This window comes from Stenella coeruleoalba (genome assembly GCF_951394435.1).
Source record: "Stenella coeruleoalba genome assembly, chromosome: 15".
NCBI classification, from domain to species: Eukaryota; Metazoa; Chordata; class Mammalia; order Artiodactyla; family Delphinidae; genus Stenella; species Stenella coeruleoalba.
Window position 1 is genome coordinate 82,022,273 of NC_137161.1, and position 133,007 is coordinate 82,155,279.

Consider the following 133,007-nt stretch of genomic DNA (forward strand, 5'->3'; position numbering starts at 1 on the left):
CACAAAGGCCTCCTGGATGAAGTAGAAGGCTGATCTCTCCATTTCCTTGCTGGCGTAACCTGGAACCTTCCATTTCCGAGTTTTCAGAACAGAATGATGACTTTGAGTTGGGAACAAAGAATAGTTTAGATATTCCCTCGTTTGTGTGTCACATCCTTAGGCAGTCAGACTAGCCTGGTTGAGGATGCTTTACACTGAAGACTCGAGGGCCTCTGGTTCTATACTGGGCTCCAGAAGGGCATCACTCTCCCCTCTCCCCCCCCCCCCATATCCAGGCCTCCTCGAAGACGTTTAGAAGGGCCCATGTCATTTATAAAAGAACACCCACGGCAAGGTTTGCACTGTACGCCCCGCAGTGAATTTGCTGCAGTGGCTGAAGAACAGGCCGTCAGACTCCTCGGTATTTCTCAGAGGTTGGACGGACCCAGTTAAAGTTGCAACACGAAGAAAAATACTTGTTGTTTCAAGAATGTATTTTTTTTCAAATTATAGCAAGTGGTACTGGTGTCCCCTTATATTAGAGATATAGAGTTACTGGTTGTAAAGGATCTCTAGATATATCTCCTACTAAGATATATAGAGAGGTAATATATATTATACATATATGTATTTTTTCTTTTTAATGAGGATCGATTTAAAGATAACAGAACAGGGAATTCCCTGGTGTTCAGTGGTTGAGACTCCGGGCTTCTACTGCAGGGGCCCCGGGTTCGATCCCTGGTCGGGGAACTAAGATCCCGTAAAGCCTCACGGCGCGGCCAGAAATAAAAATAAAATAAAACGTCCACCCTGCCCCCAAATTTCGCTGAAGCCGAAACTTCCAGATACATAGCCTAATCCTTGCCCACCCCAACTGGTTAATGGGATAGTCCAGGGGAGAAAGAAGGTTAAAGCTACTAGGGTAGCAGTAAAACTTAAAGAAATGCACTGTTTGGAGTTTTATTTTGGAGGAACAATGCACAAGACTTATATTGGATTGTTCATGATGCAAGGAGATGAATGGTGAGGAAATGCCTCTGGAGTTTGGAATAGAGTAACTAGGTGAACAGTGGTACAATTTATTTAAAATTATGGGAAATCTTAGAATAAAGATAGAATGAGAGGAAAGAACAAGATTTTAATGTTGGATTTTTTTTTTTTTTTTTTTGCCGTACGCGGACCTCTCACTGCGGAGAGGTGGCTCCGGACGCACAGGCCCAGCGGCCATGGCTCACGGGCCCAGCCTCTCCGCGGCACGCGGGATCCTCCCGGACCGGGGCACGAACCCGCGTCCCCCGCATCGGCAGGCGGACTCTCAACCATTGCGCCACCAGGGAAGCCCTTGGATTATTTTTTAATATGCGATGTCTAGGAGGCATCCAAGTCAGAAAGTCAACTAGGCAGTTGTATACCTAATTCTGGCAGGAGGTAGAAATTTGAGGCTTATTACCAGAGTTGATATGCAAAGCCTTAGAAAAAGATGAGGTGACTCAATGTAAAGAAAAGACCCAGGATTGAACTATGACACACTTCAAACTTTAAAATTCAGGTAGGGGAATATTTGCTGGTGAAAATTTCTGCGAAGGAACATTAAGAGAGAGAGGAGGGACTTCCCTGGTGACGCAGTGGTTAAGAATCCACCTGCCAATGCAGGGGACACGGGCTCAAGCCCTGGTCCATGAAGATCCCATATGCTGTGGAGCAACTAAGCTCGTGTGCCACAACTACTGAGCCTGTTCTCTAGAGCCCGCGAGCCACAACTACTGAAGCCCACGCGCCTACAGCCCGTGCTCCGCAACAAGAGGTACCACCACAATGAGAAGCCCGCGCACCACAACAAAGAGTAGCCCCCGCTTGCCGCAACTAGAGACAGCCTGTGCACAGCAACAAAGACCCGATGCAGCCAAAATATATATATATATATGTTTTTAATAAAATTACTTAAAAAAAAAAGAGAGAAGTAGGAATAAAAGGAGCTCAGCCAGGCATATTCTAAGGAGCCAAGAGGAGCATTTACTTGGACAGCTGCTAGAACGTCCAGTAAGATGGTAACTAGACTGTCCAGTGGATTTTCACTCTGGACGTCAATGGTGACCATGGCAAGACCAATGTTTTGGAGTGATTTCGTGGGAGAAGTAAAAGTGTAGTGGAATAAAAAGTGACTGTTAGGTGAGAATTCTGAGTGTATGTTGACTAGCACTTTTTGAAATTTAGTTCCATTTGGAGTTTGGGATTAACAGATACAGACTACTATACATAAAACAGATAAACAACAAGGTACTGCTGTATAGCACAGGGAACCATATTCAATATCTTGTAATACCCTATAATGGAAAAGAATCTGAAAACGAATAGATGTATGTTTGTATAACTGAATCACTTGCTGCACACCTGAAACATTGTAAATCAACTATACTTCGATTTAAAAAATTAGAAGTTTAACTCCAAAGTAACCCAGAGAAATAGGAGTCTTGAAGAGGGCAATGTGGCAAAATAGAACGTTTAAGATAGAAAAGCCTATGTTAGCATGCTGAAGAGAGGCTTAATTGAAAAGGTAGAATTTGAAGAGGCCGGAAAGAAAGATGTAATTAACAGAGCAAATCCCTTTCACAGTGAGACTGGATGCAATCTAAATCTTTTATTTCGGGTTTGGCTTTTCTAGCGAGAGAGGCGGACAGATGTCCTTCTATAATGCAGCAAAGAAGGAAACCTATGCATATTATTTTATCGGGTGACGGGAGGACGATCCCTCTCTCGCCTAATGAGATCTATTTCTCAATGAATTATTAGGCAAGAGTATCAGGTGAAAGGAGGAATAGGAGCTAGAAGAACATAGAGGAGGTTGGTTATAGATGTCGGGGTTTTAGGGAAAATAAGTTTATTAGAGAAACATTCATTTATTGATTTTCAGTACCCAAGTATCCACTCCGGCTCTCATCCCAGCCGCCGGCGCCGGAAGTCGGGGGGGGGGTGTCCCTCCCGCTGCCCTCTTTCCTATCCCCATCCCGGGGCGCCTGGTGGGGCGGGGAGGAGACTGTCCCCTGTGGGCCCGAGTGGCCGGTGTTGAGAGTAGGGAGTAGGTTTGGTGGCGATGTGTCCTCCGCACCTGGCTGGGCTTGAAACGTTGACAGGTGCACAAAAGCCGCGCAGGGGCCGCCAAGGTGAAGGGCAGAGCGCTGGCGGGCGGAGGTGGGATCCCGGCCTCCCCGCCCTAATCCAGGCTGTCCAGGGCGCGCCGCTGCAGCATCGCCCACCACGCCCTGGAGGTGGAGAAGCGCCTGGTGTTAGGACCAGAAAGGTGATCAATCAATTCCGTGGAGGTCACGAGCGCCCCTGAAGTGCAAATCGGCGGTCATGCCTTGATGCAGGGCCTAGGGAGTGATAGAACCGTCTAGCAACTGTCTCTCTAGCAGGAAATACGCGGGTGACTCCGATAAAGTGAATGATCAGAGGTCTCGGGGCCCAAAGGATCTCAACTAAGTCTCAGACTTCAAATGGGTAAAAAGCCCGGAGGATGCGAGTGAGGTGGGGGCCACTTTGACCAAGCCAGAACTGCGCTGGGGAGTGAACCCCAGGTAGGGTGAATGCACGAGATGCCGATGACTTCAGTCTCCAGAAACCGTGTTTGTGTACACCCATCACAGTGACCCTAGAAGTCAAATCGCTAAGGGGGTGGGTGAGTAAGGAGTTCTGCAAATGGATGGTGCGAGACCCTCGGTCTAATATGCTGCCCGTGGTTGCCCGAGAGAGACCGGAGTGGGCGGGGGAGTCACCGGGCGGGGCCTCTAGACACCAGCGCCGCCCAGGTGGCTTCTCAGCTGCAGTGCAGGGGAAACCACGGTGTGCGGCCAAACCACAGCCAATGCATAGGGCAGAATCAGCGAGAAAGATGACCGAATTGAGCTTGACTCTGGCCTAGCCAGGTGAAGAGACGTGAGGTGTCCCCTATGGCTGTCCTTTGTTTACTGACTCAGTTAAGAGCAGGCGAGGCTGGAGGGACTTTCCCTTCTGCCCATCACCCTGGCTGCGGTGGTCCGGCTCCACCCGCTGGGGACAGAGTGCCAGGCGTGGAGTTCGGATGTGGAGGGACACCTGTCAAGGGGCACCGCAGGTTCCCAAGACCTCTCAGGGAGGATGGAAACTTCCCCTGAAGCAGAAAGGGACCAGCTTGCTTGACCTTGATTTTCAGACTGAATAACGATGGTGAACTCCCAGCCTCATGATCCTTCTGACTGTAGGGTTTTAAGCAGGGCTTGGAAAAGTTACCAGGGGGATGATTGGCTGGTCACCACTTTTGTGATCCTGGACCATAACTCGCCCTGTCATCATGAGGCACAATTCACCAACCCTTGCATCATTCACCCAGTAGGAATAGAAAACTTCAATCCAGAGACATAAAGTCCAAGTTCACGGGTGATGGCAGAATGGACAACTGGAGTCCAGCTCTCCTGGCCCGCAGTACAGCCCCATCTATTAATAATCCCAGGACAGCATTCCCAGTTTTTCAAAATGAAGTGAACTTTGCAGTCAGCAAACAACTGTGGAATCAAAGACTCCGCCTGGTGTTAGCAACTCCGAAAATTTAGGACTCTGGTTATCAGCTTCCAGTGAATCCTTGAACTTTCCTCAGAGACAATCAGCTCAAGTGCAAAGACCTATTAGTAGCCGTGGATGGGAAGGCATAAATCTCATTCCCCAATAACCACTAGGACCAATGTGCCTGAAATGCCAACTGAATTTCAGTCCAGAAAAGTCTTCAGCTTTTGACAGGTCTTTTTTTAAAAAATGATTTTTAATGGGTCTTTATAAGCACATTCAGGGTGGAGGCCCCTGTGCTTTACCACTTAGTAGGAGTGAATGAGCCCCTCTCATCCCCCTCCCAGCGATGAGATGGAGCTGGAGGCTGGTGTCCACATCTACCCACGCCCACCCAGTAAAAGGAACCCACATGTGGAGGTAGGTGCAGCTGTAGCCATTCAATGGATGTCGTGGGATTAGCAAGTTGTATGTGATATTCTGTAGGAAGCTTTGAGCCAGGATGGAAGGTTGTCAAGGCGGTTTAGTGTGGGTTCCTAGAATATCCCTGTTCTGATAGTTTTCTGTGGATGTTTTATGGTGGCCTAGGGGCTGTCTCTGGCTTAGTGTCACTTGACCTCATTTAGCTTGTGTTCCCAAATCCACTAGTTGACTTTAATCACTTAATTCAAATGCAGAAATTCTGAAAGCTGGAAGCTCTGATATAACCTCAGGCTTCTCTCCATCAAAGGACTTTCTTCAACTACCCCACCCCTCAGCTGTAAGTTTAACACGGCAGTTTCTGAGAAAAGTCTGCCAGTCTGGGGCCAATCCAGTCCCTGACTTTTCCTAACACAGAAAACATTTCTAAGTGGAAACAATTTGGGAATCATTGATGTGGAGGCAGACATTTTACTTGGGGGGGCAGTGTGTGCTAAACAGATTATTCTGGTATCTTAGAGTTCATAGTTCAAACACTGGGGTGGAAAGGTAAGGGCCAAGGCCTAGTAGGGAATGTTTTTGACCCCATCAAATTCTGAATTAAGGGCCCTGAAGACCACTAGTACACTGCTGTACCATACATGCAGATTTTTATAGTAAGTCTTCATGTTAAATGAGGCACTCACTCTCCCAGCTGTTTCCCATTGGGATGCTCAACATAAGATCACACACCTTATGACATCTTATGATCAAATGATTTCATCACCACTCATCACCACTAAGAAGGGAACAAACGTGAAGGAACACTGCAAGTGGCACCTCTGAATTAAGAAACGTGGCACTGCCTTTACATCTGGGAGGGGAAGAAGCTGGGTGTGTCTTAGATGGGTTGGCTTTGAGGAGGGGCTTGCAGAAATAAAAAGGTAAACATTTTTGTTAACACTTTTCAATTGACTCGACCTCTTGCCTACCCACGCAGATTTCTTGATGGAGAGCCCTTTGGGAACGAAGAGAGGGTTCAGAGGTCCAGGGTAAAACCTGGCTTTCAATTCTCATGAACTTATTAATCATTCACTCCACGGGGGCTGTATGATTGCAGTGCTCGCTAACGTTAGTCATTTTCAAGAGCAAACCCCACAACATTCCGTACTATCTCAGGGAGTAAGAGTCAATCCCTGAGTTTTCATGCTTCATTTCCTGCTGTCTTAGATCTCCTTCTTAGCAGTTATTCCTAAATCAGATCATCCCCAACATCATGGGCAATAAACATTCAAGGGCATTTTTCAAGGAAATGTTCTCCCCATCAATCTTTATTCTTGACACAGCACACCCAGCTGAAACTTCTGTCGCCTTCTATTTTTCGTTACCAAACACCACTCCAAGCTTAACTAAATAACTGTATTGCCTGTTGCCAAAATAGAAGTCAAATACAAAGTACAGAAACACCAACAAACCAGAAAAAAGAAAAAAGTTGTGTAATGAAGGCCGACGAATGACAAACGGGGAAAAATATACACTTATGAAAACAAAGCCTAATGAACAAGTTAAGAAACTAAGAAGGGGCTTGTTGAGGCTTGTTTACCGTCACCGGAGATACCACGCGCGCCGGGCGGGGCTTTCCGGGGGCGGGGCGTCCAGGGGTCCCGCCCAACGACTACCAGAACCTAAGCAGCCTTCCTGCTGGGTTTGTACGACCCCTGCTGCCGCCTGCCCCCTGGTGCTGGGGGATCCTGGGTTCGATGCGCTGTCCGCTTCCAGCTAGGGGTGTGATCCCGGAAAAAGCCACCGTCTCTGAGCTCCAATAAATTCACCAATAAACTCTGGGATGTATCCTGACTCTCCTGGGCAGAGAATAGGTAGGATGAAGGAGGGGAAGGACCCTCCGCCGCAGGGGTCCTGGAGGCACTGCTCCGGGATGACTTCCCCAAGGGAGTCAGGTGGGAGTGGGGACACCACGTCCCATTGCGACGCGCCCCGAGCTTCAGTGGGGATTGGCCGGGCGGACGTGGGGTGGACATAAAAGCCTGGTTGCCAGGGCCACAGACAGAGTCTTGGAGCCCAGAGGAGGCTCCCTCGCTCCCACCGCTTCCTTACAGCAGCTCTTTAAAGATGACTCTACCGAGGTGACCACTCAGACCCGCAGCTCTTCTTCTGAGTCTCAGGCATAGACTCTGGTCTCCCATTTCTCACCCATGGCTACCTTCTCTCCCCTTGAGGAAACTGAAGAAAAAAGCAGAGAAACTCGGAGCTGAGCCCCGCTGGGTTTGGAAAGAAATACCCATATTTCAGTGCTTGTGGAGTTGTGGCAACAGTAAGCCACCACCAGAGTGAACACCGTGAGTTCAGTGATTCTCGCGTGACGGGAAATCTTCGAAAGCTTCAGCAACTCAGGCTGACAAGAGAAAGAGAAGTGAGTGTGGGAAGGTGCCGTGGGCAGTAAAATCTGTTTACAGAACACCAGAGGGCAAAAGAGAACCTCAGAAGGGAAGGATGCCAGGTATTTCTCAGAGCAGGTAGTTTTCAGTGTTGAAAAAGCTGCAGACCTCTTTCCAACCCAGAGGAGATGAGAGAGGTCAGGATGAACCTGGAGGAGGCTGAATCACGACAGGTGCTCACTGAATGGGGCACCAGCCAGAGAGGAAGATGTAGGTAGAACCTTGCAACAAACCAGAGCCCGAGCGAGCACCGTCATCGGGTTCTGGGTCTGCAGGAGGAGAAAAAGAACAGCTGCTGAGCAGTTAGCCTTGTTTGGTGCTGTTTTCTTCTCCATCAGAGCAGACAAACGAACACGTGAGTCCCCTCTAATGACTTCTCCACGGGGGAGTTGCCAGCACAAAGCTTGTCCCACCTGTGACATTAACACGTACCCCAGCCAGACGCTCAGGGAGCAGTGTGTCTTCCATGGGGTGAGATCCACACTCCTTGTGCTCCGTGGCTCCCCTCTGAGCTGTGGGAGGCATCCTTCCATCTGTCCAGGTCCTGAGGGTGACAGGTTTCTGGCAATCTCTCAAATAATCTGGGTAATGGTTCATTACAGTCTTCTTGCTTTGAATAGACGCCTCCCCCCATTGCCTTGGCATCCCACCAGATCCAGCTACCCTGAAACTTCACATCTCGTTGCATGGGGACCTCCACAAAACATGAAAGGAGGAAGGACCTCATAAAGTTTTCCCCAGTGTTTATTTATTTATTTTTTTTTCTTTTCTTTTTTTTTTTTTTTTTTTTTTTTTTGTGGTACGCGGGTCTCTCACTGTTGTGGCCTCTCCCATTGCGGAGCACACGCTCCAGACGCACAGGCTCCAGACGCGCAGGCTCAGGGGCCATGGCTCACGGGCCTAGCCGCTCCGCGGCATGTGGGATCTTCCCGGACCGGGGCACGAACCCGTGTCCTCTGCATCGGCAGGCGGACTCTTAACCACTGCGCCACCAGGGAAGCCCTATTTTTAAAAATAAATTTATTTATTTATTTTTAGCTGCATTGGGTCTTTGCTGCGCGCGGGCTTTCTCTACTTGCGGTGAGCTGGGGCTACTCTTCGTTGCAGCAGGCAGGCTTTTCATTGCGGTGGCTTCTCTTGTTGCACAGCACGGGCTCTAGGAGCGCGGGCTTTGGTAGTTGTGGCACGTGGGCTCAGTAGTTGTGGCTCGCGGGCTCTAGACCGTAGGCTCAGTAGTTGTGGTGCATGGGCTTAGTTGCTCTGCGGCATGTGGGATCTTCCTGAACCAGGGCTCGAACCCATCTCCCCTGCATTGGTAGGCGGATTCTTAGCCACTGCGCCACCCGGGAAGTCCCTCCCCAGTGTTTAATAATGAAGATTTTGAAATCTAATGGATGGCTGAAAGAATTTTACAGTTGATACCTGTATCCCCCGAACATTCTATCATTAATATTTTAAGGTACTTTATCACATATCCATCTATCCATCCCCCATCCATCAACCCATCTTATTTTTATCGACTTCAAAGAAAATTGCAGACATCAGTAAACTGGTACATCAGTATGCCGGTACCTGTGTCTGCTTAGACCCAGGGAGTCCCTTCCATCCTGGCTGCCTCCACCCTGTTCCTGACCTGCGTGGAGAAGCTGCAGGAAGCTCCCAGGTGAGGGAGACCCAGAGCAGCCAACGGCAGGCAGGTCGTGTTGCTGGACAGCAAGAAAAAAATTCTTTTAACTTTTTCCCACAGGAATGGGATCAGAGAGCTGGGGACAGATTGAGCTAACCAATTAGCCACTCGTCAGGGCTTGCTTTAGACCCTCATCTCTCCTATCCCCTCCCAGGACTTCACTTCCAATTACAAAACCCAATGAGTTTTTTCCCCCAATTTTTAAAATTGAAGTATAGTTGATTTCTAATATTGTGTTAGTTTCAGGTGTACTATATATATTCTTTTTCAGATTCTTTTCCATTATTGGTTATTACAACTATTGAATATAGTTCTCTGTGCTATACAGTAGGTCACTGTTGTTGATTTCATATATAGAGTGTGTATCTGTTAATCCCAAACTCCTAATTTATCCCTCTTCCCTGCTTTCTCCTTTGGTAACCATAAGATGATTTTCTATGTCTGTACAAAACTCAGTGGTTTTGAGAGAGGATCTACAGAGACCAGTGTGAACTGTTTGCAACTTTCTAGTAATCAATCACTTGATGAGACTGCTTTGGGGGGCGGGGATGGGGGTTAGAGTGGCTTGAGAACACGACGATGACATGTTTCTGCCCAGAGCCATTTCTCAGCGTCTCAGTCCTTAAAAACAAAAGCTGCCCTCCTGAGTGGATTAGTCTCTGAACTGCTCCTCTAAGGCTGAGATGCTTTGGCTGTGAATGATGCCCCTGGCACCTTCCTCAGCTCTGCCCTATGGGGCCACAGGTACATCTAGGCTCCGTCTGCACTTCTCCTTGGACACTGATTCCTGCTTCTCCCAGGAGCTGCTGCCCATTCCTGGTGTCTGCAGTCCCTCCCAGCAGAGCCTCAGGTCTCTGTGCCCACAACCCCAGGCCACCCATCCAAGGGCCTCGCCCCCACGTGGGCTTCCTTTCTTGAGGCTCCAGTGTCTCTGTCCATTTGAGCATCTACGTTGTCATTCTGGGTCACCTCATTTGCGCAGGTGAAGGTAGGGGGACAGGGCTGCGCTGAGGCTTGTTTACTGTCACCATGGAAACTGCCTGTGGAGTTGGGAAGGGGTGGGGTCAGGGTCCTAGGAAGAGGAGGTCTCCCAGACTCGAAGGGTAATGCCAGGTAGTGCTTCTGCTGGCTTCCCTACTCAGGCTCGACCATGCGCCCTGGCCTCTCTGGAAACCTTCCAGCCCCAGGAGGAAGCGTGGCCCCGGGGAACACCGGATCTTCTCCCTTCCTCCGGACATCGTGATCACTGCTAGTCGCTGTCACTGAGCTGCTGCAATTTCTCTGGGAAATGAGGGATATCTCCCAGTTCTGCACAGGGGAGAGAGCAGGCAGGACCAGGAGACTAAGGCAGAAGCTGCAAGGGGCAGGATGTGGCGGGATAGGGCGCTGAGGGGCAGGGACAAGGACGGGGCAGTTCTAGAGGGCTTTCAACCGATGGAGTCAAGATGGGAGGCGGGGAACAGAGGGTCCCATGGTGATATGGCGGAAGGCTTGACCTCCGATTGGTCAGGTTTGGGAAGGGCAACGATAAAAGCACAGGTGTAGGCCAGATGATACTGGACAGAGAGGGTCTGGGCGCAGAGAGACTGCTCTCTGGCTCTGGGCCTTCTGCTGATCCCTTCCTTCCAGAAGCTCTGTAAAGCTGACCCTGCTAAGGAATCTGTTCTTACCTCAATCCCATATCCCGTTTTACAGGCCCAGACTCAGCTCTTGGCTTTCCTGCGCCCACTGTCCCCTCCTTCGCCTTGTCCCCCATTTCTGTCCAGGGCTGGGGCTGCTGCATCCCGCACTCGCATCTCCAGGGTCCAGCCTGACTCAGAAACAGGCTTTCTGTCGGGGTAACACCTGCAGCTCCCGGCCTCCTGTGCGTATCCGTCTGGGGCCACCAGGGGGAGCTGCTGCGTCCTGGAAACGGGGCTGGGAATGGGGCGTTCAGGGAGATGATCCATTGTAGGGTTGAGACACTGGGTGTGTCGGTGCCTTGATGTGAAGCCCCGCAAGTAAGGGACAATCCCCTCTTCAGGAGAGGAAGGTGTCCCAATGGTGACTTCTGAGTCGCTGGAGAATACTTAATGTTTGAGATTAAATGAACAAAAAACAGCTCAAAAGTCATCCAGTCTGTGACAGTCATTCTCTTTGCTTTTATAGAATTTGCAAATGTGTATTGTTTCATGCAATCATTTTATATTAAGTGATATTGTAACACGTTAAAAAAAATCCAGTGTTGTAGATAACTGTAAGTGAAGGAAATGAGGGTCACAGAGAGAGAGTAGAATAGAGAATGAGAAACTAGGTCTTAGAATAGTTTTGACAGGTGCAGAGAGGAAGCCTCTTGGATCCAGTGTTGGCTAAGAATCATCAGAACGTCAGGGCATGGCTTAGAAGAGAGTCCCAGGCATCAGAGGTGTGGAAAGTGCAGACATTTCTGTTAAGGAAACCTGGTAAGATGGACTCAAGCTAATGGCTATGCTAGGGTGAGGGATGACTCCATCCTGTGCCAGAATTTCTTCAAGTTTTCCAGGAGTCTATTTTATTCTTAGGGACTTTACTCTCCTTAAAAAGAAGATATCAACTGGCTGAACGTTGGAACCGCAGTTTGTTCAAAATACCTCCATAAAGGTAAGAAGTTTTTACAACATTGTCAGAATATTAACGGAAGTCAAAGAAGAAAAAATCTTTTGGGGAAAAAAACATGCAAAAGGCTCTCCAAAGGAAGTCATTCCATATAATGAAGAATGGGACGAAAATGAGTAAAGACAAGGAGGTGAAGTTATATAAAGAAATAATTCAAGAACCAGGAAAAAATACAGAGAACAGAGCCTTCCTACAAAACCCAGGCAGGTAACTCAGTAAGAAAACCATGGCTTCTATGTTGCAGCTCAACTTCTAGAGAGATGATACTGGCTACAGCCTGTGGCTGGTACTTGATGCATCTTTTAAAAGCCATTTTTAGAGCAGTTTTAGGTTTACAACAAAATTGAGAGGGAAGTACAGAGATTTGCAGTATAACTCCTCCCTCCACACGCATAGCCTCCCCCGTTATCAACATCACTCACCAGAATGGTACAGTTTTTACGAAGAATGAACCTACACTGAAACATCATAAGCACCTAAAGTACATAGTTTATCTTCGAGTTCACTCGGTGTATATTCTATGGGTTGGGACAAATGTATAATGACATATATCCATCATTATAATATCATACAGAATACTTTCACTGCCCCTAAAATCCTCTGTGCTCTGCCTATTCATCTCTCCCCTCTCCCACCCATGGCAACCACTGATCTTTTTGTCTCCATAGTTTTGCCTTTTCCAGAATGCCATATGGTTGGAGTCAGTATGTAGCCTTTTCAGATTGGCTTCTTTCCAATCTGCAAGAATATGCATTTAAGTTTCACCCACGCACTTAAGTGTCTGCCATGTCTTTTCATAAGTCGTATACATTTAATATGCATTTAAGTTTCCTCCATGTCTCTTTTTTTTAACATCTTTATTAGAGTATAAGTCCTTCATGTCTCTTCATAGCTTGATAGGTCATTTCTTCTTTTTTTAAAGTTGAAGTATAGTTGATTTACAATGTTGTGTTAGTTTCTGGTATACAGCAAAATGATGCAGTTATACGTATATACACATATTCTTTTTCACATTCTTTTCCATTATGGTTAATTACAGGATATTGAATATAGCTCCCTGTGCTATACGTAGGACCTTGTTGTTTATCTATTTTATATATAGTCGTTTGTATCTACTAATCCAAAACTCCTAATTTATCCCTCCCCTACCCCTTTTGCCCTTTGGTAACCATAAGTTTATTTTCTATGTCTGTGTGTCTGTTTCTGTTTTGTAAATAAGTTCATTTATGGGAATTCCGTGGTGGTCCAGTGGTTAGGACTCTGCGCTTTCACTGCCAAGGGCCTGGGTTCCATCCCTGGTCAGGGAACCAAGATTCCAGAAGCCCCTTGGCATGGCCAAAAAAAAAAAGTTCATTTGTGTCATATTTTAGATTCCACATATAAGTGATATCATATGGTATTTGTCTTTCTCTTTCTGACTTACTTCACTTAGTATGGTAATCTCTAGGTCCATCCATGTTGCTGCAAAAGGCATTTCATTCTTTTTTATGCTTGAGTAGTATTGCATTGTGTATACATATACCACATCTTCTTTATCCATTCACCTGTCAGTGGACATTTACATTGCTTCTATGTCTTGGATATTGTAAATTGTGTTGCAGTGAACATTGGGGTGCATGTATCTTTTTCTTTTTTAAAAAATATTTATTTATTTGGCTTCGTCGGGTCTTAGCTGCGGCACACAGGATCCTCCTTGCGGCATGTGGGATCCTCTGTTGCGGCACACAGGCTTAGTTGCCCCGTTGCATGTGGGATCTTAGCTCCCCAACCAGGGATGGAACCTGTGTCCCCCGCACTGGAAGGCAGATTCTCAACCACTGAACCACCAGGGAAGTCCCTGCATGTATCTTTTTCATGAGCTGTCTTTTCAATGGCAATCATCCCCTGATCATACCTGAATAATAATAAAACCTACATTTTAAAACATGGTCTAGCTTAATAGGTAGTCACTGGCCACATTAATAATTGAAATTAAATAACTTGGACTCAAAAGCCAGATGTTGCTGGTGGGTATTCAATTGTACACTGCAGACACAGACCATTTCCACCACCACAGAACGCTGTATGGACGACGCTGGTCTAGTTGCTCCCATCTCAGAGATGGTCCTACCCTACCCACCCATCTTCTCCCAGGCCAGAAAACTGAGTGTCCTTGACCCCTTCCCACGACCACCTATCAAAACCGGTCCGTGCCCAAGCCCCAAGGATCCGCCTCCTGAATGCGTTTGTCCACTGCTCTCCACCACTTCCCTTCTGTAAACAAGCCTATCTGCTCCCTCTGCCTGCCACCTCACCCACACCCACGGGGCTCACTCCACACCCCCACCAGCCTTTGCCACCCTATTTACAACCACTGCCTTTCTTCCGCTGGCTCTCCCTATCCTTCTCAGCTTTCTTTTTCTCCACTCATCACCATCAGACCTAACGGAGAGGTCACGGCCATTTCCCAAATAGCTCTCACTTTCTCTTCTTTGGAGCCCTAGGTGGATTTTTACTTCCGAGCTCCTTGGGCGGGTGAGCCACGTGCCAATTCCGGCCTATGAGTGTGCACGGAAGTACTGGTGAGCCCCCAGGCCTGGGTGTTGACAGGTCGGCTGAGTCTCTACCCTTGAGCCAGGTGATTGAGATGGGGGCTGCTCACCAGCCTGAATCCCTGAGTGAGTACAACGAATAGAGTCCCTTGACTACCTGTGATGGGCACTTAGGGTAAAAAATAACCTGCAAAACAATTTTTTTTAAGTCCCTGGGATTTGGAGGGACTATTCTAAACCTGGCAGCCTGGTTATCATTCTAGTAAATGTAAATCTGATCATGCCACTGTCTTTCGTAAACCCTCACTGCCTCCTTGTTTCCCTCAGTAAAAACTCCACTCTTCACGTAGCATGCACAGCATTTTGTGTTCTGACCCTTGCTTGCCTCTCCATTTCTCATCTCAACCATCACTTTGTATTATTTTTATTTATTTTATTGTGATACAATATACCTACCCCTCATTAAGGAGTCCATGGCCCCCTGCTGTGCATACATCGATCTACTGCTGTGCTCTCACCTGTCTACACACCTGTCTCCTGCACAATACCAGGGATCCTAGAATGCAGAGACCATGTCTGATTGATTTCTGTGTCTCTAGTGCCCAGTACACAGCAATGTGTATTTAGTGAATAAGTAAGTGACTGATAAAAAGTGAGTTTGATAATTAACTCCCCACCAAGTCACTTTCCTGAGGAAGCCATCAGTTCACTGGTCCAATTCCTACTATCCACTCAGATCTTATTTATTTATTTAATTATTTATTTATTTATTTATTTATTTATTTATTTATTTATCTTTGGCTACGTTGGGTCTTCGTTGCTGTGTGGGGGCTTTCTCTAGTTGCAGAGATCGGGGGCTACTCTTCGTTGTGGTGCCTGGGCTTCTCATCACGGTGGGTCGGAGCATGGGCTCTAGGCACATGGGCTTCATTAGTTGTGGCACACAGGCTCAGTAGTTGTGGCTCGCGGGCTTAGTTGCTCCATGGCATGTGGGATCTTCCCGAACCAGGGATTGAACCCGTGTCCCCTGCATCGGCAGGTGGACTCTCAACCACTGCGCAACCAGGGAAGTCCCCTCTCCTCAGTTCTTATTCCTTTATTTTGACATACATTGTTTCATTTAACTCCTACAGCAAGGTAAGCATTACATTCCTATTTTACAGAGGAGAAAACTGAGATTCAGGGTATCAAAGCATCTTGCCCAACTCAGAATTGCTTAACCGAGAATGTTTATTGTGGCCTTTCCAGAAAAAACACAAAATGGTGTTGAGGCATCATTGTGCCCGGAAAAGAAGTGGCAGAAAGAAGAGCTGGAGCTATGTACCCTAGGGTCTTGCTTATTTCTGTCCTTAAAGCGTAGCGCCAGAGCCTGGACACGTTAGATACTCCTGAATCAAACCTATTTGGAGCCTAAGCCTGGACACCGGCTTTTCCTGCTGACTGGGGATTCCTTTAATCTCCCATCAAGCACAGTTGGGAGGAAGGGTCTTAAGATGCTCCTGTCCTCTTTCACAACAAATTTAACACGACAAAATAAGAAAGCTAGGATGCTCTTTCCTCACCTCCCTTTTATGATTATTTTTTGGGGAGGGTGTCCTTTCCAGTCTCTTTCCTCCCAGAACTGGGAGCCCAGGTTGAGTCCTACCACTTCCACTCCCACTCCTTCACCACCCCCAGGTTCCCAACTGCGGGGTCGCGGTGCTTTGCCCTCCAGTTTCTTCGCCCTTCACCCCACGGCGCACCTGAAGTCCCAGCCTCGTACCAGTCGCGACCTGCTTCCCGTGAGCCTCTGCTCCCGGCCCCCAGGGCGCATGCTCCCTACCCAGCAGTCCTCGCGCGGCCCGGAGGACCGGACAGCCAGGACTTCAAGATGGCGTCAATCGGTAAGTTTCCGGATCGGTTTAGGGCTACCAGGTTAAAGGCAGGAGTCGGGCTTCGGGGTTCAGTGCTCAGAGCCGCACTTGGAGGGGAGGGACCGAGTGCCGGAGCCGCCTGCCCTTCGCTCAGGACCTTCGCCGCGCCGGGCCCTTTGCCCAGGGCCCCACGCCGTCCAACCCTTCTTAGCTCGCCCCGCCGCGCCTCCCGCCTGCCCAGGGTCCGCGCCACTCGGCTGTGGCGGGGAGGGCGACGGCAGCTCGGCGAGGCGCCTCGGGTCTTGAGAATGCGCTGTCTCGGGCCACCTCTCCTCTCCCCGCTGAGGAATAGCTGCTCAGCCCTGCCGCAACCCAGGCGCTTGTTTTGCACCTGAGCCCTCCGCTCAAATTCGAAGCTCAGATTAAGTTCCAAGAGGAGCTAATGCCTAGGATGGTGCCTGACACCACGTCGAGTTTGACGCATGTATATATATGTTGAATAGCGTTAGAGAGGTGAAGTGACCTATTCAAGGTCACTAGTAGTGAGTGGGCTGAGCTGGGATTCAAACCTAGGTTTCTGGGGCCTCGTGGTAACCTGAGCTTTAATCACAAGGATGACCTTATGACCAGCAGGCTTTACGATGACATGCATGTATAAATCGGACCGTCCACACTGGTTTTTTTTTTTTTTTAAATACGGAAGCCACCATGTTTTAGCCCTGCATCCTCACCGTAGCCTTGTCAGGATCAGTGCTGGGAACGTTGATCCCATTTTAAAGATGAGGAAAATAACGGTTAGAGATGTGGTGTGGCTTGCCTGCTGTCACACAGCGTGACAGTGGCAGAATTTTGACTAATCTATGTGTGTTTTACCCCAGTTTCTATATTCTTATTTTCAGCCCGGAGAAATGAAAAGGGGATCAAAAAATATGAGAGTGATGCTTTTTTCCCATCTGTTAAAACGGGCATGAGAATATTTATCCAGGGTGGTTATGTTGTTTAAACAGACAACATGTGAAAAGGAAGCATTGAGACTTGGTATCTTATTTAAGCAGAGGGTTGTAGTGGAGATGGAGAGTGCTATGAACTAAGGGTTAAACAACTTAGTATATGTAAGGTGCTTGTAACACTGCCTGACCCACAGTTGAATGCTAGTCGTCCAGCTTTCCCTGCGTGACCTTTGGGTAAGGTCATGTCACACCTGGCCCATTCAGCATCACGCAGGTGAAGGAACTGGAGTCCAAGTACTGATGATCTTTCAGATGGTGTCTGTTGCCAGAGCATAACGCCACTAGTCCATTAGCAAATAAAGCGATGGAAATACCAATTAACAGTGATAGATGAGATCAGGGTTGACAAAGTATGGCCAATGGGCTGGATTTCATGTGGCCTGTTTTTGTATACTGTGAGCTAAGAATAGTTTCTGTTTTTTAAAAAATTTGTTAAGGGACTTCCTTGGCGGTCCAGTGGTTAAGACTCCACCGCAGAGGGCACGGGTTCGATCCCTGGTCGGGGAACTAAGATCCCGTATGCTGCACGGCGCAGCCCAAAAACATAAAAATAAAAAAAATAAAAAATAAAAATTTGTTAAAAAAAGACTATGTTAGAGACCTTGTGTGGCCTGCAAAACCTAAAACTCTTCGCTCTGGCCAACCCCAGAGTTGGATTTAGCACCCAGAAGACACTTGGCATTTCCATGTCTCTCCATATAGGTGGACAGTATGCTTCTTGAAGTCATAAAATCAAGCCAAGTAGTCACTTGCCCTCCCAAGAACCTGTGGTCCTTTCTCAACCTTCACTGAAAATCTGTCATAAACAGGAACTGTGTGTGGGGAACTCCCTCCCACCTTTAGATAGCTCATAAGCAGAAAGACAGATAATAATTCCTATTTACATAGTACCTAGAGCTAAGGTGGGTACTATTCTTACCCTTATTTTACAAAGGAGGAAACAGAGCAGTATCTTGCCCAAGGGCACACAGCTTCAAAGTGGCAGTAAATCCAGAATACTCCATGGTAGAGTCTGCTCTGTTCATCAGCGTCCTCTACTGGTGTGAACCAGCCGCTGCAGAGGAGTGTTGGGGGAGGGTTTCGGTATGGCTGCCAAGGACTAAGGCCTTTGCCTTCCACTAAAAGAGAAACTTTGGAATAAGTGTAGATGCATCTCTGATGAATCTGATGGTCTCTTGGAATTTTGTGATGGTGCTGTACTTGGCTCTCCTTAAGGCTAATGTGATTTTTTTTTCTGTGCTTATAAATTTCTTAGTTTTGGTTATGGAAATGCTGTTTTCTTCATAGTACAGAGATATAAATATGAAGAAAAATAAATTGTTGGCTTTTTTCTCCTGTGATGTGCCAAGGCACTGGGTCAGCCCCTGAATATGAGAATGAGAATATGTTTTCATAGTTTGTGTGAATGTGAAAAAATAGCTTCACTGGGCCTAGCAGTGACCTAAATACTTTTTTTTTTGAGTCACCAGCCTTATACCAGTTGAAAATATTTTTAAAATTCTATGTTTCTCTTGCACATTTCCCCAACATAGTTCTATTTTCAAAATTATTTATTTATTTTTGGCTGCATTGGGTCTTTGTTGCTGCTTGCGGGCTTTCTCTAGTTGTGGCGAGCGGGGGCTACTCTTCGTTGTGGTGCGCGGGCTTCTCATTACGGTGGCCTCTCCCATTGTGGAGCACGGGCTCTAGGCATGCGGGCTTCAGCGGTTGTGGCACATGGGCTTCAGCAGTTGTGGCTCATGGGTTCCAGCAGTTGTGGCACGCAGGCTCAGTAGTTGTGGCTCACGGGCTTTGTTGCTGCACGGCATGTGGGATCTTCCCTGACCAGGGCTTGAACCCGTGTCCCCTGCATTGGCAGGCGGATTCTCAACCACTGGGCCACCAGGGAAGTCCCAACATAGTTCTATTTTTAAAAGCATTTTCAACCTTTTTATTATGGAAGACTTCAAATACAAAGAAAACAGAATAATGTAATGAATGCTTTGTATTCGTTACAGAGCATCAACAGTTAGCAGCATTCTGCCATTCTAGTTCCATCTGTCCCTTCATCGTCCCCTCCCTACCACATTGCCATATTTAAAGCCAGTTGGTATTAGAATGACATGTTTGTACTCCTCCCTGCATGCAAGAAGACTTTGAGAGTGTAGCAAAGGTAGCCACCATGTTCTTACTCAAGAGACGTGGTATAGTAATTCTTGGACTAAAAGCCTACTAATGCAAGTGATGACAAAACTGGGATGTAAGATGTGTACTTGTTAAACTTTTCTTGAAATAACACAGGCAAGGTGACAGAGTAGGGTATAGGTCATTCTCAGATGACATTATTGTTTGATGTTGAGCTCAATATCATTGACACTCAATATTCCTGATTTGGAACATTCCTGAAATTCATTTGAGACTATTTCACATTTCAAAAGTATTACCAAACTAATCACAGTTTCTGTTCATAAAAGAACTAAAGGGTGCAGTTAATCCCTGAAGCCCTATAAATGTCCTAAAGTTCAGTTATTTGCCATTTCTTTCTCTGCCACCTCCCTTTTTTTTTCTTGGATGTTTCACATGGACCTTAAAGAGATTTCAACAGTAATAATAATAGCTTACAGTTCTGAGCATGTTCCAAATGCTTTTACATAGATTCTCCTTCAAACCTTGGAATAAGCCATTTCACAGAGGAGGAAACTGGAGCTCAGAGGTTACATAGGAAGGAAGTGCTGGTGCTTGAGATAAGGCGGCCAAGGCAGGAGGCCTTCTAGGAGATGACGGTTAAGTTGAGATAGCCCTGTGATGATCCAGGGGCACTGCAGATACAAAGGGCCTCAGGTGAAAATAATCCTGTTGCATCTGAGAAACAGAAAAGGGTTTGGCTGAAGTGTGGTGAACCCAGGAGGATGAGTGGATTTGAGATGGCTGCCTTTCTCGATGGAATGCTGGCTTCTGAGCACAAGGCTGTCATCTGCAGTCAGTGCTGTACCCACAGTGCTTAGCAGGCTGCCTAGCACACAGTAGGTGCTCCATGTGTTTGGATAAGTCTAGATGGAAGGTTGGGACCAGTTTGTTGGGGACAGGCCACCTGAACCATGACCCTAAAACCAGGTGTGCCTCCACCTGTCACTTGTGACCTCTTGACAAGCAGTCATTCTGGTCCATCAAGGCCATGTGTCTCATTCTCCAGACAGCCTGTAGCAGAGTAGAAGCTGCCATTAAGCCTGAAGGCCCTTGCCCTTGATAAGGGTTGGGAGACGTCAAGAGACCTGTGGGATTCCCCTCAGTGGACTCTTGAGGATGGTCCTTAAGGAGCCTGAGTCCCAGCATGCGGGATCTTAGTTGCAGCATACGGGATCTAGTTGCCTGACCAGGGATTGAACCTGGGCCCCCTGCATTTGGAGCACAGAGTCTTAGCCACTGGACCACCAGGGAAGTCCCCAAACAGCTTTTTAAAGTTGATCTTTTGGAAGAGGACAGGGGAAGAAAGATTCTCTCCTTAAGAGCATCTGGATATTCACAGGGCCAACCCCTCCCTGGCCCCCTTCCTATGTTACTCTTAAGCCCAGAGATGAATACAGTATGGCCTCAACCAGGAGCCGTTCCTGTCCCAGATTCTCATTGGAAAATGATCTGGGGCCTGTTGGGTCTTTAGAGTGGTTTTTACTAAGTCATTTGACATCTGTGGTCTGAGGTAGGATGCTTGAGGTAGAAATCAGATTGGCTTCAGGAGCATGAGAGCCAGACCTAAGGTGGAACCCTGCCTCCATGGCCTGCATGCTGTGTGCCTTTGGCCAAGATGTGCCCAGCTTCTCTGTCTCCCCCACTCCTACTTATAAAGGCATCTGTCCTCTGCTTTACCTCTTCCTCATGGCCCTTAGTTCTCTTTTTACATAGTTATTCCCAGCAAGCTTTTATTCAAAAGCCTGTTCTGCCATTATATAGACTCTGGCTTAAAATAGTATATCTGGTGTGACATGTTTATTTATAATATTGCTCATATGCAGCCTCTATTTAGTAATGTTACTGAATGCACCTTTATTGAATGGTTGAAATAAGTGACACAGAAGGTTGCTGTTTGTGTTATTGGGAGACCTTCCAGTGTGTGTTTTTTTGCACTTCCTTTTCAGTACCGCTGAAGGACAAGAAGCTCCTGGAAGTCAAACTAGGGGAGCTGCCAAGCTGGATACTGATGCGGGATTTCACCCCTAAAGGCATTGCTGGAGCGTTTCAAAGAGGTCAGAGCCTTAAGGGCATGTGTAAATAAAAGCACATCTCTGCGTCTTCAGGGCAAACAGGTCTTTCTTTGCCCTGAATTACTTTGGCCAGTACAAGCCTTGTCTCAGACCAGTAAGTTATGTAGAGAAGGACAGAGCGAGATTGTTAGCCCTCGAATTTCCATGTTTGATCGGTCCTATCAAAGGCTGGCTCTGAGATATTTCAGACAAGGAAATGTTTTCTATTGCTTGGAATCGGTACCAGTACCTCTGTCTTAAAGAAATGTCATAAGACTTAAGAGGAAAATGAGTTGCACAGGGGACATGAGTCTATAATGCTCATCTCCCTGCCAGGCAGAACTTTCAAGATGAGTATTTGAAATGGTCTATCCTTCAGGTCTGTGCATTTTAAAGTGCAGAGCAGTCCTGTGTCATCATGTCATCATCCTTTGGGAGCCTGTGTGGTTGCCAGCCTCCTCAGGGGCCCCCGTCTTGAAGTTTTTCTCTATATAATTCTGGCTACCCTGTGGCTGTCTTTTGTGTACTGTTTCTTCCTGCCCCCAGGCCTTTCCTCAGCTTTGCCCTCTCCTATTAGAACGTGTAGAATGTGCCCTCAGAGGAGTGGCCTCCTCTCCGCTTTGCAGGTTACTACCGGTATTACAACAAGTACATCAACGTGAAGAAAGGGAGCATCGCTGGGCTTTCTATGGTGCTTGCAGCTTACGTGCTTTTCAACTACTGCCGTTCTTACAAGGAACTCAGTGAGTCTCTTCTGGGTTGGTTTGCCTTCAGTGGGGTTTCCCATGACAGGGTGGTATTGGTTCACTTTCAACCTTATTAAGTCCATCACCCTGCAGACAAGCTGATGACTTGGAGGGACTTTTCAGAATATAGCATATTTTAAATGCAAAAATTGTGGCAAAGAGAAAGACAGGAAAAATAAGATGAAGCTGGGGTAAAGGTAATACTTAGGCAGCATTCTATCAGCCACTGCAGGCTCTGCCAAAGGTTGGTGGAAAACTTGGCTTTATCTTCCTAGCAGCCAGTGTGAAGAGGGAAATAGGTTGAGTGCTACAATCCAGTGTCTGTGTGGTGCTCTGGAAAAGCGTGGCTGTTCCTGGTGCTGAGACATGAGAGGAGTTGGTCTGGTGGGAGATGTCTGGTGGCCGCTGAGTGGGCTTCATGGGCTGTTTCTGCCAGTGTCGAGCCATCTGCCACTCTGGCATCCAGAGCAGTGCTGGCCCTGAAGGGTGGGCGCTTGGGTGCTGTTTTTCTGAGTGGGTGTTCCCTCAGGGAAGGAAGAGGCTGGCCAGGTGGCAGATTAGCTGTAAATTCCACAAGTAGGTTCTGGGTCATCTCCTGAAAGGAATTCTCAGGATGGCTTCACCCCCACCTGTGAAGAAACTTACCATTTTGCCTTTCTAACTTCAGAACACGAGCGGCTACGCAAGTACCACTGAAGAGGGCGCACTCTGCATTCCTGACCATGACCTTTGCCTGGCACCCCTGAATCCTTTTATATCCTAGTGGAGAATTAACACCCAATAAAAGATGACTGGTACGCGGACTGCCTCACTGGTTCAGCCATTTCCCTGCCCTATAGGAGCTCCTGTTGCACAAGGTGGGGTGGGGTCATTCTGCAGCTCCTAGACAGCCCAGGGCTTTGAACCGTGGAGCTTCAAGATCTCATCCCAGTGTGCTGGGGGGTCACCTAGAGCCTCCGCCAACAGTGCCGAGGTGTTTTCCTGCTCTGTGCCTCATTTTTGGCCTTTTGTCAGCTGACACTTTCACAATATAAAGCAGAAACCCTCGTTTCTAAAAATGCCCTCCCCTTCCCCATCTTTCTGCACCATCCTGGGGTATTGGGGTATCAGGGAATTGGGATGTGTGGGACCCCCTGGTCCTGGTAAGTAAGCTTCACTTGCAGGAAGCTCAATGGGATGATGGAGGCGGGAAGGGAAAGCTCAGGCCCTGATAGGAGCTCTCAACTGCTGTATCCAGCACCCTCTTTATCCTTCACGAAGGCCTTCAGCAATGTGATAATTAAGGTCAGAATCAGTTTCTTATTAGGGGGTGTGCGATAAGCATATATACTTCATGGAGTATAGGGTGAGATGCTGTGGCTAATTATCTCCTGCAAGATGTGAATTTGAAGGAACAAGTATTCAACATCAGAAATAAAGGACATCTGCCAGGTGGCTGGCCCAAAGGCCAGGCTTCCAGACTGTACAGGCTGCCAGTACAAAGGCCTTTTCTTCCTCTGACAGCATCACTTCCGGTCGTGAGACACATTCACCAAAAGCGGAAAAGCGAGCACCAATGTCAAAGCTTCGTGCCAGGCAGCTAATGCAGCCAGTAGCAAGAATCCTCTCAGCATGGAGTCCCCGAAGTAATGAGACAGAGCTTAAAAAACAAGCTTTAATCAACTTCATAAAAATTGTTCTTGTAATTGAACTTGAATAGGCCCACTTGTCCAGCAGGTTGCAGGTGCCAGTTTCTTATTTCCAGGCTCAGAGGCAGGGTCCTCTCCTCTAGGCCAAAGGTGTCTGACGGTGCAGATGCTTGATGGGGCAGGAGGTAGGTGCACAGATGGACCGCATCGTCTATTTCAAGGGTGTCTGCAGCCCCAGCTTAAGGTATACCTTAAACACTGTTGAGCAAGTGCCCCGAGAAAATAAACCCAGAGGAAAAAGGCCATCACACTCAAGAGCCCTACATGGTCCTCTCAACTGCTGCCACCCTGGAGCGGGACCGGCAGAGGCAACTCCACACTTGCTTGCTCTGAAGGGCTGTCTCGTTCAAATCACATGGATAGGCACGGCCTCTGATCAGCAGGACAGGGCGGAAGCAGGTGTGACTTGGCCACAGCTTTAAATGATCCAGCAGCCCCTGGTGTTTAAGGAGGCCCTGAGGGGAAGGGCCACCTTCCTCACAGAACTGCTGCGCACAAGCCCTTCCCCACAACGTCCTCCCTCCCCAGAGGGTGGTGTGCAGAGTCCCAGATGGGAGGCCTTGATGCCTAGACAAACATGATCCCAACTTGAGGGACCGAACTGGAGCACATGTCCCCCTTAAAAAAAAAAAGATTACAGCAAAATGATAGGGAAACTGACAGATGTAGCCCCTCAGAATAAAACCCAGTATGCCTGCCTGCCAGCTCCAGCCAGAGTTGTACCAGCATCAAACAGTTGAATGCACACTCCCAAAGATGGCCCAGAGTGGTCCCCAATAACGGGGCCCCTCGGGCTGCTCTGAGCTGGCTCCAGCTGCTGTCACTGTCCACTGAGAAAGGCCAAGTGCCCTTTGGTGCATCTGTTGGCGTAGTGTCCTTTTTCACCACACTGCAAACAGCAGGAAGGGAAGGAGGAAACAAAAAAAACACATTGTTTCAAATGCAATTTTCAACTAAGGCAGCACCCGCTAAATTCCAGGTTGGGAGCAGGGAGCAGGGACTCTGAAATTCTCAGCGGCACAGATTTTCATTCAAACATGAGGGAAAGGGAGCTCCAGAGGTAGAGTGGCACAGAAACCGCAGCCAGCAGCTCAGCAGGTGGAAGGGAGCACGCAGGCCACGGCGGACTCTTGTGGTGGGGGGCGGGGTGAAGAGAAGCCCGTGGCACCACAGCTCTCCCGCCTCTCCAGGGACCAAGCCCCTCTGCATGGCTGGCCAGTCACTTACCTCTAAGGCACAGTTCTGGGACTCCCCTGAGACAGGGGAGGCGGCAACACAACAGAAGCCACCAGGCTCCTCCCCCAACTCAGGGATTCACTGCGTGGACAGAGGGTGGGCTGCACCCAAAGATCTTTCCCTCCTGGCTCGTGCATACTTTTGCCTATGCTACCCCTGGGCCAGGTTTGGGTCACAGGATCAGAGAGACGGGACAATGATTAGACTTGGGGGAAGAGACCCGGTAGAATCACTTCAAAAAATCTAGCAGGACCCTGACTTGTCCCGGCTGATTATCCATACCCTTCCTTAGCTTCTCCTCATTCGTTCTTGTTACTCCTCAGAAAGCAGAAGGGAATTATAAGGAAGTGGCAGCCTCGAGCACTGAACAAGGGGTCGGGAGACACGTCGGGGCACCCAACCCGCGCTAACCCACCCAGGGCCCTCCCAGTCCTTGCTTCCTTGGTCTGGAACTCGGGGCTTTGGCCTGTTCTATTCCCCCGACTGCACAGTCCCCATGTTTTCAAGTCTTTCTGATCTGTAGGTGTAACTCGTGTGGACAAGTGGCCTGTGTAGCTGCCAGCTGGACCTTTGGCAGGTGTGACAACCAGAGGGAGGGACTCCGCGGCCCCGCGTGCTGCCCTTGGCCTGTCCACTGGCCTCTGCGGCTGGTCCTGGGGAATCAGGGTTCCCCTGAGATGGCTTTAATATCAATTGTGCCCGTGGTAGGAAGAGGTGGTTAGGTTCGTCCCCTACCCCCAGCCCCATCTTTCTAAGGTTCCAGGACTCAGGAGAGCTTGCTTCAGAGGCCCTGCCGACAAGTCCTGGAGGAGGCAGGACAGCTCAGCTGACTCAGGACACCCAAGTCTCCTCACTGTACTTGAGAACTGTCTGGTCTCCCCTCACCTTCTTCCACAGCCCCCCCTTCCATACTCTCCTCACCTGTTAGGGCTCAGGCTCAGCCATCTCTGGGAGGCCTTCCCTACATGCGTGGGCACTTTTAACTTTGGTGTCTGGGCACCTGCCTTCCACTCCCTCAGAACACAGACCCCTCCCGGGAAGGAGTGACAGCAGTGGGTTTCTGCGCAGAGCCGACAGAGCAGGTGCTCAATGAGTGTCTGATGGCTGTGGGAAGTGACCAGTGGCTCAGCTCTTCCCAAAGGCAAGTTCTAGGAACAATACAGGCATATGCTTTTTGACTTTGCCCTTCTACTTGTAGGCATGGATGCTCCAGACACCAGACAAGAGCTCACAAATGTCTGTCAGATTCAGCACTATTTTTAGCAGCAAAAACTATAACTTAATAGTTTACCGGCGGAGAACTGTTTACCAACAGAGAACTGGTAAAATTATGTAGCCACTGAAATACATTAGAGTTACTTATACCAACACAGAGAGATCCAGAATATGTTATAAGGAAAAAGGAATTACAGAACACTGTACATACTAGGGCCCTATTTATATTAAAATATATATTGTCCTTGTGCTTGTGTGAATAAAAGTTTAGAAGAGCACTCCTGAGTGGAGTCCCCTGTAGGAGTTGTGGAGTGCAAAGGGGTATTGAAAACAAAACATGAGAACAGAACAGCTGAGTAAAAGTGGCTCTTTTAGGAAAGTGGTGGGAATAAAGGGCAACACTCTGTACGCTAAACACTTCTGTATCATCTAAAAGTTTTTACAGAAAGCATGTACTGATTCTGTATTTCATCTAATAATCTCCACATCTGAAATCTTTGTGAGTCTAGTTCTGTTGGTGGTTTCTGCTGACGGTGGTGCTTGTTTCCTTCTACCATTTTTATTATGAGCTCATTCTGGGGAACCTTAGTTGTGGGAATTCTGTGTGGCCTGGGTTGAGAATAAATTTCTCAAAGTCGGGTGCCAGGGGCTCACCCATCCGGGGCTGTTTTAGATTAGAAAACTCAGTCTGTGGCTATTTGGCCCTCACCAAGGCTGTGAACACAGGCCCAGACTCAAGGAAGGGCCTGCCAGTGACGACAAACTCAGAAGGGCTTTTCTCCCCACCCCCCTTTGCATCCTGAGCCGAGCGTGAGATGGACAAGTTTTCCAGTAAGTTTTTAAAAAGTTTACCCTTTCCCTGAACGTCCCGTTTTGTGAGTGGGTGGGGGTGGAGGTTCTACTCCATTTCCTCCCCACGCGGGCCTAAAGCTTCTGTCCCTTTCCTTTGGGTGTGCCCACCTGGGATATGAGGACACCCAGAGGCTTCAGGGCTCACTCTGTTCCTTGGATTCGTGCTCCCACTTCGTTCCTGGCCTCTGGAAGGTTCCCATCCCTTTCTTGCAAGCACAATCCTTTCATTCAACAGCGTGTGTTTAATTGTTCACCTGGCCTTAGTGTGTCGTGGATGGAAGTAGCATGGTCTCTAGCTCACTGGAGTGGCCCAGTTTTACTCTTTCAATCAGCAAAAACAAAGATGTCTTCATTTTTCAAAATCAGCTAACTCTCTGGGGAATGAGGGAATAGCCACTGACTGTGAAGACCCCCGGCCACACCCCCGGCCCCAGGACTCACCTTGTAACAGGTGACCTGCTCCAGCGGCCGGGGTCCCCGGTTGCCTGCGCTGCTGTTTTGACTCTGCATGACCCCGATGACCTGCGGGGCTCTCTGCTGGTTGGGAGAAGAGTTCTGACTCGTTAACTGGATCAAGGAGGACGACCTTTGTAATGGCGGATTGTTACTTTGCTGGAAAGAGTTATACAACACGGTTTTACTGCGGAAAACACGTGCACGCAGACTACCAATGGGGACAGGAAAAAAGAGGGCGGGACTTCTCCCGCATGACCGTGACCAGCAGGAAGAAGGGCTTCCACGGTGGCCCGGCTCAGGAGAGTAGGTGGAAAAGAAACGTCTGGTGACGGTGGCAGGAGCCGCTGCCCGAAAAACACCATGCAGACACACAAAAACGAAAAATAAAAGAAAACAAAACACCAAAGAGACGAGGCAGTCTCTGGGGCGGCAGGGCGAGGGCATGAGCAGGCCTTACTTTTGTTTGTGAGGTTCTAGCTTCAGGTCAGGATGAACGCTTGGTTCAGCCAGGTGTTTAGAGCCTACACGGCGGGCAACAGTCACAGAAAACAGTCGGCGGCTGACACGCTGACCTGCGGTCTAGGGGCTGAGAGGGCCCTCCGCTAGGGAGCCGCATGAGCAAGGCGGACGGGGGCGCCTGGGGTGGGGCCTGGACAGCAAGGCCACCGCCGACTGACTGAGTGGGTCCCTGGCTGTGGCCCCATCATTGCAGGAGCCCTAAGCTGGAAACCCCAGGTTGTCATGGCCGCATCCACACGTGGGAATGCCCGGCTCTGACAGGAGTTCTCTTTGGTTCATCCCACATCCTCCTGAAGGTGGCAGGCAGTGCTGCGAGGGTGGCCACATCTCCTGGCTGCTCGGCCTCTGGCATGGAGGAGGGCCAGGCAGGCTCTGGCAAAGGGCTCAGAGTCCAACCAGGTAAGAGGTGAGGCTTCACGATTGCTGGGCAGTTTGCTCAGCCCGCTGAGACCCTGCCTAGGACACCTGGCCAGCCTGCCTCTGGGCCCCCGCCCGCATCTTGTGACCAAACCCAAGGCGCCTTTGGTTGGGGGTCACTGCTGCAGATTCCCATTCGTTTATGGCATTTCCCTCTCCTCATGCTGGAGGGGAGCAGCCCGCTGCTGGGGTGTGGGATCCCCTTGCTTAGGAGACTGGAGCCAGCTGATGCCTCGACCATCTGTTCCCAGCATCCCCCCTGCAGTTGGGCACCGGCCAGAGAACCAGTCAGCCACACTTCCTCTCCCGCCCCACTGGGAGTCCCGTTTGTAGAGAGAAGGGTCTGAACCGCAAGCAAGAATGGCAGACGTGTGGCGCCCACGCCGCCCTGCACTCGCCAGGCAAGAAGGGAAGAGAAGCCCGGTGGGCATCTGGCTCCAGCAGACAGCCCTCCAGCCCAGAGAAGGTGCAGACTGCTCCATTCCCTGAAGTTTCAGCAGGAACCAGGGTGACTCCCCTCCTCTCCCGCCTCCTCCCACAATCTCCAGCCGGGTCTCCGGCAGGCCCCACACTGAGGCGGGGGCACTGAGCGTTCTGCGGCCAGGGCGCGGCCAGGCCCGGCAGCACCGCGGGCCCGGGGCACGGTACCTTTGCGGGAGGCTGCGTCTGCTGCGGCAGTGGGGGCTGCTCGGTGGTTCCCATCGGCAGTTCAAATCTAGGGCTGGTCACCCAGCGGCAGAAGGGGACAGGAAAAAGGAGAAGAGGAGGTGAGAGAGGAGCTAGGCTGGTAGGGTTCTCGAGTTCTGGCCCCGGGAAAATCACAAGCAGCCTCTAGCTAAGCACAGAGCCGCACGAGCCACCTGGACGTAGGGCGGGTGCTGGTGCTCGGGATGGTGCGGAAGACAGGTCTGACGTGCCTGGACTCAGACCCACTTTGCCTACACCTAGCTGCGAGCCTGGGCAAGTGTGCTGCTCAGAGAAAGGAGGGAAACACAGCTGGTACTGTCAGAGCCTCTCCAGAGGCTCTTTGTACACAGAAGGCCTTCCCAACAAACACCCTTCCCTGCAGGGGCACCTCAAGTGTTAGACCTCTGACAGCAGAGGTCTGGGGGACACGCCCTCCACCACCACCCCACACGGAGGAATCCTGGGCCACCTGTAGGCTCCTAGGCTCTCATCTAGGGAGTGGGACCAAGTCAGGAGCACCAGCCACCTGCCAACCACGTGGCAGCGACCAGGACACTCTGCTTCCATGCAAGTGTCAGCAGCATGGAGGCAGCACAGGGTGTCGGGGGGACACTACTCTACGGTCCCAGTGCCACCCCACAACCACCGAAAGTGACAGAGGTGCACCAAGACCCAGGAGAGGAGCGCTGAGCCCTCCCACGCAAGGACTGGGCTCCAGAGGTCACAGATCTGCCTTTGACCGGGAGCTACCACCTGCCCCCTGCCAGCGGCTGAGCTCCGAGCCCCAGTGTCCCCATGTGTGAAATGGGGACATCCTTTCACGTGTGAGGGTTCTATGAACCTCCATATAGGAGGCCCCGAAACTGAAGCTCCCTTCCTTCAGGGCACAGGCTCTTAATCTGAGGTCACATGTACATGAGCTTTTCTGGAGCACAGGGCCCAGAGCTTTCATCTGAGTCCTAGACAGTCTGGGACACAGTAAAGGTTACCCTGAGCTTCCCGCTCAGGAAGCAGTGGTGGTCCCTCCCCATCTCCCACCCCTGTCCCAGACCCTGTGCTGACACTACCCAGTGACCAAGGCCCCGATGGACTCAGGGGAGATACCGGGGGCAGCAGGGCCTGGGCAGGGGCTGGCTACTCACTGCATGAATTTACACGAGGGCCCCTCCGGGCAGAATCCCACGAGGTAATTCACACAGATGACTCTCCGCGTGTGCCGATGCCTGCACAGGGGGCCTGTGGAGCCAAGCACCAGGGTCACTCAGATTGTCCCCTCTTCAGGGGATACCCTCATGCCCTTCTGCCAGTCAGAGCTCTGCCACACTGCTGCCTGGGGCAGAAAGCAAGAACAGGGCTTCAAGTGCTGGCTCTGCCTCTTATTCAGTAGGCCAGCGGGCAGGGTACACACCCTCTCAAACACTAGTTTCCTCATCAGAAATACGGGTGAGAATGCGGTCCAGTGGGAACCTGGGGAGGCTCAAGTGACTTGGTGTGAAAAAGACTCACTGGCCCCCCAATGCCTAACACCACGTTTTGCAGGAAGAGGCAGGACAAGCAGAGGGGCATGTGGGCAGGGGGAGGGAGGACTGGCTTCTGACCAGGCAGCCCAGCCACCCGGACACCTACCATGCTTGCAGAAGCCACGGTCGTACCAAGGACAGTCCTTGATCTTGGACTCGGGGTCGATGTGCAGGAAGGGGCACTCCTTGTTGCTGCACTCCCCTGCAGGGAAGACCAGACATGCGTCCACCTGGGAGAGCTGGACCCAGACCTACCCGTGCTTCTCCTGTGGCCGGGGCCACGGTACAGCAAAGAGGGCCAGGTGGGTCTGGTGTCCAGTCCTGGCCCGGCGAGCCCTGAGACCCAGGGCAGGGTGTCTCAGAGCCTCAGTAACCTGACTCGTACGTGGGCTGTAACGGTCCTTCCCTCACAGATGTCCGTGCTGCCTTGAGGGTCAATGACACTGACAGAGGCAGGCACAGGGTACACACTCATCAAACAACTCACGGCTCCACCCCTCACCCAAAAGAGGTGTTGGCAATGTAGGGGGCCCAGATGTGAAAACGCATCAGTTGAGACCAGTAGCAAATTACCGTTCCACTCTGATGAGCTCTGATGGGACAGGGGAAAGGCCTGAGGACTCTACCTTTTACGATAAAAGTGGGGAAGATTTGGGAACTCACAGCTGGGTCCCTACGGTAGAATGTGATAAAGCCTTTATGACAGCTCCTCTCAGGAGCAACGGGCCCAGCTGGCCACCAGCATCTTTCAGCCAAGTACAGGCACTGCCGACCTGGGCAGCTGCACTGCCTTCAGTCCATTTACACACAAAAGGCCAGTCTGATCACTGCTGTTCAGAGCACACTCCTTTCCAGACCCACAAGCCCCTATGGGGTCTAGACCAGTCCCTTCCCAGCCACACTGGCCTCCCAGGGGTTCTTCTTAGCCTTTGGCCCCCAGCCCAGGTCTCCCCTCCTCAGGGAGGCTGTCCCTGCCCACACTGCCTCAAGATCTCCTCAGGTGGCCCCATTACTGTTTGTCTCTTTTAGAGCACGTATGGTGAATTCTCCTCTTTGTCCTACTGGTGAATCAGCTGCTTCATCCCCTGGGCCACTGGAGTAAAAGCACCACAGGGCAAGGACGGCGTCTGTCCTCTTTACCACTGTCCCTCCGGTGCCTAGAAGGGGGACCCTCACCTGTGGAATAGTGCCAGGAGCTGCAGACAGTGAGTCTGCACCAGGACAGACTCTGCAGGGGAAGTGCAGGCAGCCGATTGTCACAGAGGCCTGGAGGGCAGCGGGGCCCAGGGCCATCAGCAGGGAAGGTGGTAACCCAAGCCAGCTTGCAGAGGCGCCCCCGGGAGTCCACTCAGGAGGGCTGGCTCCTGCCTTTGGGGCCAGATGGGAGATGGCTCCCATGGAGAAGCTGCTGCCCCTTCTGCTACTGGTTCCCATGCTGCTGTGGGCAGGACGGAGAGGGTGGGGAGCTGGGAAGCTGAGTCCTGTTTCCTATCTGTCTGTGCTTTGACTTCTCAGCTTATGTTGCCTCTACAAAAAAAGCCACAACTATCATTAATAAGCCAGCAGGCCAAGCCTGTTGGGCTGCTGAAATAATTAACGTCTCCTCTGACAACAGTGCTCTGAAAGCGTGCCGTACGCCCAGCGTTCCTTGGCCCGTCACAAAGAGTGCAGCAGGCTTCCAGCCTCCTGCCGGCTCCTGCCCGGGGCCTGAGGCCGGCAGTCCTGGGGCCAGCGCCCACCCTCATCCTGACCAACAGGGCTTCTTCCTGGGCAACCTCGCCCAGGGCACAGGCAGGGGAGTCTAGTTCCATCACGGAGCACATCAGCTCCACCGGGCCCTGTGCCAGCCCCACCACCCTGGCTTCTCCACACAGTTCACTCAGTTCAGCTAAGGCCACGTGTCCTCTAAGCAGAAACAAAGGCAATCTCACTTTCAAGGTTAAGAGGACGGTTCTTTGCCACCAGAAGACAGCCCCGGAGCAGCTATTCTTAAGGGGTATTTAGGAAAGACAAGCTACTACCCAGGATCACACTTCCAGAGAGAAGGAACTGACTCAAGCCTGGGGGGCAACCAGCTGCCACTCTGGAAGAAGCAGCTGATTTAAGGGAGAATGTCCACTGGAGCAGAAACAAGGCCTCCAGCCAGCTGCCCTGTTCCCGCACCCACCGTGAGACCCACCGTGAGACCCGTGAGACCGGGTTAGCCTCGACTTCCCAAAGTACCTGCCAGCACTCAAAACACAGAAGCACTAGGAAGACACAGGGGTTACCAGAGAATAACCCTAACTGCCCATAACTGAAGGGCCAGCTGAGGTCGGCAGGCATCACAGGCGCCTGAGTAGCTGCTTATCCCCCAGGTCTTGGTGCTCGGTGGAGCCTCCCGGGGCTCCCTACCCAGGGGGTCTGGGTGCTGGGAGCCTGCCACACGCCTCACCGAACTTCGAGTAGAAGTAGCACTCGGGCATCTTGGTCATGTCGTACTCGTGCAGGAACTCGCACTGGTCCCCCTTCTTGCACAGCCCCCGCAGCCAGTGTTTGCACACAACCGTCTTCTCGCCGCTGATGTGGCGGAACGGGCACATGCCCCCTGCCGAGGAAGATGGGTCAGGGTGGGTGGGTGTGGTGTGAGGACCCAGGCGGCCCCTGAAAGCAGCGTGTCCTGGAAGGTGGCCAACTGCCCTGGCAGAAGGCAGTGTGATTTTCGGCAGCATGTGAGCACACATTTTAAGTTTCAGTAGTTATGGATTTATTTTAATGTGTCTTAGGAAAATCTAAAACATCAAATCATGATCCCACAGATATTCCATAAGATGGAAACTTAAGAAGCCTAAGGGAGGTGGGGGGGAAGGGAGGAGTGTTTTTCTTAATTCAGTTAAAGAAGAGTTCCGGTGATACACAGTCGTGGCAAAATTTGTAGGGGTCGTAACAGACTGGGGTTTGAGAAACACTGCCCTAAAAGACAGAAGGCAAAGAGGACCACCAGCAGAAGCCTGGGCTCCGCGTGGGCTCTACCCCTAGTTAGAAGTGCCCACTCACTCAGCCCAAAAAGGACCGAAATTGGGTCACTTGTAGAGACGTGGATAGACCTACAGACTGTCATACAGAGTGAAGCAAGTCAGAAAGAGAAAAACAAATACTGTATATTAACGCATATATGGGGAATTTAGAAAAATGGTACAGATGAACCTGTTTGCAAGGCAGAAATAGAGACACAGACGTAGAGAATAAACTTACGGTCACCAAGGGGGCAAAGGGGATGTGGGATGAATTGGGAAATTGGGATTGACATATATATACTACTATGTATCAGACGGATAACTAATGAGAACCTACTGTATAGCACAGGGAACTCTACTCAGTGTTCTGTGGTGACCTAAGTAGGAAGAAAATCCAAAAAAGAGGGAATAAATATATACATATAGCTGATTCACTTCGCCATACAGCAGAAACTAACACAGCATTGTAGAGCAACTATACCCCCCCAAAAAACCCCCCAAACCCCAAAAAGTGCCCACTTAGCTTCCAACAAGTAAGAAAGCAATCAACTTCAAAACTGAAGAAATGCATCGTATACAAACTGGGGGAGGTCTGCCTTCTGTAGAACCTGAGCAATCAATCACCCAAATAGGACAGAGCCATACCCTGGGAAAGTCACATTTCTAACTGGTGACCTGGAGGGACTACTGGGAAGGCCTGACCAGAATGAGGTTGTGTCTGGGAAAGATCCAGACCAGCCCCACTGAACAGAACCTTCTGCAATGATAGGAATGTTCTCTATCTATGCCGTCCAACGTGTCGGCCACCAGCCACACATGGCTACTAAGTAACTGAAATACGACTAGTGTGATTGAGGAACTGCATTTTTTATTTAATTAAATTTGAACAGCCACACGGAGCTAGTGGCTACTGTATTAGTTAACACAGAAACAGTCGTAGTGCCCTGTGTTAAGGATGGCTGTACTAACAGAAGGTGGTGGGTCAGAAAGGCAGAAGACAAGGGAATGAGACCAGGAGCCCAGCAGAGGAATGATGTTCCGACCAGAGAGCCTGAGGTCAACCTGGTTGATCTACCTGGCAGAGTAAATGACTTGAGTTATAGAACCACAACTTGCCCAAATCATCCATTAAAACCATCCCCGTGCTGTAATTCTGTGCACCCTATTCAAGCTTCTAATTAAAATTTAGTTTCCAAATAAATTTGGCTACAGGAAGAAAAATGCCCAGACCTGTACATGGCATGTAGGGTCCCACCCAGCGGTACGTCTTATGGATCAGCAGAGAGTCTGGCTCACGCTGCCTGTGTTGGGACCTGGTTAGTATGAACAAGAACCCCACGAGACACACTATCGTGGAGTTTTTTGGTGAGAGTACACAGAGGACATGAGCTTGTGTACACTGTAGAATCAGAAAAGGCCTGGGCTCAGCCACTCACTGACTCTGTGACCTTGAAAAAGTTCCTGAACACCTCAGGGCTAGGGGCCTCTGTCCATGTCACAGGTCAGCTCGTGGCTGCAGAGAAAGTGAGGTGAGAAGGCAGACTCAGAGCCAGATTCAGGCCTGTGTTCCAGGTTTCAGGCAGAACACCCCACCACGTTCCTAGCTTATCTGGACCACAGTTGCATCTAGGGACACCGCGAGTCACAGAAAGCAGGGTGAGCCAGGGACCTGAGAGCCTGTGAGTCTGCCGGGGACAGGGCGGTGGAGGGCGCCTCAGGGGGAACGTCGGGAGCCAGGGGTCTCTTACCTTTGCCACAGGCAGCTTTCAAAAAGAATTCGCAGACAGCAGCCCCCGACTCTGCAGAGAAGAGAAGAGGTGTCAAACAAAGCGATGTGTAACTGCTATTGGTGACATGTGAAGATGGGGAGGGAACCCTTCTGGCCTTTAACCCACGGAGGGGTCAAGGCACAGGAAACAGAGTGGCAAAAAAATGCTAAGCCTGACCAAGCAAGGAAAAAGCTCAGTTCAGTCATTCCCTGCAAAATGAGACATCCACACTGAGACCAGTAATTATTCAGGGCTTTCTGAGAATCTCCTATAAGCAAGATGCTTTCAAGGAGTTCGGAGTGGATGGGGGAAGGAAGGATGGAAGGCAAGATCACAGAAATTCATTACTCCCAACTCAGACGTCCCAGAGGGCTAATTCAGGGGCACTTTCACCTGAGGCAGAGGGAGGGAATGATCTCACAGGAAGCACAAAGAAGCGGATGGGGGCTCTGAGGAGGAACTGGCTCCAGAGTAGAGGCAGGTGCCTCAGAGAAGCTATTCCGGAGGGAAGAGCGTAACTGAAGACACAGGAGCAGGACTGCTCTTAACATGCAATACCAACACACAGTAACTAAAGGAGTACAGTCTTCTGCTTCCACAGATGGAGCTGGTCCTGGTGAGGGGAACAGGAGAATGAAAGCTGAGCGCAGTGGAAGTCAGTGGGGTCCAGGGCTGTCCCAAGGAGCCCAGGGACTCACCTGCCATGGCCACCAGAATAAATAGCCCGTGCCTTCCCACACAGTTTTCTCTATCAACAGGCATTTTAGCATCATGGGAAATCCACCGACACCATCTCTGAAGCCCACTTACGTGCCTCTCCTTGCTAACTTGCAAGAGATTCGTTGGCTTCTTGGAAGCAGGCAGCTTTTGCTAGGACAGATTTAAGGTTCCAGTGATGGGAGTCACAGGGGTGTCACTCGTTTGCATTTCAAAAAGTCCGAGAAGTCTTACATTAAAAAAAGTATCATTTAAGAGTATTTCTGGGCCTTCATTCTTTTCAGAGGTTAAGGTCGTTTCATTCCCTAAAGCCAGAAGTCCAGAGTCCTGGGGATCGGGTTTTAGGCAGACAGGATAAAGAAGTATGCCTTCAGGGCATAACTAAGATGGGACTTATTAAGATGGGACTGAAGTGCAGGGAAGGGGGAAGAAGAGCTGTGGCCTCCCTGGCCTCTAACACACTGACCGTGATCTCAGGCAGGCAGTGAATGTTGACGGCGCTTACCAAGTCTGAGGCAGTACCTGTGGCCAGGTATGTCCTGGACCCTCCCTAAGAACAGGTTTGTGGGCTCCCCACCTCTGTGCCTGCCCTCACAGGCTCAAGCATCTGTGCTTCCAGGCTGGAGTGGGGAGGGAGAGAAAGAGCCGCCCTGCGCGGAGGGTTCCATGCCATCAGGCTAGTGCCATCAACACAGGAAAAGCCCACGCGTGAGTGGACATACACGTAAAAGCACAAAGTGACCACGCATATCAACGAGTAGGTTTAAGAGTGCATATCTGAATGCGAGCAGTGGCTTATGAGCCGTGTACAGTGGAGACAGTGCTGAGTGTGTATAAAGTAAGGCTGTTTGAATTATATCTCTTGAGTGTAAGCATTCTCACACAGAAGTGTCAGCGTGAGAGGGACACCTCAGAGGTCACATGTGCATCAGAAGTGTGGCCACTTGGGGGGAATGAGGCTGCAGGGAGACTTGACCAGCCCTGGGACACGTGGGAGAATGTGGGGCTATGGCCCATGTCCTCTGGCAGTTACAGGAGATGGCGTGGGGAACTGCAGGTGGAAGGGTCAAGAACCCTGGCGAGCTGAGCCACCAGGCGCTGAGCCATCTTTGGCAAGTCCCCTCCCCCACCCAGGCCTGAGCTGCCCCACCTGTGGCTTGAACCCAATGACCTCTAAGAGCCCTCTGAGGTTTAATGCTATAGCGTTAGATTTCAAGTATGTCTGGAAAAGAGAGAAATTAAGGAAACTGTTGGTTTCTTTTAAAGTGCTAGACGTTCCAAGTAACTCCGTGGCGGTCCAGTGATTAGGGCTCGGCGCTTTCACTGCCCTAGCCCGGGTTCAATCCCTGGTCGCGGTCAAAAGAAATAAAAATAAAGTGTTACCCGTCCCACCTGAGTTGGGGTGGGGGGGAAGCCAGGAGCCACCACGCGAAGCGGGACAGTGAAGGGAACTCATGCAGCTGCCTGAGTGTGATGAATGACCCAGAGGTGGGGTCCAGAGAAACAGTGAGGGATGGGCTCCCAGGAGTGCGAGTCCTAGGAAAACAATGGAGCTTGAGAGTCTCACTGGGGTGTTCTACAGAGAGGGGTAGATGGGTCCTTCCCTCAGCAAGACTCCTCCAACGGCCCAGTTTTGATGAAAGCAGGAAGAGGGCGCTCAAAGTGGGGGGCCTGGAGGTAGGGAAAGGGGATATCTTAGTACTTTCCTGTAGTTGGGGAGTGTGTGCGAGTGAGGGCAGGATTTCCAACCCAGGACACCTGCCTTCATTCAAGAGTTATTTGAACTGCCGGACGTGGTCCTGCCCTTCTGAAAACTGCCTTAAAATAGCCCCCGGGGCAGAGGGGAGCTCCCTAGTCCAAATGAGGGAAAAGGGGGGTTCCCTGGATTGGGGGAAAGGAGTCCCGGGACCGAGGGGGAGGAGCTCCCGAACTGAGGGGGAGGGCGTCCCGAAACCAGAGAATGGGGGTCCTGGGGCCGAGTCGGTCGCGCCCTTCGCCCGCCTGCCCCGACCCCGCGCTCACTGTCCATGCCGGGGAAGGGCAGCGGCTGCGCCCCAAGCTGCTGCTCCACCGCGATCTCCAAGTCGAACTTGATGTGGTCCACGCTGGCGATGATTTCCTGCATGGTGGCGGTGGCGGCGGCGGCCACACCGGCCCGGCTCCCGATCAGATCCCCTGCCGCCCTCACACCTCTAACCGCTGTCGGCCCCGCAGCACAAGGTCCTCCACCGCCCCGCCTCGCAGCCGCCGCCGCCACTGCCGCCCGAGGGATGCTGGGAGCTCCCGGAGCCCGCGCCGGCCCTTTCGCCTGCCCAGGCTCGGCCAATCAAGCGCAGAGGACGGGCCGCTCCGCTAGGCCCGGCTAGCAGCTCGCCGAACGCCCACCTGAAACCATGCGCGCCGGGAGTTAGCGACGCGGACTGCGCCTGCGCAAGGTCGTCCGGACCGCGGAGACGGGTTCGCGGCGCCGCGGCGACGAGACTAGGGGTGACGCGGGGTCGGGACTGGGGGTGACGCGAGGCGGGGCGGGGGTGCCGTGGGCTTGGCGGCCGACGTGGGGCCGCGTTCACTGGGTCGGACCCTTGGAGTGAGTTCCTGTTTGACCCTCACAGGGGCCCGGGCTCCGGACGAAGACTGACCAGAGGGGCAGCGAGGGTGACAGCCAGAGTCGGAGCCGGGGGCGTCCGCTGAGGAGACCGAGGCTCTAAAGGGAGGTGTGGAGAGGGGGCGGGTCGGCCTGAGGGTCCCGGGGAGCGTCTGGGGAGAGCCTGGTCCCCCAAGGGAGGACGGCGGCCCCGTGTCTCTAATTCAGGGGTTAGTAACTCGGGCGGGTTGACGAACTTGAGGAGGAAGGAATTACTCCTTTATTGTCTCAGTGTAAAATTTAGCAAGTCCTTCGGTGACTGACCGAGTGCGTTCGCTCTGTCCAAAACGAAGTCGCGATTGCAAATGGGGATGAGTGTAAATGATGGTTGGAGACAGAGTATCTGCAACAAACTCCTCTCCAGTTGTCGCTGCTTGGACATGACGATAGGACTTGTTATTTAATGCTGGAAAAAGAAGCATCTATACTAATAGAGCATAAGTTTGTTTTAAAGACATTTTGGTACCTATATCAATATCAGTAATTAAAGTTCTCTGTATTTTGATTAACATGTGTAACCCCTTTATTTAATGTGGTCACTTGAACATTTAAAATTACATACGGGCTCGCATTACGTTTCTCTTGGAGCTTCACCAGGTGCAGAATGGTAAAGGCCCTCTGCACTGGTGTCACTAGGGTGCTGGTCAAGAGAAGCTGTTTGATACTATTCATGGACTTGGGTTCAAAGCCAGCCAGTTCCAGAGCTAGTGGATCTCGCCCACCACACTGCTGCAGGGCCCCCAGCAAGTCAGTCCCCTCCCTGGGCCACAGATATTAATTTGTCCAACCTGCTGTCCCCTCTGAGGTCTTTCCACCTTCTAATATAACCAGACCTTAAAACGTGTTCATGCTCGTTATTCTGATCTTTTTTTTATTTGGGGAGCTTTCTTCTCCTTTGAATGAGTTTAAGTATTCATCTGTTTGGGGGGAAAACTTTTTGTCAACTGACAGAGTCCTTGAATTGGGCCGAAAGTTCTCAGAGTAGATAAAAACTTCCCCAAATTGTTTCTTAAGTAACTAAAACTATTCATATTCTCCCATCAAAATAAGTGCATGGCTCTGTTCATAGGGGGTATTCTGATATTTTTTTATTAAAGAGTTTCAAATATGTAGACCAGGATCTCTAGCCTAACTGTGCAATAGAAGTATAGTGTGAGCACGTACGTAATTTAGAATTTTTAAGTAGCCGCATTAAAGTTTAAAGATTGTGAAATCAGTCTCAAATTTTCTTTAGCCCAGTATATCGAAAATATTATCATTTCAACATGTAAAAAAATGTGTAGTTTACCTTCTTTTTTTGTACAAAGTCTTTGAAATCTGGTGTATAATTTACCTTTAAAGCATATCTGCATTTAGTCTAGCCACATTTCAAGTGTCAATAATCACATTGGACAGCACAGCTGAAGCCCATTTGCCCATGAATTTTGCAGAAGAGAAATGTTTAAGTTAACTTCCCTGTGCAGAGGCCCAGAAAGCCAGTGTTTTTTCGTAATAAATGATAATGCTATAATTTTTTGAACACCTATTAAACCCCAGGCATTATGATAAAAACATCTCATTTAATCCTTATGGCCTTGTGGTAAGGTGAGTGTGTCTTGCAGCTGAAGGAATTGAGGTCCAAGAAGGTCAAGTAATGGGCCCAGTTACTCAGCTCTGGCCAGGGCTCAAAGTGAGCTCTGACTTGAGTGCCCAGTCACTTAGGTCGTGGCTCAGTGATACAGATCAATAGTTTAGGTGTATCGAGTGCTCACCATGCTGCACCTGAACGCTGGTATCTGAGATTGAATCATTGCTACGGTGCTGTGTGGGTGATGTTATAGTTAACCCCAGTTTATAGCCGAGGAGACAGGCCAGAGCAGTGAGTGCCCAGGGACTCAAGGATAGTTGTTTGGTGGAGCTGAAATCTGAACCTAACCCTAACGCTAGGCCTACTTTCTAACCTCAGGGCTTGTGCTTGTGCCCACCTTCTTGGTCTTCTTTCTGCCTTTTGTGACTATGAACTCGCGTTGACTTTCACTATTTTGCTGACCTATGCCAGGCCCTGGAGGGGAACACCAGAGATGGACCTCGTGAGACTCTCGCGGCTCTTCTACGGCCCCTGCCCCATGGGATTGGCCATCCTGCACCACCTTGGCCCCTTCAGAGCCAGGTGGGCCGGAGGCAGGGAGGGGCCCATGTGGCCGAGGGCCGCAGGGCTGATTCGACTAGCGCCAGCAGCCTTCAACAGCTCCCTCTCTCGGCTGTCCCTCGGCCCGCGGAGCCAGAAGAACACAGGCAGCCTGAGCTCTGACCCAGGCCAGTCCAGCCCCACGGCCACGCAGGAGGAAGGGGAGGAGGAGAGCTTTGGGACCCTTTCCGACAAATACTCCTCCCGGAGAATGTTCCACAAATCGACGGCCCAGTTGTATAACCTGCGGCTCAAGGAACAGAGTGGTGAAGAAGATGAGGAAGGGGGACTGCAGCCAGAATCACGGCAGGGCCCAAGAAACACCCCTTGCTGGTACTTCTTTCAGTGCAAACGCCTGATCAAGGAAGGAAAGGTAGGGAACCTTTGGATTCTGCTGCTCCTGGCTCCTGCTTCCACTGTGCTGTGGTATTTTGTGATGGGCCGCCCAACCTTCCAGTCATCTCTAAAGGGTGGGATGCTGAGAGCTCCTCTCTCCTCTTTGTCTTCACTTCCCCCCTCGGTGCTGCACCAGGCGACCCGCCAGCCTCCTGGCTTTCAGTGCCCCCTCCTTCATGCTGCTCCCATCTTCCTGTTACCAGCTCGGCCATCCCATGGACTCCCCATCTGTGTATTCAGCTGCCTCCTCACCATCTCCCTTATACTTACCCTCAGTGGCCTGCAATTTTTGTTCCCAACTTTGATTTCCCTACGCTTTCTTCATCTCACTCAATGGTAACCCCATTATTCCATCCGCCCAGGCCACATGCCTTCAGGTCATCTCTGAGTCTTCTCTTTCTCTCACCAGCTCTAGCTTCAAAATTTCTCCCGTCCTAACTTCTCACAAGCCTACCCCGGAATGCCCAGGCCAAGCCTTCTCCTTGCCCCCCTCAGCTATAACGACACTTGTCTCTGGGCTCCCCGAGGCTCTCTCCACCTCTTTCCAGGATGTGGGCTTGCAGCATGGAGCCATCCCGTTAAAGCAGAGAGCAGATGGCCTGACTTCTCTCTCCAGCTCTCCCAGTGTATTAAGTGACACTGGGGATGTTCATTTCCTTAGGTATTGATAACGACATTCCATTTATATTTAAAAATCTCTTGGAGGTATATGTCGAAGCTTTGGTGAATGAAGTGACAGGATGTCTGAAATTTGCTTTCAAAAATTCAGTTTGGGGGCTTCCCTGGTGGCGCGGTGGTTGGGAGTCCGCCTGCCGATGCAGGGGACACGGGTTCGCGCTCCCGTCTGGGAGGATCCCACATGCTGCGGAGCGGCTGGGCCCGTGAGCCATGGCCGCTGAGCCTGCGCGTCCGGCGCCTGTGCTCTGCAACGGGAGAAGCCACAACAGAGAGAGGCCCGCGTACCGCTAAAAAAAAAAAAAAAATTCAGTTTGCAGGAGAAGTGCAGGGTATAGATGAAACAAGATTGGCCAGACGTTAATAGGCATTGTAGTTACGCTATTCTCTTTACTTTTGTGTATATTTGAGATTTCCCATAATGAAAAGTTGAGAAATGAAGAGAAGCCGGAGTCCTCACAGTAGCTTATGAAGCCTGCAAGAATTGCCACCTGCCCTCCACCCCCCTTACCTCTCCGCCCGCATCTCCCCTCCTTCACTTACTCTGCTGCAGCCTCCTCTCTGCTCCCACAGCTCCCAAGCACACTCCGGCCTCAGGGCCTTTGCACTGGCTGTTCCCTCAGAGAGCCACATGGCTCCTTCCCTCACCATCCTCAGATCTTTGTTCACCTGGGCATCTCCCCTGCCTCTCAGGGAGTTCCCCCATGGCAGTGGGGCCAGGAGCTCTCACAGGTGGTGGGAGACTGGTAGGCTTCCTTCTTGGCCACCGCGAAGGCCCGTGGCTGCAGACCATGGGCACCAAGAGGCTGGTGGCAGAGGCCCAGGGTGAGTGTTTGTCTCCTGGGCAGGCCTGAGCTTGGGCTCAGCTAGGGTCCCCCAGCCTCAGTCTCCCTCCCTCTGCTGAGGGTCTCTGAGGTCCTCCCCGTTGTGTCCTCCCCCCACCCCTCTTCCCCAGCTGGCCGAGGCCCTGGACCTGTTTGAGAGACAGATGCTGAAGGAGGAGCGACTCCAGCCCCTTGAGTGCAACTACACCGTGCTGATCGGGGGCTGCGGGCGGGCTGGCTACCTGAGGAAGGCCTTCCAGCTCTACAATGACGTGAGCATGAGCCTGGGGGCAGCAGGGGCCAGGCTCCATAGAACATGGGCTTTGGGCCCCAAAAGAGCTGGGTACAGACCCTGGATGTGTCACTTGCTAGTGCATTACCCCCTCCAGCCTCAGTTTCATCGTTCATAAAATGGAGGTGATCTCAGATAACTACGTGATGACATGGAAGGTCCTCCAGTGCCTGTCCGGGCCATGGCAGGGCCCACCGGTCCCCTTCCTTTTCCACTGCTACTCCCAGTTAATTTAGTTTGTGTTCCTTTTGTCTCACTCCCATCCTCACGCTACACACAGGTGCACACATGCACCTTTTTTCCAAAGCTGATCCTTTGAAAAAGGGCTTTTATTTCTCTTGGAAGATGGTTTTACTTTATATTCGCCCACCTCTGGGGTGTGTTTGTCATTCTTAGAGCCAGGAAGCTGCTTCCCTCATGAGTCAGGAAAGAGCTGTGCCTGAGAGGACCATAGACTCTAGCAGAAGTATTCCCATCTTCTCCAGGAGCTGAGAACATCCTTTATTCCAGCAAGAATTCTTGGGAGCCCTAGTCTCGTCATTTGGGCCTGGCCCTTAGTAAGTCCTTAGGACACGCTGTGGAATATGTGAACACATACAGAGCATCTGCCCTTCCTTGAAGTTGGGATCACCGTCTTCCTTTTTCAGATGAGGAAACTGAGGCCTGGAGGGATGAAGTGCCATGTCTAAGGTTACCTCTCTCTCTCTCGAGTGCTGGATTTGGGAGTGGAGCCCAAAATGGCCTGAGAACAGGGTTCTGTACACTCTGCAAAAGCTGGTCACCTACCCTCGGTCAGGTTGCCCTTCTCTGGGAAATAGCGAGTGCTTGGCTTTACCAGGAGTTTCTCAAACTCCGTCACCTGGAGGGCTTAATAAGCCCAGTGTCAGTCTGGGGTTTGTGACTCAGCGGGGGTGGGGTGGGGGACTATGACATGTGCTGCAGAGACGAGCTCCTGGCTGCTGCTGCTCCCAGGGCCTCTCTCCCATGATGCTCTCCCTCATAGCAGCCTTTCGAGGTGACCGTATCACCCCCATTTTTCCAATGACGAGCTAACTTATGACCCCCTCAGGTAGTAAACGTTGGAGCTGGGGTTTGATTACCACCCTCCTCCACCCTTTCCCAGACCAGATCCACCCCATGGATCTTAACAGTCAGGGTGGCCTGGTCGGCCACAGAGCGGGAGCGTTGGGGAGACCCTGCTGCAAAAGCACCCCAGGCCCAGGGTGGACTGCTGAGCACCATGGGGAGGATGGCTTCTTGTTTGGAGCATCTGCGGTGCGGGGTCAGTTCCCAGAGCCCCTCGGGCTGAGTCGGGTTCAGAGAGCCCAGCTCTGCGTGTCACTTGGCTCTGCGTTGTCACAGGCCCGGCTCCGAGGCCTGTTCAGTGTGGTAGCACAGTCTTCTCTAGCTTCCTTTCAGGGTGGCCATCGTCTGTGCGTCGGGCTGATCCCAGAGCCACTTCCAAGTTTCTCCCTGTCTCCACAGATGAAGAAGCGAGACCTGGAGCCTTCAGATGCCACCTACACAGCCCTGTTCAACGTCTGCGCTGAGTCCCCCTGGAAGGACTCTGCTCTGCAGAGTGCCTTGAAGTTACGGCAGCAGCTTCAGGCCAGAAACTTCCAGCTCAACTTGAAAACGTACCACTCCCTGCTGAAGATGGCCGCCATGTGCGCAGACCTCAGGATGTGCCTCGATGTGTTTAAGGTGGGACATCCCTTCCTTCCTGCTCCCCATTCGGGGCCAGTCCCACATGGCAGGTGTGAGGCTGTGTTGTCTGTGTTCCTCATGAAGGAAGGTTCAGGGGCCAATGAGACAAGCCCCGTACTGGGCTCTGGGGTTCACAGGTGAATCCCATGAGACCCTGTTATCAGAGGCCTGGGTCTGGCAGACAGAGGAGCCCCCAGCCCTGTGAAGGCGGTGGTTCGTGTGCTCTGCCGTGTGCAGTCCCGCTGGATGGGACTCCGTGGTGCCGTACCAGAGGGTGGGCTTCATGGTGCTGAAGATGAGCCAGTGCTCACTGAGGGGTCGTTCCAAAGGTCCTATAAGGCAAGTCCTGTGCCCTCACTTCATAGATGAGGAAACTGAGACCAGGGAGCATAATGCCTTGACCACACTCCCACAGCGAGCCAGTGGTGAAGCTGGGATTTGAAACCAGCTCTGTGCAATGCCAAAGCCTCATGTACAGGGGTTAAAAGTGGCTGCTGGGGTGGCCTTTGCAGAGAGGCTGCAGAGAAGTGACCGGAGCAGAGCCAGGAAGAGAGGCCTGGGAAGGAGAGGAGGAGGGGGTGCAGGCAGCAGTTAGCTCTGCCCAGCAGCTGGTACTGAGCTGGCCCAGAGCCAGAGTCAGGCCCCACCTCTTCCGGAGGCACAGCCCTGAGCCTGACCTGGGGTGTCTGCCCTTAGCCAGCCCCATCGGGCCTGGGCCTTGGCCTTGGCTCTTCTGCAGATTCTCATCCGGCCCTCTTTGTTCCCTCCCCCAGGAAATCATCCAGAAAGGACATGCGGTCACAGAGGAGACCTTCAGTTACCTGCTCATGGGCTGCATCCAGGACAAGAAAACGGGTTTCCGATATGCCCTGCAGGTCTGTCCCGCCTGGCTCTGCGTCCTTTCTCTCCTGTTGCCCTGCTCGCTCCCCCTCCGTGTGCCTGTGTTGGGTGCAAGTGATGATCCTGTGGGCGTTACTTGAGCACTTGCTCCTGCCCTGTGCTGGGTGTTTTTATATTTGTGATCTTTTGGCCTTCCCAGAGCACGCTGCTCCCTGCGTTTTACAGATGGCAGGGAGAGAGGGCACGCGGAGGAGGCGTGGCTGCTGCTCCAGTCGGGACACAGCCAGCCCACACTCTCCCACTCCGCTTGGTGGCTCTCTGTGCAGCCGGCCCAGACCCGCTGAGCTTACGGTCCCTGAAGGTTGTCCGACCCATCCCCAACTCAGCGTCTCTGCGTGTGGGACCCAGGAGTCAGCATTCAGTCCTGAGAGAGCCTCACGGACATTAAAGTTGAGACACGCTGCTCTAATCCCATTGCAGCGCCCCCCTTATCAAGTGCGGAGGCAGCATTAGCACTGGTACCACAGCTGCCTCCTCAGCTCCTCAGGGGTGGGAAGGACCTGGAGTTCACCAAAAGCTCTAACTTCAGGTGTGGCCCACAGACCAGCAGCCTCAGGCTCACCTGGGGCTTGTCAGAAATGCGGGGTCTCAGCCCCACACAGGCCTCATGCAGCCAGATCGGCATTTCAGCAAGATCCCCAGGGGGATGGTCTGCACAGAGTTTGAGCCCCAGTGATCTGGGGCAGCCCTGGACCACGTGCCTCCCCTCTGCAAACCCCCTGGAAACAGTGGCTGCCGGCCATCCCCTGGCTGCTTTATAGACAGGATCTGGTTCCTCCCTCTCTTTGGCCTCGATCTGTTCTAGTGAGAAATAGTCTATCACGCTAGCAGCTGGTTTGTGTCATGCACTTGTTAAACTGCTCAAGCTGGGTACCATAGCCCCGTTTTAGAGACGACGAGGCTGAGGCTCCCGGAGGTTGAGTAACTTGCCCAAGGTCTCACAGCCACTAAGAAGCAGAGCTGTGATTTGAATCAAGAATCCCTCCTGCCACGGGATAGCATCTGCGTCCCTGATAAACCTCAGTTCTGTCAGTGTTCCCCATGGAGGTGGCTTCCCAGACCCTTGCCCTCCTCAGGACCCTGTCTGGTGGGCAGTAGCCATTTTGCATGTGGCACCCACCTGGGCCTGGCCGGCCCTGACTCGTAGGCACACTTGATGTGAGCTCCTGGCCGCTGCACGTGGCCTCCCAGTGAGCCTGCGGACAGGAGCCAGCAAGACCATGAGCCTCGTGGGGCATCTCGTGGCATCTTGGTTGGTGTCAGAGTGACCGCACGTGGTCAGACTGCCCCCTTGAGAACTCACAAGTGTGCTAGACTCCTCGCTGAGGGGTGAAAATGACCTCAGCTTGAAGGGAGACAGGCCTGCCCGGGCCCACAGCTTGTGAGGTGCTCTTCCTGGCTGAGGCCCCCCTCCGCCCGCGCCCGCTCCGTGCTCTTGAGGCAGCTGAGGACGCCGCGTGGGGCAGGGCACACGGCAGGCGCTCAGGAAGGGCAGCTGCGTCCAGTCCTTCAGTCAGCCTGGACTCCTCCAGCACCGAGCCTCTCCGGCTGTCCCTCCCCAGGGGAGTGGGAGGAGGGCCTGGGAGAGCTGGAGAGATGGACGTGCGACACGGTTTTGGGGTGAGCCAGAGGAGAGGAGAAGCGGCGCCCCGTGGAAGCTCCCAGGCTCTGGGGTTCTCAGTGGCCCAGAGCCTGGCGTCTTTCCCGTGTCCCCCCTGCCCCCACGTTTGCAGACTGGTTGCTGCCTTGCGCTGCCTGCTCTGCTGGGGGCTCTTCGGAGCGGGAGCTGGGGGTGAGGCCTGTCTCTCCTCGGCAGGTGTGGAGGCAGATGCTGAGCCTGGGGCTCCAGCCGAGCCGGCACGGCTACAACCTGCTGTTGGGGGCAGCTCGGGACTGCGGCCTGGGGGACCCGGAGGTGGCCTCAGCGGTGCTCCTGAGGCCCAGGGAGGAGATGGTCCTGCTCCAGCCCCCGGCAGGTGGGCGGCAGGCAAGGAGGAGAGACGGGGTCGGGGCGGACGATAGCCTGTCAGCCAGGCTGCACGTGGAGGCCCTGGAGAGGCAGCTGTTTCTAGAACCTTCTCAGGCACTTGAGGGGCCTCTGGAGCCTCAGGAGGCCGGAGCCCGCGGCAAGGCCCAGCCTGGGGTGGAAACCAAGGTGGAGCCTGACCACGCTGTGGCCCCTGCGGCCCCGGTGCCGCCTCCCTGGGGGCTGGAGACCAACCTCCTGACCCCCGGGGCGGTCTCCTCGGCTGTGGTCTCCTTTGGGACCGTGACCACTCCAGCCGACAGGCTGGCCTTGATGGGGGGCCTTGAGGGCTTCCTGGGAAAGATGGCGGAGCATGGGCTTCGGCCCGACATCAAAACCCTCACGCTGTTGGCGGAGGTGGTGGAGCCCGGCACTTCCGCAGAGTCCTCGCTACTCACTATCTTGGACGCGCAGCAAGTGGAGGCCGACCTGACCTTCTTCAACACGCTGATGAGGAGGAAGAGCAAGCTGGGCGACCTGGAGGGGGCGAAGGTGAGGGGCGCAGGGGAGGCACAGGGCTCCCGGCTGGGCCCCTCTCCTTCCCCCTCAGACCCTCCCCTGCCAGGTGTGTCAGCAGTTCCTGTGAGAGGGGCGCAGACTGTCCGGAGCTCCTGGGAATCAGGTGGTGAACCAGCCATACTCCCCGCCCTCCCAGAGGGGCCACCCTTCAGCCCCGCCCCAGCCTCATGGACTTCCTCACACTTACTGTGCTTCATTCTGTTCTGAGAGCTTCACATCCACTCGTTTCTTTACTGACCACAGCAGGAGGCTCCACTGGCCTGTGGCTTTCCTCGTCTCACAGATGGCGACGTTGGGGCCCTCACGGGATTTTTGTCCATTCGTACAACGTATTTCTGTGTGATGCCCCTTTTGCCAGAAGCTCTGACCTGGGCTCTCCTGAGAGCTGACAGAGGCAGCCTCTGCCTTCAGGCCCTCAGAGCAGAGCACAGCTTTCTCTAGAGCCCCTCCCTGGGCCCCGCCCTGACCCAGCCATGTTGAGCGGGCACCCTCTTCCTCATCTCCTGCCCGGGGGCTCCCTCGGCCCTCACTTCCCATGCTGTTGTCGGCTTTGTCTCCTGCCCTGGACCACAGGACCGCCATCCCCTGAGGCCCCTGGTGCTCGATGGACATCGAAGGCAGGGATGGATGGTGGCCGGGAGAGGAGCAGAGGGGGCAGGAACATGAAGGGCATTCGAAGAAGGGATGACCTGCTACAGACAGGCGGGCTGGAAGGCAGGGAGGACTCGCAGAGCAGCTGAATCCTGGGGAGCTGGGCCAAGGCCGGTGCCCAGTGTGGTCAGCAGAGGGAGCCACGAGGCCTCAGAGCAGAGCCGTGCCCTGGCGCCTCCAGCAGAGAAGGCTCTTGCCAGGGCTGCTGGGCTACAGCTTACGGTGATGCCACGTCTGTCCCCACAGGCACTGCTGCCAGTCCTGGCAAAGAGGGGAATCGTCCCTAACCTGCAGACATTCTGCAGCCTGGCCATCGGGTGCCACAGGCCAGGGGATGGCCTGCAGCTGCTTGCAGACATGAGGGTGAGCGGGCCCGGGCCCAGGCAGGCCCCGTGGTGCTGAAGAAGAAAGCTGGGGTGTGGGGGGGTGAGGGGGCCCTCCCGAACCGTCCAGGCCTCTGCCCTCAGGGTAAGCTGTTGGGGGCGGGGCAGGGAGAGTGGGGTCTCTCTAGCTGCAGTGTGGAACGGTCAGTGGCCCAATTTGGGAGACAGGAAACCCTGGTGAGGCGCTGCAGGAATGGGCGTTGAGGGCCAGGGGTGTTATGATTGCCAAGGTGGTGGCCGCGGGGTGAGATTGAGGGGTGGGGCAGGTCTTGGCCCCAACCCTCTAGAGGGATGGAGGCCATGATGGGAGCAGGGAGCGTACCAGAATTCTCAAGGGACAGGGGTGCAGTGAACCACGGGAGGTGGTCTCCTGCCCTGATGTGGTTTACTGCCTGAGCCTGTTGATCTCTGAGAACAACCCTCTACTTGCGTCTAGGTTCTTCAGGGCTGAGAGGGCGGGGTCCTGAGTCACCTGGGATGGACCCACAGAGCGGGGGACGTGGAGCGGGGCATACAGCCCGTTGTTGCCACGAGGTCCTGCCCTTCTCGTCCCTGGTGGCTGGTCTGCAGAGCAGGCCTGACTGGCAGGGTAGCTCCCCAAGCCCGACGTGCCACCAGTGGCCTCTCTGTCCCAGCCACCACCATCATCTCGCTGATGGTGTGTCTGTGATGTTCCAGAAATCCCAGATGACCCCCAGCGCCCACATCTACAGCACTCTCATCAACGCAGCCGTCAAGAAGCTGGACTACGCCTATCTCATCGACATCTTGAAGGACATGAGGCGGAACAGGGTCCCGGTGAATGAAGTGGTCATCCGCCAGCTGGAGTTCGCAGCCCAGTACCCACCCACCTTCGACCGGGTAAGTGCACCAAGCTCTAACATGCCCGTCGTCTCCCTAACCAGCGCCACCCACACCCCGCCTGGTTCTGACCTGCTGGGATTGGCATCCTTTTGCTTTAAACTGTCGGTGGCTTCCCTTGGGGAAAATGCCAAACTCCTCAGACTGCGGCCTGCGAGCCCCTGTTCACGTGGCTCATTTCATCTTAGGCCACTCCTCCCTCGGTTCACCGTCGGTCCCACGGCCTCTTCCCTGCCTCGGGGGTTTTTGTATTCCATCTTGAGTAGGCTGCCCTGCTTTTCACATGGCTGTGGTTCCTTCTCATCTGGTAGGTGTCGGCTCAGATGGCTCTTTCTCAGAGGTGCCCTGCTGGCGGCCCCCATACGAGCACTATTCCTTTTCACCATGTTTCACAGTTGGTAATTACATGCACACGTGTGTGACTCTTCCCTTGAAGAGATTGTAAAAGCCCCTAGAGGTGGAGACTGTCTGCTTTGCTCACCTGGGTCCCTGGTGCCTGCCTGTCATCTGGCGCCCAGCATAGATTGTTGTTTGTCGAGTGAATGGGGACGGCAGGAGGGCAGCGATAGAATCTGATTTGTAATGGCCACTTCTCTCCTTGCTGTTCTGAGGATATCAGGCTCCGGGGCTTTGGTTTTTAGGTCCGCTGAGTCAGACCCTATGCTGAGCACCTCCAGAGCAGCTGTGGCCTGACTGGGAGGGAGACAAGTCGGCCAGGACACACCAAGCCAGGGGACGTGGGGTCAGGGACGGCTGTGCAGGGGGGATGCTTGAAGGCTTAATAAGAGCTAGTGAGACAGCAGTGGAGAGTATGCTGGAGGGCATAGCTGGGCATCTTTGAACAGCTGATTGTTAGTCTTATCTTACGGATGCCTCAGAGTTCTTTAAATATTCTGGACACTAGTCTTTTGTTGGTTTCGTGTTGCAAGAATCTTCCGGTTGGGGGGTTGTCTCTTCACTGTGTAGGGCCCACTAGGGGTCTTCTCAGGTTCAATCAACAGTCACCAAACTACCAGAAGCCTAAAGCTTATTGTATTCAGTCATACATTCATGCTCCCTTATGGTGGACTTATTTCTATTTGTGATCATCAGGTTTTTGCTTCACGTACTTTCAGGCTCTATTAGGTACAAGTTTAGAATTGTTAAACCTTTTGAATCAACCCTTTTATCATCATGTAGTAACGGTTTTTATCTCATACGTTTTGTCTGTTTTTCCTCTGGTCTCCTCTGTGTTCCTCTACCAGCTTTCTCTTGGTGTCTGCCTGGCATGTCTTGTTTCCTTTCCTTCTTCCCTCCTCTCCTGAGACCTCTGCAGCAGTGCTGAGATGACAGTCAGAGGGAGGCAATGCCTGTGCCGAGCGGGAGGCGCTCAGCAGGCTGTGGAGGCACAGCTGGTGGCGCCCAGCGGTTCTAGCTGTGCAGGGCTGGGGTGCCATGCCTGGGTATATAGGAGCACAGCAGCAAAGACTCAGGAAGGATTGTTAGCAGATGAGAGAGAATCTGGGTCTGCCCCATGGTACAACTTTGTTTCTTTACTGTACACTACTCGGTGCTGAGCAGCTTTTCTGCCCTCTCCCTTTGACCAACTGGAAGCAAGAACAGCTTCCCTGAGCCCTGAGCCAGCTGCCATGGTTTGGGGTCAGCAGTAGGTAGTATGCAGTGAGTCTAATTGTGGCCCCTCTGAGCCTTGGAACCCCACGCTTTTCCAATTACAGTACAAAGGGAGAAACACCTACTTGGAGAAGATTGATGGTTTCCGAGCTTATTATAAGCAGTGGCTGAAAGTGATGCCAGCAGAGGAAACCCCCCACCCGTGGCAGAAGTTCCGGACCAAACCAAAGGGAGACCAGGACACCGTCACTGTGGCCGATGTGGACAGAGGCCCTGGGGGCAGGTGATGGGGAGACCCTGGGGGACCTCCAGCAGAGCTGGAACAAAGTGCATGGCCTTCACACGGCTCTGCGGGAGCCCCAAGAGTCCCTTTCATATTCAAGACACGTGAATGTGCCGTGTAGCTGCAAGCTTGAGGGAAAGGTCTGGGCCACAGTAAGAGCTGCAGCTTTTTGCAGGCATTGGTCTGAGGTGCCCAAGAAGTTCATGGCAAGTCCAAGAGCAGCTTGGGCCACCTTGGTATGTCATCTTAGGCCCTCCTCGTCTGAGAGGTTGCCACCCGCATCACTAATGAGGAAAGTAAGTGCTCAGGGTCACACAGCACCTGTGAGGTGGAGTTAGGATCACGCCTTAAGGGAGACTGGTCTCCAGGGCTTGGCGCTGTCCCACTGGGTTCCACAGACTGCTGGCTCTGAAAGAAGGCAGGCAGGACCCAAAAGGTTTACTAGTTTTATTTCTACAAATCACAGCTGATGAACACCAAAGCCTTCACATGTAGAGACCATGCTCCTACTCGGGCCTGGGGAACTGCTCTGAGGAAGAGCTGCTCCCAGGAAAGGGTGGCGTGACAGGCAGAAACCTGCGCAGTCCAGAGTCCAGGGCGGAGAGGGGTCGGGGCCGATGGCCTCAGCCAGAGCAGCCCCGGCAGCCGCAGTGCGTGCACTCGATGATCCGGCCCTGCAAACAGAAGACAGCTGAGACCCCATGCCCCTGCCACGGGCCACACGCCCACACGCAGGAATCCTCCTGTGGGAAGGGTGGCCACGGGACATCCACTCCCCATAGGACACTCCTCAGAAACCCTCTGCGACAGTGCTGGATGGGGAAAATTCGGTTCCCTCGTGAACATGGAAACAGCTGCTGTTGACACTGCAGTTACTTCTCTATGTGGATTTAATTTATGCAAATTCAGTGTACACACTTGCTCCCAAAAAAGGAAAAAAAAAAAATCTGTGTAAATGATTCTTGTTATTATGCGAAGCACGCAGGACACACCCTACAGTGAGCTGGGGGTGGGTCTGCTACCGCTCAGGGGGCTCAGCGCCAGAGGCCTCAGGGCCGCCTCTGGGCTGGGGAACTTTCCACTGTGGGCTCGGGAAGAAGAAGAGTGTGTACTTGAATCTGTGTGGCAGCGGAACAGTCTTGTCCCCCAGGCCAGGTGTGGCCTAGTGTCTGGCCGGCAGGGGAGCCCGCCCAGCAGACAGAAGGCCCCAGGGCAATGGTGTTTATTTTCCTTTTTCTTCTTTTTTGGAGGAGCAAGACTCTGGTCTAAGGAAACAAGATCTGATGGTGAAACCCAACTAAATCTGAAGCAGGCTCTGTTCTGGCCTCAGGTCTGGGGCAGGAGCCCCAGCTAGACATCACCGTGGAACCCTGGGGCTCTTGGAGGAGCAGGGCTTCTGCTGCTCTGCCCCCCTTCCTGCCCCCGCCAGAGACCAGCAGCAGAGCTGCCCCTCAGGAGGCAGCCCGTGCTCGCTCTCCACTGCTCCACATGCCCGTCCTTGAGCTTCCAGATGGTTCAGGGGGACAGAGCTGCCTGCTGAGCCGAAGCCCTACAAGCTGTAACTAGTGCTGCAGTGTGAAGGGACCTTGTGACGAGGGACGGTGTGAAAGAAGACATCTGGCCTGACATCCCAGCGGGGCCCATGGCGGTCAGCCGAGGGGCCACGCTCAAAGGGCGCTAACGGCCAACAGCCCAGCAACCCTTCTCTGCTTCCTGCGGCTCCACTTCAGAGGCGTATGTGTGTGGAGCCGAGCTACTGCACACCCAGCCGTGTTCCCCAGCCGCCCAGGAAGTTCTGGCAGGAGACATGGTGATGCTAACATTGAAGTGTCCCTGGGAGGAAAAGGAGGCCTGGAAAAAAGGGCGGCTGAAGGGCAAGCACTGGAGGGAAAGGGACAAGCTCCTGCCGACTGGCCGGTGGGTATCATCACCCCCACTTGGTTAAGTGAGGAAAGGAACCCAACAACTTGCCCAAAGGAGGAGGTGAGACTGGCCCCCAGATGTAAGATAATTACTGCCAAACTCCCTGGCATGGATTCCTGACCAGAGGGTCTCACTGCTGGGGGGATGGCCAACCACAAAACAGAACAACATAAAACCCCTTGTGGTCAACTAGGGCAGAATCCTGACAGTAATATCCCACCCAGTCGTCAGACATGACAGGGGTGGAGACATTACCACTTCCAACTTGCTTTTGGGGACCCGGCAAATGCAGTTCGTCCCAAAATTGGTGTCCCGTGTCTGAATGCACCGCAGGCAGCATAGGTTCTCATATCCCTGCTTTTTCCATTTTGCGATTAGGTTTTTATCTGCATAGCCTTCTTTAATACAGTATTCATACAGTTCTGTCAAAAAGATGGGGAAAGGGCATCAGACCATAGTATAACAGAGCTCCCGGGCTTCCCTGGTAGCGCAGTGGTTGAGAATCTGCCTGCTAATGCGGGGGACATGGGTTTGAGCCCTGGTCTGGGAGGATCCCACATGCTGCGGAGCAACTAGGCCCGTGAGCCACAACTACTGAGCCTGCGCATCTGGAGCCTGTGCTCCGCAACAAGAGAGGCCGCGATAGTGAGAGGCCCACGCACCACGATGAGGAGTGGCCCCCGCTTGCCACAACTAGAGATAGCCCTCACACAGAAACTAAGATCCAACACAGCAAAAATAAATTAATTAATAAACTCCTACCCCCAACATCTTAAAAAAAAAAGCCTTCTCAGATTTAAAAAAAAAACAAAGTTGCCCCCACCCCTGGCCCATTACTACCCACCCTTAAAAAGAGTATTTAGCCAGGGGCTTCCCTGGTGGCACAGTAGTTAAGAATCTGCCTGCCAGTGCAGGGGACACAGGTTCGAGCCCTGGTCCGGGAAGATCCCACATGCCGCGGAACAACTAAGCCCATGTGCCAGAACTACTGAGTCTGTGCTCTAGAGCCCGCGAGCCACAACTGCTGAAGCCCGCGCACCTAGAGCCCATTCTCCGTAACAAGAGAAACCACTGCAATGAGAAGCCCACGCACAGCAACAAAGAGTAGCCCCCGCTCGCTACAACTAGAGAAGGCCCGCGCACAGCAACGAACACCAGACGCAGCCAAAAATTAAAAAAAAAAAGTATTTAACCAATATTGGCCTGGCCCCTCTCCTTTTTTTGGTGGTAAGAAACATCATGACACTTGCTGAGGTTTCAAGAATTAAATAAATATGAAAGCTACTCAAGTTGGGAAGCGTCAAGAGAGAATTTGGCCAATTACCTCTGCTTATGGCTTTCCGCTTGTAGAAGAGGTCAAAAATATAGCGGGTTTTCTGGTGATGGATCCTAAAGATGGGCCACAGAGATTCCACTTTCCTCTTTCCCTCGTGAGGTTCTGTTTCAGCTGGAGAGAAAACACATGTGTTTGTTTTTTGGGGGATAGGGTAGTCTGCATAGGATATAGTGTTATTTTTTTAATAAGTAGGGATAAAGAATAAATCCTTTGTACCCACTAGGATGGCTATAATCAAAATGACAAGACAGTAATAAATATTGGTGAGGATGTGGAGAAATCAGAATCCTCACACACTGCTGGTGGGAATGTAACATGATGCAGCTGCTATGGAAAACAGTCTGGCAATTCCTCAGGAAGTTAAACAGAGTAACCACATGACCCAGCAATTCCACTCCTAGGTATATACCCAAGAGAACTGAAAATGCGCTTGCACACAAAAACCTGTACATGAATGTTTGTGGTAGCCAAAATGTAGAAATCACCCCAGTGTCCATCAACTGATGAATGGTTAAAATGTAATCTATCCACATGCTGGAATATTTTTCAGTTATAAAAAGTAAGAAGTACTCACACATGCCACAACATGGATGACTCTTGAACACATTATGCTCAGTGAAAGAAACCAGTCCTCACAGACCACCTATTGTATGACTTTGTCTATACAGACAGGAAGTAGATTAGTGGTTGCCTAGATCAGGGAGACACGGGGAAATGGAGAGGGAGACCCCCGCTAAAGGGGATGGGGTTTCTCTGCAGGGTGATAAATACTGTAAAGCTGACTGTGGTGATGGTTGCCTAACTCTGTGAACACACTAAATGCTGCTTAACTGAATACTTTAAAAGGCCGAATTTTACAGCATATGATTTATGGCTCATTAGGGCTGTTTTTTTTTTTAAAGATGAAGCAAAAGGTAAGCCCCATGACTTAAACATTAATTGCTTTAAATTAAAAATGCCTTTTAAATTAGATAAATTAGAAAGCAAAGGTTTTAAAAAATCAAAGACAACCTCTGTTAATACCCGGGTCTCTATCCTTCCAGACCTATTTCTCCAGCATAATAATTTCTCAAGATAATTCCGGACCTTTAGATGGGCATTCTAATAATCTTTTAAGGCACCTCTAATTTCATTTCCCAACCAAAATCGTTTAGGGAAAAAAGAAAAAGACAAGCCTGAAAGTTCTTAGCATGGCGAGCCTGCAGGAAATAATGGCTCCATCAAGTCATGTAGGATCAGGTAGCAGCTTGCACCTGCCAAAAGGCAAGTCTTTCTCTTAGCGTTACAAGCTGATCTTTGTCACCTCTTCTTGGTTTTTAGGGCAGAGGAGAAAGGTGAGAAGGGTTAAGAAACCTATACCTCCATTTCTCCGACACCGAGGCTGTTCTATTACCTAGAATTTGTAATTCAGCTCAACAAACAGGATTCTGTGATCCAAGTCAAAGGCAGGTGTTGAGGACTCAGCAACACTGCGTGTCTGCTATGGGCGAGGCCATGCTCCAGGTGCCCAAGATATGGCAGTGGGCAAGACACAGAAACCACAAAGCCATGATCTGAGAGGGAAGCAGATCAGCCCCTGGTGGTTAAGTGGTAACGGCCACAGAAAAGAAGGGAACAAGGAAGGGGATGGCGAGCAGGGAAAGAGGGGGACTGCCACTTCATACTAGTCATCAAAGGAGACATCCGCTCAGAGACCTTAAGAAACAAGACGTGCAAGGTGGGCTGGGGGGGTGGGCAAAATGGGTGAAGGTGGTCAAAGGGTACAAACTTCCAGTTATAAATAAGTCCTGGGGAATCTATAGCATGGTGACTATAAAGTTAATGATACTGTATTGTATATTTGAAAGTTGCTATGAAAGTAGATCTTAAAAGTTCTTATAAGAAAACTATGTGAGGTGATGAGTGTTCACGAAACTTGTAATAACTTCACAATATAGTCATATATAAAATCATGTTGTACACCTAAAACAATACATTGTATGTCAATTATATCTCAATTTTAAAATAAAGAGAAGAGGGGCAAACGTGTACAAGGCAGAGCCAACACCAATGTAAAGGCCCTGAGGTGGGACTGTAACTGGGAGTCAAGGGACAGCAGTGTGGCTGGGGGCTTGGTGGGCTGGGGGAGGTGGGGGGTGGGGGACGGAGTTCAAGGGGTGTGGAGAGAGTGTGCTTGACCTGGAAGGCCACAGAAGGACTTGATTTTGCTCTGGTGGGGGAATGAACCACCGCAGGGTCCTGAGCAGATGATGATGTGATCTGATGTACAACCTAAAGCCCTCACCCTGGCGGCCCCGTGGAGAAGACTGCAGGGCAAGCAGAAGCAGGAGGCTGCTGCAGGCACCCAGGTGACAGGTGAGGGTAGCCTGGACCAGGTGGTGGGGTGGAGGGGCTAAAAGGAGACAGATTTTAGATTCGTGAATTCTCTAAGGTTTCAATAAGGATAACTTCAAACATACACAAAAGAAAACAGTATACTGAACTCCCAAGTACCTTCCACCCAGCTTCAACAATTAACATTCAGCTATTTGTATTTTATCTGGTTCTCCCTACTTTTAGGAGTTGGGGGAACTGGAGTATTTTAAAATGAAACTTCTAGTGTTGAGTCAAGGCTGGAGAAGACATTTGTTCACCGGAGTCGAGAGTGTTTCGGAAAGCCACGTTGACTAGATGGGATGACTGAGGGAAGGGGGCGTGGGGGCCATGGAGCTCCTCAGGCTGCCATCCTGGACGTGGAACCTTCCTGTGCTTTTGAGTCATCTCTCAACATTTTAATTGTAGCATCACCCACATTTTAAAAATTTCTTTTTGGACCCATTTTCACAAGCTCATGTGAACATTCTTGGATATCATTTTGTACAGGTTCGCACACACAGTAGAAGGCAGCTTTCAGTGGGCGATGTGGAGTCCTGCCACTAGGAGGGTATGAAAAGAGGCTAGAGGTAGGAGACACTGTGGCACAGACGAGACTTAGGTTTCTGCCTCTTTGCTAATGCCCCAAACTGTCTATTAACTTCAAATTTCAATTAGTTTAAAGTACTTGTAAAAGCAAAGTTATTTATAAGTCCTGGTTACAGTCCATGGAGATAGCGCCTTTATTTCTCAGTCACCCATAAAAACCCCTGCCACACATAACTTCCCCCACCTCTGCCCCATAGTCCCTATAATCAGGCTCTTTTTGTTTGGGGACTTACAGGGCAACAGTGGCTATACAAAAACTTGAGTAGCAAGCTAAGAAACATACAAAGAGCTGGGCAGTTGTGCTGGCTAGGAAATAACAGGGACAAACTAGGAGAAAACAGGAATTTTCCTTCCTAAGGTAAGAGGACCAACTGCTTCAATAAGTGTGAGTTGTCCTGTAAATGGCCCTCAGATCAGAAGGACAGGCCTGGCAATGCCACTGGCTTTGGGCCTTTGTGGGCCCAAGGCTCCTCCATGGCCTAGGAGTGCGGCCGCAGATCCCACAGGCAAAACTTGTGCGGAAGGCTACAAACTGGAGGCTGGCAGCCTCCACCAGCCTGAAGGCTGGCTTTGTTTGGCTCCTCCCACAGACACTTTTTTTTTTAAGTTTGAATTTTAAATTAGAAGACTTCACACAGAAAAGCTGAATTTCTGCTTATCTTGGAAAAAGAAAAACACTCAGCAAATCTGGCAAAGCTGAGGCTGCATCCCACATGGTAAATGGCCCTGGGTGAGTAGCAGCTTCTCCCCACCCCCAGAGCTCCCTATTGTTCCCAACACTAAAGCCAGCTCTGGTACCACCTGCCATCCACTCTGTTTTCTTTATAGTGGAAGCGAGAGCAACATGAAACTAGGTCTTAAAATCTGTGTATCAAAAATGGGAAAGCAGAGAAGAACTATATGCTTAAATAAAAACAAGAGAAGGAATACTTCTTTTGACGGTAAAGAATATCACATACATTTAAATGCTCTCCCTCCAAAAAGTCACCCCTTAAAAAGAGGAAGTAGGTTTATTTGCAAGGACTCACAAAAATCTCTTCTATTACAGCAATCTCTAAGTTCCTTTATGTTGAATAAAGATTTGTTTGGGGAAGAAATCTCTCAGCCCAAAATGACCTGATTACTGCAAGTTCTGGGTATTTAATAGAAGTTACCTGATACAGTCAGCTTCGAAGGAAGCAAAGTAACTTAACACTCACTTACTACTTATTGCTAGAGGTATGGCTTCATAATAACAAAGGTTAGATTAATTAGCAAAAACCTTAAAAAAAAAAAAAAAGATTGCTTTAAAAAGCAATTCAGGGACTTCCCTGGTGGCGCAGTGGTTGAGAGTCTGCCTGCCGATGCGGGGGACACGGGTTTGTGCCCTGGTCCGGGAGGATCCCACATGCCGCGGAGCGGCTGGGCCTGTGGGCCATGGCTGCTGAGCCTGCGCATCCGGAAGCCTGTGTTCCGCAACGGGAGAGGCCACAGCAGTGAGAGGCCCGCGTACCACAAAAAAAAAAAAAAAAGGCAATTCAGTTAGTGGTTATACTGTGATAGGGCCAACAGATGCTTGTGGCTTCAGATAAAATTTCCCAAAACTGCACACTACACTGACTCACAAAGTGCAGGATCACACAACATTTAGAGGGAAGTGAAGATGGTGCATTCTGGAAAACTGGTAGATGATGCAAAAACAAAGTGATGATGAAAACAGAGACTCATAAGAAAAATCCAAATAAAAATGTTTCAGAAAATTTGGAAGTGAAAAAGAACAGGATTTCCCAAGTAAATATATTTTCTATGATTTTAAATATACCTCTAACCAACACAGCAAATAATTATAGGTAGACTACTTGATCTATACTCCCTAAAGCTCTTATATTCAAAAACATTTTTGAGGACCTTTTCATTTGTATCATCTTACTTTCTGGCATTTATAGTATTCCTATCAGTTAATAAGCAAACAAAACATGTCAGTGTCAGGAGGCCACAGTGGTACAGCCTGTCTCTTCTCATTTATCCTTGCATTTATGCCTGGCCCCTTGAAGCATGTAAGCCTGTGACCCTTGGACACAGCCCACTCAGACAGGAACTCCTAGACTCACCTTCTCTCATCTTTTGATCTAATTCATCCAATGTTGGCTCGATCAACTCCCAGCCATCTGGGGGAGCTTTCCGGCTTCTTTTGACTTTAGGCATTTTTTCCCCAGAAGATAATCTGCAAGGATCTGTGGGGAAAAAAATTAAAAGAATTGGTTGCTGAGCCTCAGATCCCCAAAAGACTTCACAAGCCACAACTCTGGTGCACACTCATGTCCCTAAATCTGTTTCCTCATCTGTAAAGGGGGGATAATAGAATCTACTTATGGGGCCATTGTGAAGATTAATTATAATTATATGTAACATGCCTGGCATTTAATGTGTGCTTACTAGATTTTTGCTGTTATCATTAACTGACATCAGCTATGAGCCTGTCCCTGTACTGAGAACATAGAACAAAGAATAGGACACACACTGTCCCTGAGAAGGTGATATTCTAGCAAGGAAATACAAAGTGAAAAGGGAATTACAACACAGTGTGAGGAAGACTATGGTTGGGAAAGCAAAGAAGATGAGTGTTTAAAAAGGATAAAGACAGTGTGAAACCAAAGTACCTTAGGGTCTGTTTCCCAAGAGTGTATGTAGCAGAAAGAAAGATCTCTGGTCTCTTCAGTTACAGGCTTAGGTTCTTGGCCAGCTGTGACTTTGGAGAGGTCACCTTCTCTCTCTGGTCCTCAATCTTGTCTATAAGACGAGGACAGTGTATTAGCCGGATGGCCAAAGTCTCTTAAACCCAACAAACATACTACATAAAGGAAAGTCATGTAAAGCCCAACGACAGACCAGTGCAAATCTACATAGCAAGTCATTTTTCAAACCGCATAGCATTTCCTAGGTGGCAAACAGAACTCAGGTTAACGATCTCATCTTTAAGCATAGCAGACTCCTCTCTTCCAAGTTCATTGAGTTCCTCCCCGCTGTAGGGGGCCTGACAAGTTGATGAAGCCCCGCCCCTCCCTTTCATGAATTCTCCGTAACAACCTTACAGATGAAGATCAAACTACAGGAGGTAAACTCAGGGTCGCACACAGCTGGGAACTGGAAGAGTCCGACTCTAATCGGGGACTCCTGACTCCCAAATCAGCGGTCTTTGCACTTGTCTACCCTGCTATGAAGCTAGAGACGGATGGAATCTGGTCCCTGTCCCAACGCGCAAGGGCTGGGAGGACAAAGACACGGGAATGACCACTCTACTAAGACCCAGGGAGATTCGAGGGCCTGGCCCAGCCGGGGAGTCACAGGAGGCGTCCCAGGGGAGGTTAACAGCTAAGAAGTAACCAGATCAAGGAGAAGAGGTGCGGGGCCGTATAAGAGAGGTGGTAGCGCTCGGAAGAGGCGGCGAGCGGAAAGGCGTTCGGAGGGAGGGAAGACGTTACAGCCTGGGTTGTAGGAAAGGCTCAGAGAGACGGCTGCATCTGAACGGGGCTTACGAGAACACGCAATATTTAGACAAAAAAAGTTCCAGGCGGAGAAAAAAAAGCATGGAAAATAAAGAAGGAGAAAAGCCTAGAAGCAAGGGAACCCCCCAAATCTCTCATCCCTTCGGCCGAACGAGCAAAGCGCCGCCTCCTCTCTGGAACTCACTTCGACCTCCCGGTCCAGAGGCCCGAACCCGTCCCAGTTCAGCTGTTCAGATCGCCCTTCTGAGCCAATGCAGACCTCCGATCTCTGGCCCCAGCAGTCACCAAGTTACTCGAAAACAGACGAGAAACACTCACCACGTCCTCAGTAGCCGTCGGACGCCCCTTCTCTATCGCCTGCCTCCGCTTCCCAAGTTATCCCTTCAGCATGAGGTCCTCGCGGAGCCCCGCCCCACCTAGCGCAGAAATTGCGTTATCTTAGGTGCCCGCAGCTCTGCCTGTACAGAATTCCAGAGCCACTGTCGCCTTTTGCCCTCACTCCCCGGGGGGTGACTGGCAGGCTTACGCGCTTCCCCCGGAGCGGGGCTGGGGGCTCTGTTGCCCAGCAGCGCGCGTGCGAGCCTAGGTTCAGGCGGTGCGTGGGACAGTCCTGCTCACTGAGGTACCCGGTCCTAGCGGCGCCGACGTCGGCGGCGTCGGCTGGCTGAGTGGGGACGGGGTCGGAGGGGAACTGGCCGGGCGGAAGAAGTCGAGCCCGAAGTATTTCCGGTTCCGGTGTCAGTTAGAGGCGCCGCCGCTGCAGCCGCCGGAGCCGCGATGCCTAAAGGAGGTGAGGGGCGGGCGCGTGTGGCCCGCGGGCCTCGAGGAGCAGCCCGAGTCCAGCTCCTGTTGTCCACTCAGCCCGCGGGCGCCTCGGAGGGCGGCACAGAGGGAGGACGTCTGCTCGGGCTGAGGGCCAGGCCTGGGCCTCGAAACCCAATTGTCCCGCTGGGGAAACTGAAGAGCGTGGTGGCCTCGAGCCACTCCCTCGGGGGTCTGAGGAGACTCGGAGGCTCTGGGTCCTTGGCGATCCGGAAGGCCTATCTAGGGCGCCCTTCTCCCGGCCTGGGGGCTCTGAAGTTTCCTCCCACTTTCAGGCTCGCCGGGGACTGAGTCACCGCATTCGCGCGCCAGTGCCGGACCCGCCTGCCTCGCGCGTAAAACGTGCGTCCTCCTGGGTTCTGGGCGAGCCAGGCCTGCCTCTTGCGACCTAACTTGATGCTCTTCAGCCTGGCCGACCTAGTTTTGACTGCCCTATTCGAGCGGCTCGATGTGTGCCTTTCAGCCAGTCGCTTAACCTCCCCGAGTCTTAATTTTCTCACTTGCAGGTGGGGTTGTGATTGTACCTGCCTCACAATACTGACGCGAGGTTTTAACTAGGTAACCCATGTGGAGAGTGCATCGCGGTGCTGGATAGTCGCTAAGTGCCCAGTAATAATTAATTACTGTTAGTCGTTAGACTTTGCCAGTTCCTTGGCCAGGAGCGTAAAGGATCCATGGCTTCCCAGTACGTTGTAGACCATTCTCTATCTGCTTCCCCCTTAAGGTCAATAGTGCTCGACCCGAAGCCCAGCTGTGTCACTGTCTAACCTTATGGCCTTGAACAAGTTCTTTAACTTCTTCCAGCCTGTTTTCCCCATCTGGAAATAACCCTTAGCTTGGAGAGTTCGGTCGGGATCGTAAAACTAGAGCACTCGCCGTGCCTGGCTGGCTCCTGGCGCAGAACAGATGTTCCGTTGATATTGGTTGCTCGTGTGTTACGTTGGTTAAGATGCGTCAGCCCACAGGGTTTACGGAGCTGAATCTCTTTAAACTTAGGTCTCTATTGGTTTATTCTGTGGTAGGAAAAGCTTTGTCTTCTCTGTGTTCCCCAGTCTCCTGTTCTGCAGAAGGAAGGATACTAAGGGTACCTTCTGGCTCCAGAATTCTGGTTCTAAGAGTCCTACTTAATAGATGCTTTGAGCCAAGGTTGGAGGTTACAATTAGAAAATCCTAAATATGGATTCTTGTTTAAACGACTTGGGTTTTTGGCTTGTGAAAGCTTTATGGGCAGATAAGGTTTACATTTCTTGCTTGTGTTAATTTGCTTGAAAAGTAAAAGAGAACATGAAGGGACTTCCCTGGGTCCAGTGGCTGAGACTCTGCGCTCCCAATGCAAGGGGTCGGTTCAATCCCTGGTCAGGGAACTAGATCCCACATGCCGAAACTAAAGGCCCAGCGCGGCCAAATAAATAAATATTTTAAAAAGGGAGAGAGAGAGAGAGAGAACATGAAGATGTAAGTAACAGTATAAAATTCTCCAAGAGCCAAGGACCAACTCTTGTTTCTGTTATGAAACCTGTGAAGCTTTTTTTAAAATTTATTTTTGGCTCTGTTGGGTCTTCGTTGCTGCGCGCGGGCTTTCTCTAGTCTCAGCGAGCGGGGGCTACTCTTCGTTGCGGTGCACGGGCTTCTCATTGCAGTGGCTTCTCTTGTTGCGGAGCACGGGCTCTAGGCACGCGGGCTTCAGTAGTTGTAGCACACAGGCTCAGTAATTGTGGTGCACGGGCTTAATTGCTCCGCAGAATGTGAGATCTTCCTGGACCAGGGCTCGAACCCGTGTGCCCTGCATTGGCAGGCGGATTCTTAACCACTGCACCACCAGGGAAGCCCCCTGTGAAGCATTTTTAAAGGCATGGAAAGCTTCTGATAAGAGTTACTGTAGACCAAGCTAAGATCATTATCGCATAGCCAAGCGTGGGGGATGAGAACCTATAGTAGTCAATTTTGAGTTGTTCCTGTTACTTAGAGTGTTAAGAGGGCAAGAAAAGATGTTGACTTTTTGGATGGCAAACTTGATCTCTCACAGTAGGACTTTGATGAACATAGACTGAGACACCCCTGGGAACCCTGGGTAGTCATTAAAAATGAGTGGTGTGGTCTGCAGCAGCACAGTTATGGCTCTGCAGCTGCTGTTTAGGAAATCATGGGACGCCAGTATCTCTGCTACTGGCTCTGGAGTCCAGAGCAGCTCTGGCTGCCTAATTACAGATTCTCTGCTCTCAGTGAGAGAGTCACGAGATACCTGGTGGGCTGCAGCTTCCAGGAGAGGTGGAAATGGATCCAGGCCACAGCCACCCCAGCGTTCTCCAGGACCAGCTGAGGGGGTGCCACCCTTCTGTAAAACTGGCTGATGGCTTTAGCAGGGGTCAGTCTAGTGTCTTGGCTCAAGAGGGTCAGACTGTAAAACTGATTATCTGTGATGAACTTTAATTGCTAGTCACATTTTTTACTCTTAGAAGGTAGTCAGTTTTATTTTCAACTTTAGATAACTTTGTTTGCCAGTTGTGTTTCTTAGTCCAAGCACGAGAAATTTTTCCTTTCTAGGTTTTAAGTTTTCTCTTTCTACCATACATATGACTTAGGTGAACGTGAAGTATCTTATTATATTCCCTGACACCTGTAGTAAATCGCCGATGTGACCAGTGGCTTTGTTTTTTTTCCACACCAGGTGCTATATTAGAAGAGTACCAGTCATAGCAGACATTTTTGTGGTGCTTGTCCAGTGCCGGGCACTGTGCCAACATCTTTACATATGTTAACAAATCCATCTTCACAACAACCCTATGTGGTAGGGACACAGACGAAGAAGCTGAGACTCTGAGAGGTTAAGTACCTGCCCGAAGTCACAGAGCTATTAAGTGGTAGAGCTGAGATTTGAACTCAAGGATTGGACCCCAACATTTGTGCTCTTCCCCACTCTGCTTTACTCTCAAGTCTCCTTTGTCTATAAAGTGGGACCAGCCGTGATTGTGTGCCATAGGTTTAATCTGGGGATGAAATGAGCCCATAGCTATGATATAACATTGCAAGTAAAGAGCACTGTTGTGACAGCAGGGGCAAGTGTTACATGTTCTTCATGATTGCATCTGAGTCCACTGTGTTTGGATAAAGGGACCAGGGGATTTAGCCAGTCACTCCATGTGGTGCACCCTCCCCCAGATCCTCCCCTCAGGTCTTATTTGTGGGAGCCTACATCCAGTACATGGTTTGGTACTGCATCAGGTGATTGTGTGTTTCCTTTTTTGTCCCTTTGAATACATAAGGGTACAGGTTTGGGTGGTGCTTGGTGAGGGGTACCTGAGGTTTGCAGCGTCTGCTGAGAGCACCTCAAGCAGCACACAGCCTGGGGCCCAGGGCAATCAAGGAAGCTGCTTCCCTCCCACCTTCTTAAACTGCCAATCCTTGTGCAGGGAGAAAGGGAGGCCACAAAGGCCGGGCAAGGCAGTACACGAGCCCCGAGGAGATCGACGCACAGCTCCAGGCTGAAAAGCAGAAGGCCAGGGTGAGTACGTGCCTGTCCGGGCCACTCCAGTAGCCCAGGGCGGCACCCAGCGCTTTTGGCACCCGGAGAGGCCAGGCAAGGACCACCCATTCTCAAGAAGCAGCTAACACCTGAGGTTCGATTGGAGGGGACAGGCAGCAGGTAGAAGATGGGAGTCCCAGAGCAACCGCTGAGAGTCAGGAGGAGAGCCAGCCTCTGACTGGATCAGTTAGAACTTTGTCCACTCAGCAGCGAGTGCCTTGGTGGGTCTCTGTTTGTGGTCCTGTGTTCCTGCTCCTGTTCCTCTCTCCCTCGCCCAGCTCTGCCCGTCTGCAGCTCGGGCTCTCGGCACCCCTACTTGTGTGCTCCAGCCATGCAGGACTGCTGCCAGCCCTGCTGTGACATGATGCCCCTGCCTTCCCACACCCCCAGCAGGCAGAGTGCCATTCGTTCCTTCAGACCTTGCTCAGCATCCCCTCCTCCGTGACTCCCACCCTTCCCCCTCCGGTCGAAGCTTAGGCGGTCCCTCTATTCTGTTCCCCCAGTCCTTTTTCCAGCCCACTGTCAGGAAACAGAACGTGTTTCCATTGTTGGTGTCCATGTCCCTACCACACCATTAGATCCTCACCTGGCTAAGGGCCAAAGGGAGCACAGTCAGGCTGGATGAGGGGTACGGCTGTGAAGTGTCAGGGAGACTGACACTTCATGCCCATCAGAGGGGCGTGGGGTGGCGTGGGGTGGTGGGGAGGGCCTGGTGGAGGAACCAGAGGCTGACCAGGACCTTGGAGAGTGTGCGGGCAGGTGCTAAGGGGCAAAGGTCATATGGTTTTTGTAAGGGATGTTTTTGGCTGGGAGGCAAGAAAGGTAGAGGGAAGCGTCCTGTCGGCGTGTTGTCATGGGAAGCTGGCACAGCCGGGCCTCTGTGTGGGCAGGTTGGAGTGGCTGGCCCGCCACTGACGGAGAGTGGAAAGCAGGGGGCCTTGCCCAGGACAGCAAGGACAGTTTGGCAGCTCCACGTGGCAGCAGGGAGAGCGGGAGGGAAGCTGAGCAGGCCTGTGCTTTCCAGCCCCACAGCCACGTCCTTTGGACCCTAGGAGACGAGCTGCTCACCCTGGTTGTCTGAGGTACCTGGGCTGAGAAGAGGAGCAGGGCCTTTTATGGCTGTACGAGGTGGTGGTTGGACTGGAATTGGCTTCCAGGCTGTGGAGCCTAGTGGAGAGGCTGCCTCCGACACAGGTCCCCCACTGGAGGCCAGCATGGCAGAGTGGGGCTCTAATCATACTTGGCCGCAGCCTTCTGGGGGCCTGATTTCTCAAGGTCCACAGTGTGGGGGTGGTGGCGGCTGGATCACAGTCTTGGGGGTTTGTTTTGCATTTTTGATACCTCACGTCGTCCATTTCTGAAACAGGAAGAAGAGGAACAAGGAGAAGAAGGTGGAGATGGGGCTGCAGGTGACCCCAAAAAGGAGAAAAAATCCCTAGACTCAGATGAGAGCGAGGATGAAGAAGATGATTACCAGGTACTGAGTCTGAGGGGGGCCTGGGACCTAGACTCATCCATTCAGCAAACATTACCCGTCCCAGTAGTACAGGCAGAGTCCTTGCTCTTAAGGGTTTACATTGTAATAGGGAGGTACAGACGATAAGGAATGAATGAACAGTATGATTTCAAGCAGCCAGAAGTATTATGAATAAGACAGACCGTGATCGAGGGTACTTGGAGTAGTGTGTGCTGAGGTGACTTCTAAACTGAGATCTGAAAAGCAAGGTGGAGCCAGCTGTGTGAAAACTGTTGTTCAGAGTAGTCGAGGCAGCCAGGTTAGCAAGGGCAAAGGCCCTGGGAACAACCTGGGCAAGTTCAAGGAACAGAGAGGCTAGCGGGGCTGTGACTTGGTTGGTACAAAGTGGAGTGCTGAGGAATGAAGGAGGAAAGGTTGGCAAGGGCAGCTCCTGTGCAGCTGTTGAAGGGTTTTGGTTTCATTGTGGTAGGTAGTGGGCAAGCTGGCAGAGGCCTTGAAGTAGGAGACAGAGATGACCAGATTTGCTTTTTTTTTTTTTCCGGTACGCGGGCCTCTCACTGTTGTGGCATCTCCTGTTGCGGAGCACAGGCTCCGGATGCGCAGGCTCAGCGGCCATGGCTCACGGGCCCAGCCGCTCCGCAGCATGTGGGATCTTCCCGGACCGGGGCACGAGCCCGTGTCCCCTGCATCGGCAGGCGGACTCTCAACCACTGCGCCACCAGGGAAGCCCGCTTTTTTCTTTTTTTAATAGATTTTATTTATTTATTTATTTTTGGCCATGTTGGGTCTTCGTTGCTACATGTGGGCTTCTCTAGTTGCGGCGAGCGGGGGCTACTGTTCGTTGCGGTGTGCGGGCTTTTCATTGCGGTGGCTTCTCTTGTTGCGGAGCATGGGCTCTAGGTGCACGGGCTCCAGTAGTTGCAGCACGCAGGCTCAGTAGTTGTGGCTCACAGGCTCTAGAGCACAGGCTCAGTAGTTGTGGCGCATGGGCTTAGTTGCTCTGCGGCATGTGGGATCTTCCCAGACCAGGGCTCGAACCCCTGTCCCCTGCATTGGCAGGCGGATGCTTAACCACTGCGCCACCAGGGAAGCCCCCAGATTTGCTTTTAAAAGATTGTTTTGGCTCCTCTGCCGAGAGTGAGTTGTAAGGTGTTGAGGGTGGAAGCCGGGAGACGGCAGCAGGTATCCAGATGAGAAATTGTGGCTGCGTTAGGCTGGTGGCAATGGCAGTGGAGAGGAGTGGGCAGATTCAAGCCATGTCTTAGAGGTAGACTCATTGGGGTTTGCTGAGGGAAAGAAAAACGAGGTTGTCCTTAGGATTGGGAGGAACGGGGTGGGTGAGGGCTGAGTCTCCAGTTCTGTTTCAGACAAGTTAAATTTGTGATGTCAGGTATCTGGGTGGAGGTGTAAACGTGTAGCCGATTGGGTAGAGGTGCCTGGAGCCCCGTGCAGTGCTCAGATTAACTGGCGTTTGGAAGCTGTCTCCCTGGTCTTTTAAAGAGAAAAGCTGGGTTGACAGGGCCTGAAACTTTGATCGAACCTGTTACGCCTAGCACTTGTGCTCTCACTTCTTTCTGAACTTCCCCAGGGCAGGTGGGAGGTGCGAGCTCCAGGTTCTTGTGCCGCCTCCCCAAACCTGTAGACTGTGTGACTCGTTCCCAAGTCCCATTTCCCCGCCGTCACCCGGATGGCTAGGGATTGGCCCACCCTGCTGTGGGGATCCAGCATGGCTTGTTGCAATCAGGCATGGCGTTCCATGGAAAACTGCTTTCAGAGGCTGAGCTCGAAGTGAGGGAGTAACTCTCTGTGCTGAGAGCTTGTGAGTTGGCCTCTGCCGCCTGTGAAACTAGGATAACGATCCCTGGTGGCTGGGACTAGGCACAGGATGGGCTCTGGTCACCCGTACTCGCTCTCCCTGCATCTCCCCAGGTGGTGAAGACACCCAAGCACTGTTCCCACCGTGAGGCTGGGCCAGGAGTCACGTGGCCTGGGGGTGGAGCGGGAGTTTGTCCTAGTCCAGGAGGATGTGGAGATGGGGAGTGGCCTTCAGGGGCTCTGCAGGCCAAACTTCTCTGACAGCCGGCTTCTTGTCCTATCTTAGCAAAAGCGCAAAGGTGTAGAAGGGCTCATTGACATTGAGAACCCCAACCGGGTGGCACAGACAACCAAAAAGGTCACACAGCTGGACCTGGATGGGCCCAAGGAACTTTCAAGGAGAGAAAGGTAACCTCTGCTTCTGAGCCTTGTGACTTGGGCCCGGGGCTGAGGCCCCCAGCTCCTCTGCCCTTGCTTCCTGGGCTCTTGAGGTCCCCAGTGGCTGGTGGGCGCTCTGGCTCCGGTATTTATTTCTCTGTCATCTCATTCTCCCAAAGGCCCTATAGAAGCTTCTCCCCCACAAAACAAAGCAGAAAACAGAATTTTTTCCCCCAGTGGAAGCATAGCAGGAAAAACAGAAATTATGCTGTAGCCCCTTCCTCCAGGGCACCCCACTCCAGGGATACCTCCCTTATCCAGCCTGATCTGACCCTTCTCGGCCTGCATCCATCCCTGATGTTGTGGCCATAGGGATTGGGAGGGGACTGGGGACCGGTGCCGTCCAGCACTGTGCAGGGAGGTCCACCAGCTGCCCCAGTCCTCTCTGAGTCCCGGGTGAAAATGGAGCTGCAGAGAGCTCGCTCACAGGCTGTGCAAGGATCACACCAAGTGCTACAGTGCCCTGCACACAGCTGGTCTTTAACAAGTTGTTCCCTGACTTTTCACGGCCACCAGGTGACCAAGGGCCTTATAGGAGGTTGAAAGCTACTAGGAAAAGCCACCCTGATTTCTGTCCTGACTGGGTTGCTTGATTTAAATCCACCTTGCTGTGCTGACTCTGTGACAGCTGAGGGGGGTCTCTGAAAACCCCGTGGGGAAGGCCCACAAGCTTGGGGTGTGATTGGAGGCTGCTGAAGAGTCTCCCCTTCCAGCAGCTTCTTTCTCACCAGTGAAACCCCCTCTGAGGTTGCAGAGTGACAGCCACTGCTGGCTTGTTTGCTGAGTGTCATCAAGGAGGGGGCACATGGAGCTAGGGCCCAGGCCTGAGTGCTTGGGCTTTATTCTGGCTCCCGCATCCAGCTCAGCTGTTAATGGTGGGGAAGATGGCCCCTGTGACACCATTTTACCCAAACAGAGAAGAAATCGAGAAGCAGAAAGCAAAAGAGCGTTACATGAAAATGCATTTAGCGGGGAAGACGGAGCAAGCCAAGGCTGACCTTGCCCGGCTGGCGATCATCCGGAAACAGCGGGAGGAGGCTGCCAGGAAGAAAGAAGAAGAGAGGAAAGGTAAGTCTTGAGCCGCTGGTGTGGCAGCCTGACTGGTTCTGGACAGGCCACCAAGCCCTGCACTTCAGTGTCCTTGTCATGAAGTGGTATGAGGTCAGACTGTTCGGTAGAGGCCTACCGTGTGTGGGGGGAGGGCGGTGTGGGTGTATGTGCACGTGCGTGCCTGTCTGCCTGCCTTTCTCACTGTCAGATGGAGGTGGGTGTTCCTGCCCGCCACCTCCCAGGATGCTAGGAGAGTCCAGCAGCAGCGGAGTCAGATGTGAGTTTGAATCTCAGCAGAGCACTGTCCACAGCATCTGAGGGAGGCCTCAGGATGCACCTACCTTAGAGGCTAGAAGGTTCCCCTAAGGTCTCTGGTGTCTTGTGTAGCCTGGAGAGCTGCCTGGGGTAGCTCTTCATATGTCAGCATTTCATATTTCAGCTGGATGTCACAGATGATATCTGGCCCAGGTGTCCCTCTTCCCCCCCTGCCTTCCTTCCAGTGGGGCCAAAGGTGGTAGGGATTCTTCCAGGCCAGGTTGGCTGTGGGGAACCGGTCTGCTTTAAAGGAGCATTTGACTCATGACCTTCTGGCCTCATGCACTCCTCTCTCCATCTGTGGGGGGCCATGAGTGTGTTGGGATCTTGCTGTCCTGCTTTCTAGGCCTAGAGATGGGAAATCAGTTGCCCTAGGGCATTGTCACCACGTTGGAGATACCCAGTAATCTCAACTTCCCACTAGTAGCTCCTTTCACAGACCTCAAGCAGCAAAGGACCTCATGTGTAACTATTTGAATGTTGCTGATTGCAGGCTTCAGAATCCACGGGGAGAGGTTGGAATTACAGGGCTCTGCCTGGGGGGTGGGCTAAGAAGAGTTTCCATTTGCTCAGTAGATTGTGTGTTGGTGGGCTTTTGTGGAGGGGGCAGCCACCCAGACTCCACGAGAATGTCTGGACACGTGGGTCCGGTGGCTTCCAGGGGAGGGCGTCAGTCCGGGCCCTTCTCTTTGGGTCGCTTCCTCATCTGCCAGCTGAACCAGTTGCACAAAATGTTGTCTGAGGCCTTTCAGACCTACAGTTGTATTATGGTTCGGGGGTGTGCGGGCTGTGTATGTGGAGGGGTGGTGTTGTCTTGTAACTCCTTCCCTTCCTGCTCCTCAGCAAAAGATGATGCAGCTTTGTCAGGAAAACGAATGCAGTCGCTCTCCCTGAATAAGTAGCACGGCCTGTGGGAGGAGATAGCAGGGAACTGGGCCGTGCTGCCAGGACCTCTGCCGTGTCTCACCCACCCTGTGCCCCGGCGCCACTGCAGCAGCCCCTCGCGGCGAGGAGCCCCCCACGGCTCCTCTTCATCTTGGCACAGAAATCGTTTGGGGGGATGGTGGGTGGGGGGAGGGGCAGCTGCTATCTTTGAGACAGAAAGATGCAGGACAGCATTTCATATGTAACCATTTGAATGTTTTGGCTGTTTTTAGAATTCAGAACCCTTGTGGGGGGGGGTGCCTGGGAGGTGGGGTAAGAAGAGCTTCCGTTTGTCTGGTCGATTGCGGGTCAGGGGGCGGTTGAGCCGCAGTAGCTGCTGACAAGTTTGTGATGGACGACCCCTGTCTGTGTTGCCCCGGCGCCCAACTGGGGGGCTGTCGCCTGGGAGCCAGGGCCCTGGGTCTCTGAGGGTCATGGCTCATCCCCAGCCAGTCCCCTCTGACTGAGGCTTCACTCCTGACCTTCCCACCCTACTCCCTACCCCCGACTGACTCTGGCCAGGGCCCGGGCCCATTCTTAACCCTGCCCATGGATCATTTCAAGAAACCTGTTTACTGTGTAGCCCCCAGGCAAAACATGCTCCACAAGTCCAACTTGTATATTTGGCAAATTAAACTTGACATTATCGTAATTCTGGTTCTGTGATCTGTCTCTGGGCCCCCATGCCTGGGCTGTTTTCACCCAGCAGGACAAGGTGTCACTCTCAGGCAGGCCCACCCCAGGGTTCGGGTGGCACCAATCCGGGTACAGGGACTGGACCCCGGGCATCCGAGCTGGGAGAGACTTCAGGATACAGGAGCCAGCCCCCTCCCCTCCTTTAATCAAGCGGGGACCTTAGGCCGGAGGGGCCAGGGACCTGTGCACAGTACATAGCGTCCTGTCCTCCTGGTGCCCCCTGGTGGTGACAGCCTCAGGATTTCAGGGCTGGGAGTAAGGGACCCAACACCCAGCATGACTGCTAGGCATTACCTTGTTCGTGGTGGGATGGCAGTGGGGAAGCCGAGGCTTAGCACAGTCACGTGGGCGCCTGTTCTGCTTCTGCACCCCTCCAGGAGGGGCACCGCCTCCTAAACAGCAGTCCCCTCTGCGCGGTCCTGAGAGGCGAATGGGCGCCAGGCAGGGAGGGACTCGGTGAAGACTAAGGGGAGCTGTGTAGCCTGAGCTGTCTCTGGGGACTGAGAATTTTTATCTCCTGATTTAAAAAAGAATCAGTGGGTCTCCTCTCACCGAGGAGACTATCCTGAGGGACAGGCCCTAGAACAGTGGGGGGGGGAGGCTTCCTTAAGTATCATTTGTCCTGAAGATGTGGACAGTTCACAATTAGATCTACTGATATAATTCATTACCTAGTTGGACTAAAAGAAAAACCATGGTTACGTAAACAGGTAACTAAAAAGCATGTGAGGGCTTCCCTGGTGGCGCAATGGTTGAAAGTCCGCCTGTCGATGCAGGGGACATGGGTTCGTGCCCCGGTCCAGGAAGATCCCACATGCCGCTGAGCGGCTGGGCCCGTGGGCCGTGGCTGCTGGGCCTGTGCGTCCGGAGCCTGTTGCTCCGCAATGGGAGAGGCCGTGGCGGTGAGAGGCTCACGTACCGCAAAAAAAAAAAAAAAAAAAAAAAGCACGTGATTAAACAAAAACACCTGAGTAAAATAGGAATGGAAAAAAAAGTCCTAAAAAATGATGAGCAGTTAGTAGAAACCAACCGCAAACATCAAATAGAGAAATAATAAGTTTCCACTAAAGCCCAGAACCAGCCCACAATGTGCAACCACTTGTCTAGGAATCTGACTGCTGAATGAGTGACAGAAAAGACACCTGGTCCTGGCAGCTCCCAGGCTGGACTGCAGCAGGGAAGGAACCATTTGGGGGCAGCCTCTTGGGTTTAAGGATCAGCTGTGCTGGCAAACAAAAATAAGCTACCAGTGCTCTGCCCAAACTAACCTCTCCTTCTAGACACACAGGCGGCGTGTCTACGGTTGCATTTTTATTACCTCCACATTTTGAAGCAGTTCATGACCAGCAGAGTGCTTTGGGGACATTTTTTACAATAAATGGAAGCATTTCTTTAAGAAAAAGGCAATTGTTCCTTCAGTAGGTAAGCCTCCCGCCCCTCCCCTCCCCTCCCCTCCCCACCTGAGGGAGCAGCCTGTGGGGACCCGAACTGGTACCCTAGAATCATTCAGCAAAGCGATCCTTTGCCTCCCTGACCCCCTTCCCTCAGCAGCTGGGATGAGGGTAACAGACTCCTCACAGGTCATTTGATCTTGAGATCCTTCAAGGCTGACTCCAAGCTCTGGAAGGAGACAAATAAGATGGGCTGGTTCTCAGCTGTCCTGCAGACACCCCACCCACAGGGACCTGGCCTGGGACAGAGAACCTGGTCTTTGGGGTCGGGCAGACCTGGGTTTGAATCCCAGCCCTAAAGGAAGGTGCTGCAGAGGGTGCCAAGGCCCAGATGCCAAGGAGCCCTCACCCCACTGAAGTGCCCTGCGGGAAAGAAGGAGGAGGACTGGGGCATCCAGGTGGCTGCCAGGGAGAAATGGGCGGCCTGCGGGGAAGCGAGGCGGTGGGGGGAGGGCAGGCCTCACCTTCACGTCCCAGATGCTCATGCCGCCGTCCATGCCTGTAGTGCAGAACTGCGAGCACTTGGCCTTCCCCCCACTGAGCACCGAGATTTGGCTGCAAAGAGGATGAGGGCTTTACAGATCCCAGCCTGTGCCTGGGCCGTGCTCCGGCCCACTCTGCCCTCCAGGAGCTCCCCAACTTTTGGGGGAGCCCACCCCAGTGAGTGTGAGTGTGTGTGCCCAGCAGGGACAGCCCAGGAGGCCGGGCTGTGAAGGATCACAGAGGACAACAGGACGGGGCTCCTGAGTCTGCTTTAGGGACGAGCAGTAGTCCCTGTGCAAGGAGCACAGGGCAGCCGGGCAGCTGGAACAGGACGCACAAAGGCCTGGGCAGGGGGTGAAGGCACACGTGCTGGGGGAATCAGAGTGACGGAGCATAGTAGGGTGGGGAGAAGAAGCAGAAGATGGCACTGAGTGGATGCAGGGCTAGTTCTGAAGAGCCTTGAAGGCCGGGCAGAGGAGTTTAGTTTGAAGACGTTGGGCCAGGCAGCCACAGGAGGGTTTAACTAGCCTAGGGGCAAGGTCAAAGTCTCCCCACGCTTCCTCTGATTTGTCCTGGGGTGGACGCCTGTGGCTGGCAGGATCCGGGAGTCTCTGGCTCTGGTTCCACTCTAGTTCCTCAGGGAGGCTGCTGCCAGACCCTTCATTCCGCCCCCCCCGCTCCAGTCACTGCCCGGCCACCCCCCAGAACGGTCCCACAGTACGTCCTGAAAACTGAAAACGCAGAGCAAGGCTGACTGCTCTGCCCCACCTGATGCAAAATCTCAAGAGACTGACCAGCTTCCTAAGTGGGCCTGCACCTCGATGCTGCCTGGGTGGGTGTGGAGCTCGCCCTTCGGCCCCGCTCTCACCTGACACTGTTCTTGTGCAGTGAGTCCAGGCCCCCGCTTGCTGCCGTGCTGCCCTCCGAGCTCGCCTTCTTGTCGAGGTTCTGGAAGCGCTCGCGGGCCGTCAAGCCGCGCTGCGAGCTTTGCTTGGGCACGTCCAGCCGCCCACCGAAGCTCAGTGTCCCCGCGGCGCCGTCGTAAGTGAACAGCACCGGGAAGCAGTCGTGGCCCTGCAGCGGGGAGGGGCGGGGTGACATTGGAGCGCCCCCACTTTCCTCCCGGGGAAACCCAGGCCGAAGGGCAGGTGCAACGCCGAGGGGCGCCCGGCCACAAATCGGGGGGGTCCCAGAGTCTGGATGCAGGGCTTGGGTGTAGCACAGGGAAGCCGATGCCAGCTCGGGGACACAGTCGGCGACCCCAGGTGTAGTAACAGGGACTGGATGTCGGGGCTGAGCACCTAGGAGCAGCCCCCTCAGCCAGCAGGGCCAGTGTTCAGTTGAGAAAGCTGGTCTGGGACTTTCCTGGGAGCCCAGGGGGCCTTGTCCTGCCTAGACAGTTACACCTGCTCTGGGAGAGACCCCACAGCTGGACGTTTGTCTAGGCAGAGCAGGCCTGATCCCCCTCTGGGACCCCATTAGGTTTCCTGAGGCCTGAAAAGAGCCTTGACGGATAGGTGGGCAGGAGGAGGGAGGGAGAGTAGTGTCCTTCTGGACACACAGGACTGCACTCCCCCACAAGCACTCATTCTCTGAGTGAGGAGGTGTGGTCCTGTCATTTTCATTGGCCAATAAAATGTAAGCAGAAAGGTTAGGATCCAGGGCCCAGTTCTCCACTTCCCCTCCTCACTCCACGGGAGACAAAGCTCCCATCTGCACTGAGCAGAGCCCCCCTCACAGCGCCCACGCTGGACAGTCAAAGGGAGCAAGAAACAAACCTTTACTGTGTTAGGCCACTGCAGTTGGGGATTTTTTTGTTGTTGTTACCACAGCATAACCCAACCTATTTTGGCCAACAGAGATATGGATGGATGGGTGGGTGGATGGGAGGAAGGAAAGGAGGAAGGGGGGACAAGTAGAGGGCTGCCTGGGCATCTCGGGGCTCGCTGGGAGACCTGCTGTCACCGGCCCCTGCTCCCCCGCCCCCGCGCCCCCTTACCGCTGCCACCAGACTGTTTTCTGTGATGAAGGTCAGGGCCAGCAACGGCAGCGTTTCAGAGGCCAGAGTCGCGACGCTGAGTGAGAGAGAGACGTCAGCCACACCGGCCCCTCGTGCTCGGTGCCTGGGTTGCCCCCCATTCGGGTGACCTGTACTCACGCCATCTTCTTGTCGGCATCAGCCAGGCACACGGTGCTGTCATGGCTGACCCAGGCCACACGGCTGCCGCTGGCGGAAAAGCAGACCCCGTGCACCCAGCCGCAGCTGCTGCTGGACTCAAACATCAGCTCCCCGAAGGGCATCTTGGAGCCCCATGGGGTGGGTGCTGGCCGCTCCTCCACCTCCTTGATGTAGGCTGAGAAGATCCTGCCGGGAGAGGCAAAAGAGGGGATGACCGGGGGTCTGGGAGGGGCCTGACAAGGGACTCCCTCTCCCAAACTGGCCTGCTGAGGCCAGAGCACCCGGCTGAGTCCAAGGGTACTGTAGCCGGCTTTCCGTGACCTGCATCTTCACGCTCAGACAGGTCTGGGCCTTGGTGCCCACTTTGGGCAATGGTGTGGGGTCAGGAGGTCTCCCAGCTCAGGGTCCCGGGAGCTCCCAGGACCCTTGGGGCCCTCACCTGAGGACTGACCATCCACGGCCGACGTGGCTCCCAGGGCGTCTCCTGTCCCCCTCACGCTGACCACTACACTCCAGGGCTAGCCCCTAGGATGTGCCCCCCCTCCTGCTCTGCACCGTGAACCAATCCTGCCCCCCTTCCTGCCAGCTCCACCAGTTCCACTCGCCATCCCAGGGCCAGCCCGGAGTCATCTGACAGGTCAGGGTGCCAACAAGAGCCTCATCAGGACCTCCTCCTCTCTGTGCCTGGGGCCTCTGGTGCCTGCTGTAGCGTCATTTCCCAGGGCAGATGCAGAAACCCAGGCCATCTGCCTGGAGCTGGGAGCCGGAGGCCTTGGGAGACTCGGGGGGCGGGGGGGTAATGGGCCCAGAAGTGACAGCCAGCCAGTGGCAGGTGGAGACTCTTTGTTCCAGGCCTTACGATAACGAGGCAGGGTTTGTTCCAGCCTATCAGTCATTATACCTTAATGTGAAAAAGTACACCCACTCATTTTCCCTCAGATAGAAGCCAAGAAGCTGAAGGAGTGGGAGGTTCTCATGAGTACAAGAGGGCCTAGAAAAGAAATCTTGCTGACATTAAGTGGTGGCAAGGGGCACATCCTTTTAAGACTCCACAGAGGCTGGAGAGAGGACCCAGGGATGACCCTTCAAAGAGCAAAACCTCACAGAAGCTCGACTGAGGCCCCCAGGTCACCTGCTGACAGCAGAGCTGGTCTGGAAGGTGGGTCGTGGGGCTCCCAGGACGGAGCTCCCCTCCACCCTCCGATCCCTGTCCCTGTGTCGATGGCAGGGCCCCCCTCACCGGCACTTGAAGTCGCAGGAGCCGGCGGCCAGGAGCACGTTGTTGGGATGCCAGTCCAGGCTGAGGATGGTGGAGCGAATGGGCTTCTTGATGTGCTTGCAAACCCACCTGGACACGGCAGGCAGACAGGTAGGGAGGAGACAGGGACACACAGGTGGGCACCCGCCAACCCGGAGGCTCCAGGCTCCCACTGGGCCCTGTAGACCACAGAGATCCCAGGAGGAAGGGGCCTGGGTCCAGGCTAGCAACGTGCCAGGTCCCATCCAGGGTGGGGACGCCATCCCTGGTCTTGCGACAAGCCTGGGGCAGCTCAGTGAGAAGTCACGAGGCCGCTAACTGGTCAGGGTTGGATTTGAACTCGACTCTTGGACTCCAGCCTGACCTCCCACCTGGCCTCTGCCCTCAGGGACCCCGGGGAGAAGATCATGACGTGCCTGGGAGCTTGTGAGTGGGCCCTGGAGTGTGATGGGCCGGGAGCCTTGGGCGAGTGATCTGCCTCAGGGCCTTTGCTCATTTGTAATGGGACTGCAGCAGACGCCCAGTCCAGGGGGCTGATGGGAGTGGGTGGGTCAGTGCCAATACGTGTGCAGGGCTTAGCGTGATGCCTGCAGAGGCGGCCCAGGTGCTGCCTGGGCCCTTATTACTGAGACAGAGCTGTGGGAGGGCAGGGGGCTGTGCAGAGAGCCTTTCGCCTCGCCTCCAAGGGCCAGAGAGGACACACTTCCCCAGGGTCATGTGAACAGGGGTCCTGACTCCCCGTCCCGTGCTTTCTGGGACCCTCTTGTCCCACCACCTGTTGGTCTGCAGCCCCAGGTCCCTCCCAGCCCACTCTGGCCCCACCCAGGCACCCACCAGTCGTTTTCCTGCTCAAAATAGCAGATGGAGATGACACGGGAGCCACTGCCCACAGCAAACTTGTTCTCCTGGGGAGCCCAGCGCACACAGCGAGCGGCGCGGTTGATGCGCAGGATGACGAGCGTGGGCTTCCATGTGCGGCCTTTCAGCGTCCACACGTAGGCATTGCGGTCTGTGCCGCAGGTCACGATGCGGTTACTCTCGGGGGCCCAGTCGATGCCTGTGGGGTGGGAGGAGGCACTAGGCTGAAGCCATCCAAGCAGAGGTGGCTCTACAGTGTACGCATGGGGGGCCTTAGAGGCCACAATCGGGGTGAAAGCTGCTCCAGGGGGTACTACTGGAGTTCACTGGGGGTGTTACAGCTCCCCCAGCTATCAGCAAACATGCTGGAAGGCCAAGCCAACAGACTGAAAAGAAATGGGTCCTTGGTAATGCTGAGCTGCTGGATCACACCTTTCCTGAAGCCCTTAAACTTCTGAGTTTTTCAGTAACATAAACCAATCAATGTAATCCCTTTATAACTTAAGCCACTTTGAATCAGCGTTCTGTTACTTGCAACCCAAACTATCCTACCTAACATAGTGAGTAGGTGGATGGCCCAGCCCTGCCCTGTCCCCTGCCTTCTTTCAGGAAGATGACCCCAGCCAGCCCAACCCACCTGTCACCTGCCCGTTGTGCTCCTTGAGCTCGTGCACCTGGACCCACTTGTTCCCACTCTTCTCATAGATGTGCACCTCGTGGTTGTTGGGGCAGATGGCGATCTCTGCAGGAGAGACGGGTGGGCGTGGGGAGGAGGCATGCGTGCCCAGGCTCCCCCATGACTCCCCACCTTCTCAGGCCACCTGAGCAACACTTTGTCCTCTGCTAATGCACTCTCCTCCTCTGCCTCAGGTCCTGCTGGGCTCCCCTTGGGATTCCTCCCCAGGGGCTGGCCACCCCTCATCTGCATCCCCCAGCCCCAGTGTCCCCAAGGCAGTCTCGCAAACCTGCGGGAGCTCTCCCTGCCCCCTGCTCCGCCCCTGCTCCAGCCACGGTCTCCTTGCTGCTCCTGATGACACCAGGCTCTGCCACCGCGGGGCCGTTACACCCACCCTGGCCTTCGCACGCTGGCTCCGTCACCTCCTTTGGGTCTCCATGCAAACGTCACCCCCCTGAAAGCCCTTCCCTGGCCCCCTTTTCTAAACTAGTGCCTTGGCTCCATCGCTTTCCCCTCACCCTTCATGTTTCCTCAGAGCTCATTTCACTGCAGGTTACATTTCCCATCCCCAAACCCTCCCGTAGCCGTGAGCAGAGGGCAGACCCACTGTTGTGCCCACCCAGTCCTGGCACCCAGAGCAGTGCCTGGTGCAGGCAGGGCCGTGCTCTCGCCTCCAACCCTCGATGCCCGCTCGCCTGGCTGCCCTGCTTGGGTCCCTTCCCTCCTAACACTCAGGATCTCAGGATCGGGGGTCAAGCAGGGGGACAGCTTCCCACGGCATCCGATGGTGGGGGGGGGTACTCACGGGTGCGGTCCTTGTTCCAGGCATGGCAGCTGATGGGCTCCACCAGGAAGCTGTGATAGGCCATGGCTGCTCGGCTCCTGTGCCCAAGACAGAGAGGGAAGCCAGGTCAGCCCCGCCCTGCCCAGCCAGCCTCGCGGGAGGGCAGCCAGGGGGCCACCCTGGCCTCCCGACTCTGGCCTAGCGCTTTGCTTCCCTCCTGGGGCCTCAGTTTCCCTCATGAAACAGCAGCTCTCATGGGATGTGTCCGAGGCTCCAGGGTACAAACACAAAGGATGGGGTGGGGAGTGGAGGCGGGGAATGGGGGTGTGCGCGAAGCCACTACCATGAGTGGGGTGTGCTGGGACCCTGCCCCAGACAGGCCATCACTCATCATCTGTGCCTCAGTTTCCCCAAAGGTGGAAACTCTCGCTCCCCAGGAGTGAACCAGGTCTCCTGGCCTTTGCACATGCTGTTCCTTCCCTCTGCAGGGAAGGCCAAGCTTGATGTGCCTTGGAGGCCAGTTCTGTCCACATTTCACACCAGCGTGCTAGTCTCTCTACACCACCAAATGTCCACCCCTGTTCTATGTGGCAAAGTCCTGCTCAACTGGAAAGACCCAAAGAGAGCATCACTTCCTCAAACCCATTCTCTCCCCACCTCAGCTTCCCACTCATGGGTAGAGCCCAGCAGCACTGCCTACCAGCTGTGTGACCCCAGCATATCACTCGCCCTCTCTGAACCTCAATTTCCACATCTGCCAAATGGGAACAGGAATCCGGTCCCCCGCCCGCCAAGGTGTTAAGAGGGTGAAATAAGACGACACACCACGCCTGGCACATAGTAGGTGATCATGAAATGGCAGAGCTTTGTCTAGAATGGATGTGCCGGCACCCGGCGTGCTTCACCTGTTTGGGGGTGGGCCTCCCGGCCGGACCAGGGGCCAATCCAGGGGCCCACGAGCCTCAGGTCTTCTCACTGGCTGTTCCCTCGGCCTTCGAAGCTCTTCCCCCAGATGCCTGCACAGCTCCCACCCTCGCTGCTGCCATTCAAGTCTGTGTCCAAGGCCACCTTCTGAGCAAGGCTGCCTCCCACACCACCTCCACACTCCCTAGGCCCTAGTTTTCTCCAGGGGATAATCTTACTGAACGCGAGTTACTTTGTGCTCATTCATCCTGCCCGTTTGTCTTTCTCCCCCTGCTGGAAAGTAACGAGCTTGATGGAGACACACATTTCTGACCATCTTGTTTACATTTCTATCCCCGGCGCCTACATGCGTGGCACATAGTAAGCACTCGATAAATATTTGATGAACACAATTGTTTACTGCCATCAGTGTCCAGCAGAGTAAGTTATTTTTTTAAATGTAAAAAAAAAAAAAAAAGCCACACCGCATTCCCTGAATGCTGCACTCACCAGCTCTAAGCCCTCCTGTATTCTCGACTTGAGCCCCAGATGACGGATGTGAGGGCTACGGTTGGAGGGGAAGCCACCTGCTAGAGTCACGTGGCCCTGACGTGGGTGTTCCCAGGCCCTCGGTCACCTCCCCCACCTGACTGGCAGGTTTGTGGCCCGGAGCTGGGCCCCAGGAAGGCCGCTCCTCAGCCTGGATCTGAGCCCTGACCTCCCCGGAACCCTGGGGTCTCTCTCTGCCCCCAGCGGGGGTCTCGACCAACACTCCTCTGGGAGGAACAGCACTGAGTTGCGGCCCAGGCACGAGGGTCAGGCTGCAGTGCCGTCCATCATACTGCTGGGGACTCCGGGGCTCAGCGACCACAAATCCTGCTTTAATTTATAGCAGGAAGTCCTGGAAAGTTCCTAAAGCGGCACAGACCACCGCGCACACGTGCACAGAGAGGGCAGGGACCACCACGCCTGTTCCCGCAGGCCTAGAGCATGGCCCCGAGTGGGTCCCTGGTCAACATTTGCTGAGAAAGAAGGTGGACACACACAGCCAGGCTGAGGCCACACACACGCGCGATCAGCCTTGCACGTGCGCATGCGCGCGCACGCACGCACACACCGCTCCCATACACACACGCATGTCAGCCTTGCATGCACACACGAGCACACCGCTCCCACAGTGGCCGCCTCCCCAGCCTCTGTCTCCTTATAAGGCCTCTTTGTGTAAAGCAAAGGCCCCGGAAGTGGCCTCGGAGCCCAGGTCAGCAGGCCTGACGGGGTTTCCCCAGGCACTTCCGCTGCATCCGGGCTGGGTGGGCGGGGGTCATCCACGTCTCCACCGCAGGGAGGGAGCACCTAGGCCTGTCCACTAAGCTGTGCTGCTCTGCCTGCCCCCATTCCCCAAGGTCACAAACGGGGCAGGGGGCGGGGCGGGGTGGTGGTGGTTAAAGTAAGAAACTCACTTCCAAACGCCAGCTAGGTTTTTCTTGGCCCCTGACTCCACAGGAGGCCAACCACCCCCTCCCCTTCACCCCAGGCGGCCCAGCAAAAGCCCAGGGGGTCCCTGGACCCTAGACTCAGACGGAGCAGAACCCAACTTCCCAGCCCCAACTGTCCCAGGCACACTGTCTGGCCGGGCATCTCTGCCCCTTGTCGGCTCTTGGTGAGTGTCCAGACGTATGGGCCGGGCTCTAACAGCCTGTCTAGGGACTTTTCAGAGTTCCAGGCTGTGAAGATGGAGACACTGGCAATACAGAGGACAGCGGCCCCCACACTTGCCAATATCGCAGCTGAGAGGGCTTGGGGACCCTGCCCATTGTTTCCTGGGACCCAAAGGTTCTCAAGGGGGAGAGGGAGGGGCTGATAAAGATGACCACAGCACAGTGGGACAGGCAGGTTCAGAGCACACCTATCAGCCGATCACACTTTAGCATAAATTCAGACAGAAATACTCCCTAGTCTACTGACCCACACTGTAAAGGGGGGAGGGGGTACGGGTGGAAGGGGTGGGAGAGAGGAAGACGTGTTTTCCCCTTTTCATAACTTTTTCATAACTTCTGCAAAGCGGTTGAAAGCAGCAGGGCCTCCCGAGGACTCCCTACCCCCACAGGTTACAAATGCGGAAGTGGCAGCCCAGGGAGGGGCGTGGCTTCTCCAGCCACTGCAGGCTTCAGGATCATGGGATCATTACGTGTGGTCAGATCCAGGAAAACAGCCTTCACACCAGGCCACCCCGCCACGGGAACTATGTCTTAATCATTCCCAGGGAAACCTCTACCCTACCGAGGGGCGGGCACTGCCTGAGTGTGGACAACGCAACAGCTCAGCGGTGTCTCCTGGTGGAGACAAAGGCAGGCTGAGGCCATGGCCCCGGGAAACCCACCCACTCATCGCTGTGACCCTGTGAGTCAGCACTGTGTACCCATTTGATTGTCAAGGACAAAGAGAGAGGAAGGGGCCCTGAGGATGGCGTTGGGACTGGGAGTCCACGTCTAGTGCTCTGTGCCCCCATCACCCTGGAAAGAGAGTGAGGCTGGGGGAGCACGGGCCAAACCCTGACAAACTCCCCCAGCTGGCTCTAACTGTCCCCCACCAGCCTGGAGCCGGGATCTCTCTGTGCTCCAGGTAGCTCTTCCCCCGTGTCTGGCACACAGTAGGTGCTCAGGATGAATGGATGGGGGATCACGCAGGGCTGGGAGAGCAGCATGATGGCTGGGAAGAGCTTTGGGTCTCCAAGGTGGGGCGTGGGTCTCCAGGCAGGGGGTGCCAAGGACCATGTACCGGGGTGTGGACATAAGCTGCACGGGGACAGGTATATTTGTTTTGTTCACAGATGAATCCCCAGTACCAATTAGAGTGCCTGGCACATAGTAGGTGCTCAATAAATATTTCTTGAATGTGGTTGCATGAATGAATCACATCCGTCTTATGGTATACTTCTTATAGACCAGCCCTATTATTTCACTGGTACATGTATGCAATCTGTAAATATTTACTGGGGAGTATGCGCTCAAGATTTTTTCCTGATAGCGTCAATGATCCAAAAAACTTGGAAATCGTCAATCTAAAGGGTCCTCTGAGGATTCGGGGAGAAAACAGCTCCCTTCCAAAGCAAGGCAAGCCAGGCGAAGCCCCCAGCTGCCCAGCCAACGGTCTCAGGCCTCCCATCTCTTTCTTACATGCTGGGTGCAAATTCTGACTCTCTCCATACTGACTGGGTGCCCTCCGCCCATGTTTCCCCCACGTCTCTATCCAGAAAAGTCTGGGGTTGGACGAGGCACAAGCTGTAGGTTCTTTCTTGCTTTCAGAGAAGCTTCGCCGGCCCAACCTTCTCTGAACCCAGAGGTTTGACTGCATTGGAGGCTAAACCAGGCAGGAGCTGCGTGGAGCAAGGATCTCTGCTCTGCAGGCACTCAGGGAAGTCCCCACCCAGCTCAGCCACTCCAGGGAGCTGCCAGCAAGCCATTTTGCACACGTGCTGAGCTGTTACTCAACTTCCTGTTGTATGTGGAACAGCCCTCCTCACCCCAACAGACCAGCCAATCCTGGACCAGCTCCACTCTTGAGGTCTTACAAACCAGGCAAAATCAAGTCAAGAAACACAAATGAAAATAATCATAAGGCACCATAAAGCATCAGCTAAAATAATCCAAACCAAACAAAACCTCAAACACATAAAACTCAATGCTGGCCAGACTGTGGAGAAATTCTCATTTGTTGCTAATTTGTTCAGCCTTCCTGAAGGGCGATGTGGTAACATTCAATCCAACCAACTGGGTGGGAACAAACAGAAGAGAACACAAACAGGAACTTAAAAATTGTTAACATTTTTGGTGGCATAAATTCATTTTGGTGCTAAAAAAATAGCCGACTTTTTTTTTAAAGCAAACATGTTCATAATAACCCTCTTTAAAATGGTGACAGGATAGAAAACTCCAGATGACTACAAATATGGAAAGAGAAATAGTGATATGAACATGTTGTTATAAGACCTATGTGGATAATATACAAACACTTATGTAATTAGCTATGTAATTAACTAACTTACTTGGCTTTTTTTTTTTTTTTGCCACTTGGCTTGGGGGATCTTAGTTCCCCCACAGGGGATCCAACCAGTGACCCCTGTAGTGGAAGCACGGAGTCCTAACCACTGGACCAACTTGGCATCTTTAAATGCCCAGAATTTACCCAGGACTTTGACATACATTCTCTCTTTTACACCCTAAAACAAGCCCAAGAAGTTTTCCAGTGTTTGTTTTAACCTTCATCTCGTACAGGAGGAAACAGACTCAGACAAAAGCAAAACTTTGCTCAAAGTCACCCCACTCCTAAATGGCACAGTTTGGGATTCTGACCCCAATCTCAGAGTTTAGGTTCACCTGGACACTTTGATAAATGTAGGCAAGCCTTATAAATAACAGCAAGGACAGTAACAGGGCATGTTTAGTCCCTGTGTGTGCCTTACACTCATGATCGTATTTAAGCCTCACAACTTGAAAGTTCCCCATTTTCCAGATAAGCAAAGTTGAGGCCCAGGGAGGTTAGGTGGCTTGCAAGGTCGGTGGCCAGTGATGGAAGAAGCTGGCGCTCTTACCAGTTTCTGGTCCCGGAGACCTCGCTGGCGGGGGTGCTCTTAACCACCGGGCAACACTGCCCGCCAGGCGGGAGGGGCCGGGGGACAGCCCGGAATAACCTGAGAGCCTCGGTGTCCGCACCAGGCTAGCTCCTGCGGCTTCACGCCAGTCACTACTGTGTCACTGTCACCGCCCGAGGTCCCGGCCCTGGCCGCGGTCCCCACGCCGCCGGCAACGGGGGGCGCCGCTCAGAACGCTCCGGTCTAGCGCCCGGGAGCTCAGGAGGGAGCGTTCCAGACCCGGCCCGCCCCTCCCTGGACCGGACCCCTAGGACCTGGCCCAGCTGGCGGGAGGCGGGCTGAGGAAGGGGGCGGTGGCCGGCAGGGAGGGAGGGAGGGGAGGGGCGAGGCGAGGCGAGGCGAGGCGGGCGGGGGCGCCAGCTCATTTCCCGGCTGGAGCAACCCGGAAGGCTGGAGGACGGAGGGGAAGTGACTGGGCGTGGGGCCCTCGGGCCCGAAATAACGGGGCACACCGACGGCGGGGCAGAGTCTGGGGGGAGGGGGAGGCTAGGGGGGCGGGGAGGCGGACGCGCGGGCCGGGGCGCCCCGAGGGCGCAGACTACGGGGGGTGGGGTGGGGAGCGCTGCGGTTCCCTCGCCCGGAGGAGGCCGCCCGCCCGCAGCCCGTGCCCCGCGTGTCCCCTCACCTCCAGGCGGGCCCCGTGTGGCCCTTCTCAACCCCGATCTTCCGGCGGCCCCTCGTTGCGTCCTCCCCACCTGCATGAGGTCGCTACCCGCTCTCCCCACGCCCACCCCCCACCCCCCCTCCGGGCCGCTCCCGCGCCCCCTCACCTCGGAGCGCCGCGGCCGCGGACTCTGGGCAGTCGACGCGCCGAACCGGCCCTGGGCCCCGCGCAGCTCTGCCACTTCCTCGTGGGCGGGGGGCGGGGCCTCCCGGCTCAGCCCCGCGGGGACCGGGCGGGACCCGGGCGGGCGGCTAGCGGTTGGAGAGCCCTGGTCCCGCCCACCCCCCGGGGCTGGGGCCGAGCTGACCCGGGGCGCCCTGAAGGCGTCCGCCCCTCGCCCCCTGGCGGGCGGGGAGACTGAGGCTCGGCAAGGGGGACACCACCCGGGTGGGAACCCGAGCCCTGCAGGGCGCACAGCCCCCATCCCCGCGAGCGGCCGTGGGGAGCGCCGGTGACCGAGCAGCTTAGCTGCCTCTCCCGGCCTCGGGCCCTGGCCGCGCGGGGACTACCCCTCCATTCGCGATCGGATGCCCGCTGGGCGCCGAATGTGCGGGGTGTGGGCAGTCAGGGGAGCCGAGGCAGCCCGCCCGCCACCGGGGTCCTCGCTTCAAAACGGGGCCGCCAACCCCCGGCTGGTCCAGTTCCTTCTCAGTGCCGACTTCCTGCCCCTCTTTCCACCGCAGACCGCTTCCGACCCTTAAGTTACCCAGCGGCCTGGCAGCCGCCTGTATGTGGGTCTTGGGCCAGGTAGGCCCGTAGGTCTCTCCATCCCTGCCCTCTGCCTCATCAATGGAGATGTGGCCAGGTGGTCCCTCCCGCTACGATTCAGCTCAGCTGGTCAGCCAGGCACTAAGCAGCATCACGGATGGGCGTGGGGTCTTCGTGGGTCTCAGGAGGTCCGGGGCCAGGCACCCATCCTGTCAGGTCTCCCCGCTTTGAGCCATGCTGTTTTTCTGTCTGGAACACTTGTCCCACCCTGTCCCCACCTGGCCCACTTCCCTTTATCCTGCAGGACATGAGTGAGTGTCTCTGTCCCTGACCCCCTCCTCAACAGGATCCTGTGCTCACCAGTCATGGCTCCCATTACACAATTCCACACTTGCGGGCAGCCGGGAGAATGAAAGGTGTCCAAAGGTGAGGAGCACTTTGAGGTGAGCACACAGGGTGCTTGGGAAACTTCAGCTTCAATTAGTAGGACCCTGGCCTTCCTGGCTCTGAGGGGACACTGAGTGGCTGTCAGCAGGGCCCCCCATCCAGCCTTGGCAAATCCAAGTGATGGCTTTAATCAGAAAAAAGTTTCAGATGGTCTGTACTGGCCACCCCCATCCCGTAAGGACAAGTGCAGTTTAATGCTGAGGTGACATTTGTGTCCCTGCCTTCCATTTACCCCTCCGCAGCTTTGCAGATGCCCAGGGAACCATTCCAGGTGGGACTGAGCCCCATCTCTGATGGCGGCCCCTGAGTGCTGTCACTCAATCAGCGTGTGGTCTCCCCGCCCCACCTCCTGGACTTGTGACCTGAGACGGTGGGTCAAAGCAAAGCCCAGGATCTTGGATGAAGATAGAGGGGAAAGCAGCGCCTTCTGGAATTTGAACACGAAACTGGAAGAGCCACAGGGAAGCCCGACAACCCAGGGTGGGGGGGGGAGCGTGATGGAGAGAATCCCAGGAAATGACGAGAGCCCTGGTCAACCTCTGACTGGCAGCCTGAGCCCAACCTGCCTCCAGGGGTTTCTTCAGGTACATGAGCCAAGGAATCTACTTTTTAAGTTGGTTTGAGTTGCTTTTCTGTTACTCATTCCTAAAAGCATCCTAACAAATATGCACACCTGAGGACTCCCTCTTCCTCACGAAACTGAGCTAATTTGGTAAGACTCAAGCTTAGTGTGAGCGGGAACCATATTTGTATTATTCACTCTGCTCTTCCCGGCGCCGAGATCAGTGCCTGGCAGCCAGGAGCACTCAGTATGTATTTGCTGAATGAATCAATGAATGAACAAACCAGTGGGGTTAGAAACTTGAACCCACTTCCGGCTCTGCCACTTAACCTGTAGTGTAACTTGAATCTTCTTGCAGTGCCTGGGTTTCTGTATCTGTAAAGTGAGGCTAATTCCTAACAAGCACTGCCCGGCCACCTCACAGGCCTGCGGTCACTGTGGGAAGACCCAGTAGATGGGAAACACACCTCAAGCTGGGAAGCGACAGGGGTGTTACTTGAAATGGCTCCCTTGGGGAACAGTCTTCTAAGCCTTAGGTGGAGCAAGTCCTTGGGTGAGGAGAACCTGGTGGTGGAAGAATTTCATCTGGAGCTCAAAGAACAGCTCAGAGAGCTTTCTGTTTCTGCCCGGAATCTGCCTCCCCTGGTGCCCTGGGATGAAGGTCCTTCACTCTACCTTCTTCCCTGCCTTCCCAGGACTCCCAGGAGGCAGACACACACCCAGGCTGACTCCTCAGTGCTGGCTGACTTGAGCAGGGCCGTCAGCTGGGGTCTGGGGCAGCGTTTCAGGGCCATCAAGGTCCTCCCTGGCTCTCTGCTCCTTCCTTCTTGCTGCACTGGCCTTACTGCCTCCTGGTCACAAGATGGCAGCCTAGCTTCAGGCTTCTGGACTCAGGAGGTGGTGGGCTGGCCAAGGCAGCGGGAAACCAGGGAGGAAAACCTTCCAGAAGCACGCAGCGCTATCTCCTTCTGTCTCAGCCCCTGCCCACCCCCGAATGGGGACCATAGGTCTCCCCCTGAGATCAAAGAATTGACACCCGGTACCAGGAGGGAAGAGGGGAGACCCTGGGCCTCCTTCCAAGGCCACGCACACATGGAGGTCTGGAGCACACACAGCACTCCTCAGCCGGGGCCTGCTCACACCCCTTCCAAGCCACAAGGCTCAACTGAGAAACCGAGGTCTACCAGGAGACCCCACAGGTATCGCCGGGGGTCCCCTCCTGGTTCCAATGACATCACCCTGCTTCTGAGTGTGGTGACAGAACTGGGCTGGGTCGCTAGGCATTTCCCCTGCCTGTCACCACCCAGCAGGGAGCGTGCTTGGCGGTTACCCCTGGGGCTCTGGAAAGGCTACCTTGATACAGGCTGCCCTCCCTCTCTGAACTTGAGTTTTATCATCTCTAAGACGTGGCAGTCACAGTTCTAACCCTGCAGGGCTGCTGTGAGGAGTTCCTGCATATCAGCTGCTTCCCTTGGTGCCCGGCACAGTGACCTTGTGTGCATGGCACACATTCTTGCTGTGTTGGATCCGCCCATCCTTCCTCATCAAGCCCCACTCATCAAGCTCCTCTACCTTAGCAGCTTTCAAACTTTTTTTGACCATGACCCCCACAGACATATGTTGCGGCCTAGTCCACAGCCCCCTGTGTATCTGAAACAGAAGTACCATGAAGCAGAACTTACTACACACAATGCAGGATGTTGTTTTCTCCTCTAAGTACCAGCCATGATTTTACAACCTACAAATGGGCTCTGACCCTCAGTTTGAAAAACTCAGCTCCAGACCATATTTCCTTTTTTTTTTTTCCTGCCGTGCCGAGTGGCTTGTGGGAGCCTAGTTCCCTGACCAGGGATCGAACCCGTGCCCCTGCAATGGAAGCACAGAGTCCTAACTGGACTGCCAGGGAAGTCCCTCCTCCCCTTTTCTGAATGGACCTAGTGGATTCATTTCCTGTTACTGCTGGAGCAACTCACCACAGAGTGGGTGGCTTGAGACAACGCAAGTGTCTTCTCTTACAGCGCTGGAGGTCAGATCTTCACAGCCCACATCAGTGGCTGGAGGGTGCTGGCGGGGTGCTGTTTCTTCTGGAGGCTCCAGGGGAGAACCAGGTTCCTTCCTGCAGCTTTTAGAGGCCTTGGCCTTCTCCCACCCCAATCTGTTCTTCTACCTTCTCATTTGCTCACTCTCCCCTGCCTGCCTCCCTCCTTTAAGGATTCTTGTGATTACACTGGGCTCACCTGATAATCTAGGCTCAGCTTCCCCAGCTCAAGATCTTTAACTTAATCCCATCTGCAAAGCTCACAGGTTCTGGGGATTAGGGCAGGGACATCTTTGGGGGGCCAGTAGTCTACCTACCACACCCAATATTTGAATTAGACACACACATAACTCACATAATTTTATAATGTATAGACCATCTGTACTATTCCACGTGGGGTAGCTTAATGGCCTCACCGACATCGCAGGCACCTGAGGGAACCCTAGGCCTTTGCATCATTGCCTCACTGGGCACACATGAGAACTAAACCACTTGCGTGATTGCTGGGTCAAACTGAAGGGGCCATGCCTAAGCAATTAATCTGGGTTCTGAGGCCAACCCCAGTTTTCTCAGCATATTCTAGAGAAAACTTTTTTTGGTTAGCAGAATCCTTCATACACCACTTCCCACCCTACCCCACTCTGCTATTAAGGGTCTCCGGGGCCTAGTATAGGGCCAATGCCAAGCCTGAAGGCAAACCTCGGCTTTACTGAATAACAGGAACTGCTAACCCTTTACTACTCCCATTTTACAAGTGAAGATAGTGAGGCTCAGAGATGTTAACTATGTTGCTCAAGGCTACGCAGCTTGGCAGAACTATGACCTGACACCAAAGCCTCCAAAGGGCTTTGGCCACTGTCCCTCCAAATCGGTAGCGATTGTGGACCGAGGACTGCTCGGAGTCTCACAAGCAGGGCGAGATGAGAAGGGACCTTCCACCATCTCAGACTCCAGCACTGCGGGTTTCTGGCTGCCACGACAGGGATGGGCCTTCTTCCATGGACGTGAGATGGCCCAAGTTAAAAAAAGAAAAAAGATGACTCTGGGCTTAAGTTCTTAGAGGCCAAGATAGTAAATTTGTTTCTTTCACAGAATACATCGTTTCTCTAAAAACCTCTGGAATTGCTCCCAAACCATGTGATTTAATGAAACTAAAAAGAAATTGGTAGCTAATTCGTGTTTCTTGGCCTGCTTTTGTCTATCCTTGTTCTGTCACGACAGCCTTGCCGATGTACTGGTACAAACACATGTACACAAAGGAGCTCCTGCCATCGGTGGGGGGTGGGCAGGGAGGATGCCACAGCAAACGGGAAGAGGCAGGTGCCCAGGTGCTGGGATTCTCTCCTGGAGGGAAGTAATGCTTCCCATGGGTTAGCAAAAGGGCAAATTTATTCTTTTAAGAATATCACGATGTCCTTTGAGAAGTGCTATTACCAGCGTTGTCCTAACTACTAGAGTTGTGTTGGAATCACTGCTCCGCTTCTGGGCACACAGCCATGCTCTAGGCTACGCTGTATTCATTTATTTGCGCCTCTCAAGAGTCTCAGCCTTGAAATGTCAAACTCTGTGTCTAATTATGATGAAGATGACTTAGTCTGGGCACAATAATCTCTAAACCAAAATGACAACTTGTGCTTTTTCTCTCCCACTGCACACTCCCCTGCACACGCCTGCCACGGGCACTGGGCAGGGGCTCCCTGGCTGCTCATTGGAGGCGGGTTTCTCTGCTGCCTGTATGCAAGCAGGCCTCCTCTGCCGAAGTCCTGCACGGCTAAAACACGGCATTCGAGAACCGGTTCTTTTGGGTAAAGGTTGTACAAGATGGCTCAATATAAGAAACTAAGAATCTAAGGTTCTACCCTAAAAACTAACTAGTATAACAAAGAATTTACCCATCTTTTCCTACTAAAAATGCAAATGGTATAAGGAGACAAAAACAAGAACACATTCAGTATTTTTATTTAATTTTGTAGCGAACAATTTACATACCTCCCCCACCCCTTCCTTTAAGTTAGTGTGACAATTTTCCATAATAAACTACTTAAAGAGAAGCTTTGGTCAAGAATGGAATGAAATAGCAAAACAAAAAACCAAAAAACAAAACCCAAATCACTGCTGCTTTTAAAAAACCAACACTTTCACCAATTATCCTCAAACAAAACACACAACAAGGTTTGCGCCATATGTGTCTTCAGTGTTTCCTGGCGGCCGGCTCTCCTGCCCATCATGCGAATGGCGGAGCTGCCCGGCGCAGCCTGTCTGTCCTCATGCTGGATCTGGGCGGCTCACTCAGCTTCACATTATCCGAAGGCCCTGGATAGAAGACTCTAAGGTCTGGAGAGCGGCAGGAAGAACACTGATGGTCAGTGGGGACCGGCCATCCTGGCGTTTTCCCCAAGGCACTACCCCACACCCCCTCCTTCCTGGCTGTGACCCGCTCCCTCTGAGACGGGCTCCGGGACTATGGCCTGCAGAGACTCTCCCAGGCAGGACTCTCCCTGCTGGCCCTTCCTGGCCCTGCGCCGCCTTGTCCCCACGGCCCCAGCCCACAGGCTCTGGGCACACGCCTGCTCCCAGGGCACGTATGTGCTTATCATCTGTGTCACTGGCCCTCACTCCAGGTGCCCTGATGGCAGGCACTCCCGTGTTTCTGTGGCCCCCATGCAGTCAGCCTGGTGCACAACGCCTAGCGGTGCTCAAAGGCAGATGGACCATAGAGGAAAATGCGCTGGAACTTCCCAGCTCACTCGCACAAGAAAGGACTTGGCCGCAGGGATCAAAGGATGAAGGGCGGAGCTACCTGCCCAGGTGGAGCTAACTGCACAGGTGCACGATGCCCCAAAGCAGGTGAAGGTAACAAGGGTGAGGAGAGACTTGTAGAGGCAGCAACATCAATCATGGAACCGCACAGGCAGTGGCAGAATTCTGTAAACGTTTAACTTCTGGGGGTTAAGTCCGCAGAGTTGCACACCTGAGCTGCTCTCTTAGCCACGCCCCTCCTCCCCACCTCCTTATCCCAACCCCGAGGCTGGAGGGTGCAGAGGCCTCCGGGGTTTGTCCCTCATGGTCACAATACCCCTCCACGCGGCCTCCTAAATCCCTCTAGCCCAGAACCTCCTGGCCACCCCCTGCCCCCCAGCACGGCTGGAGGCACATCCCTGCCACCCGTTCACTCCAGCAGCCTCTGTCCAGACTCCAGGCCACCTGCACGTCACAGCAGGTGCCTTTCCACGTCGGTTCCAGAGCAGCCCCCAGCTGCCCACAGGCAGGGCCCGCTCTGCTCTGCTTCCGCAGGCCCCACAGCAGGGCCTGAGTGCAGCACACGCCCCCTGAGCCGCTCAGCTGCTCTGCACGTGCTGCCCCTGCAGCTCAGACCGCTCGCCCGGACAGGCAACTCAGGCAGTTCGTACAGCCCCCCAATTCCTCAAAGTGTAAACATAGGCGCTGGCTCCTCTCCCGGTGCTCCACCCGACCCCCACCCTCCTCTCTCTCCCACGACGAGCTCCCCGAGGGCTCCTTCACGTCCACGTCCTCAATGCCAGCACCTGGCCCGGCACCCGGCAGGCAGGCAGTGAGTGCTGATCTGATTAGTTGGTGTCAACCATAAACACATGTCTACAGAGTTCAGCTAGCCCGGGCCCAACCTGGGGCCCGCCACAAAAGCAGCCCCCAGCCCCCCTCAGTGACTCCGAGGACATCCAGAAGTGTGGACTCCACCTCAGTGAGCAAGTGCGGCTCTCTCCTGCTAACAACTCCCAGGGTTTCAAGAGAACCACAGCCAGTGCACTGCACTCCTGACGTGCACTGCGCTCCTGACGTGCACTGCAGTTGACGGCTGGGTCCAAGAAATGAGGACCAGTCTTCTCATGGGAAGACTTTTAACACAAACGAGATCTGTTCTGAAAGATAGACGATACCTTGAAATCCCAAATGGTCATGGCTCCATCGATGCCAGTAGTGCAAAATTTGCGACAATCTTGCTTGTCCACCTCATAAATAGACACTTGACTGAAAAAAGGCAAAGACAAGAGAGAGACTGTAAGGCACATGGTGAAAGTGAGCTCCAACCTTCCTAGAAGGGTAACAGCGTCTTCAGGAAACGAATTGTCTACCAATTCCTTTAAAGCGTCCATAGGTATTAGTCTGTAGCCATCTGACTCAGAAAATATTAAAATGTATTTTATTACCAGATGTCCAGAAAAGAAAAAGACTGGAAAGAGAGAAAAGTTAAGAACGTGCATTAATTAGAGGGACATGGAGAAGCAGGACAATTCAGGCCACACAGCGTGTACCCTGCGGAGCCAGGAGAGGCCACGACCACAGCTGTGACTGAAATGGACACACTGCTTAAAAAAATACTAGAGGCATCGTGAAGTACGACTGAAATCCAACTGGCTCCAAACCAAAACTCCCAAATTACCCTCTAGGACAATGAGGGCATATGAGTCAAAAGCTCTCCTTACATTTGAAATTAATCATTATTAATATTAGCAATGTTCAGACACACCACAAAATTCCAACCAAGCTCAGCCGAGGAGATTGATGAAACAACCTGGCTTAGCCCGATTATCTGAAAAACTTTCAAGAAAACCAATTCCACAGCTCAGACAATATTTGTCTTTCTCCCCGAAATGCCTAGAACATTCCCTCTGGGGAAGGGGATGGCACACACCACCTGTTTCTGCACAGCCTATGGGCTAGAGAATAGCCTTTACAATTTTAAGTGCTTAGAAAAAAATTAAAAGGCTATTATTTCATGATATGAAAATTATGTGAAATTCACATTTCAGTGTCTATAAAGTTTTATTTTTAAATAAAATTTTAAATTAATTAATTTATTTTTGGCTGCGTTGGGTCTTTGTTGCTGCTCGCGTGGGCTTTCTCTAGTTCTGGCGAGCGGGGGCTACTCTTCGTTGCAGTGCGTGGGTTTCTCACTGCGGTGGCTTCTCTTGTTGCAGAGCACGGGCTCTAGGCACGCAGGCTTCAGTAGTTGTGGCTGGTGAGCGCTAGAGCGCAGGCTCAGTAGTTGTGGCGCACGGGCTTAACTGCACTGCAGTATGTGGGATCTTCCTGGATCAGGGCTTGAATCCGTGTCCCTTGCATTGATTGGCAGGCGGATTCTTAACCACTGTGGTACCAAGGAAGTCCCTATAAAGTTTTACTGAAATACATCCATGCATATTTATCTCTGTACTGTCCATGGCAGCCTGCAGGCCACATGGCAGGGCTGTAGCAGTTGTCATGGAGACCACGTAGTCCTCGGAGCCTAAAATTTACTCTCTGGTTCCTTATACAAAAAGTGTGCTGACCCTGCTCTAGGGTAAAGAGGACTTAATATCTGCAAATAAAAGCAGTCATGCCAATCTGCAAAGGTCTTTTTATTCCTAACCTCAAAGTCTCAAAAAGGTAATGAGAGCTGTCTCTTTACAGATACACAGTCTGCAAAGAAGCTTAAGAGAACCTCACAGAAAATAATTTTGAAAATCTTTCAAGACAGAGACTTGAAAAGTGTGGAGAAAAGTTCTGCTATGCTTTCAAATGACTACTTTTCAATAGAGCACAGATTATTTCCAGCCTATTTTAAGTCCAGTGGCCCTTTCCGCTGAACATTAACAACCTGCAGTTAGAAATTCTCTTGAAGAGGGACTTCCCTGGTGGTCCAGGGGCTAAGACTGAGCTCCCAATGCAGGGGGCCCAGGTTTGACCCCTAGTCAGGGAACTAGATCCCACATACTGCAACTAAGAGTTCGCATGCCACAACTAAGACCCAGCGCAGCCAAGTAAACAATAAAAAAAAGAAAGTAATATGAATCTTATAAAAAAAAAAAAAGAAGAAATTCTCTCGAAGAGAAAGTCTAGAGGTTTCCATTATTCTTCCCATGATCATCTCCCACATTAAAGTCTCTCAACACAAAAGGTCTAGTCAAAGAATACAGTGCAGGGCTTCCCTGGTGGTGCAGTGGTTAAGAATCTGCCTGCCAATGCAGGGGGCATGGGTTCGAGCCCTGGTCCGGGAAGATCCCACATGCCGCGGAGCAACTAAGCCTGTGTGCCACAACTACTGAGCCTGCGCTCTAGAGCCCGTGAGACACAATACTGAGCCTGTGCGCCTAGAGCCCGTGCTCCACAAGAGAAGCCACCGCAATGAGAAGCCAGCACACCCCGATGAAGAGTAGCCCCTGCCTACCACATCTAGAGAGTGCCTGCACACAGCAACGAAGACCCAACACAGTCAAAAATAAATTAAAAAAAAAAGAACACAGTGCATTTCTCCTCTAGATTAAAAAAAAAACCACCAAACTTTCTAGACACGACACAATTCTACTGTCTTATTTAATCACAGACGCCTGATGAAAAATAAGGAGTTTTTTGGCTTTGTCATAATGATGCTGAAAAATCTGTCTCTCTAGTTAAACTATCTTCTTACTTGTACACCTTACTTGAAACCCATGGCTGAAGTGACAGCTACCTTTCAAACAGGATATGACTGTCAGGTGCTCAGTATTAGAGGAACACGACATTCAGGAAGGTCTCCTTTTGTCCTCAGTCAAGTTTCTGAGAAAGCAAGACCCAGAAGAGGCTGCATGACAGGCCGCGCCAGCTCACGGGCCCGCAGCAGGGCCTGTGTTCTGCACGCGGGACGCCCAGACCGTCTATGCCCTGAAGGACGTAATGACTACGTGGGGGCGGCTCGCTCTCTGTGACGAGTTGGAAGTAAGAGCCTGCAGCCGGGAAGTTATAGACCCCTCACTGCCCCCGTTCCTGAATGGATGTCTGGGCCTGCAGGACAGAGAACATCACAGGGACCCGTCAGGAAACGAAGAGGGGAGAAGGGCAGCCCGGTCACCTAACACTTCTGCACAGCCGTCGGGTCAGGGGCTGGGTGGCACCTACGTGATGCTGTTCTGGTGCAGCGTCTCCAGGGCCGTGTTGCGGTCCTCGGTCGTGGCCCGCTTGTCCATGTTGCGGAAGCGCTCCATGGCCGACATGTTGCGCTGGATGCTCTGTTTCGGGATGTCTAGCTTCGAGACGAAGGTCAAGCAGCCACGGTCGTCGCAGCTAAAGAGCATGGGGCAGCAGTCATGGCCCTGAAACGAGGGATCAGTCAGGCCCTGCGGGGTGTGCGCCCAGCGAGTGCCCTAGCAGAGCGGCCCCACCATGGGAGCCTCTGGAGCTGCTTCCCCTACAAGGCTGCTGCTCCGTGCTTGTGCGCACAGCCACAGGGCACGCCCTGCTCCCGTTCTGGAGAGTAAGCACAGGCTCCGGGGCAAGAGAGATGCTTACAGCGGCCACGACGCTGTTCTCCGAGACGAAGCGCACACTCAGGAGGGGCAGGAACTCTGTCTTCAGAGTTGAGACCCTGAACACAAGAACAGTGTTAACCCGAGATGGAGCGGACCACGCAGCCTCTTCAGACACAGACGACAAAGAACCCGTTCTCATGGGGGCTTGGCAGGATGAACGAACACTTACGTTAAGAGGAGTCCCATGACCCAAGCCTCCAGGAATCTCCAGCATGAGCCAGCCCTGAGGTGACCCGCAGACGCGCAGGCCTCTGCCCCCTTTGGCTGTGCCCACCCCTCCTGCACCCACCCCTCCTGCACCCCTGCTCACCACCAACTGCCCTACACTGCGGTCCCAGGAGCGCTGGTTCTCTTCCACCTCGGCCTTGGCTCCCCCTGCCCCGTTACCCACACGCCCTTTCTGCTCCTTCTGCTTTTCCAAAGTCCACCCCAGTCTCTGAAACTCGGCTTGAGTTTCATCACCCCCACAAACAGCCTTCCTGGACCACTTCAGCCTGCAGTGGCTGCTCTTCTCTCTGGCCTCCTAGAGTTGACCATCACCGGCACGCAGGACTGAAGGCCTTTCTCTGCTCCCTTCTCCTCGCCTGTGCTCACATGGGCTCCTAGAGGGCTGGGACCACAGACATTTATGGGAGTCTATTCTGTGCCCTGCCAGGCACTGGGGCAGGAGCTACGGCCACCGATGAACATGACACAGTATTGGCCAGGCAGGAGCTCACATGCGAATGGGCCGTGTGTGTGTGTGTGTGTGTGTGTGTGTGTGTGTGTGTACACATGTATGCTTCATGATCATCTGGCCGAGAGATTACACAGATACGGCAGCAAACATGCTGGCTGATGAAGTAGGATCATATGGCTCCATGTAAAAGATGATGCGTTTTGAAACTGTGTCTCAGGAGACACCCCTGCCCTATCCCCTTCAGTACGAATGGTATTGGATTAAAGTACTAACACCTCATCTTAGGCTCTCCTGTGGCATACCTGGCTCTTACTACATGAAATACCCTGATATGGAGAAGGGTAGCGGATGTAATCTGACTTGCAGGACCGGAGAAGCCAAATAATAAATCAATATGAAGGTAGACAAGAGCTTCTAATATAAGCATGTGCTAAGAGCTTATTATGCATTACAATAAACTGTACAGAAATCAAACAGCCATGACAAAACATTACTGAATGACAAACAGCAAATTACTATACAAAATGTATACCATAATCCCAGTGGAGTTAAAAATGAAAAGATATATGTGTCTACATATGTAAAGAAATCTTCTGGAAGGCTTCATAATTTAGACTGGGGGTGTGTTTAAAAATTAAAAAGAAAAATTCACCCCAATCAGTAAAATATATATTCTTTCTGAAATGTCACTTTGTTGTCAGTGTGGGGCAGTGGGAGTCAGATGTGACTGGTTCCCTGCACAGGGGACAAGTCAGGAAACCCTTACAGGTGGGTTACCTTTTTTTTTGTTTGTTTGCTTTTTTTGCGATACGCGGGCCTCTCACTGTTGTGGCCTCTCACGGTGCGGAGCACAGGCTCCGGACACGCAGGCTCATTGGCCATGGCTCACAGGCCCAGCCGCTCCGCAGCATGTGGGATCTTCCCGGACTGGAGCACGAACCCGTGTCCCCTGCATCGGCAGGCGGACTCTCAACCACTGCGCCACCAGGGAAGCCCCAGGTGGGTTACCTTCAGCTGCCAACGGAAAGGATTCACCGGGACAGAACCAAGATTCACAAGCGGAAAGGACTGCGGTCACCCTCTCTCTCCCTCTAGACATGATAAGCAGACACAAACTGAAGTCTGATGAGACACACACTGCTCTCCTCAGGGCTGAGCAGGCACCTCTTCACAGCGAGTCTCTGCGATTTGGGCTCCCCCAGTGCACACACCAGGGGGACTGGCTCCCAGGGTGTCAAGTGTCACTGCATGAAGGCCCACATGAATGGAGCACTGGTCACTGACTACACAGAGTAAGAACACATCTCCCACTTCATCTAAGGCTGCTGGATGCCATTTACGTGTTGTGAGGAATTCACAGGAACAGACTAAACTGCCACCTGAAGGAACTCTTACCAGGAGCAAACCAGGAGACTCCTTTGGAGGAATCACAATCAGCACTTCCATTAAGAAGTGTTTCTGGAAGTGAGACCTAAGTCTTCAAAATTTCCCCAAATGGACAATCTAAACGTGTGAAGGTAACTTTAAAGGCTGCCTTGCAACCGGGTTCGGAATTTTATGCTGGTGCCCTGCACTTATACCCAGGGAAGGGCAGCCTCAGGCCAGCTGCTGAGATCCCACCCCACTCCTCTCTAAGTCCAGACGAAGGCAGATACTCACTGCACACTTTTTGAGGCATCGGCAACGGACACGGTGCTGTCGTGGCTGACCCAGGCCAGGCGGCTCCCGCTGGCAGAGAAGCTGACGCCGTGCACCCAGCCACCAGTGCCACTGCCACCAAACTCTGACATCAGCTGACCAAAAGGCATCTTGCTGCCCCAGGGTGTACTGGCTGGCTTCTCATCCACTTCTTTAATGTAGGCAGAAAACACTCTGTGGTTTAAGGGCAGGAAGAGAAAGAAAGAGTAAATGAAAATATGCGTATATAGAAACAGGCCACAGGCAGCTGCTGTAAGGTGTCCCAAAATGAAAAGATACTGACTCATCAAAAGCAAAACCTGATAGGCTTCCCTGGTGGCGCAGTGGTTGAGAGTCCGCCTGCCGATGCAGGGGACACGGGTTCGTGCCCCGGTCCGGGAAGATCCCACATGCAGCAGAGCGGCTGGGCCCGTGAGCCATGGCCGCTGAGCCTGTGCGTCCGGAGCCTGTGCCCCGCAACGGGAGAGGCCACAGCAGTGAGAGGCCCGCGTACCGCAAAAAAAAAAAAAAGCAAAACCTGATGACAGACAAGTTCAGATACATAAACCTCTTAAGACACAGAAGGGTTCTAAGGGCTGCCTACAGGTCAATTCAAGTTTGGCCTACGTCGTGTCAGGCACTACTCTCGGGGCATAGCTCTAGAAGTGATGGACACAAAAGCCCTTCCCTCCTGGAGTGCATCCAGGGGAGGACCTTGCTGTCCTGCCCCTCTCCGCTCCCTGGCCCATGGCAGACTCTGCTAAATGAGCACAGCATACTTTCGTGTCTGCTTCACCACCATTCTTAACACAGCAGTCCAGAGCCCACACAGTCAAATGGTAGGAGAGAGGAAACTATTTGCTACTCTGCAATAAACCACTAGCATTAACTCATTTAAAGAAAGAAAGGGAGGGACTTCCCTGGTGTCTAGTGGTTAAGACTCCATGCTCCCAAAGCAGGGGGCCCGGGTTTGATCCCTGGTCAGGGAACTAGATCCCACATGCTGCAACTAAGGAGCCCGCCTGCTGCAACTAAGACTTGGCAAAACAAAAGAAAGAAAGAAGAAAAGAAGGAAAGAAAGAAGAAAAGAAGGAAAGAAAGATAGGAAAGAAGGAAGGGAGGCAGGAAAGGAATGAAAGGAAGGAAAGAAAGGAAGAAAGAGACATCCAAAGAGAAAGTCAAGGGAGGCCAGTGAGAGTGGGTAGGCTCTCCCTAGTGTCACCCTCAGGTCCACTGTCCAGCCTTTGTGGCAGGTCTAGTCTGGGATGACGGCGGGTCCATTACAGCCTGGGATCATCAGTCTCTTTCTCTAATTCCATGAAGCTGTGCGTAAGGATGTTTTGACCAGAGTTGGGAAGCAGAAGGGCTAGAGAACAGCTGGGGATCTGCCCTCCAATGCTATTTCTTTATACAGCTTCTCTTCAAAAACTTCTGAAACTTAAAGACTCCCGAAGCGATCTGGGATATTTTCCCCCTAAAACAATAATGATGGCAGCAGCTCTGGAAGAGGCAGGACAGTGGAGAGGCAAAGGAAGCCTCGAATTATCTGTAAGTTAGATGATGTGACCTCAGAATCTCTGTGCTTTAAATCTGCATCACGATGGCTACTGCTTTAGTCATCAGAAGCCAGGAAAGAACTGTGCTGCCAAATTGACAGTTCGAACAGAAAAGACCCTTACCCACAGGACCACAGGTCAAAGCCAAGTTTATTTCTGGAAATTAATATTAACAAAAGAATTGTAAGCTATTTGTACAAGGAGATTTTTAGACACAGCCTGACAACCCAGGTGGTATGGTTAAATTGCATCTTCTAAGGGAGCTGTAATGACTCTGCGTAACACATCACAAACAACAAAACTCCTGAATATGAAAAAATCTTTACTGTTAACACTGGTTCTCAAGCAGAAGAGCCAATATTTTTCCAAAAAGTACCTTGACGCTATTGTACTCCCATCCCACAGCCAAATTCCCATACAAGTCCTTTAAAAAAAAATCCCAAACCAAAAACCCCGTGAGGATTCTTGGATATAAATCACTGGCCAGGTTTTCTGGAATTTCTCCACATAGCTTACCAAAGAATGCTGCACCCCACCTCCCAACCCACCATAGAGTCAACATGAAGCAACATTTGCTTTTCTTCTGGCTAAGGCCGGGGTGGGGAGGGGGGAGACTTCTTGATAAAGAACAGCTTTAAAAAGCAATTACACTGTATGACCCTTAAAGCTCTCAGCAAAGTGGCTGTGTTTCTTCTAGTCTCATGCTAATGACAAATAAAGAGCTTTAACTGAAAAGGAACCGCACAATAACAGCTCAGCAGTGCTCTGTTCAGCTCTGTTTTGTTGATCTTAGTTTCACTCTGGAATTTGCCCAGTCTGCTGCCTGGGTTATGAAATGAGAAGTAACACCGTGAGAGCGGGGGACCCTGTACCTGGATGTTCTGCCTGAGGAAACTTCCTGGCTCTGCCCTTGCTTCCCTCCGCCTGCCCCTCCTGGTCCACTGCTTTCTATTGATACCTCCTGATTTCCGCACTTGCTGTAGCTCCTTTTCTAGATCACAAGTTCCTTTCATCTCTGGGACCCTCGTGGGGCCTAGCACAGTACCTTACAAAGAAAAGGAACCTCAAAAATACTTGCTGAAAGATGAAAAACGAAGAGCTCAAGGCCGTCTACCAATCCTCACTCGTTCCCACCTGCATTTGAAATCACAGGATCCTGCTGCCAGCAAGACGTTGTTGGGATGCCAATCCAAGCTGAGGACCGTGGAGCGAATGGGTTTTTTAATGTGCTTGCTTACCCACCTACAAAAGGAGAAAACCCATTTTAGTTTATCCACGCATCAAGCAACCGTCCCCAAATGACTTACAAATGTGTGTCAGGCAAAAACACCTACACGTGGTTCTCAAGTGGCCACCGAGTGTTCTACCAGAGAGAAGGTGCATTTCTAGAGGAAGAGAGGAAGGGGAACCGTATGTGGCCCCTTTGCTCTCCTGTCTTTCAGGCTTTGACATTTTCATCAGAGCAGCCAGTTCGGAACTTTCCCGGCTACCAGGGGATCCTCATCATTAAGTATATTTATGGATTAACTCTCATACCGTCCCCCATGGACTTTCACATTATGTGTAACTCTAACCTTTGAAATAAAAATTGAGGTTTGAAATCACTTGAATTTTTTTAAAAAATAAATTTATTTATTTTTGGCTGCATTGGGTCTTCGTTGCTGTGCGTGGGCTTTCTCTAGTTCTGGCGAGCGGGAGCTACTCTTTGTTGCGGTGCGCGGGCTTCTCATTGCGGTGGCTTCTCTTACTGCGGAGTACGGGCTCTAGATGCGCGGGCTTCAGTAGTTGCAGCATGTAGGCTCAGTAGTCATGGTGCACAGGTTTAGTTTCTCCGCAGCATGTGGGATCTTCCCGGACCAGGGCTCCAACCCGTGTCCCCTGCACTGGCAGGTGGATTCTTAACCACTGCGCCACCAGGGAAGTCTGCTGAATTTTTATTACAAATATTCAGTGATTTGTTCCTTTGTTTTGGGTTAAGTTTGGGTTGTAAAATAGTTTAATTTCCTTTCTAAGTCTCTGAGAAGCTGCAAATTCTTTATTTTTTCACAGAGAAATCAAGAAATTAGCAGAACCTCTTGCTGGTGATGGGCCTCTGACTAACTCTCTAGCTCCACTAAAATGTTTATTTATGTCTAAGTTCAGTCATTATTCTGGCCTGATTCAATTTCTGTCCCTAAACTGCTGCTTAAAGACCAATGCTGTTCTGCTGCTTAGAAGCTGAGAGACTTACTCTCGAGCAGAGCACCCTTCCTTGGATGTTAAATCACTTTTCTATAGAATCTTTTTCGTAGGGTCTTTTCTGAAAAGCAGACAACATTCTGACTTGTTTTATAACAGTTGTTTTACCTTAAAGGCGTTTAGAGGTTGTTTTAAAGTACTCGCATCCTACAAATGAATTATAGTGCCATAGCTGAGACACTCCCCTGAACATAATGGTTTGAACAAGGGACAATACCTCGTACTACAGTAAAGCCCAATTTGCCTGAATCTGAGACTATTTTTCAATGAATAAGAATGCAAAGTCACTGAGGTTGAAAGCTACCCAGGAAAAAAGCTGTTTCTAATCTATTTGTTACAGTGAGCCTTCTAAACAATTTCTTGCAGGCAACATTTTGTTAGCCTTATTTTTACACATGCTTGCAAGCTTGCAAGCAAGAAAAACCGCAGGTCTTCAACTCAAAATTCAAACTTGGTGCAAATTCACAGACTTGTTTCAAAGAATCAAAATTTCTGAGGTTTTACTAAATTACAAACTGTAATGTGATAATCCCTTCCTTTCCTTGTTTCAGACAGTGACACATGAAGAGTAATGTGTACCCGGCTATTTTTAGTACAAACACTGCCAGTTTCGCACTAAATGACAATTCCATGTTGAAGCATATCTACCACCCTTTCTGAACACATGCCAGGTAGAGCAGAGTGGTTTCCTTATCAAAGTAAGCAGGAAGGAGTAGTTAAAATAACTTACTTAGCTATTAAATAAATCCCCGTATTTTGACTGGCTCAGCTCCAAGTGGTTTACAGTATAAAGTAAGTACAACAGGCTGATTATATTTCTGAGATTCTGGTCAAATTTTAAAGTTTAACAGTTTAAACAAGTAAAATATTATGCCAGGACACAGATTTGGTATAAAACTTTAAAGAAAGGAGAATATTGTTATCTGTAAGACTCCTAGATATTTTAAGTCAATAGAGATGGGAAAAAAACTTCCTTAGGGCACTGAGCATCTTTCAAGTTTATAATTTATGTATCAGAGTAAGAAAACAGCAATTTAGACAGCACAGAGTGAGAAGAGTTGTAGCATCTTAAAGAACAAACAAGTCAGGAGATCAGAACATGGAAACCACAGTTCGATATTAATATGAGAAAGATGTGAGATTGGACTCACTGCACACAGAAGAAGGAAAAATGTTCAGAGAGAATGGAGAATTTCAAAGGAAAAAAAAAATATCCAGATGAGGAAAAGATGAAGTTACAGTTAAGCCTCCACCCAGTGCCTCAAGAAGTCACCGAGGACACAGCAGTCCAAATGTATGATTCTACAGAGAAATAAAAATACTCATGTTGCTCACCAGTCATTTTCGGACTCGAAGTAACAAACAGAAATGAGTCGTGCTCCGCTGCCCACAGCAAATTTGTTCTCTAGCGGGGACCACTTGACAAAAGTGGCTGCACGGTTAATTCTCAGGATCACCAGGGTCGGCTTCCAGACACCATCTTTCTGACTCCACACGTAGGCATTGCGGTCAGCCCCACAAGTGACGATGCGGTCACTCTTGGGAGCCCAGTCGATACCTGCAAGTTGAGATGTGGTGGCATCTGCTCTGCCTGGCCATTGACAACTGACACGGCACCAGCAGGAGGGCACCGGCGTAGCAGGGCTGGATGCGGGCTTGGGATCTTCCTCCCCAGCCCATCCTTCCCCACCTATGGTCCTGGTCACCACTTCACACACAAAGGCAAGGATGTTTCTCTGCAAAGTTCCGTAACTCAGGATCCTCTGGAGGCCAGGCAGAACAGAGCTGTTATAATTGCGGAGGTTACAAACCAAGCAGGGGCATTCTTAACACCCAGCCACATATCTTTAGAATATGTGATCTGAAGACCCTTTTCTTCCTTCTTTACTGGATTTTTTTTTTTTCTCTGAAAGTACCTTTACTCATTCAGTAACAGACCTTGGTCCATGATATTAACTGAAAGACTGCTATATGACCTACAAATAAAACAACATATAGGGTAAACAATCATCAGTATAGAGGGGAAAATATAAATTGTGATTCTTCTGAAGCTCACTGTTTTTCAAACTAACCGAAATACCTTTTTTACATGATACAGGTTCTATGAAAGAGTCTTTGAGTATCTTTGCATCTAAACAAGGAAAAGACCTAAATATGTGTCTGAATGTAAGATTTATTTTTCTTATTTGATCAGACTTTTACTTACTTGGTGCCTCTATGAAGGATCCCAAAGTCAAGGTCAGTTTGTTATATACCAAGAGTAAAATCTGCTATGATTCAGTCATTTTATAGTTACTGATGAGGTATTTTCTATAAGTATAACTTAACACCGAAGGTATAGAAATAGTACAAATAATTTTTTATTATAGATATCTCTTTAAAAATAATTAACATTCTTAACATTTACATGAAAAAAGTAAGAATCAAAGTCTCCATTAGCCATAAATTACAGTGACTTTAGTAGTGTGAACAGTTTATGTTCATTCACCTACAGGAATAGTCAGCTCAATTATTCATACCAGTGAAGGGAAAAATATGGGGAAGTGTATTCTCGGTGATATGTATTTTTATTTTAAATTTATTCATTATAGGACAGCTTTGCAGTTCTCTTTATTACATTTTAAATTTTATTTTATTTTATTTATTTTTTGCGGTACGTGGGCCTCTCACTGTTGTGGCCTCTCCCGTTGCGGAGCACAGGCTCCAGACGCACAGGCTCAGCGGCCATGGATCACGGGCCCAGCCGCTCCACGGCACGCAGGATCTTCCCAGACCGGGGCACGAACCCGTGTCCCCTGCATCGGCAGGCGGACTCTCAACCACTGCGCCACCAGGGAAGCCCTAAATTTTATTTTTAACTACAAAAGCAAACCCACATATTATCATGAGACAAACATCACGATGGGACACATGCAAAGTCAAAAAAGCCCTGCTTCCATTCTTCACACACATTCTTCCCGCAAAGGATACTAATATGGCAAACATTTTCTCCTGTTTTCTATAAATCAGCAGTGGTTGTACATTATTTTAGAACACTGATCTTATCATAATAATTTCCCAAAACATCCCATTGTTGTACTTTTTATTCCCAGTCACTTATTAGAATAGATAAAACTGGAATAAACATTCAGACACACACCTTCTTGCTCTGGTTAAAATGATCTCTATGATAAATTCCCAGAAGTGTGATGCAAAATAGTTATTTTTATGACTGTCTTGTTCTCCTAACTTGATTACCAGCTTCCTGACAATATGAAGTGAGTCTCTGAAACTACTGTGGTGGGCAGACCCTGGAGTGGTCTCCAAGATTCCACCTCCTGTTGTTCACGACTCTGTGGGACCCCCCTCCCTGTGGGTGTGGGCAGGACCCCTGACTCACTTCTAACCAGTGGAATGCTGGGAAGGTGAGATGGATGTGACTAGTGCACAAGATTACCTAAGAGCACGGCACCCCTCTTGCTAGAGACTCTCAAGGTCTTTCTCTGTTACTCTCTGTTGAAGAAGCAAGCTGCCATGAATCTCTCAGCTGCATGGAAATGAATTCTACCACCATCAACCTGAAGGCGCTTGGAAGTAGATCCTTCCCTGGTGGAGCCTCTGATGAGAACAGCCCTTCCGTGGCTGACACCTTGATTACAGCTTATGTGAGACCCTGAGCAGAGGTCCCAGAGAAGCCAAGCCCAGACTCTTGACACACAAAAAACTGTGAGATAATAAGTGTGTTTTGGTTTAAGTGGCTAAGTGTGTAGTATTTGTGACATAGCGATAGAAGACGAATACATCCTTATCCAGAATATTGCCTTGTAATGAGAAAACTCAGTGATTCTGTAATGATTTTGACAATCTCAAATTTCACCCCATTCCAATATCACCACCACTTTAATTACACACGTATGTATTTTATAAGAATTCCTGAGGTGCTTTAAAAAAAATCAATAGATCCTTATTCTCTAAGAAAAATACAAGGAACTGACTTCTGCTTCGTTTTATAGTTCTAAGTCTACTTCTGTGACTACATCTTTCATTTGAATATAGGAGTTGTAAAACCAGAGTCGTAGCCTCAACCTGTTTTTAGATAACATTAGCTTTTAACTCTTTTAAAACACACACTTGTTAAAAAGAGAGTGGGAAGGGCCAATATTCAGTAAAGGCAAGTTCTCATCTCTTGCTAATTTAGCGTTGCATCTTTTTTTGTTTTCCTGCCATTAGAAGACTTCGAAGGAAAAGAAAAGGAATCTAACATCTATCCTGTCTTTCCTATACTAACTATATTTCAGGATAACCAAATAGTAGATGAAGGTAAGCATCTCTTTTATGAATGTATTCCAGCTAACAGAGAAGAAATGATAGATTTAGAATATTATCATGTTGCAGCCACTATTAAATTAATGGCTATAGGCACTAATCATCAACAACTGCTAACATCACAGAAAGAAAGACAACCGGACATTATGTGCCTCCGTCATGAAAGAACCTGCTACCACCTAACTTCAACTAGCAATTCACAGGAAACACAGAGGACGGAGAAATATGTGAAACACCATGGGCTTGCAATCCATAAAACCCAGGCTCTGGAAAACAGTACAGGACAAACAACCTGATTTCTCAATTTTCTTAACAAATAATTTGCAAAGGAAAAGAAAGAAGGGAACCTATAAACTTAATAGATAGATCAACTGATCACAACCATGTGTGTACCTTATTAGGATGCCAATTAAAACAGACTATTGTATTGGTTATTGTTGAAGAGTCCTTACCTTTTAGAGACGCAAACTGAAATATGAAGTGATGCAATGTCTGGGATGTGCTTGAAAATAGTACAGGAAAAAGAATTGAGAGTGAGCTGAGAACAAGATTAGCTGTGAATTGATAATTGCTGAATCTGAGTCATGGGTATATAGGGGCTCATTACATTACTCTGCTTTTATATGCTTTCTATTTAAAAGTGTCCACAATAAAATGTTTTTTTTTTTAAAGGAGATGGTGATCAAGCATTTAACACAAAAGAATAAAGTCAGAGAAAAACACCAGAACTCTGATATCCCTTTGATGCATGCCATACTCTTTTTCTCTGTAGTACTGAGCAGACTTTTCTTCTAAAAAGCTTCAGAGAGTAATTTTCTTTTTCCATAGTTACTATCTCTCTGAGAAATTATGTTTGATCCTTGGTCTCCTGCCAGAGCTATATTTAGACTTTTCCAACAACAGCTTTTTCAGATCTAAAAAAAAAATGTCATTTGAGCATTTGGACAGAAAACAGGCCCAAGTTCAAAGGATTCCAGAAGAGAAGCAGGGGGAGAAAAAGGACATAACTATTTCACTTTTTTGGCTATTTCTTTGGTCTTTCATCTTGGCCCTTTCTCATTTATAAGTATTTCCTAATGTTAAAATTCCAATTTAAAATATGAGTGTTCTTATTTTTAGGCTGTAAGGCCACTGGCAAAGGGACTTAAAGAAAATAGGCCAAACCTCATAAAAATAAGGTCATGGGAAAGCAACAGCAACAAAAATAGAAATTATGTCTTTGGTGCTGGTTTGGTAATATAGTTAGTCGGTTCCTGACTGATATCACATACAAAACAAAGCACTGGTAAAAACAAGAAGGGATGGTCATAAGTTTTTGCTGGGGATACAATGTAAGGGGTGCAGAGGGTCAAAACATGCTGTTTTTCTCTGATTGCGGGGAAGGATATATTTAAGCTAATCAGTATATTAGGGGATGAGAGGCAAAACTCAAGGGTCCCAATTAAAAAAAAAAAGAAAATTATCATCAGTCCCTGTGCTGCCCACTTAAGTGCAAAAAATCATTGTGAGAAGGGAAACCCAAGACTGTGGTGAGAAATTTATAATTGAAAAGTTAAGGAGAATAAGTTTTGATGTGCTTGGCCAATTGTTTAAAGCAGTTGAATCACTTAGAAAATAGGATAAAAAAGAAACTATGGTAGTAAGGGTCAAAGACTAAGAGTTCTCCCTGAACGCAGCAGTAAGTTAGTATGTTTTTTTAAAAAGTAGCCAGACAGGGCTTCCCTGGCGGTGCAGTGGTTGAGACTCCGCCTGCGGATGAAGGGGACATGGGTTCGTGCCCCCGTCTAGGAGGATCCCACATGCCGCGGAGCAGCTAGGCCTGTGAGCCATGGCCGCTGAGCCTGCGCGTCTGGAGCCTGTGCTCCGCAACGGGAGAGGCCACAACAGGGAGAGGCCCACGTACCGCAAAAAAAAAAAAAAAGAAAAAAAAAAAAGTAGCCAGACATGATTTAACAACAAAGCAATACACTCTCTTGAAATCTGGTATCAAGATATGGTTTACTAAATTCTGAAAACATTGTAAAAATTCTCCATTTTTTCTTCCTTCTCCTTTATTTCACACTTGCTTAATAAAACTCGACACTGCTCTGCTTGCTACCTTTACCCAACTATTCATTGATAGTTTTTGTCAAAGATGAAAGTTACTGTACACTCAGGAATCTGCCTCAGAGCTAATGCTTTAAGATCCAGTCTTCTACAAATTGACAAGAACAAGTTAAAAACTCAATGGAAAAATGGTTAGGAGTTATGAACAGTAAAGTCATGAAAATTAAAACCCAGGTGGCTAATAAACATCTGCTCAACCTTTCTATTAATCAGGGAAATGCAGCTTATAGAGTGACCAAAGATCACTCATCAGTCAGTCTGCTTCTATCAAGCATGTGTGGAGTGTGGGAAAAAAAGCACTCCTATCAGGGCTGCAGGAATGCAGGCGATCTGACAATGCCTGGCAAGGCTGAAGATGCTTGCACCCCTGTGGTACAGCAAGTCTCCCAGAGACATTCACACCTGAATGGAGATCTGCCCAGGGACGCTCAATTTAGCACTAAAATGTCACAGGGAAAAAGTGGAAGCAACTTAAATATCCTTCAATGGAGGAAAGAGTAAATAGATGAGGTATGAAATGCTACCCAGCGGGTAAAAGGAATCAATTTGATCTAGATACACCTACATACACAGAACTCAGAAACAATGTGGAATGCAAAAGTAAGCCACAGGAGATGCATGCTATGATACCATTTATGCAGTATTTAAAAATTCTAGCCAAGAGTACTAAAGACTGCTTACACACACTGACACACACACACACACACACACATACATGTATGTGAAAGTATAAAAAATGGACTGGGACAATGTCATACCAATTACAGTGTCTTCTGGGGGAGAGGAATAGGACTGGTGGTGACAGGAGACTTTACCATTATCTGGAATAATATTTCTTATAATAATATACTTCTTATAATCAAATCTTTGTGTCCCAAGTTTTCTGGCACAGGAAAAAAGATAAATAGCTGCTAATTCTGGGTGGCAGGAATATGGGTGTTTGTTATATTACTCTATGTCCTTTTCAATATTTTGGAATGTCTTCCTTGCCCTAAAAACAACACACAGGAAAATTTTGGAAGACACAGCGTTCCCTTAGGACTTGGGAACACAGCTTGGCTTGCGGTTGCACACAGCTGACGTGCTGTCTGGTTTTCGCTTTCATGTCTCATCTAATCTAAGCTCTCTAGTCCCCAGAGTAGGTTGTGTTTTCTGTAACATTAGCAGAACAATGCATACCAGCTGGGCTCAGAGACGCACTTAAAAACTGAGGTCACTATTATATATTTTCTCAAATTTTCTCAAGAAAAATCAGTAAATGCTGCACTAAGTACCATGGCAGACTTCCTTTACTAGGCTATCTGTTTACACAGAAGCGTGCTAGACTTGGAAATGCCGTACTAAGCTCATGTGATCTCCTTTTTTTACCTGTGATGTGTCCGTTGTGCTCTTTGAGTTCATGAGCTTTCACCCACTGGCTCCCGTTCTTCTTGTAGATGTGGACTTCATGGTTATTGGGGCTAAGGGCAATCTCTGGAGAAAAAAGTCAATAGTTAACACCTGAACTCGAAATTGTCACAAAAAAAGTGATGTTACAGTTGGCATTTTAAAAACAGACTGAAAAAAATAAAAAATAAAAAAATAAAAACAGGCTAAAGGAGGGAACAGGAAAGCGGTTTCAGAAAATGGTTCCCAATATTCGTCCTGAAGAATTCCTTTATTATTTTTACCTCTACTTGTACTCCATATTTTAAAATGTTTTCTAGAAAGACTGAATTATAAAATTCATTTTATTATAAACATATACAACTGTCAATTAAAGTTCTAACCAGTAACAAATAAACAATATTACTATACTTAACTGATATAATTTTATTTATTTTATTTTGTTTTGGCCCAGCCGCTAGGCTTGAGGGTGAAAAGTACTGAGTCCTAATCACTGAACCGCCAGGGAATTCCCTTAACTGACATAATTTTAGTCCACAGTAAATATATTTGACATTTTAGTTTGCCTGTACAACACTATTAAGGACAAATATTTTATTTCTGTTAGACTTTCTGAAATACTAAAAATAGCTCATAGGCTTTCATTACTGCTATCATAGACCCAGGCTGGAACCACTAGTTTATAAAAACAAAGAAACAAACAAACAAAACTTCCAACAACCCTTGATACTACTGATAAAATATATTGAAGTTTTTCTTTACAATAAAGCCAATATAAATCACAAAATAGAATTCTCAAGAGAACTCTCTTAGACCAATCTAAAATGTTAAGAATATACATATATGATGGATTTTTTTGAACTTATACTGGTATTTTTTCCTTTCTAGTTCATCCATTTTTTAAAAATAAATATCTATTTCTTAAAATTAAAGTCTATGACCCAAACTTTAGGTCAATCATTTAATAGTTCCCCCATCTATACATAATATCCAGAACAGGCAAATCCATGGAGACAGAAAGCAGATTAGTAGTTGCCTAGGGCTGGAAGTTTTGAGGAAAATTGGAAGTGAATGCTAATGGGCATACAGTTTCTTTTTGGAGTGATGAAAATATTCTGAAACTAGACAGTGGTGACTGTTGCATAATTCTGTTTAATATACTAAACACCACTGAATTGTATACTTCAAAAGGGTAAATTTTATGACATGTGAATTATATTTCAATAAGGCTATTATTTTAGACAGTGAATAAATACCTAACTTTTAAAAATAACTCATGGGCATAATACTACACTTCTGTTTTTTTTTTTTTTGTTTTTTTTTTTTTGCGGTACGCGGGCCTCTCACTGTTGTGGCCTCTCCCATCGCGAAGCACAGGCTCCGGACGCACAGGCTCAGCGGCCATGGCTCACGGGCCCAGCCGTTCCGTTGCATGTGGGATCCTCCCGGACCGAGGCACGAACCCATGTCCCCTGCATTGGCAGGTGGACTCTCAACCACTGCGCCACCAGGGAAGCCCCTGTCTGTTTTAAGATTTTTTTTTGCCTTCTCCTTGTCATATTACCTGCACTTTGCTTGCTGTACTACACCTACTTCTAAAAGTCTTCTCCATCCCTTTCTAGTTTGCTAGAGCTATAAAACTGGAAACTCAAGCTTATTACGAATAGCATAGTAAACACTAGATTAAATACTGCTCTCAGTATGGTTTACTTTGTAAACCATATGTGTCTTATATCTAGGTCCTAGTATTCTAACTAAATGCTGGGTGGTCAGTGTTACTGTACAACCATCCCAGACATTGGGTTATTAGGGCAATGAAAGATGTCTCTGATATAAACTGTCCTCCAGGTGGTACTGTAGAAAAAGAAGTGGACAAGGAGCCAGAAGGCCTGAGTGCTAATTACGGCTCTGACATTAACTTGGGTGTAACCACTGGAAAGTCCTTCCAACCCTCTCAGCCTCGATTTCTCTACCTGTAAACCAAAGGACTGACCTAGTTCTCTCTGAAGCTATATCTATGTCCTGTTCACATGATATTGAAATATGTGATCCCTAAAAGTACCTACATCTAAAAGAATCAAAGGTACCAAAATAAAGGAGCAAAGTTAATAGCATACTTACGGGTACGATCCCTGCTCCAGGCATGACAGGTGATTGGCTCTAGTAAAAACTGATGCAGGGACATTATTCTTAGTGTGTTCAAAGGACAGAAAGCTGCAACAAGCAACAGAAAAAGCATTTAAAATGGCAGGCAACCCATATTTAAGTTGTCTGGGGATCCTGAAATGTTTGGGGAAAAATAAAACCATTCTCCCATTGAAAAAGACCAATCTCAATGTCAAAACTTAATCATTTAAATACAATTAGCACTGTAACCACATCAAGGGACTCTAAAACCATGAGTTAAGGACTGTTGGGGTACAAGACATTCACACAGTCTCAAATGATCATCCCATAGATTATTTATTAATTACAAACAGAAAAACATGCGTTTACAATAAAAAAATCTGGCAGTCACCACCTTAACCAAGCAATCAATCTTAGTATCATAAGTAGTGGAACAATATAATCTGATAGGCCTCCTGACAGGAGACAAACTGAAGGGCACATCATCACTTATAAATAGTGACCACTTAATTTATTATCCAGACCAGAATACATTCAAGAGAGCATAAAGGGGCACTATTAATAATTATGCTGCAAAAACAGGCCACAGGACTATGCTGGAGAAACCTGGTAATATGGCCAACCTACCTATGAAGTATTTATGCCAAACATATTGTATTTATGCTAAATCCAATCAACATCTAGACCTAATTTCCGGTTTACAGGAAATAAAGGGGAGTGGAATTAGTTAAGTAACACCAAGGGAAAACAAACAGTTAAAACCAGAATGTGTGCCATCCTATAAAACAATTGGCCTGGACAATTCAAAAGAGGTTGGGGTGGGGGAGGGTGGCTGTTCTAGATTAAAAGAGCTATGAAAACCAAATCTGATAAATGAAACTTGATTGTAAACCTACATTTTTAAAACAGCTGTAAAAGATGTATTTCGTAAAATAGGAAAAATTTGTATTTGAACTGCCTATCACACAACAATATGGAATTATTTTCAACTTCTTAACTATGATAATGGTTGGCTGTTAGGTAGGAGAATGTCCTAACTCTTAGGAGATAAAGATAATGAAGTATTTAGGGATGAAATGTCATGACATCTTCTGTAACTTATTTTCAATCATTCAGGACAACAAGTAGATGTATAAAGAGCAAATGTGGCAATACGTCAACAACTGGCGAATCAAGGCAAAGAGTAGGCAGGTATTTGTTATGTTAGTTACTGTTTAAACCTTTTATTGTAACTAAATGAAAAGCAGGAATCTGTGAAACATCATTAAATTAAAAATCAAATCACACTCTCCATTCTATAGGCACCCAAATCTAGATACACTGATGAAGCAACTTTTACCTGAAATAGGAGAAATTTTTTCAAAAAAGCAGTCAGCGGCCCCACCCCCATCCCTTTTTTTATCATTTCTAAGAGGCACTCCCACAGCACTCAGACGTTTCAATACTTAAGTACAAGTCAACCTAGGGTGGAGACTGAAATGTGAGATAGGAATTCTGATGCAAGAAGGAAATGAGTGGAAAGGCCATTAGAAGGTTGTAAAGTGAACAATGAAAGTTCAGACAAAGCAGAAATCAATCTTAGTAGAAATCAAAGGAAATGTCTTTGCTAATTGTTGTAAGGGAACCTAAAGGTCAAAAAGAGATAAGTGTACCCTTAAATAAAACATCTGATATCTTGAACTGGCAGAGAAATATCAGTGTTTCACATTCTATTCTAAGAGTGAGGATATTTAAGTCATTAATTTTTTTTACGGGTACATGTTCTAGAAAGCAAATTGCAACTCACAAATAAAATCTCTAACTCGAAATAAAAAAAAACTTTTAAATGAATTCAAATAACACTGCTTAATTTGTCTATTTTTTTTAAGTAAACCTCCAGAAGCTCAGTGCATGATTCTTTTTCTGATACGATACGCTTACCCATTACAAAAGGTTTTACTCAGTTACTCAAAATAACATGTTGTGCCACAAACATCTGCTTAATTAAAAGCAATTTAGTTTATATGCCACATTTTAAAGGCTTACTTGTTAACTGAAACAAAATTGGTCTGCAAATTAATAATTTAATGTAAATATCTACATGCAATAAAAGCACACATTTCATATACAGTTAAAAAAGAAAAGGTGGACTATTCTGGTGGCGCAATGGTTAAGAATCCGTCTGCCAATGCAGAGGACAAAGGTTCCAGCCCTGGTCCGGGAAGATCCCACATGCCTCGGAGCAACTAAGCCCGTGCGCCACAACTACTGAGCCTGTGCTCTAGAGCCCGTGAGCCACAACTACTGAGCCCGCACACCACAACTACTGAAGCCCGCATGCCTAGAGCCTGTGCTCCACAACAAAGAGAAGCCACGGCAATGAGAACCCCGCGCACCGTGACGAACAGTAGCCCCCGCTCACCGCAACTAGAGAAAGCCCGCGCACAGCAACGAAGACCCAACGCAGCCAAAAATAAATAAATAATTTTAAAAAAATGTTCTCGGGCTTCCCTGGTGGCGCAGTGGTTGAGAGTCCGCCTCCCGATGCAGGGGACACGGGTTCGTGCCCCGGTCTGGGAAGATCCCACATGCCGCGGAGCGGCTGGGCCCGTGGGCCATAGCCGCTGAGCCTGCGCGTCCAGAAGCCTGTGCTCCGCAATGGGAAAGGCCACAACAGCGAGAGGACCGCGTACCACAAAAAAAAAAGGAATGTTCTCAATTTATATTAAAAAAAAGGTGCAGACAAAGGCTTTCTCATTCTAAACCTCACGGTTATAAGCAATGCAGCAAAGCCTTCAAAAGAGGTAAACATTTACTCAATGGCATAATTATTTCTAAAATTGCATTTCTTATTTCGTTATAGCATTCAAGTTCCGTATTTGGACATACACTTAGACCTGTACTTCCTTCTATAATCATGTGGCTATTTTAAGTCTGTAGGCCAAGACAACACTCATGTTTGTCAGATTCATACGACACCAGTAAACACTGCCTGTGTTCATTAAACTCAGTGTGAAAGCAGAATGACAACTTGAATTTTGTACAAAGAAAAAGAAACCTCTGTCGTAGGGTGATAATTATAATTTCTAAACTGTGATTCATATTTAAGTGAAATCTGGAAAACTTTGTCTTAACGAGGGTAGAGAGAAGAAAAAGGGAGAGACAAAAAGGTGCTGCATTAAATTTAACAAACTTCTACTGATGAACTTTTAATGTCCAGCACAGAGAGAGAGAACAATTTATAGGACATTATGATTCCAGGGACCCCCTCCACCCCCCAACTCCTTTCTTTATCTATCACTTGAGTCATCCTGGTATTTGGTTAGCCATGGGCTGTGGAGCCAAGAGGACCTGGGTTTGAATCCTGGCTTTGACACACAGTAGCTAGGAAACCCTGGGCAGGTCACTCAATATCTCTAAAACTCATTTTTCTTCATCTGTAAAATGGACACAGAACTGACATCCCAAGGCCAGTGGTAGCAGGATTAAATAATACGTGAAAGCATGTAGCTCAAAGCCTAGCCTAAAACAGATGCTCGGTAAGTTAAGTTAGTTAGTTCCCTTTCTTCCTCTGACCCAAGGCTTTTGAACCATTCCTAGAAATACACACCAGTAAGTACCCTCTGAACTTGGAAACAGCTACCTAGGCTTTAAATTCTCGGTCCTGGAGCTTTAAAGTATTTGTACAGTGGGGATTTCAGTTCCCTGCTTCGGGTCAGTTTTCGAGACTGTGATTCATCCAGTTTCTAATTGCTCTCAATACCCAACCCAGCAATAGCAGGTGCTCTGACAAGGTCACCACACCCTCCCCAGCGTTCAGAGACAGGTTCCAACTCCAGGCACCAGTCTCACCAGCAGACCAAACTTCCTTAGGCAGAACCTGTTTCAGCACAGGATTAGTTACCTAGATCTGATACTCTCCCCCAGCAGGAGATTTAATTTTCCAAGAATGATCGCCTCCTTTAACTGTGGTAAGTAGATAAATTAACCTCGGAAGGCCTCCGAATAGGTTGTGTAGGAAGCAGCCACTCACACCTACTCCCTCACAGGGCAAAAAATAGCCTCCTGAATGATACCTTCTCCTTTCCTTTCTTTTTTTCTTTTTTCTTTTTTTTTAAGATACCTGAAAAACCCAGGGCCTCCGGGAAACCAAAAGGTTAGATTTAAAAACTGATAAAAGAGGGCAGAACTAGGATAATTTAGGTAATTTCAGCAATGAGTTGAAATAGATAAAAATAGGTCAGCATTTCCTTCCGGTTCCAAAGCCCCAGTATGAGAACAGATGGCTTTATAATTAAAGATTCTAAACTACAATTTATTAAGTGCCTGCCATGTGCCCAGCAGTGTAGTAAGTACCAGGTTGGGGCCAGAAACATAAATAAATCTGACACTTTCCTGGTCTTCAAATCTGGGGGGAGAAGCGTAGAAGAGGAAGGGGAGATAGATACACAGACAGAGAATGCCGAGAAGCAGGGATAACTGCTAACATTTATTGAGCACCTACTCTGGGCCAGGAACTATCCTAAACAATTTATGCAAATAAACTCACTGGAGCCTCAGAAACCCCCTGAGGATCCTATTACTACAGATGAGAAAACGGGGACTCTGAGAAGCAATCTTCCCAGGGTCATCCAAGCAGTGGTGGCGCCGGGATGGCAATCTGGGCAGCCCAACCGAAGGGGTGTGGTGGGAAAGGCGCTACAAAAGGGTTCCACGGAGCGACCAGGAGCGAAGAGGTACAACTGTGACTTAGGGGAAGGCGGCACCCAAGCGGGGGGATTCTTAAAGAACTCGGGGGAAGGTTCTTCTCGAGCTCGGTAAGGTCCCCCAACATCTGAAGGATGGAAGGCGGCCCTAGACAGGAACCAAACATTCCAGGGGCGCCTATGGCGCGCAGGGACCCTATTCTAGACGCTGAAGAAAGGAATGAACGGTGCCTCGTGACGCTCGACTGGGGGGAGATGATTCCATTCACCACAATATTAGAGACTGGGATAAATGCCCACAATGGAAGCGCAGGAGAAGCAACCTTTAATTCTGGCATCGGAGAAGGCTTGGCGCTCGAAAATCGTGAAAATGGGATCTGGACGTGTGGGGACCCCAGGGCTCGGCAGGCCCCTCTGAGAACGCGGCTTCCCCGCCCCCTCCCCCCGGCCCGCCCCTCAGCCTCAGGGCCCCACGGCCTAAGCCCCCGCCTCGCCGCCCCCGCGGGTTCAGATCCGGGACGAGGCCGGCCCAGGGGAGGCCAGCAAGGCCAGAAACTCGCCCCTGCTGCTCCTTACCTGGGGGTCGGAGTCGTCCGAACGGGCTCGGAGCGTTGAATTCGCGGACTCTGGTCAGTCGACGCGAACAGGCTCCGGCGGGCGCGGGCGGACGACCGAGGCCCTGAGGGAGCGGCTGACAGATCCCGGAAGTGGCCACGGCGCCTGCGCAGCGCGGCTGGGGCGGTCGGCGCACGCGCACAGCCGGGCGCGCGGCCGGGGTCCCGAGCGCGGCCGGCGGGGGAGGGTCGGGCCTGAGGGGAACCTGCTGCCTCTGCGAAGTCGGCTTCAGAAAACCGCTGGAAGGTGGTGGCGGGGCAGCGTGGACATCTTACTGATTCCCTCGAAAAATGTCCTCAGACTCACGGACCGAAGTGTGTGGAGCCTTGGCGCTTTCACAAGTGCATTGGTCACGAAATGAGGTACTGAGAATTGGGGCCTTTTGAGCCACACGGACCGACAAATCCCTATGTTTTTCTCCCTTCATAGAGGTCCCGTCAGAGCCCGTCTCCCTCTGTGGGAGTCTCTCCAAGGAACCTTCTCGACCCTTCCCCGGTCAGAATCGCTTGTTCCCTGTTCCCGAGATGGCGCCACAGCACCGGGGAGTTGGGAGAGTTCAACTGCCCCCCAAACACAGGAAGACAATGCCCTGAACCCCTCTTCCCGCTAGACTGGTTGCTCTTGAACCCACAGAAATTCTGAACCGGCTCTCCTGGCCCTGGGGTGGTTTACAGGTTTGACCCCCAATGCTTGGCTGTCAGGTGATGTTCACCAAAGTGAACTCGTCAAATTCCCTACTTCAGAGTCACACTGTGTTCTCTGGGGCTGTTCATGGAGCAGTAATGCCCTGGAAGTAATTGTTGTATTTGGTCCCATGGCTACAACGCCTTTGGTCTTAAGGGCGATCGAGGACAGATTGAGAGCTGAAAGATCATTTTCAGTTAATCACTCCCTCCTGAAGACAACATCCTGGTAAAGAAAGGACAGCACGCGTGGAAGCAAGGATTCCTCGTGTGTCTGCAAGTTAGGTGAACTAATCTAGAAGTACGTAGAGTTGGTACCCAGAGTCAAAATACCTACCGTGTTTTATAAAGATCCCACCTCTTTACAAAGGACAGTTCCTTCTTTGAAGGAGTTTATAATCCGGGCAGATGAGAGTGACACATGCAAATCACTAATACCAGGTTCTTTATGATAAATGACAAGGTAAGAAATAATTTAGCCTCAGAAAAGTAACAGTGAGACATTTAATGTTAGTCACTGGTTCTATCGTTTGAGTTAATATTTTGCTTTTCAGCCTAAGCAAAGCTTACTGTTTGATGCATTTCCTTTCATGTTTTATGAGCCATTCCAGATGATAGACTCTTAGTTCCACAGGGGCTCGAAGTGAAACCATCTTGTTCTGTACTGAAGAAACAGGACCAGAGGATTTTGAGAGTTGAGGAAGGTTTTGATGTAAGTCAGTGGCAGGGCTGACCTGATGCCTAGTCCAGAACATAGCTGCTAATCCCATCATGTTCTGGTGTAAGAGCCAGTTTGAGTTACAAGGAGGGCAAGTTATTTTTAGTGTTTGTTTTTTAGACTAGTGTAATGACCTTGATCTAGTATCCAATATGAGGACTCTGCCTTTTAAAAAATTAATTCCAGGGAAGGTGTACTTAGAAATGGGAAACAGGAGGAAGAGAGTGGTTGGACACTGCCATGGGATAATTTTATTTGCTTAATAGATTCACTTGGAATTGATGATATTGCAAGAGCGCGCCTCCTGCCATCTTGTTGTGGTTTCTTGTTTGTGTCTTTGGGTGTAGAAGATCTTTTTTGGTAGGTTCTGGTCTTTATTATGGATGGTTCTTCAGCAGTTGTGATTTTGGTGAGCTCGTGAGAGGAGGTGAGCTCAAGGTCCTTCTGCTCCGCCATCTTGTCCCAGCCCCTCTCAGTTGGAATTGGAATAGGATTGAATTGAAGCTTTGATCAAGCTTCAAGTCATCAAATAATGAGTATTCACGAAGTGCCAAGTATTGTGTCAAGCATTTTGTGCAGTGTACAGAAGAGTTGGGTAAAATTCCACTGTCCTCAAGGAACTTAGAGACTAGGATGAAACCAGTTCACACATATTTTAAATACAAGGAAATGCATGGTGCTTCGAACCTGGAAGTTCCTAGTTAATGTTTGTTGAATGAAACTATGAATAAATGAAACAGTCTGGGGTTTCGACTGGTTACCCCCAGTTGTGAATGGGAAGGGGGTTTGTATAGACACATCAGGAACATAACCAATCATAGGTTGGAAAGGTTATGTGTTTGCAAACATCTAAGGATTTCCTTCTGTTCAGGGGACCTTTGATTTAGTATCTGGAATGTTGATTTGGAGAGTAAGAAGATTGGTTCTTGCTTGTACCACCAGCTGAATGACAGTGAACACTTACTGCCAATTTGCCTCCATTTCCCTTACATGGGTTAAGGCCTGCCACCTATTCACCACAAGACTCTTGGAAATGTTACTGAATCAATGCGTATAAAAGCTATAAGTTAACAGAAGGACAAAAACCTAAATGCATACTCTGTGTTAATACTTAATAATCCTTATGATTTAGATATTGCCCCAATTGCTGGGTGTGGCCCCAAGGGGGGAAGGTTTCCTATAGAAAGGATTTTATACAATTAGTGCATAGGGATTGAAAAATGCATGCAGGTTTTTCCACTCTAGGCTGCTCACCCAGTTCATTTCCATAGTGCAGGGATGGGACCAGTTTATGGGATGTCTAGGGACGTAAGATAGTCTCAGGTGGTATATAAATAGCATACAATCACTAATAACCATACTTACAAGAACAAGCAGATAAGCATACTTACGAATACTAAGTATCGTTTTCCAAATTTGATAAGTGAAATCTGTAGTCTGCAAGCCTGTAAATCTCCTGGAGGCCAGGGCCACTTCTTACACATTTTGTTTCTAACACATTTTTTCATGTTTTTATGGAATCTTCTATTATTTTAATAAAAAGGTAGTATGATGGACAGCTTAAGAGAGTTCATTGACTGGAAATAAATTGAACTGGGTTCAAATTCTTACTCTGCAGCTTACCAGCTACAGTACATATATGACTTTGGGCAAGTCAATCAACTTCTATAAGTTTCTGTCAAATGAGGATAATAGTTCCCACCTCTTAGGGTGGTTCTAAGGGTTAAAATAGATGACATATATACAGTACTTGAGTGCGTGACACATTAAAAGCAGCCAATAAATTGTGGCAATTACTGTTTGAGAATACTGTACCAAATTGATTGTCATAATTTATTATTTCCCAATTGTTTTTTCCCCAGTCTGTGGCTTCTCTTGGTTCATTCTCTTAATGTCTTTCAAAGAGCAGAAGATCTTAATTTTGAGGAAGTCCATTTATCAAGTGTCCTGTTTAAGAAATTTTTGCTTAATTCAAGGTTATATAGATTTTTTTCCCTGTATTTTTCTATAAGTTTTATAGTTTTTACACTGATTGATTTCAGGGTGTTAAACTAAACTTGCATTGTTGGGAAAAGTCCTACTTGGTCTTGATGTATTATTCTTTTTATACAATATTCTATTCGGTTGTTAAAATTTTGTTAAGAATTTGACAATTTAAAATATAATTTAAAATCTTTGCTTATGGGGTATTGTTTTGTAATTTACTTTTCTTGTAATTTCTAGTTTTGGTATCCGAGTAATTCTGGCCTCGTAAAATGCGTTCAGAAGTATTCCTTTCTCTTCAGTTTTCTGGAGGCGTTTGTGTAGAATTAGCATTTTAAAATTTCTAAACATGGGAGTTTTTTTTTTTTAAATAAATTTATTTATTTATTTTTGGCTGCGCTGGGTCTTCGTTGTGGCACACGGGCTTTCTCTAGTTGCGGCGAGCAGGGGCTACCCTTCGTTGCAGTGCGTGGGCTTCTCATTGTGATAGCTTCTCTTGTTGCGGAGCACAGCCTCTAGGCACGCGGGCTTCAGTAGTTGCAGCACACAGGCTCAGTAGTTGTGGCTCGCGGGCTCTATCATAAGGCTCTATCATTACCTCATTTGGCAGAAACTTATAGAAGTAGTTGTGGCACATGGGCTTAGTTGCTCCGCGGCATGTGGGATCTTCCAGGACCAGGGCTTGAACCTGTGTCCCCTGCATTGGCAGTTGGATTCTTAACCACTGCACCACCAGGGAAGCCCAACATGGAAGTTTTAAGTTATATTTTTGTTAAAGATTTCTGCCGTAACTGCATAATTTCTAGCTTAACTACTGATTTGGTTTTGCTTGTTTATTCTTTCAGTTGCTAAGAAAGGTGTGTTAATACATCCCAAATGATTGTAGATTTGTCTATCTATAATTCTGTCATTTTTTTCCTTTATGTATTTTGAGGCTATATTATAGGTGCCTCTATTTTATATAATACATTAGCTTTTTGATAAAGTGAATGTTTTACCATTATGAAATGTTCCTTTCTGATAGTGCTTTTTGTCTTAACGTTTGCTTCTCTCATATTAATATAGCAACCCCAGCTTTCTTTTGGTTAGTGTTTGCCCGGTATATCTTTTTCTCTCTTTTTACTTTAAACTTTTCTATTACCTTATGTTATTAGATGAGCTGCTCATAAACAACATGTAGTTGCATTTTATTTTTATAGCATGTTTATCTTTTAACTTGAAACATCCAGTCCATTTACATTTAAATTACTGATATATTGGAGTTGAACCCTACCATCTTATCATTTACTTTATTTTTGTCCTATTCTGTTTCTCTTCTTTCTTGCCTTCTTTTGGATTGATTTTTTATTTTTTAATTTTATTTTTTGGCCGCGCCGTGCATCATATGGGATCTTAGTTCCCTGACCAGGGATTGGACCTGCGTCCCCTGCATTAGAAACTTGGAGTCTTTTTTTTTTTTTTTTTTTGCGATACGCGGGCCTCTCACTGTTGTGGCCTCTCCCGCTGCAGAGCACAGGCTCCGGACGCGCAGGCTCAGCGGCCATGGGTCACGGGCCCAGCTGCTCCGCGGCATGTGGGATCCTCCCGGACCGGGGCACAAACCCGTGTCCCCTGTATCGGCAGGTGGACTCTCAACCACTGCGCCACCAGGGAAGCCCAGAAGCTTGGAGTCTTAACCACTGGACTGCCAGGGAAGTCCCGCGAATTGATTTTTTTTTTTTTTTTTTTTTTTTTTTTTTTTTGCGGTACGTGGGCCTCTCACTGTTGTGGCCTCTCCCGCTGCGGAGCACAGGCTCCGGACGCACAGGCTCAGCGGCCATGGCTCACGGGCCCAGCCGCTCCACAGCATGTGAGATCTTCCTGCACCGGGGCACAAACCCGTGTCCCCTGCATCGGCAGGCGGACTCTCAACCACTGCACCACCAGGGAAGCCCGGACTGATTATTTTTTATATTCCATTTTCAAGGACTAATTCAGAGCTGTGCTGGAGCCAGCTCAGACTGGCTCAGGAGAGCCAAGAATGCCCATCTCCTCCCAACTCCATGTTCAGTAACCTCTTGGTGGCTTGACATCAGCTATGGTAGAGCATTTATACGATAGAAAGTAACAAAGGCTTCAGATCATGGCTTTTATCCTACAGAGAGCTGGTTGCTAAATGTTTACCAGCAACCAATGATTAGTACTTTCTCTTCCTGGATAATGCAAGGATCTTAGAATACCTTAGCTCCTTTGTTATCCTTCTCCATAGTTATATGCTATTCTTGTCATGCATTTTAATTCTGTAGTAAGTATCATGTGTTTGCCATTTTCTGAAGTTCCTGTGGGATTGTTGCTATTACTAACATGTTGTTTTGACTGGTTCTTGTCCTCTCATATGCTTGGTTACCAATGTTGTGTCTCACATTTTATTTTTAAAATTGTGTAGGAATAATTTGAGACCTAAAATGATTTTATCTTTGCCCAGATAAGGTTTTCATTTTCATCTTGCCATGTACCCAAAGATGTCAACAGTCTGGAATCACCTTTATCTAATTTTAGGATTTGAGATTTTCTGGACCACCCAGATGACTCAAAGCTGGGCTCCAGTCCTTGGGAAGAATGTTCATCTTCTAATTCACCCTTATTCCTCGAATCCCAACCCAAAACACAGGTGTGGTGGTTAATTTTATTTGTCAACTTGACTGAGCCCTAAGATGCCCAGATATTTGGTCAAACATTATTCTGGATGTTTCTGTGAGGGAGTTTTTTGGATGAGATTGACATTTAAATTGGTAGACTGAAAACAGATTGCCCTCCATAATGTGGATGTTGCTCACCCAATCAGTTGAAGACCTGAATAGAACAAAAGGCTGACCTCCCGCAAGTAAAAGATAATTCCTCCTGCGTGACAGGAGGAATTGAACTGGAACATTGGATCTTTCTGGTTCTACAGCAGCTTCTGGCCTTCCGCCTTGAACCAGGACATTGGCTCTGCAGATTTTTTACTTGCTGGCCTTCATAATCATGTGAGTCAGTTCCTTATGATAAATCTCTTTACATCTATCTACCTATATATCTTTCTGACTCTGTATCTATCTTTCTCTCTGTCTGTCTGTCTGTCTCTCTCTCTGTCTCACTCTCTCTCTCCTGTTGGTTCCATTTCTCTGGAGAACTCTAAGTAATACAACAGACATTTACCAGGACCCTCATCCTTGGAGGGCCCTGGACTCTGACTTTTGTCTTTGTGGTCATGATAGGCTGTCAAAAGTACTGCTCAGACTCTCAACCACTTGTACTGGAATTAGCAAACAGCCCTCTGGGTAAAGCAGTCCTAAAATGCTGAACTCACTCTCTGGTGTTTCTCTTGGATATTGACCTGGTAATTACTACCTTATTAGTTCTCTTTTAATTTTGAGTAGATGTTTTGTGTATTTTGTCCACTTGTTTAATTATCATTAGTGAGAGAGTTGTCTGTCACCCTAGTCCTCCATTACCAGAATCATTTGGTAAGTAACCATTTAAAAAAAATTATCCTGTTATTTTTATTTTGCTAAACCCTATTGCATTAATGATATGTCTTTTACACATTATTACATTGTTTGCTTTGTGGTACATGTCTGTTGTAGGTTAAAGGGAATATTTAATTCTCATCAAATATAGTATAGGGCATGTCATCATGTACTGCTCACAAGTGTAATCACTATGGAGTTCATTAAGTGTTAAATAAATAGGTAATTAGTGTTTAAAATGTTTATATTATGCAGAAATGTTTGGAGAATTGTTTTATAGGTGTTCAGGAGGGTTTTAGTGATATTTAGAGAAATCGGTTAGAATTTTTGGACAGATGGTGAATGCATTCTTATTTTCTCACTTAAAATAGTGTGATATAGACTCCTTTGATCTTAGAATTGTTTTGGGGAATGGATTAACCTGGGATGGCTATATTTCTATTGTAGCATATAGCGTGCCTCTGATTTTGTGTGCTTATCACATATATATTTGTGGCTGCTTCTCATATCATACTCCCAAATGAAGATGTTGGCAAAAGTTGAGCAATTTCATAGTTGGAGGGAAGTTAACCAGTTGTGGCAACTGTCTTGACAGACAAAAGGGTAGAGCAGTGTGGAAAGGTAGAGACTGGGGTCCTTCACATTGCACTAATTCTGGAACCTGTGACTGCAGGGCTTGGTGTGAAAGATCATTAGATGTCACTGTTGCTTGCACCACTGTTGGCTCATGTGCCACTACCTGCCACCAAGCACACTCTCAGCGAGTTCTCCCCACTCCTACCTTCCACTCCCCCAGGCTCTCCCTCCCCTTTATGCCTACTACGCATCCTTAGGCACCAGCAAAGACACGATTTCCTCTACCTTCCAGGACTCTCCTGTTGCATCCTGTACCTACCCCCACAGTAGCCTTTCTAACTGCCAAACCTAATTTTCATAATACAGGTTCCCCCTTGGTCGAAATATCTGGTTACTGTTTTGCTGTCTTTATTTAAAAGTTGGTTTTTTAAATGTCTGTAGAAAAAAGTGTTAACGGAATCACTGCTCCAAAGTCTCAGGATACACTTTTCATTAGCCTAAGCCAGGTTTCAGGGTTCAGAGGAGAGAACAGTCCCTTATAACAGTCCCTTATAGCCAGCAAGTTCCCTTCCAGTCTTGTGGTTTTACCATAACTCAGGGTTGGCCTTTTCACAACAGATCTCCAGCCTCAGTTCCTGGTAGCTTGTGGGTGGAAGGGCCTGGGGTCTTTGTGACTTCTGGAAACACCCAAAGTTGTGCTCCATGGGGATGACCCAGAACCTGCTGGGTTCCCTACAAGGACCCAGTAGTGGTTCACATGTGAAAGGAGGAGGAAGATAATTGGTGTATGTACCTTAAAATGTACCTGGGGTTTGCTTTAATCAGGTGTGGGAAGATACACAGACATAGAAATGATTGTCATGAAGGAAGAAGTTTATACACTCATAGACCTAGAAGTAGGAAGCATGGCATGACATGCCACTCAGGGCCATGTGGGAAAGCACCAGGGTTGGTCAGGAGTAGAAGGAGCAAGGGGGAAAGCATGGGCACGAGCTTTCATTGCGGTTTCCATGGGAAGGAATGGGCGATGCAGGGTGAGCAGGGTTAGGATTGGTTAATTTCAGCAGGCTGTGGGACAGAGGGGCAGTCCCTCGTCTGCTACCTGGTCCTGGGATAATTAGGGCAGGGGAATATTGCCTCGCAGAGTATAAGAACTGGATAGAGGAGGTGGTTCAGAGTTTGGGCTCCAGATTGGTTAGTCTGTGTATGAGAGCTGTTTGCTATCCCTAAGAATTGGCAGCCCTGGGAGAGGCAGTGTCTCCTCAGATGCCAGACCTTCAAGAATATAGAAAATAAGAAAATATACTTAATACAATCAGTGATACAAAATTTAGCAGCCTTGAAAGCTATCCCAAAACATTTAGCAAAACCATCTAAATAGTCTTTGCTCCATTTACTCTACAGAACATGGTGCCAGTGCCCTGATTTCAATCATCGTGGATGCCAATTATATATTAGTATTTTGTAAGGCCATATAGATTATACCCTTTTAGGCCTTTAAGCCATTCTGAAATTTCATGTCCTTAGGCAAAAAACAGCATATGTGGCGAGGTGAAGTCCGTTTTCTTATAAACACTGGGTCAGAAACCTCACCTCATCTCCTGCCACAAAGCATTATTTCTGTCTCTGCATTAACTGAATGGTCTTGGGCAAGTCACTGAGCCTGTCTACTTCTGGGCCCCCACCCTCCCTGGCAAAGTCAGGAGCTGCTCTGAAATTCTCTGAGTGTGGGGGGACCAAAAGCGGACTGTCCTCCAGGAAACAATGATGAGGTCTTTCAACCTCATGGAATGCTCCTGGCATCTCTCCAGGAAGAGGCTCGCTGCCATCAGCTACTAGACTGACAGCCCAGCAGAGCCTCCCCCAGGAGGTCAAGTGTCAGAGTCCTACGGAATGCTAGAAGAAACTTGGCGAGTGTCTCAGTGCCACGCATAATGGGCTCCGTGCCAAGTTATCTTGTTTAAACTTCACATTCCTACGAGGCAGATGCTCTTATTATTCCTCATTTAATAGTTGAGGAAACAGGAGATAAGATAGGTTAAGTTGCCCAAGGTCACACTGCTGGCAAAGTGGAACCCATATCTGACTTCAGAGCAAAAGAATTAGACTTATTTTATGTAATTACTGAGGTGAAGACTAGATTGAAGTAAGGGCAAAATAGAGGAGACATATTTCGACTCAATACTGGGTGGGACTTTTGAACCATGATTGTCAGCCAAAACTGCAATGAGCTGCCTTTTTTTCACTGGAAGAGTTCAAGTTGGATTACCAGTTTTTTCAGGGATGCTGTGGAAGGGAATCCCAAACTGGCTGAAAGTTGGACTAGACACTCTCCAGATGTCCTTTTGAGCCCTAAAATTCTAATATAATTCTAAGATTGTGTGATTTGGTGTCTCCCAGGAAATTCACATACAGCAGTTGGAGACCCCACCACCGGAGGGCAGCGTCTTCACATTTGGTGCATTTGCACAGAAGGACGCAAACCCCGTTCCCTCCGAGGTGCCTAGAGAGTGCGAAGATTAGAACCATCATGGGGGTGATGTGGGCCCGTGTGAAGACGGAGAGGGATCCACCACCAGCATATTAATAACCCTTCTTCTACCAGCCTGTACAATGATTTCTGTCTGCCAGTGCATTGGAGAGGTCAGGGTGCTGAAATTCAAAGGGAAGACCCCATTTCGATGAAGCTGGGGAGGAGGGGCGTTCTGAGGGCTGCTCCCTCTGCCCCTGCACCCCAAAGACTAGGACAGTGAGGAGAGAAACAGGGTCGAGGAGTGTCAGAAGGTGACAAAGAAATCCTGTCACACTTGGGAAGATGAAAGGACCCAGGAAGGGAAGAGCAACTTGGAGGGACCGTGAGACCTGCCTTCCATTCAGGTGGTTCTGTAGGGTCCTGGGTGTCAAAACCAGGGTTGACAAGTGGATTCCACCAGGGGGCAGGGCTCAGCCTGATTTAAGGAAGCTCTCTGTGCAATGTCAGGAAGCACTGCCTTGGGAGGCATTCACTCCAAAAGTATTTACCGTATTTACTGTGTTCTCCCTTCAGGCTGGGCGCTATCTTATTGCTGAGAAACAGCAGTGAATAAAACACACAAGATACACTTTGCCTGCCCTCACAGAGCTGGCCTACCTGTGTCTGAGCATCCAGGGAGATGCTGAGGCGTGGCGTGGGGGCCCTTTGGGTCGTTAGCCTGGATGGATCCTAACATCCTTTTAGGGGGTCCTGTAACTATCTCAGCTTTACGAAACCTAGTTTGTCTTCATATCTCTGATATGATATCTCTCTTCGTATCTCTGATATGATACACCCTTTCACAATTTGCAAAGAACCTCACCATGACTACATAGGTTTCATGGTTTCCAATAGACACAAGCCTGTGAATGAGGTCACGGACACAACAGAACTCTGATATACTATAAAAATTGCCTTTGGATTAGGAAGTCACAGAAAAAATTCTTCACTTAAAAACAATCTCGGTCTATTTTTCAAGTTTCTTTTATTTAAGATGCATGGGGACAAGGTATTAAAATTGTCCACACGAGGAATTACTTCTAGAGAACAGCCAAGTCCCACAGACATTACATATTCCGTCCTTGACATGAACATGTAGAATCTCAACTAAATCAGACCCACTCTTACTGTTATCCAAGTGCTTGACAGGTTGATGCCATCTCGGAGAAGCCACGCTAATTTAAATTCCTCTAATGGCTGGGTATTTACATCCCCAAGCCCATCTCCCCCACAGCTATCTTTATTCTTTTGCACCTATCTCTTTCTGGCTTGCACTTTCCTTTGCATAGTAAACATTCTCAGGATAGACCCAGTTTTCCATTTTCATATATTTTTCCTCTCAGTGGTCTGCTGTTGTGATCTGTGTCACCCTGGAAGAAAAAAGAGAGAGAGGGTGAGAAGACCCTTGTGGGCCAGAGCTGGGAATTCTGACATCTTTGACCCCTTCTTGCTAGAAAGACAGTGCCCTCAGGTTCCTGGGCTGCTTCTGCACAGGTTTCCTTCCTTGTAATGGACACCACTGGGTCATACCTGGCTCATGCTCTGCTAGGTTGTGAGGGTTTAGGGACACCTTCTTTGGGCCTGGCATGCCCAGGTAGGTCTGAACTCTAGTCGGGCCATTGAGAGGGCCAGAGTGCGATGCCCTGGGATGCAATGCTCACCATGCACTTGTCTGCAATGTCTCATGAGGGGCCAAGAGGCTTCTTTTGCCAACTTGATGTGTCTTCCCAAGAAAGAAAAGCTACTACTCCTCACATCCCACAAATGGATTTTAAAAATTAGCAAGATTTCCTTATGGAGATTATGGAACACTTGCTCCCAGCAGGGCCCTTCACACCCACCCCCCACACCTGTCCCACCAGCTTTGTCTCCCACCCTGTCCAGCACTCTGACCTCATCCTGAGCCCCTCTTCTCCAGTCATGCTGTACCCTTGTGCGCATCCCACCTCTGCACTTTTGCATGTGTTGGGCCTTCTATCTGGAATTCCCTTCTTTCCCTCTCTACCTGGTGAGGGATCCATTTTATTTATTCTTTTTAATTTCGATTCTGTTATTTTTACTTTTCATTTTTGTTTATTTTAATTACTATCTGAGATGAATACTTTTATGAAATACACTGACCATGCACTTGGATGTCATGGCAGCATCCAATTGCTCTCGAAATTTCTAAACGCTTCCTCTCAGTTTCTGCAGTGGGGACCACCCACTGAGTGGCGCTGCTCTAGACTCTCATACGGGTCATGTCCTCCATGGAGCTGTTCCCTAGCCACCTCAGGTCGAACCAGTCGTTCCTCCCCTGGAATCCCCTCCTGTGAGAAGCAAACACTGCAGAACAGTCGCTCACAGCCTTGTGGTGATTGCTGTGTGTGTCTGCCTCTCCACTGGATTCTGAGCTCCACGAGGCGGGATGTCGTTTCTTATTCATCTCTGTATCCCGGAGTACAGGCCTAGTCCATATTCAGAGCTTGGTCAGTATTTGTGATTGAAGATAATGCCACTTTGGAAAACTAAATTCCTGTGGGATTTTGGCTTAGTGCTAACCCATGTACTCGTTTGCTTGCAATATCTCATGGCCACAATGGCATATCTGTGACTGATAAGGGGAAAATGGGGTAAAAGAGTGAGGATGGACCAGGACACAGAGAGCAGACCCCAGGGGCTCTGCCTCTGGGCACTGTTGGCAGGACTGTAACCCAATGACACGAAGACAGAGCAGTTGGACCAGGGCCAGCAGACCCCAGGAATAAACAGTCACCAAGCTGGGGCAGGGGATCTGCTTTACAAGGTGCCTAATCCTGGAGGCTAAGACTTAGCAGGCAGAAGGAGCTGAAATGCCTCCTGAGTCTGGGTGGTGCAGGAGGCCTCAGGAGTAACCCCCACCAAGGCGGGAGCTCAAAAGAAGGGACCCCTTTGAGGGTTTTGCCCTGAAGGGAGGGGGTTACATGTTAATTGTAGGACTCATCCAGAGGCAAGCCTCTGGTTTCCTTAACTTCCTGAGCTAACCATTATTTAAGAATTAGAGAATTAAAAAGAAGATTCTGTGTCCTATTTTTTGCTCCCTCCCTAAGCAAATGGTGAGAAAAGTCTCAGCTTGAATTCAAAGGTCAACGGGGTTATCACTTCTGGCTAAAACCCAAACTGACCCGGTCCTGAGAGATAGAGAGCTGTGAGTGGGGGACCTTACCCTCACCAAGGGCTGACTCAACCGGATGCTCGAACATGAGGCCAGAAAAAAATTCCCAGAATCCGTGGAGGTTGAACATCAGCATGTGGCACTGAGACTCCAAACTCCTGCCCCTCCCAACCTAAACCAAGTCCTTGATCATGAGTTGTCCCGGTTCATCCTAATCAGACGGTAACCTTATCAATCTCCACAGCAATTAAAATAAAGGACAGCCTGCCTTTCCATAACACAGGGCTTGCGTGACCATGGGCGTCACTGAACTTCCCTGAGCTCATTTTCCTCACCTGGCAAACGCAGATATTTATACCTACCTCAACGGTATAAATTAGAGTGAAAAACATTTACCACATGTCTGGCTCTTGTGAAAGTAGAAGAAACCTGCATTCCCTGGCTCCTGTTTCTGTCAGGGGAGATTTCTGCTACAGCACTGGTTCTCAAACTTGCCCATATGTCAGAATCACCTGGAGGGCTGGTTAAACCTCAAATGCAGGGCCCACCCCCAGAGCTTCTGCTTCAGTAGGTCTGGCGTGGAGCCCAAGAATTCGCATTTCTAACAACTTCCCAGGTGATGCTGAGGTGACTGCTGGTCCAAAGACCACATTTTGGGAACCACTGCTCTAGAATAATGTTCTTTGCTTCTCACCTTTCCCTTGCTCCTCTCATGGGAAGAGGAGTGGTTTATCCTATACTTGGAAGAAG

The 133,007-nt window shown here is 50.4% G+C and overlaps 7 protein-coding genes across 15 annotated transcripts; 3 read left to right on the forward strand and 4 right to left on the reverse strand.

The window, feature by feature from the left end:
• Positions 1 to 16,042: 16,042 nt before the first annotated feature.
• On the forward strand, positions 16,043 to 22,851 carry ATP5MF (ATP synthase membrane subunit f). The gene is made up of 4 exons (XM_079946564.1): positions 16,043 to 16,105; positions 21,198 to 21,305; positions 21,929 to 22,045; positions 22,716 to 22,851. Exons 1-4 carry the CDS (start codon positions 16,093 to 16,095, stop codon positions 22,742 to 22,744), a joined length of 267 nt encoding a protein of 88 aa, XP_079802690.1. The 5' UTR covers positions 16,043 to 16,092; the 3' UTR covers positions 22,745 to 22,851.
• Positions 22,852 to 22,995: 144 nt separating this feature from the next.
• Positions 22,996 to 38,392, reverse strand: CPSF4 (cleavage and polyadenylation specific factor 4). Of its 5 annotated transcripts, none has more exons than XM_079946562.1 (8): positions 38,143 to 38,392; positions 35,383 to 35,433; positions 33,073 to 33,225; positions 30,745 to 30,840; positions 30,261 to 30,354; positions 29,080 to 29,152; positions 27,481 to 27,573; positions 22,996 to 24,625 (listed from the first exon to the last, which is right to left on the reverse strand). In XM_079946562.1, the coding sequence occupies exons 1-8, from the start codon at positions 38,243 to 38,245 to the stop codon at positions 24,557 to 24,559; spliced, it is 732 nt and encodes a 243-aa protein (XP_079802688.1). In that variant the 5' UTR covers positions 38,246 to 38,392; the 3' UTR covers positions 22,996 to 24,556. The 5 variants fall into 5 exon arrangements, with proteins under 5 accessions (XP_079802688.1, XP_079802687.1, XP_079802684.1 ...); XM_079946561.1 differs by having other exon boundaries at positions 27,481 to 27,576; XM_079946558.1 differs by having other exon boundaries at positions 27,481 to 27,651.
• Positions 38,393 to 38,547: 155 nt separating this feature from the next.
• LOC307199049 (pentatricopeptide repeat-containing protein 1, mitochondrial-like) lies at positions 38,548 to 54,157 on the forward strand. 4 transcript variants are annotated; one of them, XM_079946556.1, is made up of 11 exons: positions 38,548 to 38,607; positions 38,733 to 38,834; positions 40,803 to 41,304; positions 42,958 to 43,098; positions 44,604 to 44,822; positions 45,599 to 45,700; positions 47,542 to 48,243; positions 49,168 to 49,284; positions 49,983 to 50,165; positions 51,881 to 52,059; positions 53,310 to 54,157. In XM_079946556.1, exons 3-11 carry the CDS (start codon positions 40,825 to 40,827, stop codon positions 53,326 to 53,328), a joined length of 2,142 nt encoding a protein of 713 aa, XP_079802682.1. In that variant the 5' UTR covers positions 38,548 to 38,607; positions 38,733 to 38,834; positions 40,803 to 40,824; the 3' UTR covers positions 53,329 to 54,157. The 4 variants fall into 4 exon arrangements, with proteins under 4 accessions (XP_079802682.1, XP_079802680.1, XP_079802683.1 ...); XM_079946554.1 differs by having other exon boundaries at positions 53,317 to 54,157; XM_079946557.1 differs by lacking the exon at positions 51,881 to 52,059.
• BUD31 (BUD31 homolog) lies at positions 52,087 to 62,192 on the reverse strand. The gene is made up of 6 exons (XM_079946563.1): positions 62,083 to 62,192; positions 60,919 to 61,048; positions 60,370 to 60,492; positions 55,307 to 55,429; positions 54,238 to 54,404; positions 52,087 to 52,733 (listed from the first exon to the last, which is right to left on the reverse strand). Exons 3-6 carry the CDS (start codon positions 60,461 to 60,463, stop codon positions 52,683 to 52,685), a joined length of 435 nt encoding a protein of 144 aa, XP_079802689.1. The 5' UTR covers positions 60,464 to 60,492; positions 60,919 to 61,048; positions 62,083 to 62,192; the 3' UTR covers positions 52,087 to 52,682.
• Positions 62,193 to 62,511: 319 nt separating this feature from the next.
• PDAP1 (PDGFA associated protein 1) lies at positions 62,512 to 72,780 on the forward strand. Of its 2 annotated transcripts, none has more exons than XM_079944126.1 (6): positions 62,512 to 62,554; positions 65,997 to 66,088; positions 67,476 to 67,586; positions 69,688 to 69,809; positions 70,756 to 70,907; positions 72,048 to 72,780. In XM_079944126.1, the coding sequence occupies exons 1-6, from the start codon at positions 62,542 to 62,544 to the stop codon at positions 72,104 to 72,106; spliced, it is 549 nt and encodes a 182-aa protein (XP_079800252.1). In that variant the 5' UTR covers positions 62,512 to 62,541; the 3' UTR covers positions 72,107 to 72,780. The 2 variants fall into 2 exon arrangements, with proteins under 2 accessions (XP_079800252.1, XP_079800251.1); XM_079944125.1 differs by lacking the exon at positions 72,048 to 72,780 and adding an exon at positions 71,098 to 72,030.
• Positions 72,781 to 74,103: 1,323 nt separating this feature from the next.
• On the reverse strand, positions 74,104 to 86,951 carry ARPC1B (actin related protein 2/3 complex subunit 1B). Its single transcript, XM_079944123.1, has 10 exons — positions 86,838 to 86,951; positions 80,535 to 80,611; positions 79,691 to 79,795; positions 79,030 to 79,252; positions 78,178 to 78,285; positions 76,917 to 77,123; positions 76,758 to 76,833; positions 75,627 to 75,832; positions 74,740 to 74,830; positions 74,104 to 74,444 (listed from the first exon to the last, which is right to left on the reverse strand). Exons 2-10 carry the CDS (start codon positions 80,596 to 80,598, stop codon positions 74,406 to 74,408), a joined length of 1,119 nt encoding a protein of 372 aa, XP_079800249.1. The 5' UTR covers positions 80,599 to 80,611; positions 86,838 to 86,951; the 3' UTR covers positions 74,104 to 74,405.
• A 5,478-nt stretch (positions 86,952 to 92,429) lies between these two features.
• On the reverse strand, positions 92,430 to 119,249 carry ARPC1A (actin related protein 2/3 complex subunit 1A). Its single transcript, XM_079943863.1, has 10 exons — positions 119,126 to 119,249; positions 113,859 to 113,951; positions 111,720 to 111,824; positions 105,276 to 105,498; positions 102,837 to 102,944; positions 100,129 to 100,341; positions 97,771 to 97,846; positions 97,381 to 97,574; positions 94,404 to 94,494; positions 92,430 to 92,820 (listed from the first exon to the last, which is right to left on the reverse strand). The coding sequence occupies exons 2-10, from the start codon at positions 113,920 to 113,922 to the stop codon at positions 92,782 to 92,784; spliced, it is 1,113 nt and encodes a 370-aa protein (XP_079799989.1). The 5' UTR covers positions 113,923 to 113,951; positions 119,126 to 119,249; the 3' UTR covers positions 92,430 to 92,781.
• Between the last annotated feature and the right edge of the window lie 13,758 nt (positions 119,250 to 133,007).

Coding starts and splice junctions, on each gene's coding strand:
- ARPC1A (XM_079943863.1), bottom strand. CDS start 113,922: ATGTCCCTGCATCAGTTTTTACTAGAGCCAATCACCTGTCATGCCTGG. Junction 105,499..111,719: donor GCACAACGGACACATCACAG/GTAAAAAAAGGA, acceptor CTCAACTTGCAG/GTATCGACTGGGCTCCCAAG. Junction 100,342..102,836: donor TCCTGTGATTTCAAATGCAG/GTGGGAACGAGT, acceptor CTTAAACCACAG/AGTGTTTTCTGCCTACATTA.
- PDAP1 (XM_079944125.1), top strand. Junction 66,089..67,475: donor CTGAAAAGCAGAAGGCCAGG/GTGAGTACGTGC, acceptor TTTCTGAAACAG/GAAGAAGAGGAACAAGGAGA. Junction 69,810..70,755: donor GAACTTTCAAGGAGAGAAAG/GTAACCTCTGCT, acceptor TTACCCAAACAG/AGAAGAAATCGAGAAGCAGA.
- ARPC1B (XM_079944123.1), bottom strand. CDS start 80,598: ATGGCCTATCACAGCTTCCTGGTGGAGCCCATCAGCTGCCATGCCTGG. Junction 74,831..75,626: donor CTGCACAAGAACAGTGTCAG/GTGAGAGCGGGG, acceptor TCCTCTTTGCAG/CCAAATCTCGGTGCTCAGTG. Junction 74,445..74,739: donor TGAGCATCTGGGACGTGAAG/GTGAGGCCTGCC, acceptor GTCTCCTTCCAG/AGCTTGGAGTCAGCCTTGAA.
- ATP5MF (XM_079946564.1), top strand. Junction 21,306..21,928: donor TGCTGGAGCGTTTCAAAGAG/GTCAGAGCCTTA, acceptor TCCGCTTTGCAG/GTTACTACCGGTATTACAAC. Junction 22,046..22,715: donor CCGTTCTTACAAGGAACTCA/GTGAGTCTCTTC, acceptor TTCTAACTTCAG/AACACGAGCGGCTACGCAAG.
- LOC307199049 (XM_079946554.1), top strand. CDS start 40,825: ATGGACCTCGTGAGACTCTCGCGGCTCTTCTACGGCCCCTGCCCCATG. Junction 44,823..45,598: donor TGTGCCTCGATGTGTTTAAG/GTGGGACATCCC, acceptor TCCCTCCCCCAG/GAAATCATCCAGAAAGGACA. Junction 45,701..47,541: donor GTTTCCGATATGCCCTGCAG/GTCTGTCCCGCC, acceptor TCTCCTCGGCAG/GTGTGGAGGCAGATGCTGAG.
- CPSF4 (XM_079946558.1), bottom strand. CDS start 38,245: ATGCAGGAAATCATCGCCAGCGTGGACCACATCAAGTTCGACTTGGAG. Junction 30,355..30,744: donor CCGTGGCTTCTGCAAGCATG/GTAGGTGTCCGG, acceptor TTGGCTCCACAG/GCCCCCTGTGCAGGCATCGG. Junction 24,626..27,480: donor AGCAGGTCACCTGTTACAAG/GTGAGTCCTGGG, acceptor TGCTGTTTGCAG/TGTGGTGAAAAAGGACACTA.
- BUD31 (XM_079946563.1), bottom strand. CDS start 60,463: ATGCCTAAAGTCAAAAGAAGCCGGAAAGCTCCCCCAGATGGCTGGGAG. Junction 55,430..60,369: donor AGATCAAAAGATGAGAGAAG/GTGAGTCTAGGA, acceptor TTTTCTCTCCAG/CTGAAACAGAACCTCACGAG. Junction 54,405..55,306: donor GCGGAAAGCCATAAGCAGAG/GTAATTGGCCAA, acceptor TCTTTTTGACAG/AACTGTATGAATACTGTATT.